The sequence below is a fragment of the Tamandua tetradactyla genome, chromosome 5, assembly GCF_023851605.1.
Source record: "Tamandua tetradactyla isolate mTamTet1 chromosome 5, mTamTet1.pri, whole genome shotgun sequence".
Lineage (NCBI taxonomy): Eukaryota > Metazoa > Chordata > Mammalia > Pilosa > Myrmecophagidae > Tamandua > Tamandua tetradactyla.
This window is the reverse complement of record NC_135331.1, coordinates 67,799,562-67,943,740: the sequence shown is the minus strand read 5'-3', so window position 1 is coordinate 67,943,740 and position 144,179 is coordinate 67,799,562. Positions and strand designations below refer to the sequence as shown.

The 144,179-nt window shown below is 41.4% G+C and overlaps 2 protein-coding genes and 1 long non-coding RNA gene across 3 annotated transcripts; 2 read left to right on the top strand and 1 right to left on the bottom strand.

Annotated features, from left to right (window-relative positions):
• Nucleotides 1-35,981: 35,981 nt before the first annotated feature.
• Nucleotides 35,982-91,395, top strand: SLC7A14 (solute carrier family 7 member 14). Its single transcript, XM_077159165.1, has 7 exons — nt 35,982-36,285; nt 62,871-63,107; nt 65,152-65,369; nt 74,797-74,943; nt 77,372-77,580; nt 79,386-80,263; nt 91,048-91,395. The coding sequence occupies exons 1-7, from the start codon at nt 35,982-35,984 to the stop codon at nt 91,368-91,370; spliced, it is 2,316 nt and encodes a 771-aa protein (XP_077015280.1). The 3' UTR covers nt 91,371-91,395.
• A 20,893-nt stretch (nt 91,396-112,288) lies between these two features.
• Nucleotides 112,289-121,058, top strand: LOC143684239 (uncharacterized). The gene is made up of 3 exons (XR_013175929.1): nt 112,289-112,340; nt 113,084-113,249; nt 120,688-121,058. It is a non-coding gene; the product is annotated as an uncharacterized LOC143684239 (long non-coding RNA).
• A 1,283-nt stretch (nt 121,059-122,341) lies between these two features.
• CLDN11 (claudin 11) lies at nt 122,342-138,354 on the bottom strand. Its single transcript, XM_077161020.1, has 3 exons — nt 138,069-138,354; nt 134,402-134,566; nt 122,342-123,602 (listed from the first exon to the last, which is right to left on the bottom strand). The coding sequence occupies exons 1-3, from the start codon at nt 138,292-138,294 to the stop codon at nt 123,370-123,372; spliced, it is 624 nt and encodes a 207-aa protein (XP_077017135.1). The 5' UTR covers nt 138,295-138,354; the 3' UTR covers nt 122,342-123,369.
• Between the last annotated feature and the right edge of the window lie 5,825 nt (nt 138,355-144,179).

The following is a 144,179-nucleotide window of genomic DNA, read 5'->3' as shown; positions in this document are numbered from 1 at the left end:
TTCACCACAATACCAGTTGAAGTCCAACCTGGGGTGGGGAGTGGGATATAAATTATTAGAGGACTGAAAGAGTAATCCACATCACTTCCTAAAGCCAGCTGCCATCCATCTGAGGCCTCCCCTGCTATTGCTTCATAGGTGGGACCAGGAAGTTCGACAGCAGGAGTTCTCCAGGAGATGGTTTGGAGGTCTGACTGTTTGTGAACAGAAAGAGCTTCTGTTTAAAAGTACAATGCTAGATTTCATATCTTGATGCATGATAAAATACCTACCTTTCCCTTTCTCCTTCTCTGTTCAAACTAGTAGGTGGACTTGTTCCCTGTAAGTGACTCAGTGGAAATGGGGAAGTTCATTTATGTTGATGGTCTGGGTTTTTTCAGTGCCAACAACCAGCATAGACCATCATTTGAGACCCACCAAGTCCAGGGTAGGTCACAAGGGAATTAGAAGCAGCAAAGAAATCCAAACCCAGATGCCCTGTCTCCCCATGTTTCCATCGTCCATAAAGGAGTCCTTCTCAGTCCCTTTTCACAAACTGCTTTCCAACAGACTCCTACTTTTCAGGTCAGTGGAAATACTGGACATGCTCCTCTCCACCAGGTAACCTTAGATTCTGCCTCCTTCTCTCCGGGAGCTAGGTGAGGCTTCATCTCCAGTTAAGACAGTGGTCACATTTTGTGATCAGATGGACAGGCTACTATCTGACAAAATAACAGAATTTCTTCTCTTATGCCAAAAAAGATTGCCTGGTGCTCCAAGGCTGCATATATACCAGTATTTGAATTTGGTTTTTCCTTGTTAAACAGAGTTCTCTTTCCCCTGTTCATGTCCAACGGTTAAAGCGAGACTTCTTTCTCAGTTAGGTCCTAAGTCACTAAAGGAAGATAAAGGGAGGCCAACTATTTAAATGTCAGCAGTTGCTGAGAGACTCCTGGGTACAGGACTGTGCTTGGCTCATTGTGGAGTCACATAATGCGGCCTTATTCAAAACCAGGCTTAAGAAAAAGTGACAATCTCCCAAAGCATAAGGGATTGAATATTTCTTTTAATAGTAACATTAGCCAATGTGAACCTAATTGAAAGAAGTTTCAATTTAAAGTGAGGCATTAAATAGCATTTAAAAGCAAAGTTAAATAGCAAAGTCTGAGGTGGATATGACTTTCATACTTTAGCCAAAGGCTGTTTTGATTATGCAAGTATATGTATATATTTTTTTTGGGGGGGGGGGCGTGTCATCCGGAAAGCCTATCTTTTGTTACCAGTAATAGAAGAATTAGGATAAGGTAGGAGAAGGAATAATCAAGAAGAAAGAAGCAGCAAAATATTAGATTGGGGAAGACCTTACAGGTAGTAAGAAGGAGTACACCACTTACTACCAAATTAAGCTGTCCAATTTGGCCAATTAAATTCTTCAGGGCCATCCCATGTCCCCCAGTCATTAACATGATGTTGTGTCACAAAGTGCTGTTCTACTGTTACGGCGTTAATAATAGAGGAAGGGAAAAGGAGGCTCTTAGATAAGGGAGAGGGAGAAAGATATGCTTTCAGATCCACTGGAAAGAGATGGGAATCCAAGGAGGGAATTAGGGAAAGAGCACCACTGGTAACCAGAGCATGTGGCTGCAGAACGCCTCCTGGTTCTTCCACATTCCCACTTTGGAGCCTTGAATAAATTCCCTCATTCTCCCTATACCCAGTGTCCTCTTTCATTAAGCATCCCACCACCTTTCTGGGGTTAATTCCAAAGTTATTAAGGACAAACTCCATAGTCGGGTTGTCCAACATGGTAGCCATTAGTCACCTATGCTATTTAAATTTAAATTAATTAAATTTAAATAAAAATTTAAAATTCAATTCCTCAGTGTCATTAGTCACATTTTGGAATGTGCACATTTTGGGACAGCACAGAGAACATTTTCATCATCACAGTAAGTTCTACTGTGCAGTGTTGTTTTAAGCGATACTGCCATTTACCAGCTGTTTCACTTTGAACAAATGCTTTAACCTCTCTGTGCCTCAATTTCTGCACCTTTAATTTGAAAGAGATTAGAAATATTATCTCTCCCATAGGGTTGTTATAAGAATATATATAAAACCATGCCTGGTGCACAGTTAGCACCATATAAGGGATGCTATTATTTAGATGAGTGTTTCCTAAGACAAGATGTGTAGCAACTGGCACATCAGAAGGGCTTCATAAATATTTCTACCTCAAGTGTATAAACATAGGAAGCAGGATCGAGGAGGAACCATCTTTTAAGCACTGTGATTTACATTTAGACAATGTAAACATTTAGCCTCTTGGTTTTCAACCTCACAATAAGCGACTCTCCTTTTGTCTGTTTTACCCATATCTCGTAAGAAAATTTAGCAATGAGACCCAGAGTTCAAAATAATAAGGAGGCTATTTCAGGCCTGTGATGTGTCAAAGGGAGTTCATGCATTTGGAGATTTCTCACCCACTGAATGGAATAGGGGTCCTGGTCATACCCAAACCATAGGTGGGGAAGACTTACACTCTCAGCTCTCACCCGTAATAGACAGATGAAATTAAGCATTCTCCACCCCAGGCTCTGAACACAGAGGTTTAGTTGTTGGGATATTCTTCCATTATTCAAAAATGAGATGCAGAAGATGGCGTCTTAGTAAGGTACATGCGTCTTAGTTCCTCCGACTCCAAATCAACTAATAGGTGAACAGAAACAGTACAAAACAACTCCCGGGGCTACAGCAGGGAATGGACACACAGCGTAACCAAGTCTGGGCTGGCTAGTCTGACTGCGAAACTCAGCTGCGGTGAGTGAGATCCCCGAGCGGCGGGCGATTTCCCGAGCAGCCGCAGCTGCGGCGGTCCGAGCTAATCCCTCCCTCCTTCCGGGGCTGACTGAGAGACTCGGAGAGACAAGCTTCCCAGCCAAGGCGGCCGGCGCCACACTTTTGCGGGCGGCTTCGAGTCCGCGACTACAAGTCTCGGATCAGAGGGCTATCCAAAGTCTGAGCTGGCAAGTCTGATTCCGAGTCTTGGCTGCGGCGAGACCCCCGAGCGGCCGCAGCTGCGGCGGTCCGAGCTAATCCCTCCCTCCTTCCGGGGCTGGCTGAGAGACTCGGAGAGACAAGCTTCCCAGCCAAGGTGGCCGGCGCCACACTTTTGCGGGCGGCTTCGAGTCCGCGACTACAAGTCTCGGATCAGAGGGCTATCCAAAGTCTGAGCTGGCAAGTCTGATTCCGAGTCTTGGCTGCGGCGAGACCCCCGAGCGGCCGCAGCTGCGGCGGTCCGAGCTAATCCCTCCCTCCTTCCCGGGCTCGCTGAGAGACTCGGAGAGACAAGCTTCCCAGCCAAGGCGGCCGGCGCCACACTTTTGCGGGCGGCTTCGAGTCCGCGACTACAAGTCTCGGATCAGAGGGCTATCCAAAGTCTGAGCTGGCAAGTCTGATTCCGAGTCTTGGCTGCGGCGAGACCCCCGAGCGGCCGCAGCTGCGGCGGTCCGAGCTAATCCCTCCCTCCTTCCGGGGCTGGCTGAGAGACTCGGAGAGACAAGCTTCCCAGCCAAGGCGGCCGGCGCCACACTTTTGCAGGCGGCTTCGAGTCCGCGACTACAAGTCTCGGATCAGAGGGCTATCCAAAGTCTGGGCTGGCAAGTCTGATTGCGAGACTTGGCTGCGGCGAGACCCCTGAGCGGCTGCAGCTGCGGCAGTCCGAGCTAATCCCTCCCTCCTTCCTGGGCCGGCTGAGAGTATCGGAGAAGTAAGTTCCCCAAGCCGAGGCAGGCGGCGCCCTTCTTTTGCGGGCGGCTTCGAGTCTCGGCATTAAGTCCGCGGCTACGAGTCCCGGATCAGAGGGCTATCCAAAGTCTGGGCTGGCTAGACTGACTGCGAGACTCGGCTGCAGTGAGACCCCCGAGCGGCGTGCGATCTCCCGATCAGCGGCAGCTGCGGTGGTCCGAGCTACTCCCTCCCCCCTTTCCGGGCCGGCTGAGAGTATTGGAGAAGCAAGTTTCCCAAGCCGAGGCAGGTGGCACCCCTCTTTTGCGGGCGGCTTCGAGTCTCTGCTTCGAGTCCGCGGATACGAGTCTCAGATAGGAGGGCTATCCAAGCCGCGGAAGCCCCCCCCCCACGGGAGGCTTCCTGGTCCGGTGGGGAATCCCCCAGGCCCGCTGCGGCCCGCAACCAGCCACAGGATCCCCTCAAGCCGCGGCAGCTGACGCCCCCACCACGCGCGGCCCCTGAACCAACGGAGAGATTTGGATCTGAAAGCCCCAGGCCACGGAGATCGGTGACTGGGGGAGACCCATTCCAAACACTTGAGACAAACGTGTGCCACGTGCGCCACGTACTGGGCAAGATAAGAAAAACAGATCCCAGAGATTTCACAGAAAAATCTTACAACCTTGCTGGGTCCAACACCCAGAGAAATCTGAATAAATGCCCAGACGCCAGGAGCAGAAGATAACTGTCCACGCTCAAAAGATTGAGAATATGGCCCAGTCAAAGGAACAAACCAATAGCTCAAATGAGACACAAGAGCTGAGACAACTAATCCTGAATATACGAACAGAAATGGAAAACCTCTTCAAAAATGAAATCGATAAATTGAGGGAGGACATGAAGAGGACATGGGCTGAACATAAAGAAGAAATAGAAAAACTGAAAAAACAAATCACAGAACTTATGGAAGTGAAGGATAAAGTAGCAAACATAGAAAAAATAATGGATAGTTACAATGATAGATTTAAAGAGACAGAAGATAGAATTAGTGATTTGGAGGATGGAACATCTGAATTCCAAAAAGAAACAGAAACTATAGGGAAAAGAATGGAGAAATTTGAACAGGGTATCAGGGAACTCAAGGACAATATGAACCGCACAAATATACGTCTTGTGGGTGTCCCAGAAGGAGAAGAGAAGGGAAAAGGAGGAGAAAAACTAATGGAAGAAATTTTCACTGAAAATTTCCCAACTCTTATGAAAGACCTAAAATTACAGATCCAAGAAGTGCAGCGCACCCCAAAGAGATTAGACCCAAATAGGCATTCTCCAAGACACTTACTAGTTAGAATGTCAGAGGTCAATGAGAAAGAGAGGATCTTGAAAGCAGCAAGAGAAAAACAATCCATCACATACAAGGGAAACCCAATAAGACTATGTGTAGATTTCTCAGCAGAAACCATGGAAGCTAGAAGACAGTGGGATGATATATTTAAAATACTAAAAGAGAAAAACTGCCAACCAAGACTCCTATATCCAGCAAAATTATCCTTCAAAAATGAGGGAGAAATTAAAACATTCTCAGACAAAAAGTCACTGAAAGAATTCGTGACCAAGAGACCAGCTCTGCAAGAAATACTAAAGGGAGCATTAGAGTCAGATACAAAAAGACAGAAGAGAGAGATATGGAAAAGAGTGTAGAAAGAGGGAAAATCAGATATGATATATATAATACAAAAGGTAAAATGTTAGAGGAAAATATTATCCAAACAGTAATAACACTAAATGTCAATGGACTGAATTCCCCAATCAAAAGACATAGATTGGCAGAATGGATTAAAAAACAGGATCCTTCTATATGCTGTCTACAGGAAACACATCTTAGACCCAAAGATAAACATAGGTTGAAAGTGAAAGGTTGGGAAAAGATATTTCATGCAAATAACAACCAGAAAAGAGCAGGAGTGGCTATACTAATATCCAACAAATTAGACTTCAAATGTAAAGCAGTTAAAAGAGACAAAGAAGGACACTATATACTAATAAAAGGAACAATTAAACAAGAAGACATAACAATCATAAATATTTACGCACCGAACCAGAATGCCCCAAAATACGTGAGGAATACACTGCAAACACTGAAAAGGGAAATAGACTCATATACTATAATAGTTGGAGACTTCAACTCACCACTCTCATCAAGGGACAGAACATCTAGACAGAAGATCAACAAAGAAATAGAGAATCTGAATATTACTATAAATGAACTAGACTTAATAGACATTTATAGGACATTACATCCCACAACAGCAGGATACACCTTTTTCTCAAGTGCTCATGGATCATTCTCAAAAATAGACCATATGCTGGGTCACAAAGCAAGTCTTAACAAATTTAAAGAGATTGAAATCTTACACAACACTTTCTCGGACCATAAAGGAATGATGTTGGAAATCAATAATAGGCAGAGTGCCAGAAAATTCACAAATACGTGGAGGCTCAACAACACACTCCTAAACAACGAGTGGGTCAAAGAAGAAATTGCTAGAGAAATTAGCAAATACCTCGAGGCGAATGAAAATGAAAACACAACATATCAAAACTTATGGGACGCAGCAAAGGCAGTGCTAAGAGGGAAATTTATTGCTCTAAATGCCTATATCAGAAAAGAAGAAAAGGCAAAAATTCAGGAATTAACTATCCATTTGGAAGAACTGGAGAAAGAACAGCAAGCTAACCCCAAAGCAAGCAAAAGGAAAGAAATAACAAAGATTAGAGCAGAAATAAATGAAATTGAAAACATGAAAACAATAGAGAAAATCAATAAGGCCAGAAGTTGGTTCTATGAGAAAATCAATAAGATTGATGGGCCCTTAGCAAGATTGACAAAAAGAAGAAGAGAGAGGATGCAAATAAATAGGATCAGAAATGGAAGAGGAGACATAACTACTGACCTCACAGAAATAAAGGAGGTAATAACAGGATACTATGAACAACTTTACGCTAATAAATACAACAATTTAGAGGAAATGGACGGGTTCCTGGAAAGACATGAACAACCAACTTTGACTCAAGAAGAGATAGATGATCTCAACAAACCAATCACAAGTAAAGAAATCGAAGCAGTCATTCAAAAGCTTCCTAAAAAGAAAAGTCCAGGACCAGACGGCTTTACATGTGAATTCTACCAAACATTCCAGAAAGAATTAGTACCAACTCTCCTCAAACTCTTCAAAAAAATCGAAGTGGAGGGAAAACTACCTAACTCATTCTATGAAGCCAACATTACCCTCATACCAAAACCAGGCAAAGATATTACAAGAAAAGAAAACTACAGGCCTATCTCTCTAATGAATATTGATGCAAAAATCCTCAATAAAATTCTAGCAAATCGTATCCAACAACACATTAAAAGAATTATTCATCATGACCAAGTAGGATTCATCCCAGGTATGCAAGGATGGTTCAACATAAGAAAATCAATTAATGTAATACACCATATCAACAAATTAAAGCAGAAAAATCACATGATCATCTCAATTGATGCAGAGAAGGCATTTGACAAGATTCAACATCCTTTCCTGTTGAAAACACTTCAAAGGATAGGAATACAAGGGAACTTCCTTAAAATGATAGAGGGAATATATGAAAAACCCACAGCTAATATCATCCTTAATGGGGAAAAATTGAAAACGTTCCCCCTAAGATCAAGAACAAGACAAGGATGTCCACTATCACCACTATTATTCAACATTGTGTTGGAGGTTCTAGCCAGAGCAATTAGACAAGAAAAAGAAATACAAGGCATCAAAATTGGAAAGGAAGAAGTAAAACTATCACTGTTTGCAGACGATATGATACTATACGTCGAAAACCCGGAAAAATCCACAACAAAACTACTAGAGCTAATAAATGAGTACAGCAAAGTAGCAGGTTACAAGATCAACATTCAAAAATCTGTAGCATTTCTATACACTAGCAATGAACAAGCGGAGGGGGAAATCAAGAAACGAATCCCATTTACAATTGCAACTAAAAGAATAAAATATCTAGGAATAAATTTAACTAAAGAGACAAAAGACCTATACAAAGAAAACTACAAAAAACTGCTAAAAGAAATCACAGAAGACCTAAACAGATGGAAGGGCATACCGTGTTCATGGATTGGAAGACTAAATATAGTTAAGATGTCAATCCTACCTAAATTGATTTACAGATTCAATGCAATACCAATCAAAATCCCAACAACTTATTTTTCAAAAATAGAAAAACCAATAAGCAAATTTATCTGGAAGGGCAGGGTGCCCCGAATTGCTAAAAACATCTTGAGGAAAAAAAACGAAGCTGGAGGTCTTGCGCTGCCAGACTTTAAGGCATATTATGAAGCCACAGTGGTCAAAACAGCATGGTATTGGCATAAAGATAGATATATCGACCAATGGAATCGAATAGAGTGCTCAGATATAGACCCTCTCATCTATGGACATTTGATCTTTGATAAGGGAGTCAAGCCAACTCACCTGGGACAGAACAGTCTCTTCAATAAATGGTGCCTAGAGAACTGGATATCCATATGCAAAAGAATGAAAGAAGACCCATATCTCACACGCTATACAAAAGTTAACTCAAAATGGATCAAAGATCTAAACATTAGGTCTAAGACCATAAAACAGTTAGAGGAAAATGTAGGGAGATATCTTATGAATCTTACAATTGGAGGCGGTTTTATGGACCTTACACCTAAAGCAAGAGCACTGAAGAAGGAAATAAATAAATGGGAACTCCTCAAAATTAAACACTTTTGTGCATCAAAGAACTTCATCAAGAAAGTAGAAAGACAGCCTACACAATGGGAATCAATATTTGGAAACGACATATCAGATAAAGGTCTAGTATCCAGAATTTATAATGAGATTGTTCAACTCAACAACAAAAAGATAGCCAACCCAATTACAAAATGGGAAAAAGACTTGAATAGACACCTCTCAGAGGAGGAAATACAAATGGCCAAAAGACACATGAAGAGATGCTCAATGTCCCTGGCCATTAGAGAAATGCAAATCAAAACCACAATGAGATATCATCTCACACCCACCAGAATGGCCATTATCAACAAAACAGAAAATGACAAGTGCTGGAGAGGATGCGGAGAAAGAGGCACACTTATCCACTGTTGGTGGGAATGTCAAATGGTGCAACCACTGTGGAAAGCAGTTTGGCGGTTCCTCAAAAAGCTGAATATAGAATTGCCATACGATCCAGCAATACCATTGCTGGGAATCTACTCAAAGGAATTAAGGGCAAAAACTCAAACAGACATTTGCACACCAATGTTTATAGCAGCGTTATTTACAATTGCAAAGAGATGGAAACAGCCAAAATGTCCATCAACAGACGAGTGGCTAAACAAACTGTGGTATATACGTACGATGGAATATTATGCAGCGTTAAGACAGGATAAACTTATGAAGCATGTAATAACATGGATGGACCTAGAAAACATTATGCTGAGTGAGTCCAGCCAAAAGCTAAAAGACAAATACTGTATGGTCCCAATGATGTGAATCGACACTCGAGAATAAACTTGGAATATGTCATTGGTAACAGAGTTCAGCAGGAGTTAGAAACAGGGTAAGATAATGGGTAATCGGAGCTGATGGAATACAGACGGTGCAATAGGACTAGATACAAAAACTCAAAAATGGACAGTACAATAATACCTAATTGTAAAGTAATCATGTTAAAATACTGAACGAAGCTGCATCCGAGCTATAGGTTTTTGTTTTGTTTTGTTTTGTTTGTTTTGTTCTTATTATTATTACTTTTATTTTTTTTCTCTATATTAACATTCTATATCTTTTTCTGTTATAATGCTAGTTCTTCTAAACCGATGCAAATGTACTAAGAAACGATGATCATGCATCTATGTGATGATGTTAAGAATTACTGATTGCATATGTAGAATGGTATGACGTCTAAAAAAAAAAAATGGTCAGCACAATACTGCCTAATTGTAATGTAATTATCTTGGAACGCTGAATGAAGCTGCATCTGATCTATAGTTTTTTTTTGTTTGTTTTGTTTTTTTTTTCTCTTATATATTTTTGTACTTTTTATTTTTATTTGTGTTTTCTCTCTGTGTTATCACTTTATTTCTTTTTCTGTGGTAGTGCTATTTCTTTCTCTAAATCGTTGCATATGTACTGAGAAATGATGACCATACACCTATGTGATGATATTAAGAATTACTGATTGCATATGTAGAATGGATTGATTTCTATTGTTGTGTTAGTTAATTTTTTTAATTAATAAAAAAAAAATGTCTTGGAAAAAAAAAAAATGAGATGCATTTTGCCCATTCCCGTTGCCACCCACATTGATCCTAGCAAGACAGTGTTTCTTATAGAGGAAGCATAAAATACTCAAACGAGCTCTTCTTGGGTGATGATGGACTCCAGGCATTACTGGTCTTCTCTTCTGGGGAAGGCATAAAAGAATAAGGTCAGATCTGTGCATGCATCTTCTGCAGAGAGGAAGGTATCAAAGACACCAGGGCTGGTCTGCCTAGCTGGCTTGGGAAAGGGTCCTTATACCTTCAACCTGAGGTTCAGATCTCAAAGAGGAGTCAGGCTCAGCTGGGTCACCTCTATGCATGGGTCAAGTACAAAGATGGCCAAAATGTCCAGATAAACCTGGAAACTTATACACCACCTGACCCTCTAGCTCAAAGAGTATTTTTAGCCTTGGTTATATTTAACGTGATTCTCCAATTCTTTTTCATGTTGAACCAAAGGACATTGGTACTGTCTTTTTCTCCTTTCTAGACCATTCTTTCAGCAAAGACATTCCAGGCATCATGGCATAATATTTCTTGATGTTGGCTCACACTGTCCAATATAAGCTCACACCTAAATTTCATTCTGTGATTCCATTTAGTAGCAGATACCACATTAAGGACTCAACATGTACCAATGGTAAGAATCATCTGGAGGGTATATTCTTCCTAAGATGTTTTAAAATTCCAATTTACAGGGATAAAAATCACTATAGCTTATTTCTAAAAGAATGATGAGGCCACTTTCATGCATACTTGTGGGCATACTTACTAGATCCATGGCTTTCACTGTTATAAGATGAAATACAAATCTCTTAGTCAAGTAACGATAGTGCTGTGAGAAGGAAGCCTTGAACAACTGTGTTGAATGCTTCTGACAGATCAAATAAGGGAAGTGAGGTCTAAACTATGTCCATTGGTTTTAGCAACACAGATGCCATTGATGACCTGAGTGAAAGCAGTTTGGGGGTATGGATGCTACCAAAGCAGAGTTGGGAGGGCTGATGCATGATGAAATATGAAGAAGTGGAGACAGCTCTTTCTGGAAGCTTGTTGGGAATGGGAGAAAAATGGGGCAGTAACTAAAGTGAGGCAATGGTATTTGGGGACATTTTTATTTGTTTGTTTCTTAAGATGTATCTGTTAAATATAATAAGAGTTCTTAGAAAAGTCCATTAAACCATCTGCATTAGCTTCCATTAGGGGGTGGTTCAACATGGAGGAAGAAAACCAAGCTATGGGAAGCCAAGGTCGTAGAACTTAAGTAGTTACTTCAGCAGCAGATTCTATCTTCCCAGCTAGGATGTTGTCCTGAGCTGTGGGTAGCCCGTGGAGAGTCTTGCCTTGAGACTCCCAGTGATTCACATCTGCTGTGTAAGGCTGAGTCTACTATCAAGTCAGAGCTTTCCTGGGCCTAGAAATTATATCTTCAAGGTGAATGATAATGGCAATGTTGCCTAATCTAATTCCAAGGGGGAAATAAGCCCCCAATAGTTTCCCATAACAAAAATGCACAGAAGCATAACTATAAAAACCAAGGATATTTCTCCAGAGCCAGGAACAGAGGAGTTCCTGTGTCCATTATTCTGAGCGCCTCTGTATTTTGCTTCATTTCTCAATTAAAATTTTCCCCACGTTAAAGAAATATACGCTGAAAATCATTCCAAATCCCACCACTCAGAGTCCCACTTGTAACCAGCTTAGTTCAGTGCCTTCTGAAGAAGAGAATAAAATTGAATCATATCCTTTATACAGCTCTATATCCTATTTGTTGTTATTTTAAGTAATATACCCTGAATATTTTCTTGTGCCACTAAATATTATTTTAGAACCATATTTTAATGGTTGCTCAATATTTTATTCTTTGAATGCCTCCCTGTAATTCATTTAACTGTGTCCTATTTGTGGACATTTAAGTTTTCTCCAGGTTTTACTGCTATAAATAACACTGCAGTAGATGCCCTTGAAGATAAATCTTTGCCTGCAGCTGATTATTTCCACAAGATAGAATTGCTTTCCCTCAAAATTTATATCAATTTTCACTTTCCCCATCAGTGTCTGGAAATAACAATTCTTTGCCTGTTATCAGCAATAAGTATTTTTTAAAATCTTTGCTATATTAATAAGTAAAAATATATCCTTTTTGCCATTTCATTGGAAACTAGTGAGAGTGGATGCATTTTTACATATTATTGGATATTTATATTTGTACTGACAGTTGCTCCTTTCTGTGCTTTAGGGAAAAGGAATACTTAAAAACCTGAAGTCTGGTAAAATTTCAATTCGACATTTTGGAAACAAACACTTTTCAGTTGAATAGCATGCAGTTTGGAAACCCATATAAAAGACACCAGATGAAATTTGGCATTTCTCTGTGAGCTAGAGCAGTTGACAATGAAAGATGTTCTCCTAGCTTTCAAACTTGCTAATGGAAAGACATGCTCATGGTCAGGAAAGGAAATCTGCTGCCTTAAAGGAATTCTCTAGGGCTGGGGTTCCAGAGAATAGGCTGAGGCCTGTGCACTCACCCACCCTACTTGGGTGCCATCCTCAAATGAGACTCCGGAAGCCAGACATCAATAGTGCACCTACAGGGCAAAGAAAATGCCATTTTTCAAAAACATTTTAAATTTCCAGACTGACAAAGGTCTCAACTATCTTCTTCCCAGATAGAAAACGAAAAACAAAAACCAGTGAAGCAAACTAAAAATCAAAAATATGCCATCACTTCCACAATTCATACTCTTTGTAAAGAATTTTTTACTGCTCTAATTGGGTAAAAGAGTATTTGCATCCCCAAAGAGTTATATAAGCTCCTACATTTAAAAAGCATGTCTGTTTAGGGAGGGAGGAGAGAATACAACTCTAAACCCAACTCTTACAAAGGTTTTAATATTATAAGTCTGCCCTTAACTTAATGAAGATAAGAGGATACAAAATATATGTATAGATAATTTATGTATAGTTAGTTATAATCATAATCAAAGTTTTAAAAATGGTTTATGGAGAATTCAATGAAAACAGAATTTTCTCATTTGTAAAATCTGGGCCTTGGACCAGATGATTTCTAAGGTTTGCATTTTGTGATTTTATGCCCAAAGAGAAAGTCGTCTTACATTTGCAGTAGATGTCTCAGAATAAGGATTATTAAAAACTGCAACTGTAAATGACATCTTTTTGTTTTGTTTTGATTTTTTGCATGGGCAGGTACTGGGAATTGAACCCAGGTCTCCTGCATGGCAGGCGAGAACTCTGCCTGCTGAGCCACTGTGGCCCTCCCTGTAAATGATATCTTTTTATGAAGACATACTTTGTGGCAAACACCATTTTAGGCACCACGGAAGACACATTCATTTAACAAGTATTTGGTGATTACTTACCTGGCTCTAGTTCCTGGGCATTCAGCCAGGAATGAGAAAGACAAAATCTCTACCATCATGAGTTTGCAGTCTAGAGGGAGGAGACAGACCATAAAAACATAAATAATAGTAAAAATAATAAATATCAAATAGGGTAAATTACCAAAGTTAATAAAACCTAAAGGAGAGTTATGAGTCCAGAGTGAGTTTTAGCTCAGGTGGTCAGAGTGGGCCTACCTCTACAGAGAAGACACTTCCTCTGAGACCCAAAAGAGGAGGAGAGAGCCATGCAAAGTACTAGGCAGGAGATTCCAGGTAAATGCAATGAATGAAAAGTCCCTGAGGCAACAGAGTGCTTAGCATGTCTGAAGAATAGGAAGGAGATCAGCTCAGTGGATCAAGAGTGAGAGTGGCAGGGGATGAACTTGGAGATGAAATAGACACCAGATTCTGCAGGGCCCTGTAGTCATCGTGAGGAGATCGGATTTCATTTTGCTTGCAATACAATATCATTCGGAGGGTTTTAAGAAGGGACCCCAGCCCTCAAGTGCTTAGCAATCTTGCAAGACAATTTTAGAATATGTACTGAGTTGGTGGGCCAGTAGGAAATCAGAGGAGAGTAAGCTCAAGTAGTTAGCACACATTTCATGACAGACAGGATATGAGCTGGGTCCCAAAGGAGCACAAAAACGTGGATATATTCTGGGAAAAAATGGTGAACGAAATGGCATAAGCAAAGGCTAAGCAGTGGGAATCACTGTAGGATGTTATCTTTTTGTAAATGATATCTCTTTATGCAGACATACTTTGTATCCAACACCCTTTTAGGCACCATGGAAGATTCATTCATTTAACAAGTATTTGGTGATTACTTATGTGGCTCTAGTTCCTGGGCATTCAGCCAAGAATGAGAAAAACAAAATCTCTACATTCATGTGGGAAGAATTAAAACCATGAGTTCAGTGGGACTAATTGGGATGGCATCAGCAGGCTTTGTTGAGAACCGAAAGTGGGTGGAGAACATATACAATAACCTACATTAATAAAATTAAGATTCTTTCCATTTGTCTGTTCATTGCTATGCCATGTTTTCTCAAAATGTGAAGCATCTACTTGAAATTCTCTGACTGAAAATGTAGACTCTTTGGAATACTAAATTCCCTTTGGGGGGCCGTGGAAAGCCTCTCAAAGAAACAAGTGGCCAGCCCCCAGAATAGCTGGAACCAAAGTACAAAAGACAACTGGGTATAGGTAAAGACACAGTAGATAGAGAGAAAAAAATAGTATCAAACATGAGCTTCAAGTCCAAAGGCATAAAGGCAATGATCCAAACTGCAGTTTTTGATTTGTGACAGAACTTCTCATGTGGGCAACTCTACTAGGCACATCTAGGGTAAATAGCCGCAGGGATTTATCTACATAAGAATTTTCCCAAGCAACCCTGGGGACAACGGTTAGAGTTGTGTTACTCCAGATTGGGGTGGGAAAATTCCCACAGATGCCAAGTCACCAAGAAGAGTTTTGAGAAACGTTAAATCATCCTTCCTCCTCCCCTCAACTCCTAGGAGGGAAAGATATATTTAAAAGGGGCATCACCACACAGACAAGTGGGTTTATTTTCCTTTGGGGATCATCCCAAGCATGGCATGAAAGTGATATCATACAAAGCAGATGTGGGCAGCTCTGGCCACCCTTCTTTGGAATGGAGTGTATGAAGTGGAAGGAAAAGTGCTGGCTTGGAGGTCAGGACACCTGACATTACCTGGCTGTGCAGCCTGGGATAAATCACTTCAGTACTCAATCTCCAGAGTCGTTCATCCGAAAGTAGCTGGTTGAATTACACTACCCAAGAACATTCTTGAAGGACAGTAAGATAATGTAGTTTGGGTTAATTTTTTTTTCTAATTAGAGACAGAATTTTGGGAAAAACTGAACCAAGGTTTTTCAGAAACAGAGAGAGAGAAGATAAAGGTGGCAGTTTGTCACAAAATGTGGAAATATGTAAAAAGATGTGTCATGGTCAGGTTTATGTGTCAACTTGGCCACATACTGGTGCCCGGTCATCTGGTTGGGCAAGTGCTGGCTTGTCTGTCTGTATGAGGGTATTTCATAGACTTAAATCATGATTTAATCCACAGCTGATTGCATTTGTAATTGCAGACATCACTCATTGTCGTCTGCAATGTGTGATGCTTAATCTCATCACCAGAAGGTTTTTAAGGAGGATTCAGAAGAGACAGTCACTCTTCCTGCTTCAGCCAGTGAGCCTGTCCTACGGAGTTTGTCCGGACCCTTCGTTGGAGTCACCAGCTTCGAAGACTGCCCTATGGATTTGGACTCTTCCACCCCCATGGTTGTCCAGCCAGCCTCTCCTGAAAGTTCATTAAGGAGCATCATCAGAGTTGCCAGCTTGCAGCCTGCCCTACAGACCTTGGACCCCATATTCCCATGGTTATGTGAGACACTTATAAATTCTATAGCTACAGATATCTCCTGCTGATTCTACTTCTCTAGAGAAACCTAGCTAATACACGATGTGTCTCAAGAAGGGTATAAGGTGTGGTGGGCTAAATATGCCCCTCCAAAGATGTCCACACCCTAATCTCCAGAACTTGTGACTTCATTACCTTTAAGGTAAAAGGACTTTGTGGATGTTAATAAATTAAGGATCTTGAGATGGGGAGTCTATTCTGGATTATCCAGGGGCACACAATGCAGTCACAAAGGTTCTTTTAAAAAAAAAAACAACGTGGGAGGTCAGAAAGAAGAGAACATGCTATGCTGCTGACTTTGAAGCTGGAGGAACAGGCCACAAGTCAAGGAATATACGTGGCTTCTAGGAAATTTCAAGAAAATAGATTCTTCCCTAGACTCTCCAGAAAGAATGCTGTCCTGAGGATCCAGAACTGTAAGATAATACACTAGTGTAGTTTTTAAGCCACTGAAGTTTGTGGTGATTTGTTACAGCAGCAATAAGAAAACAAATGCATAAGGTTATTAGGTTATTATGCAATGTTAATGGCATTTCTTTATTTTATCACGAAACCTTTAGTAAACTCCACTTACTCTTCAGCATCTTAGGCATCCCATTGTGGCTTCTGTCTTGAGTGTTGGGACATGCTGACATGGGCCTCCAGCCCATGTGGAAGCAAGCTGGCTTCTGGAGGCTCAGCAACATTCAGATTATACATGACATGAGGGTCTGATCTGGATGACCTCAATTATTTCATGATTTCAGAATGGACTCTAAAATCACAATTCAGGTGAGGGATCAGAATTTTTGTACTAAAAACCACTTTAGGGGTCATCTATGAACTCACTTTGTGACCTGTACTTTTCCACAAAAAAAGTAAGTCATTATCATCATTTTCTAAATGATAAAACCAAATCCTCAGCCAGAAGTGACTAACTCATGTCTCACCAATAGTTAGTGGCAGGACCAGGACAAGACTTCGGCTGTCCTGATATGCAGCCCTATGCTGATTGCATGATGATGTATTCTCAGCTTTCACAGTGTTAACTTCAAAAAATCTGCACACTTGTAGAGCTTTGAAGCTGTATGGACCCCAGAAAACATGTTCTTAAATTCTATTCCTATGAGTTTGAACCCATGATAAGTAGGCTCTTGTGATGACAGTGGTAGTTTGGAGCTGTTATGTACCCCAGAAAAGGCCGTGTTCTTTAATTCAATATGGATGCAGACCTATTGTGGGTGGGACCTTTTGATCAGGTTGTTTCAACTGAGATGTGACCCAATCCATTCCAGGTGGGTCTTACTCCTTTACTGGAGTCCTTTATGAGCAGATAAAAGGCAGAAAATCCAAGAAAACTTAGAGAGAAATGCCCATAGATGCTAACAGAGGACCCGCAGAAACTCAGAGAAAAAGCCACCAAAATCAGAAGCAGAAAGCAATGGAACTGGGAGCAAAGTATCAGCAGACACTGGCCGCAAACCTTGTTAGCTGACAGAGGAGCCCCAAATGTCACCAGCCTTTCTTCAAAGAAGGTATTTTTGTCTTAATGCCTTAATTTGGACATTTTCATGGCCTTAGAAGTGTAAATTTTTGAACTAATAAAGCCCTTTTGTAAAAGCCAAACCATTTCTGGTATATTGCATTCTGGTGGTTTTAGCAAACTGAAGCAATGAGGTCACTTCTGTTAAGGTGTGGCCCACCTCATTCAGGATGGCTCTTAATTGTATTACTCAAGTCTTTTATTAGAGATGGAATTCAGAGAGAGCGAGAGAGAAAGCCACAGGAAGAAAGAAGCTGATGGAACCCAGAAGAGAAGGAAAGACCAGGAGAGGCCACCATGTGCCTTGTCATGTGACAGCCGGCCCAGGAATGTCAGGGTCTTCAAGGAGAAAGCATTGCCTCAGTGATGCCTTGATTTGGACATTTTCCCAGCCTCAAAACCATGAGCAAATAAATTCCCAATGTTTAAGCCGAATAATTTTGTCATATTTGCTTAAGCAGCCTAGGAAACTAAACAATGTGTTTCAAGAGATAGCCCATGTGCTCACCATATTCCTAAAAACATTTATTAGCTTTTTTATTGTATAATATAACATATATGCAAAGCAAAGAAAGAAGATAGCAGTAGTTTTCAAAGCACTCTTTAACAAGTAGTTATAGGACAGATCCCAGAGTTTGTCATGGGCTACCATACCTCTCAGATTTTTCCTTTTCCTTCTAGCTGCTCCAGAACATTGGAGGCTAGAAGGAATAAATGCTTTTTTTTTTTTTATCTTCACAATCAACTTTTTTTCTCTTTTGTGAAAAATAACATATATACAAAAAAAGCAATAAATTTCAAAGCATAGCGCAGCAATTAGTTGTAGAACAGATTTCAGAGCATGGTATGGGTTAAATTCCACAATTTTAGGTTTTTACTTCTAACTGCTCTAAGATACTGGAAACCAAAAGAAATATCATTATAATGATTCAGCACTCATACTCGTTTGTTAAACCCTACCTTCTCTGTATAGCTCCACCATCACCTTTGATCTTTCTATCCCACTCTTTATGGGTATTTTATTCCAAATAGCTTTTATATGCAGTCAAATCCCAAGTAACTAGAGTGTTTGGGGAATACATTCTAGCTAATCAACTGTTCTGGCTAATCAAATGTTAACCAGAACAAAATAATGTTATAACAGTCTTCCTATTCAAAAGGTTTCTAAACTGCAATGGTTGACTATCCCATCTTGGTAAGAGAAGCAGAGCAAATAGCTTTTGGTCTAAGTCTGTAAATTGTCAAGTTTCTCCCTGTGTCTCAGCCATCATTTGGGGCATTGGTCACCATTTCAATGCCTACACTTGACAGGCTGCTCTATAGTTTCCAAACTGCATCCCAACACCTCTCATTTAATCCTCCTGAAAGCTCCACAAGATAACTATCATTACTGCTGTCCTTCATATAAGAAAACTGCAACCTAGAGATTTTAAGAGACTCACCCAAGGTCCCAGCAGGGTGAGAGGCCAGACCTCAGTGTTTTCACCTCAAGGCCAGTGTCTGTAGAAACAGACACTGTTTCTACAGGGTTGACTGCCCTGAATGTCTCCCATGCCCAGGGTATCCCCATTTATCAGTCAGAGTCACAGCAGGAAGAAGAGTCACACTCACAAAATCTGGTATTTTGAATTGATGGTAATTCATATTTTAAAACTTTAGCTTATATGTAAGACTAAAGCAAAAAAATGTTTATTTGGTACAAAATTTATAATTTAACTAGTGCATTTCCTAATATAACTTACGTGGACAGTTTAATTGAACACCATAGTACATGGAACCTTGAGTAGGGCATGAGAGTTTGTAGGTTCATCCAGAGTGATGCCCCAATAAATACAGATTTGAACAGTGAATAAAAAAGTATTGGCAAAGTAAATGGCAAGAAAGGGGGAAAATTCAACTTCCCCATGTGGAGAATTCCTAGTATTCTCATAAGCAGTGGGGACAACCAAAGCATAGGCTGAGCCCTCCATCTTGGGGTTTGTTCATATGAAACTTATCCCTGCAAAGGACAAGCTAAGCCTACTTAAAATTAGGTTTAAGAGTCATACCCAGAGAACCTCTTTCATTGCTCAGATGTGGGCTCTCTTTCTCAGCGAACACAACAAACAAACTCACTGCCCACCCCCACCCTCCCCACATGGGACATGACTCTCAGGGGTGTGAACTTTCCTGGCAATGTGGGACAGAAATTCTAGAAGGAGCTGGGACTCAGCATCAAGAGATTGAGAAAACCTTCTAGACCAAAAAGGGGAAGAAAGAAATGAGACAAAATAAAGTGTCAATGGCTGAGAGATTCCACACAGATTCAAGAGGTTATCCTGGAGGTTATTCTTACACATTATATAGATATCACCCTTTTATTTAAGGTATATTGGAGGAGCTGGAGGGAAGTGCCTGAAAATGAAGAGCTGTGTTCCAGTAGCTGTGTTTCTTGAAGATGATTATATAATGATATAGCTTTCACAATGTGACTGTGAAAACCTTGTGTCTGATGCTCCTTTTATCTATGGTATATAGACAGATGAGTAAAACTTATGGATTAAAAACAAATAAATAGGGGGGAACAAATGTTAAAATAAATTTAGTAGATTGAGATGCTAGTGATCAATGAAGGGGAGTGATAAGGGGTACAGAAAAAAATAGGTTAAACAAAGGCTAAAATATATTGGGTAGATGGAAATACTAGCAGCCAATGAGAAAGAGGGGTAAAGGGTATGTATGTATGTTTTCTTTTTATTTTTTTTTTCTGAATTGATGCAAATGTTCTAAGAAATGATCATGGTGATGATATTGTGAGTTATTGATTATATACCAAGAATGGAATGATCATATGGTAAGAATGTTTGTTTTGTATGTTATGTTTAAATTTTTTTTTTTAATTTTTTTAAAAAGTGAAAAAAAATCTGGTGTTTTGAAAAGAATTTAATGAAAAGAACTATCTACAGAAGTCAGAGCAGGATGTAGAGAAACCATAAGGTGCAATTCTGGGGGCTGATAACATGGATATCGCCCTCAGCAGAAATGGCAAGGGAAGAAAGGGTTATCAGAACAAACAGAAAGAGAGAGGGAGGGAGGGAGGGCTGTGTGCAGAGAGCCATCTGGCAGGAGCGATGGCTTTTAGTGGATGGACCCAGCCAACACATAGCAACTTAGAAGGAAGGAAGCTGGGGGAGTCACCTAGCCTCACTTTCTTCTACCCTCTAGGTCTCCTGTTGGTGACTCCTACTGGCCAATCCATCCAGAGGGTTTTTGATGTTATGCTTGCCACCTTCCCAGGGCAGGGCTGGTGGAGGTGGTAAAAAGAGGATCTGAAAGGGCAAACAGAGGCTGTCTGTGCCTCTGAAGTTGCCTTGTGTCTAAATTCCTGGTAGTAATTGATTTTATGCCTGTAATAGCTACCATTGAGCTGTGTACATAGTAGTAAATCATTAAATGCTCTCCTAGTAATTAACTTAATATTACTGTCAGGTGTTTTAAAGTAGCATGGAAGGATTGACTGCTTCTCTTTCTGTGATGTGTCCCTTCTAAAAGAGTAGTTTCCCAATCAAATCCAATTAATGGAGGGATTATTCATTGCCCTGGGTTCTGGTTTTATTACAGAATAAATTTTATTATTTGTGCAATGAATGACACACAGCACTAGGCAGAGATTTGAAGCCTTGGACCTGGGATCTCTGGGAGAGGAGCACAGACGGAAATGTCAGGCATTCATCATATCTATGACGACACTTGGCCCTGGACAAAGACCTGGGTCCTGAATCTGAGACCAGTGGGAGAGGAGCGTGGAAGGTGATATGCTGGCAAGGGCTTCGGGAGAGAGAGGCCTCTGAGCAAGCCATTGTCCAGCATCCCCACTGCTCCTCACTTCTCCCACTAAGCACTTGCTACACATTCACTTGAGAGTGTTTGTACAACAATTCCCCCAAATCTATGAGATAATATTCTCAGCCTGTGACTTTCAACAACAAAAAAAGCAGAACGGGAAACTGTATTATTTTTTTTTTTTTTTGGCATGCTCAGGTTCTGGGAATCAAACCCAGGTCTCCATCATGGCAGGCTAGAATTCTGCCCCAGCATCACCATTGCACTGCCCTGTATATTTTTTTAAGCAGAAATACTGTCCCAGACTAGGTAAAGATCAAGTCCCTTCATAGGGTTAAAATAAAAAAAGTTGTTTATTTGAATCAAAGTTGAATTGATTTCTCATTGTTTTTCTCTGCTTGGTGCCAGAAGAAAATGAATTTTGGATTTACACAGGCCATTGAAAGAAATCAATATTTATAAATTTTTGGAATTAATTATGGAAGTTCAGAAATGAAAATATCAGTATAAGTTTATACCTCAGACTCATACAGACGTCTACCTAATCTAAAGAAAACACCCTCAAAAAAAAATACAATAGTGGGAACTCAGTGAGATAAATTATATCATTGTCATGGAGATTAATGTCATTACTTATAAGAAGAGTATGTACCCTTGCTCTTTGTCAGGCGACTCATTTGCCTCCTGAAGGAGGGGCTTCCATCCCAGCCCAGTAACCAGGGGCTGAGTCATGTGACATACTTTAGTCAATGGAATGTCAATGGAAATGACAGATGACAGTTCCAATCTGAGGCAGAAGAGGCACTGTCCATTTCCTTCAGTCCCTTGTTCCTGGCCTGTGCCACACACACAAAAAAAACAAAACAACAACAACAAAAAAAAAAACCACCTTGTATCAAATAGAGATTACTCCCTCCACCTGAATCCCAAAATGAGTAGACTTGTGGAGTAGACCCATAGTCCAGAATGAGGAAAATTTCTGAAGCCAATCCACAGTCTGGGATGGAACCACAGCAAGAGATAAATGTCATTATTGTCAGACACTGGGATTTGGGGTTGTTTGTTACTGAAGCAAAAGTAGATTAACACTCTCGATAATGTTTTACAAGCAGAAAAAGAAACAGCAAGCCTTGAAAAGGAGACTGGTCCAGCCTCTTCTCTTGCATAGCTACCAGTAGTCGTGGATTTCAACTCCCCTTTAAAGACATTGCCAACAAAACAACATGCCTGATATTCCACATACAACAGCAATGGGCTAGCACATTGTTATGCAATGTGGGAGGTGATCAAAAAATACTTGAAAATGAATTTGATCCAAGAAATAAGTAGCAAAGATATAACTGAGAAGATTAATAATCTGTAAGTCAGGAGCCTTGGTTTGCGAGCCAACTATACATCTAAGTGAATATGGTGGTGCCAGCATTGTATGATTTAGGAGGCATATGAGCACGCACACAAACACAAACCCACACACACATACTCATACACAAAGAGACAAACTGATAAAAAGTATAATCTCCTTTACTACATTTTCATGATCTGCAAACATCAATCATGAGGAACCGTGACCTGTCTAAGAAGCACAGTTAGAAAGTGATTGATCTGGAATCTGTTATATGTGAAACATTGCTGACCACTGAAGAAATTGAAGACGTTTGATCTAGGGGAGATAAGACTCAAAACAGACACAGCAGCTGCCTTCAAAAATTTGAAGACATCCTGTAAGCAGAGTCATCCTAATCTATCTAAAGATAACAGCAAAACTGGAGAAAATCGCAGGAATACAGATGCTGGAGATTGAATCATGTCACCCATAGAAGACACGTTCAAGGCCTAACCCCCAGTCCTGTGAGTGCTAACCCACTTGTACACAGGACCTTTGAAGATGCTGGTATTGGTTAAGGTGTGGCCAAACTAAATACAGGCAGGCCTTCATCCAATATGGCGGAAGTCCTCATAAGCAAAGGAAACGGGACATGGAAGCAGAAGCAGAAGTCAGTACAAACCAGAGAAGCAGGCACAAGGAGAGGGAAATCACCATGTGATGAAGGACTGCTGGAATGCTGCAAACTCTGGGAGAAAGTAAGCCTTTCCAATACCTTCACATTGGACTCCTAGCCTCAAAAACCATGAGACATTAAACTCCTGTTGTTTAAGCCAACGTGCTATGTTGCATTTGTTGTGGTAGCCCTGGCAAACTAAAACAGATCTAAATTCAGTTTACCAGGGTATTCTGCTAGGGGTGTGCAGACACTGAATTCAGATATACCTGGCTTCTGTCTGGCCACTCAGTGTGAAGTCATAACGACTGATTTGCAAGCACATCCAAAGTTGAGGTGCAAACATACAGCCATATCCAGCAAGCTTGGAGAAGAGCAGTAGAATCAAGGGTGTCAGGAGAGAATCCACCATAAAGGATTCTGGCTGAGTGAGCCAATTAAGCCAAAGGCATAAGGTCAGAAGGATGTGTCACATCCTAGCCACCCAGTATGTGTGCACCACGGGGAGAAAAGTCAAGTGTGCAAAAGAGTGAAAGAAGAGGTAACATCCAAAAGCCCAAGCAATTCTACTGAGGGGCCCTTTAGATAGCAAAACACAGTGAAGAAGAAAGCTGTTCTTTGTAAGTATAAAAAAGGAAGCAAGAAAGTACCAGGGTGTTACAGTCTTCAGCCTGGGGAAACTCAAGGGAGTGTCCACAGAGAAAAGCCATGGCTAAGGACTGGGCGGCAGTCCAAGGGCTCTCTGAGAGCTGTATAGATAGTTGGAAGTGGTGGAGGGGACAAAAAGACCAAGTCAGGGGCCAGGGCAGAGAGATGCCCATGTGGCTCTTATTATGTGCTAGACACTGTGCTAAAGCTTCACATGTACTAAACCCTTCCCTCCTCACAACCTGGTGAGGTATGTACCATTATTAATGCATTTTGCAGATGGAAAAATTGAGTCATTCTATCCAAGGTCGTAGCTAGCTAGGGGCGAAGTCAAGATTTTAACCCAGGGAATCTGGGTCCTGAATTGTGTTCTCAACACAGTTCAGACAAGAAATAGTGAGGCTAGTGGGGAGGGAGGTCAGTCCAGGTCCCCTGGATGCAAGAGTTGGGGAGGGCAGGGGCTCAGGAGGTTTGCTCGTATCCAGGAGTTACCAGGTGGGGCTCATCAAGCCAGGCAACTTGTATTCTAACTGTACTCTCACTTTTGCTCACAGACTGTTAGGACCTGGGGCATTGATTAAAGAATTTTATAGCCATCAGAGCTGCCCAGCTATGTGAAGGGACTACATCTGTCAGCCAGGGTTCTCTGCCTCTCTGGGTGCTCCCCCAAAGGCTGGAGGACAGCTCATCAGGAACATCAGGGAGGGATTTTTGTAATGCCTTAATGTATTTGCAGAATCAGAAAAAAGTGCTTTTTGGTTCTCCACTGTTTTGCTAACCTTTGATTTTTTTCCTTGCCTCGCCTCCAAAGGTAGGCGCCAACCTAACTGATAACCCTACCTATTCAGTAAACTTCTAAACCATAGTTATTTTCACCCTCAAACAAACCTGCTGTTACCATCATTTTCCCTGGATCCACTGAACCCTCAAGCAAACATTGAGATGACAGCTCACTCCTTCCAGATGCCCTGTAGACTCCCTTAGTTATAGCTGTGAAGTATTTTGAGACACATGAATTAAAGTGTTCAAAAAGCACAGTACACTTTTATTGCTCATCTTGGAAAGACAACAGCCATGAGCTTCCAAAACAGTCTTTGATTAACATAATCTGGGCGTAATGAATATGGATGCTGTCAATTGTCACTTAGAAGCATGTTTTCTTTTGTACATTTTGTTCTTTCAGTAAATTTCCTACCAAGAAGGGAAATGCCACAAGTCCCTGGTTGCATTATTAAAGCAAGGATTCAGAGGAATCTCAAGAGATTAGAGCCAGGCAGAAGTTCTTGCTACCCTCAATCTCTGCTCGAGCTGATTGACTAAATTTTCACCATGGTTTCTGATGGTCAGGAACAAGGAGTGCAAATAGAAGTCGTCACCTCCCTAACAAGCCTGGTTCATTTCTCAGCATCCCTGTGATGGGCTCTGATGAAGAGCTGTGCCAGTTTGAAAGTATTATGTTACCCCAGAAAAGCCATGTTTTATCCTGATCTAATCTTGTGGGGCAGCCATTTCTTTTAATCCTGATTCAATACTGTAGGGTGGAAACTCTTGATGAGATGCTCTCCACAGAGATGTGACATGTCCAATTGTGGGTGTGACCTCTTGATTAGATGGAGATGTGACTCCACCAACTTCAGGTGGGTCTTGATTAGCTTACTAGAATCCTTTAAAAGAGGAAACACTTTGGAGAGAGCTCAGAACAGAGACATGGATGTTTGGAGATGCTTGGGGCCCAGCAGACGTTGCCATGAGAAATTAAGGAAGCCAGAACCTGGAGAAAGCCAAGGGAAGCCAAGAGATGAAAGCCAGCCCTAAAGAAGCAAAGTGAGGAATCCCCACAGGAAGAGAGGCTGAAAGCCACAGAGCCCAGGAGCAAGGGATCAGCAGATGCCAGCCACGTGACTATGCAGCTGCCCTTCTTGAGTTAAAGTATTGTTCCCTGGATGCCTTAGTTTGGACATTTTCATGGGTTGTAAACTTGCAATTTAATAAATTTCCTTTTAAAAAGCCATTTCATTTCTGGTATATTGCATTCTGGCAGATTAACAAGCTAATAGAAGGGCTGATGAGGACAAGTCCCAGGAGGGGAATCTCTAGGCAGTACAGTGTCCATACTCATTAACAACCACTAAGCACTGTGCAGAGGCCCAGTGACAGGCCTGAGAAGGTGAACAGGAGGCACCTGTGGACTTGTAGCCTGGTGTGGAAATGGCCATATGTGATCATCCACGCCAAGCACTTCAATCATTACTCATGGCTTAGAGCAAGAATCTCAATCCTGGTTCTATGTAGAATCATCTGGGAAGCTTTTAAAAATTCTGTGCCTTGGCCACAGTCCAGAACAAATTAAATCAGACTTTCTGGGTGGGACCAAGGCATTAGTGTTTCTAAAAGAGCCTCAGGTAATTTCAAGGTGTAGCCAAGTTGGAGAACCACAAGCAAAGGGGATCTGACGGTCAGAAAACCCTCCAAAAGTTGACATTAAGCCAGCCTAGGTTTTCCACTTTCATGTCCTGCCTCATAGCCACCCTCCTCATTGGCCCTCCCTGACCCCTGACCTCTGACCCTCCCACCCTGTGGTCAGCTTGTCACACCCTCCTGTTGTACAACTGCCCTGCTTGTCGGCACTGCCACCGCTGCGGAATTGCCCCAGGTTCTCCATGTACTTGTCATTCTCCCCTCAGCAGCAACAAGTCCACAACTCAGTGACCTTTTTACGTCTGCACAGGGACTAACCGAAAGTGTCCACTATAGCAAAGTTGTCTTCAGCTAAACTTTGCACAGTGGCTATAATAAACTTTTTTTTTTATTAATTAAAAAAAGAATTAACAAAACAATTAGAAATCATTCCAATCTACATGTACAATTAGTAATTCTTAATAACATCACATAGTTGCATATTCATCATTTCTTAGTACATTTGCATCGATTTAGAAAAAGAAATAAAAAGACAACAGAATAAGAATTAAAACAATAATAGAAAGAAAAAAAAACAAAAAAAACAAAAACAAAAAACCTATACCTCACATGCAGCTTCATTCAGTGTTTTAACATAATTGCATTACAATTGGGTAGTATTGTGCTGTCCATTTCTGAGTTTTTATATCCAGTCCCGTTGTACAGTCTGTATCCCTTCATCTCCAATTATCCCTTCTCTTTTTTTTTTTTTTTAATTAACGGAAAAAAAGAAATTAACCCAACATTTAGAGATCATACCATTCTACACATGCAATCATTAATTCTTAACATCATCACATAGCTGCATGATCATCATTTCTTAGTACATTTGCATTGGTTTAGAAGAACTAGCAACATAACCGAAAAAGATATAGAATGTTAATATAGAGAAAAAAATAAAAGTAATAATAGTAAAATCAAAACAAAACAACACAAAACAAAACAAAAACCTATAGCTCAGATGCAGCTTCATTCAGTGTTTTAACATGATTACTTTACAATTAGGTATTATTGTGCTGTCCATTTTTGAGTTTTTGTATCTAGTCCTGTTGCACAGTCTGTATCCCTTCAGCTTCAATTACCCATTGTCTTACCCTGTTTCTAACTCCTGCTGAACTCTGTTACCAATGACATATTTCAAGTTTATTCTCGAATGTCGGTTCACATCAGTGGGACCATACAGTATTTGTCCTTTAGTTTTTGGCTGGATTCACTCAGCATAATATTCTCTAGGTCCATCCATGTTATTACATGGTTCATAAGTTTATCTTGTCTTAAAGCTGCATAATATTCCATCGTATGTATATACCACAGTTTGTTTAGCCACTCTTCTGTTGATGGAGATTTTGGCTGTTTCCATCTCTTTGCAATTGTAAATAATGCTGCTATAAACATTGGTGTGCAAATGTCCGTTTGTGTCTTTGCCCTTAAGTCCTTTGAGTAGATACCTAGCAATGGTATTGCTGGGTCGTATGGCAATTCTATATTCAGCTTTTTGAGGAACCGCCAAACTGCCTTCCACAGTGGTTGCACCCTTTGACATTCCCACCAACAGTGGATAAGTGTGCCTCTTTCTCCGCATCCTCTCCAGCACTTGTCATTTTCTGTTTTGTTGATAATGGCCATTCTGGTGGGTGTGAGATGATATCTCATTGTGGTTTTGATTTGCATTTCTCTAATGGCCAGGGACATTGAGCATCTCTTCATGTGCCTCTTGGCCATCCGTATTTCCTCTTCTGAGAGGTGTCTGTTCAAGTCTTTTTCCCATTTTGTAATTGGGTTGGCTGTCTTTTTGTTGTTGAGATGAACAATCTCTTTATAAATTCTGGATACTAGACCTTTATCTGATATATCATTTCCAAATATTGATTCCCATTGTGTAGGCTGTCTTTCTACTTTCTTGATGAAGTTCTTTGATGCACAAAAGTGTTTAATTTTGAGGAGTTCCCATTTATTTATTTCCTTCTTCAGTGCTCTTGCTTTAGGTTTAAGGTCCATAAAACCGCCTCCAGTTGTAAGATCCATAAGATATCTCCCTACATTTTCCTCTAACTGTTTTATGGTCTTAGACCTAATGTTTAGATCTTTGATCCATTTTGAGTTAACTTTTGTGTAGGGTGTGAGATATGGGTCTTCTTTCATTCTTTTGCATATGGATATCCAGTTCTCTAGGCACCATTTGTTGAAGAGGCTGTTCTGTCCCAGGTGAGTTGGCTTGACTGCCTTATCAAAGATCAAATGTCCATAGATGAGAGGGTCTATATCTGAGCACTCTATTCAATTCCATTGGTCGATATATCTATCTTTATGCCAATACCATGCTGTTTTGACCACTGTGGCTTCATAATATGCCTTAAAGTCAGGCAGCGCGAGACCTCCAGCTTCGTTTTTTTTCCTCAAGTTGTTTTTAGCAATTCGGGGCACCCTGCCCTTCCAGATAAATTTGCTTATTGGTTTTTCTATTTCTGAAAAATAAGTTGTTGGGATTTTGATTGGTATTGCATTGAATCTGTAAATCAATTTAGGTAGGATTGACATCTTAACTATATTTAGTCTTCCAATCCATGAACACGGTATGCCCTTCCATCTATTTAGGTCTTCTGTGATTTCTTTTAGCAGTTTTTTGTAGTTTTCCTTATATAGGTTTTTTGTCTCTTTAGTTAAATTTATTCCTAGGTATTTTATTCTTTTAGTTGCAATTGTGAATGGGATTCGTTTCTTGATTTCCCCCTCAGCTTGTTCCTTACTAGTGTATAGAAATGCTACAGATTTTTGAATGTTGATCTTGTAACCTGCTACTTTGCTGTACTCATTTATTAGCTCTAGTAGTTTTGTTGTGGATTTTTCCGGGTTTTCGACGTATAGTATCATATCGTCTGCAAACAGTGATAGTTTTACTTCTTCCTTTCCAATTTTGATGCCTTGTATTTCTTTTTCTTGTCTAATTGCTCTGGCTAGAACCTCCAACACAATGTTGAATAATAGTGGTGATAGTGGACATCCTTGTCTTGTTCCTGATCTTAGGGGGAAAGTTTTCAGTTTTTCCCCATTGAGGATGATATTAGCTGTGGGTTTTTCATATATTCCCTCTATCATTTTAAGGAAGTTCCCTTGTATTCCTATCTTTTGAAGTGTTTTCAACAGGAAAGGATGTTGAATCTTGTCGAATGCCTTCTCTGCATCAATTGAGATGATCATGTGATTTTTCTGCTTTGATTTGTTGATATGGTGTATTACATTAATTGATTTTCTTATGTTGAACCATCCTTGCATACCTGGGATGAATCCTACTTGGTCATGATGTATAATTCTTTTAATGTGTTGTTGGATACGATTTGCTAGAATTTTATTGAGGATTTTTGCATCTGTATTCATTAGAGAGATTGGTCTGTAGCTTTCTTTTTTTGTAATATCTTTGCCTGGTTTTGGTATGAGGGTGATGTTGGCTTCATAGAATGAATTAGGTAGTTTTCCCTCCACTTCGATTTTTTTGAAGAGTTTGAAGAGAATTGGTACTAATTCTTTCTGGAACGTTTGGTAGAATTCACATGTGAAGCCATCTGGTCCTGGACTTTTCTTTTTAGGAAGCTTTTGAATGACTAATTCAATTTCTTTACTTGTGATTGGTTTGTTGAGGTCATCTATGTCTTCTTGAGTCAAAGTTGGTTGTTCATGTCTTTCCAGGAACCCGTCCATTTCCTCTAAATTGTTGTATTTATTAGCGTAAAGTTGTTCATAGTATCCTGTTATTACCTCCTTTATTTCTGTGAGGTCAGTAGTTATGTCTCCTCTTCCATTTCTGATCTTATTTATTTGCATCCTCTCTCTTCTTCTTTTTGTCAATCTTGCTAAGGGCCCATCAATCTTATTGATTTTCTCATAGAACCAACTTCTGGCCTTATTGATTTTCTCTATTGTTTTCATGTTTTCAATTTCATTTATTTGTGCTCTAATCTTTGTTATTTCTTTCCTTTTGCTTGCTTTGGGGTTAGCTTGCTGTTCTTTCTCCAGTTCTTCCAAATGGATAATTAATTCCTGAATTTTTGCCTTTTCTTCTTTTCTGATATAGGCATTTAGAGCAATAAATTTCCCTCTTAGCACTGCCTTTGCTGCGTCCCATAAGTTTTGATATGTTGTGTTTTCATTTTCATTCGCCTCGAGGTATTTGCTAATTTCTCTTGCAATTTCTTCTTTGACCCAGTCGTTGTTTAGGAGTGTGTTGTTGAGCCTCCACGTATTTGTGAATTTTCTGGCACTCTGCCTATTATTGATTTCCAACATCATTCCTTTATGGTCCGAGAAAGTGTTGTGTAAGATTTCAATCTTTTTAAATTTGTTAAGACTTGCTTTGTGGCCCAGCATATGGTCTATCTTTGAGAATGATCCATGAGCACTTGAGAAAAAGGTGTATCCTGCTGTTGTGGGATGTAATGTCCTATAAATGTCTATTAAGTCTAGTTCATTTATAGTAATATTCAGATTCTCTATTTCTTTGTTGATCCTCTGTCTAGATGTTCTGTCCCTTGATGAGAGTGGTGAGTTGAAGTCTCCAACTATTATGGTATATGAGTCTATTTCCCTTTTCAGTGTTTGCAGTATATTCCTCATGTATTTTGGGGCATTCTGATTCGGTGCGTAAATATTTATGATTGTTATGTCTTCTTGTTTAATTGTTCCTTTTATTAGTATATAGTGTCCTTCTTTGTCTCTTTTAACTGTTTTACATTTGAAGTCTAATTTTTTGGATATTAGTATAGCCACTCCTGCTCTTTTCTGGTTGTTATTTGCATGAAATATCTTTTCCCAACCTTTCACTTTCAACCTATGTTTATCTTTGGGTCTAAGATGTGTTTCCTGTAGACAGCATATAGAAGGATCCTGTTTTTTAATCCATTCTGCCAATCTATGTCTTTTGATTGGGGAATTCAGTCCATTGACATTTAGTGTTATTACTGTTTGGATAATATTTTCCTCTAACATTTTGCCTTTTGTATTATATATATCATATCTGATTTTCCTTCTTTCTACACTCTTTTCCATATCTCTCTCTTCTGTCTTTTTGTATCTGACTCTAGTGCTCCCTTTAGTATTTCTTGCAGAGCTGGTCTCTTGGTCACAAATTCTCTCAGTGACTTTTTGTCTGAGAATGTTTTAATTTCTCCCTCATTTTTGAAGGATAATTTTGCTGGATATAGGAGTCTTGGTTGGCAGTTTTTCTCTTTTAGTATTTTAAATATATCATCCCACTGTCTTCTAGCTTCCATGGTTTCTGCTGAGAAATCTACACAAAGTCTTATTGGGTTTCTCTTGTATGTAATGGATTGTTTTTCTCTTGCTGCTTTCAAGATCCTCTCTTTCTCTTTGACCTCTGACATTCTAACTAGTAAGTGTCTTGGAGAACGCCTATTTGGGTCTAATCTCTTTGGGGTGCACTGCACTTCTTGGATCTGTAATTTTAGGTCTTTCATAAGAGTTGGGAAATTTTCAGTGAAAATTTCTTCCATTAGTTTTTCTCCTCCTTTTCCCTTCTCTTCTCCTTCTGGGACACCCACAACACGTATATTTGTGCGGTTCATATTGTCCTTGAGTTCCCTGATCCCCTGTTCAAATTTTTCCATTCTTTTCCCGATAGTTTCTGTTTCTTTTTGGGATTCAGATGTTCCATCCTCCAAATCACTAATTCTATCTTCTGTCTCTTTAAATCTATCATTGTAGCTATCCATTATTTTTTCTATGTTTGCTACTTTATCCTTCACTTCCATAAGTTCTGCGATTTGTTTTTTCAGTTTTTCTATTTCTTCTTTATGTTCAGCCCATGTCCTCTTCATGTCCTCCCTCAATTTATCGATTTCATTTTTGAAGAGGTTTTCCATTTCTGTTCGTATATTCAGGATTAGTTGTCTCAGCTCTTGTGTCTCATTTGAGCTATTGGTTTGTTCCTTTGACTGGGCCATATTCTCAATCTTTTGAGCGTGGACAGTTATCTTCTGCTGCTGGCGTCTGGGCATTTATTCAGATTTCTCTTGGTGTTGGACCCAGCAAGGTTGTAATATTTTTCTGTGAAATCTCTGGGTTCTGTTTTTCTTATCCTGCCCAGTAGGTGGCGCTCGTGGCACACGTTTGTCTGCGGGTCCCACCAGTAAAAGGTGCTGTGGGACCTTAAACTTTGGAAAACTCTCGCCGTCCTGGGGGTTCGCTAGCCGAAGTGGCTTGAGCCGGCCCTCGGTCCGAACGCAGGGAGGGTTGCTGGTCGCCGCAGCCAGGGAAAGAGCCCGTCCGAATTTCCTAGTCGGCCCTGGGCAACAAGCGTGGCGGGAGGGCGCCAGCGGCAGCGGCCCGCCCGAGAGAGTGCACGTTCCCCGGGAGTCACGGGGTCACCGTTCTCCGCAGCCTGGGGGTTTCCGATCCAATTCTCTCAGTTGGTCCGGGGGCTGCGCGTGGTGTGGGCGCCAGTCGCCTTGGTTTCAGGGGACCACCTCTCCAATTCTCCCAGCCGGCCCAGGAAGGGGGAAGGGAGTAACTCCGGCCGCTTGCCACCCCGCCCGGTAAGGCCCGCGCGCCTCGGCGATCTCACCCGAGCTGCTTCTCTCAGCCAGCCAGCCGTTCCAGGATGGGGTACGCTGTCTTTTTTATCTCTGTTGTGGCTTTGGGCGCTTTCTGTATCGTTTCTACTCCCCTAGTAGGTGTCCTGGAGAAGAAACTAAGATCCGCGCGTCTTACTAAGCCGCCATCTTCCAGGAAGTCCCCTGCCAGCACTCGGCTATAATAAACTTTTAAAATTGTAAATTGTATAAGGTTATTCACCTGGGAAATAACCTCCAATGGCTTCTCACGACACTTAGAGTAAAACTCAAACCCTTAACCTTGGCTCACTGGCCCCTTGGCAGTCTGAGCCCTGTGTGCCTCAGGAGAGAGAGTTGGGAGGAGAGACGTCCATGTCTGGACCTGCCACTTGGGAGCTCTGTGACCTCAGGCAAGTGACCCCACCTCCCCTGGCCTCCATGGCCCCATCTGTACAGGCAAGTTCCTCATTAATGGATTGTACAAGGATTGAATTAACTGATAGACATAAAGCTCTAACATGGCTCTCAAACTCTTCTCCTCACCCAGAACCAGTCCCACTCAGTTCCTGGAACAGACCAGGTTGCTCTGCCCTCTGGATCAGCTCTGCCAGGAACACCCTTTCGCCGAGATCCGAATGACTGGCTCCTGCTCACCACTGAGCCCTTACCATGTCCTCTGACACCCTCCCCTGACCCCTCATCACCTGTTTTACGTCCTTGATAACCCTCATCACTCTCTCTCTTCTCCGGGGTGATTCGTTTTGTTCGTTGACCTGTTAATTGTAAAATGTTTCAAATCAAATTAATGATTTAACCCCATTTTGTGGAAAAAAAGAAAAATGCACACACATACATACTAATATGCATGCTCATACTTATCTAGGAAATGGTCTGAAAAGCTATAAACCAGGCTTTAATGGTGGGATATCAGTAAGCAGTATTTATTTACTCATGTGTTTGTTCATTGTTTATATTGCCTAAGTTTCCTGCAATAAGCATGTTATGCTTTTGTGACAATAATAAGAAAAGATGAGCTTTTCTGGAAGCAAACACCGCCTCACTTGCATTGCGATGTGGGTGTCCTACATCCCCCAGTTTAGACTAGAAGCTCCGTGAGGGCAAAAACCACAGCCTTTGAATCTGCAAGCCTAACCCTATGCCCAGCACATAATGATAAGCAATATCTGCTGTTTGATTTGAAGTGAAATACATATGTTCATTCATTTCCCCCAGGACCAAAGCACTTGTTCTTGCACCCTTGGTATATATGTGGCCACATTTTATCACAAATCTGGAAATCTTTAATAAATGAATCTCAGGTTCTTAGTGGCTTTGGCATATACAGGGGCACTATCCAACCACAGTGATATTTAAGATATTTAAAACAAAATACCTTAAAAACAAAAACAAAAACATAGCACGAGGCAACACTGTCAAATCTAGGAGGAAATGGAAACTGTAGAGCCATCACCCAATCCCCATGAGCCAAACTGCCACATTCCACCTGATTCTTCTGATTAGTTAATGCTTGCAAAGCCTGTAGAAGCAGACAAGCGTTACATTAAGTACTAAGTACGATTAATTAGTAATATTAGTAGATGACATGAACAGGGGCTTATTATAAATGCACATCTCCCAGATACATCAGCACAGTACTTAAAATCAATTTGCACTGTACTCTAAAACATTCTTTGTCAAGTTTTATAAAGCTTCTGGCGTCCAAAGAAAGTAGTTCTATATCATCTTGGCATTTTCTAATTTGAAAGGAATTATCTCATACTGTAGTTCTCAACCCTATCAGGCCCAACACCCCTTTTTAAGAATGCAGATTTTGTCACATCCCTCCTAGTTAATCTGAAGTGAAATTTCATGAGTAACCCACCTACACACCCACTCATATAGCACATATTTCAGAATGTAAATGCTCAGATATGTTCCCACTAGAAGGTAGTTATCACATGCTTGCACTATATGAAGAGTCTACACAAGTGTGCCCCTTCTGAACAACAGGCTGTTGTTGGTGTGTGGGACAAATTTACTGTGGGTGGCACAGCCAGAGGTCTGTGATTTTCTGAAATGGTAAATAACTCTTCTTAAATAATCTTCCTTCTATTTTTCTATAGTCGCACTCCTGCAAAAGTCAATGCACTTGTATGTTGTAACCATTCCCAAACATCTCCTATAGGTTTATATGTAAAACAGGGTTGGGTTCCAGGCTCAGACCATCGCAACCATGTTTTTCATCTACAGGGATGTCCAGTGGGATATTTGAAATTTGTGTGGCACTATCTCATGCACAACAAGACATTGGGCATCTCTGGAGTCCACTGAAGTTAGCATCTCTGGGGCTCTCCACCCATCCCAATCTTGGAGAACAAAAATGCCCAAAATATTTCTCATTTCATTTGATATCAAAATTCCAAAACAGCCATCTTGGGTTACACTGTCCTTGAGAGTCAGGGGTCTGATTTTACATCCTTATGTAAAAAAATGAGTCCCCAAAGAATATGCCCAAGAAGCACAGACCTAGTCTTGATAGAGCCAGGTAAGGAGTAGTTGGAGTTGGAACAGATGAAATTGTCCATATGCCAAGCATTGTCGTAAGCTCTTTATAGACATAAACTAATTTAGTCTTCATATCAACACTAGGAGAGAGATTTTATTTTCCCCTTTGTACAGTTGACACTCAAAAATAGAGAAAGTATCTTACCCCAAGTCCCAGGACAGTAAGCAGCAGAGCCCTGATTCAGGCCATACTCTTCAGAATAACCAAGTGACAGCTTGCACAGTGGCTCTGAGGACTGGAGAGAAACGCATTCCACCCATACTATGTGTACACAGGACGGAGCTCTTGTACCAGCACAGTGCATCAGCCTTCAAGTCATGGTTTCTTTACCACTGCATCTCATCCTCCCCTTTCTTGTGTTTTCCCTGCAGACATTCATGCCCAGAAGAAGGCTGCTCTGGAGTGCTCTGAAACTTTCCTAAGAGGGAGATCCCTACTTACTAGATGATTTCCAGAACAATCCTCTTGCCCTCCTCCATCAACTGACCTTCACCACAACCCCAAGCACTCAAAATGAGTGGCTTCCTCACCTCCCTGGACCCCCGACGGGTGCAGTGGGGGGCTGCCTGGTACGCCATGCACTCCAGGATCTTGCGCACCAAACCAGTGGAGTCCATGCTGGAGGGAACTGGTGCCACCACAGCACATGGCACCAAGCTAGCCCAGGTACTCACCACCATGGACCTCATCTCACTCGGTGTCGGCAGCTGCGTGGGCACTGGCATGTATGTGGTATCAGGCCTGGTGGCCAAGGAAATGGCAGGACCTGGTGTCATTGTGTCCTTCATCATTGCAGCCGTGGCATCCATATTATCAGGTAAGCCTCTATGCAGGGAAAAGCCGGTAAAAGCGTGCCTGCCACTCTGGTGACTGTTCATCCTACTTCCAGAGTCTTTAGTGGTGAGATGTGTGATGCGGCAGAGGAGTGTTTCACCATGTTCCCTTTTTGCCTTGGCTGCCAGGGAGTTCAGGGCAAGTTTTTAGCTCAATTGTAGTAGCTTTCTTTTTCTTTGATTTTTCAATAAAAAATTACTCTGGTGCCCAGACATCTGCCAATTTCTCATTCCTGGTCGTGTTCTAAGGGCCTAATTTTTAAAAACTCTGCCTTTCATTGGAAAATGGGTCAGACTCTTTGGTGGGGGAAGTGGGTGCAGCTAAAATATAAATAATAAATGAAGGATAGGCAGAGTTACAAGATGACAAGTCCACAAAAGAAGATTATGATGGGGATTTTGATGAGCCTCAGACTGGCGTTGTGATCCCCAAACAGGAGGAAGTCTCCCTGGGAAACATAAAGCCATTGTGAGACTCATAGAGCACCATCTGCCACAAGCACCTCCACAAACCAATACTCTACAGGAGTTGCTCACCTACCTCCTTCTCTTCCTTTGAGAGTAGTAAAATTCATATGTTCTTAAATAAGGTACCAGAATTTACATGCTGGTAAATGATGAAATGACTCTCCTCTTCCTTTCTCCTCTTCCCTCCTCTTCTTCTACATTGCAAACCACAGCATCTACCCAGAATTCCAAGAGTAGATTGAGAGACAACTTGGAAAAGAAGGAAAGGGGAAACGTTCTACTTTTTGATGGTCACATTGTGAAAGGACAAGACTTTGCTGGGTTTTGGTGGCAGATCATGTCAGTCAGTCCATGTACTGACAAGGAATGTCTTGGTCCCTTCAAATATTCCAGGAGAAATGAGAATCCTAACTTACATTAGGAGTTCTGTGTACCAAAGCACACTATCACAAGGAAAGCACGGCATTAACAGGGTCCATCCAGATTAAATGGTCTGTATCCATGTGGGATGCACAGACCATCACGTGCGTCCAAAATGTGCACTGGTTTATATTTGACATCTTTTTAATTTGACAAAGAAAATATTTTCACCATGAATTTGTGGATCTCCTGTCATTGCTTTTCTTCCCTGTTGGTTTTACCACAATCCCTTTTTCCTGAAGTCTCCCTCTCATATGCATGAATATCTTAATAATTGAGGTTCTTGTAGAACAGAGATTTTTTTCCTTCTCAATGAAAGTAAATTATTCAAATGGCTGAATTTCTTGGATATCTGAAATTCTATTAACCTGATTGTGGTCATGATAGCATGACATTGTGAATGTAATTAACTAACAGCACTGAAATAGATACCTAAATGTGACTTAAAGGGGAAATGTTAGATTGTATATATGGTAACAGAATTTAAAAGTTTTTATAATCGTTGAGGGAAACATTGATAGGACAAAAGGGAAACATATAACTAGTAGGTCCCACAGAAGGTGTAAATGCCTCAGAGTCCTGTCTAGTTGATGCAGACTACAGGATATCCTCTAGATCCCACCTTTTCATGGCCTGACCCTCAGACCACAATGAATCTCATGAATGGGAAAACTGCACCTTATTCTTCACAGCGCTATAGTATAACCAGAACATGGATCCAGAACATGGCCCAGTGCAGGTGTTTGCATCCTGGAAGCCCACCTCCTTAATATGGGGCTCATAAATACGATACAGCCCAGACTTTGCCATGGCTCAGATGGCGCCTAAGGTCAGCCCCGTCAACCAGAGTTGTGTGGACCCAGCTCACACCGGCTGCCGAGAGCTCTCTCCAGCTTCACCTTCGGTGGCAGCATGTGTTAACTTGCAATCAGCAATGGTGGGAGCATTTTCACCGTGGAAATCAGCAAATGCTGCACATCAGATGTGTTTGTAGAACAGTGGGTTATTGAACATTCCCAGTACACCACTGGCCCAGCTCCACCAAAGGCCCTGGTGCTGCCCAGTAACTGGTGCCTTCACCTGACAGCACCAGGCACCAAAAAATAACCCCACCCTGCCTCTCCCCGAATCAGGGCTCTACCCCCTCCACATATGGCCACATCCTTAACACTTTGAAGTTGATTCATCTCCGTGCTGGGGCCAGCTAGAATCCATCTCGAGTCCTCAGACAGAGCAAGGACCAAATTAACTCAAGCTAAAATTAAGATATTTATGGCAATTTTTTCAAGCAGGCCTTTCACTCCTATGATCCTTTATCACCAAACTAAAGGGAAGTCTGTCTTCTTTCCTCTCCCATTTCCTCATCCCCATACTGGCTCTCCCTTGACCAAACCTCCCACTGCTTCTCCATACCATGGAAATGAAACTCTTTTATATTCTCAGCCTTTTCAATAATAGTCTTTCCAGTCTTAACTAAATCCCGACTCAGCTCTGAGGACACAGCTTCCCCTGCACCCTCCCTTGGGGAGACCATGATTCTCCCCTACTCCTTGCCTCCTCTGAAGATCAGAAGGCTCTGGGTACCTCTGCCTCCCCGCTGACTTTCCAGATCCCTCTTCTTCCACCATCATGTCAGAGCACCACCACTCCTAGCTCTGTGACATCGTCAGATGCGAATACAAGCAATCCTCATTATTAAAGGATTCCGTATTCATGAATTTGCTTATTTGCTAAAACTTACTTGTATCCCCAAAATCAATATTCACAGCAATTCTTGGCCATTTGTGGACATGCACAGATCAAGAAAAAACTGGAGTCACCCAACACATATGCTCCCAGTGCAGGCTGAACAAGGTGATGCTCTACCCACGTGTTCCATCTGTCACACTGAAACAAGGGTTCATTTTACAGTATATTTAGCACCATGTATTTTGCATCTTTGTACTTTCTCGTTGGTGATTTCACTGTTCGAAATGAACCTCAAGCCTAGTGCTGAAGTACTATCTAGCACTCCTACACGCAAGAAGGCTGTGATGTGCCTTATGGAGAAAATAAGTGTGTTTAGATAGGCTTCATTCAGACATGATCCATAATGTTGTTGGCCACAAGTTCAATGTTAGTAAATCAACAATGTATATATTAAGGTGTCTTTAAACAGAAACACACATGAAGCAAGTTTATATATCTACAGGTTGACAAAGACGTTGTGACCAGAGGTTTGCAGGACCCTAACCCGTATTTCCCCTAGGAACAGTGGTTCAGTAATTGCTAACTCAGTGTTCATAGCAACTTTATAGAAAATAACTACTGCAAATAACAAGAACTGAGTGTATATGCAAAGCTCTTGGCATGATGCCTGGGAGTGGTGAGCATCATCAAAGCTCATCGTCCTGAGGTCCATGCCTCACAGCCCTACCACTCCCTCAACTCCTATTTCTTCACTCTCCTCACCTCCCAGTCACTCCCTCTCACAGCCTTCCTCTCCAGCCCAGCTCTTGCAATCATCCCAGGCAATTTGAACATCAGGTAGATAAACCTATTCACAAACCCAGCCAGCTATGCCTGGGCATTGTTATGCCCACAGCCTTCACCTCCATTGGTGCCACATCAGCCACCCCTTGGTCTTATCACCACCTGGAACTGCTTTGCCTCAAGAACCTAAAACTAATTCCCTCTCTGACTACAGCTCATTCCCTCACCCTCACTGTACTTGCTCTTAAACCTCATCAAGAACTCCCCCAACACCCTTGATTCCCTTGTACCCCATCAAGCCTCTGAAACTTGCCCAGTAAAATCCAGTCCAGAATCTCTGCCTTCTCCAGTCTGCATAGGGTAAGCCAGAGCAGTTTGGTGTGATCACATAGCCATACAATGAGCAGACCACAGAGCTATAGGCTCCAGCTTCCTTCAGCTGGGCCCACAAGTTCTTCCACTCACCCTTTGTCAAATCCTTTCAGTGATTACTCTACACTGTCGCCACTCTCTTCAAGCACCCCTCAATTCACATCTTCTCACTTTTAGCAGACCATCTTAATTCCTTGAATACATATGCCATAAGTTCTTTAAATATTCTCCCCCAAATATGTATCTATACCTTCACCCATGTTTGCAACTTTCCTCCAGATTCAGAGGAAAGTATCCTTCCCTTTAAGCCACCTCAAGATCTTGTCCCCTTAACTCTTCCCCTTTTACCTTCAATAATGTCCTGCTCCAAATCATGTCTCCAACCTCTCCTTCTCAACTGGATTCTTTCCTATCCTAAAATAGAATCTTCCCAGGCCCACATCTTCCTCTAGAAACTGTCAAGCTCTCTCCTCCACTTCTCATCCTCCACTCCTCAAGAATGCTCTTCAGTGGCTCCTAACCTGCAGTTCACGCCTCAGCCCACTGCTTTCTGGCATCTGCCCCCAGTATTCTGCTGATGCTACCCTTCAAAAGGTCACCAATGGCATCCTCGCTGCCAAGACTTATGGATATTTTTCAGCATTTATCTTACTGGAGCTCTGCTGCATTTTACAAAATCGGCCACGCCATCCTTCTTGGAACATTCTATATTCGCTTTACTGCTATGTGATCACATAGTCTTTGTTCTTTCCAAACCTCGTTGATCATTCCTTTTCTGTCTCCTTCACAGCTTCCTTTCTGCCACTCTCTCCATAAATGTTGGTGATTCCCACTGCTCCTCCTGTTCTACAGGCTCACCAGGGTGATCATATCCTCTCTCATTGTTTCAGCTGCCATCGACAGTATCCGTATTCACATCTCACCCTCTATGACTTCCCCAAGCTTCACACTGCTTGTCAGATAACTGCTGGATGACCCAGACACACCGCAATTCATTACATTCCCATCTTGTCCTCTTCCCTCATACTATATTCTCTTTCTCTTACACACACACACACATTCCAGGCAGAAACCTAGGTGTTATCTTTACTGCTTTGCCATTCACATGCAATCCCAAGTTCCACTGTCTCTACCTCCAAAATAGCTCTCAATTCAATCCCCCTTCTCCAACCTCACTGCCTCGGCCCGAAGACTCTATTAGTCAAGGCTCTTTCTGTGTAAAGCCACAGTAACACAACACAACCTAGAGTAGGGTAGATAGAGACTGTGTTGGCTCAGTGACTGGATCTACAGCTTGATGTCATTGTGTGCTTTCTCTCTCTCCAGCTCTTTGTTCTCCTTCTCTTTGTGTATTGGCTTCATCTTCAAGAAACTCTTTCTTCATCTTTATGCATAACAACCCGAAAAGAAAATGTATCCTCATCTAGCATCCACAGATCAAATATCATGGAAGGTGTCTGATTGGCTTTTCTTGGGTCATGCGCCCACCTTTATATTGCAAGAGTAGGAGACACACAACTAACACCTTTGCTGATAGATGCCATACCACTGGCATCATTGGTATGCAGCATTGATTGCCCATTGAAATTTAAAGGTAAGCCCAGTTTCCACAGTTGTGCATTTTTCTACAGCAACAATTGTTGCTTGGTTGCAAGACTGGAGTGAAGGGAAAGTTAAGATTCACTAGGTTTAGCTCCTTCCAGATAGAAGGAGAGATGAGCATTGGGGTTAAGTGTGTTTGCAAAGAAAAAGGAAAAAGTGCTGGACCACGCAGTCTAGGCTAGATGAGGAAGGAAGTGAGAACATGAAGGAGGTGATGATTCATGAGAAATGGTAGGGATCTGTGGATGCAAATACTGAGAAAATGAGCTAGAAGAGTAAGAAGTAATAGTCAAGGAGTGGGATGTTTGAAATTAAGATTTCATAAGTAGTACACTAATTGGCAATGCTAATTTTAGACTTGGAACCTGGCTCAGCCACTGACTAGCTGTGAGACTTGGAGCCAAGTTCTATAACTTCTTTGACCCTCAGTTTCTCCCCTTGAAAATGTTCATAGACTTGGTGTTAAGATTAAATGAGATATATATAAAGTGCTGGTACAATACCTGATACATAGTACCAAATAAACAGTTATTATTATTGTATATCAAGCTGTATATTAGGCACTTTCCATACATTGTCACATTTAAAGTTCACATCATCTTTTCAATGTAAATTTTATGGTCTCCAATTTTATATATGAGGTGAAATTTAAATGACAGAACCTGGGTTCAAATCTGTTAAACCGACAGTATTTCTCAACCCTGGCTATGAATTTAAATCACTTGGAGAACTTTTTTCTAAATAATGGATTTGGGGAGAGGGGATCAGTTTTATAAAGCTGCCACTACAATCAGTAAAATTCACCCATTTTCATGTATATATCTAAGAGTCTTGACAAATACATACACTGTGTAACCACTACCACAGTCAAGATACAGAACTGTTCTTGAAGGAACATCCCCCAAAATTCTGTCAGTGCTGCCCCATTGTAGTTACTTCCTCTCCCCACCCCCACCCTAGAAACTGCTGATTTGTTTTTTGCCCCTATAGTTTCACAGAATGTCCTATAAATGGAGTTATACAGTATGTAGCTTTTTGAGTTGGGTTAGTTTTGCTCCATATAATGCATTTGAGATTGATTCATTCATGTTGTTGCATGTATTGATGGTTTTTTTCCAATGAGTAGTGTCCCATTATAGAGATATAGAACATTTTATATCCATTCACCATTTGAAGGATATTTAAGTGCTTTCACTTTGGGGTCATGATGAGTAAAGTCAGTGTACACATTAACATACAGGTTTTTGTATAAACGCAAGTTATTATTTCTCTTGAGAGACCTAGAAATGCTCTAAGAGTGGGGAATATTGGTTTGTCTGGTTGGTATATGTTTAGCTTTACAATAAATTGCCAAATTTTTTTTCCAAAGTGTCTGTATCATTTAACATTCCCACCAGCTCTATTTGAGAGCCCAGTTGCTCTGTTCCTTGCCAGCACTCAGATTTGTCAGGTGTTTTGTTTTTTTCATTACCATCTTTTTAGTTATATAGTAGTGTCTCATTCTGGTTTTAATTTGCATTTAATCTGCATCCCTAACTATTAATGAATTAGAACATCTTCTTGTGTGTTTAATTGCCAACCATAATTTTTTTTTTTTTTTTTGGTGACATATCTGGTCAAATCTTTTGCTCATTTTTTAAACTAGATTCTGTGTTTTTTCTTATTAAGTTTTAAGAGTTCCTTATGTATTCTGAATACAAGTCCTTTATCAGATACGTGGTTTGCGAATGTTTTCTCCCAATTTGTGGCTTGTCTTTTCATTTGTTTATTTCTTTCTTAAAACACTGATGCCCAGGTTCTCCCCCTTCTTTCTCCACCCCCAGAAACTCTCATTCAATTGGACTGGGATGGAATCCAGGGATTATTTTTTTAAAAGTTCCCCAGGGGATTCTTATGTGTGGCCAAGTTTGAGAACAGGCACCAGAACCTACCTTCTGTGATGGCCATGATTTGCAAGAAGAGGAAATATATGTTAAGATATAAATGATTTGATTTATGAATATAAATGATATATGATATAAATGAAAATCTCTTAAGAGAGTGTCTCGTCCTTGTGGTATTCTCCATGCCATATAAATCAGTTTATACCCTGAAACAAACCTGACTCAGAGAGCCACAATCTCTGCAATCTGACAAAACCCAAATTTACAATACTTCCCAAATCCCTCCTCCGGGTTCTGCCCCTACATCATAATTGCCCACAGCCCTATCACAGGTGGAGGCAACCTTATCCCAGGACGCAGCTTGTGCTGCAATCTGCACCCTTTTGTCCTGAAGGGTCTTACCAACTCTTTAATACCTCTTTGGCCACAATCAGACCCCACGCCCGTGCCAAACCTAAAAAAGTCCTTTTGTATATTCCAGATTATATAAGTCAGATAAGGAGGAATCATTTTTCTTCCTGGCTCCCACCTGCAGCCTGTTGAGAGAGTGAGGGATGGAGGCGGGGTGGTTTACAGAGCTCTCTAATTCAGTTGGCTGCGAGCAAAACACAAAGCAAAGCCATCACTCTAATGTCTGGTCATTCAAAGACACCTGCCCCAGGAAGAGGAGAAGGGTGGCTTGACTATTTTTTCTGAGTTTATTTCTAGCACTCTCTTAACATTATTAAAATTGAACCTCAAACAGAATATAAGCCTGAATGACTGCTAAACTCATGTGCTTTCTTCAAGCCTATATCTCAAAGGGTTTGGGTAAGGATTAAATGGCTATATGAATACACAGCATCAGTCACCTGCCTCACGTAATTTGTATCTCTACATAAAGACATGTGTGCAGAACTCTAATAAACTATGGTTCCATAAAAAATGGATTGTGTAACCACCCTATGCAATGCCTGAGGCAATGCCAAAAATAAATAGTCTCTACCGCAAAGGATTTATCTCTTATTGACGGAGATGGACACCAAGCCTGATGATTAAACTCTGGCAATACTAGTACACTAGTACTGTTAGCAGTTGTAATAGTAATAGGAGTAGCAGCTATTATCTTTTTGAGCACTTTTATGTACCAAAAGTTCTAAGTACTTAACACATTATTTCACTTAAGACTTGCAACAAGCCTGAATTCTTGTGTTACAGAGAAGAAAACTGAGGCTTCTGAAACTGAAGCTTAAGTAAAGTTTGGTAACTTGCTAAAGGCTCCTGCTTCAGAGGTGACAGAGCAAAGAATTAAGTAAAAGATAGCTGACTCCGAGCCTACTTCTTAATCACTTTACTAGTCCACTGCTATCTTAGCAAATTAGGATTATGTGCAGTTGCTTACAACTCGTATAAAAGAAATCCATAGGGGGGCTGTTGTGGTGGCTCTAACAGTCATAGGACTCAGGTCCCTTTAACTTTCTGCTCTGTCATCTGGATACATGGCCTCCATTCTCAAGATGACTTCAAGATCCTATATAACCACTAAAGCTCCCTTCAGTGTGTCTGAGTTCCAGAAGGCAGAAAGAAAAACAGGTGAAATAGGATTTTCCCACATTTCTGTCTTCTCTTTAATAGACCATCTCATTAGTCCTTCCATATAACTTACACTTACACTGGCCAAAACTTAGGCACCTGGTCACAGCAAGTGAGGCTAAGAAATGCAGTCTTGTTGCCAAAAACTGCAGGTTTGCTGCCCGATGCGTACTGAAATCAATACAGCGACACCAGGGCTTCAGAGAAAGGCTTTATTTCATGGCTGCCAAGAAAGGAGACAAGAGTAAGAAAAATCTCAAATCCATCTATCTGAGTCTAAAAAGCTTAAGATTTTTATGGACTCAAACAAGGGGAGGTGAAGTTGTTACCATTACAATAACAAGTAACTAAACTAAAGCAGCCATTACAATAACAAGTATAAACTAGTATCACATAAAAGAGTGAAACTAAGCTAAATTAACCATTACAATAACAAGTATAAACACTGTACAGTCTTCTAATTGGGTGAATTGTCAGCTTGGGAATTCCAGGGGTTCTGTTGATAAAAAAAAAGAAAGGGAAAATTGTCTGTCAATGCCACATCTATAATAAATGTGTTTCTCCTAAGCCCTCTAGCTTGCTGAGGTCAATTTGGTCTGAACTATTTAAGTAAAATGGGCTGATTCCAAGTCCATGTACAGTTGGAAAATCTAGAGTCCTTCTCAACATTTCTAGGGAATTGGAGGTGGGCATAGTTTGGGAGTCATCTTTCTCCTAGGGAATCTCTGTCTCCACTCTGCATTTTCACTTCCCACTGCCCCTTTTCTTTATTTACCTCATGATCCAACCAAATACCAACCCCAATGTCACCTTTCCCCAAAATATCAGCAACTGAAGATTGAGTGTGCAGTGCATTTTATGGAACATTCGGGTCAAAGATGGAAGACATAATGCAATTCATCCCAGCAGATAGCACCTTACAACTGAATATAAGACTCTTCAATTCTCAATCATTCTTGCCTTTCTGGAATGTCCACTGATCTTCTCCTCTTTCTGATTTCAGTCTCCAGCCCCACTGATGGGCATCCTTTCCCTTTCAACTTCACCTTCTACCCTCTAGCCAGATCACGGGTAAGCCCTAAGACTCTTATCCAGAGCAGTTTACGTTCTCTTTTTTCTCCCTCCAAGCTCATCCTGGCCATCCTCCAAAGACTGTCTTCTCCCAACCAAAATGTTCATCAACATATTTCACTAAACTAAGGTTCTTAGAAAAAACCTTTGGGACCAAGCCAAGAAAATTAGATATAATTCTGTAGGCATGGAGAAGTTTAGTGATGTGGCCAGATCTGTATTTTAGTAACACAGTACGGAGAGAATAGAGGCAAAGAAAATGAATATGTGCATATTGTATAGAAAAAGCAAGAGATGATGAAGCCATAAGCCCTGACAATGGAGATCAAAAGGAAGTTTAGGATACAGAGGACCTGGGAATGGGGGGATTAAGGGGAAGGAAAAATGTTCTTTCTAGCAAAGAAAAGACATGAAGTGAATGAGAATGTTTTTGAAAAGATGTCATTGGAATGATGGATTTATGACACAGGTCTGGTGACAGAACATGGAAACAGAAACAGAAAAATCTTGGTAAGAGGACCACCACAGAACTCTATGAGGGACATTAAACTACTCTTGGTGTGCAGAACACTGTGGAAGGTGCTTTCCCATAGGGCCACCTTTCAGTGCTCCCCAACCACATGGAGGGAGGGTTGACTTTCATTCTCTTTTATAGATAAGGAGCCAGAGACTACGAGATATTTAAGTAACTTCTTGAAAGTCAGGCAGACATTTCACAACAAAGCCAGAACTAAAATCTAAAACTGTAGAACTCCAAAAGTTGTGGTCTTCCATTTCAGGTTCTGAGATCTTTGAAGTCAGAAATCTTTCCCAGTAGACATGGATTGATAAATTCCAACCAAGGAGACGATCTAAAGGCAATAAAAGACTAAACTACTGAGCAGTATTTTTCTTGCCATTCTTATTATGGGGGTTATACTTTGTATTTCCTGCCATTCTCATTTGCTCTTAAGCATCTTCTGATCCCTCATCAGATGAGAGTAGCTGAATCCCTGGAAAAGTGGTAAGGGGCAAGCAGCTCTTTCAAGCAGATTTCTACAGGTGAGTCTCCCAACCACCTCACTGGGCTGGTTCTGCAGAATTTTCAAATCTCAAACATGGTCTCTATGTTCCGGTATTCATCTTGGGTTGGGATTTCATGACTGATGAGAGATTGTCTAAAGGTCCATTTAGAGATGCCAAAACTGAGGTTCATAGAGTTCTGGTGACTTCCCAGGACCACAAGATAGTTAGTGGCCAAGGTCAAATCTAAATTCAGTTCTGCCTGGCTCCAGAACCTATTGCCTCCAAACTGCTTTGTGCAGATACATTCCCCCAAAACTTAAAAACTTATCAAAACAATCAAATGTATCAAGGAAACCCTCATCCTTATTTGGGAAAGAGCCCATACTTCACCTTATCCTATTTATTAGGAGAGCACGTTTCTAGGTCAAAATGTCTGTAAATCTGCTCATGAAAAATGACTTCTAAGCTCTATCTGTCACTTGTCAGCAGTCAGGAGAAGGGTATTATGAAGTGCAGTTAGCAATTCTATATAGGGATGGATTGACAGCACTGTAGGAAGGATGTCAGTCATGAGGTCAGAGAAGGTGAGCACATTTATTAGAAATTTAAAGCAAGTTCCTGAAATTGCTGATTATGTAGAAGAGAGTGAGTTTCTCCCAAGAAAACATAAGATATCAACCTGGACACACTCTATATAGCTGGCAGAGTGGACAGAGCATACCAAGAACCCCTCGATGGCTAGGGGAAGGGACTGACCATCTGCTCTGGGCTCAGCATGGCAGGAGGGGCTGCAGAAGACAAGAAAGATTATGAGACAAAGGGCTTGGCATCATTGTGAACAACCAAAACAAGCATACATGAAATAATCATGAGAGCATGGCAAAAGACAAGGCCTGGGTCAGCTCAGCACCCTTGGACAAATCATTAATGTTTCTCGGCCTGTTTCCTCCTCTGCAAAATGAAGAGTTTGCATTAGATGGCCTCTATCATGAGTCAAGATCAAAATAACCTCGGAAGGGCAAAGATTTATAAAGAAATGTCCAATATCTCAACCCCCCCCCCCATAAACATATCCTATCCCCACCTATCACCTGGGAGCCAAATGGGATTGGTGCCTAGAAGGGAACTGCTTTCTAGGTTCAAACCCTGCTCTGTCATTTACTATGTGTGTGACTTGGGAAAGGGAATTGGCCTAGAGCTTCCCAAACAGGTTGCTGAAAGTTACAGGTGTGCCAGGATGTTGATCCTTCAGTCTTCAGGGCAGGGGGAAGGGGGCAAATTCCCCCAGGCTCATCACCACTACCTGTGAATAGTGTCGCCTTTTTACACATTACCTCACTTCCCATATCCAGACAAATATTATCATTTTCTAGGCACGTCCTCTCAGGAGGAAATATTGGGAAGTCCTAATAACCTATGTGGAGCTTGGATGCATAATCTATAAATGGAACCAATAATGATAATTCCTACATCTTAAGCATCTTGTGAAAATTAACATTGGTCAATATAAAGTGTTTAGCATCACTCTATAGTAAAACTCAATAATGTTTGCTCTTACTATTATCAATACTTTATCAATACTACCACTACGATTGGCCAGATATCCAACTTAACATGGATAGATTGTTTCTTAATGCAAACAAGAAGCCCTTATTCTGATTCTGAATCCTTCAGCCTACTCCTAGCAAAAGACCCAGCAGACTTTTCTGCTACCCTTTCCTCCTCCTCTCTCCAGCTGAACATTATGCAAAGAATATACCTTTGGCTGGGAAGGTATTTGCCCAAAAGGAATTGTAAGTGGAGGGTGAGTTTCATCTCTATAGGGACATCCTCCAATTTCACAAAGGCTGTACTTCAAAACACAAAAATAGGCTGTGCCTTTAAAAAAAGTAAATAAATACACACAATAATTACAAATTGTGATAAGTGCTGTAAGGAACATAAACAGGCTACCACGACAAAGTGTTCTCTCCAAAGAAGTGGCGTTTAAAGAGACAGAAGAATTAGAAGGGACCAGCAATGTGAAGAGTGGGAAACTGCTCAAAACAAGAAGGAATGTGCAAAGGCCCTGAAATGGGAAGAAACTTGATGTGTTCATGCACTGAAAGGAAACTTGTATGACTGGAGAACAATGGAAAGCAGCATGAAATGAGCCTGAGTTGGTGAGCAGGAGCCAAATCTCCATTCACTCTACAGGAGCACCTCTGAGATGGCCTGTTTGCTAGCGTAAGATACATCCATTCATTCATTCATTCATCAGCTTCTGTGCACTAATATAGTTGCTTAGATGCAGAGATAAGGAAGGCATTGTGTCTCCCAATGACGCTGGGATATCCACCTGAGATGGGAGTGCTACTGGAAACTCAAGAAGAAGAATTTTACCAAGCACCAACCCTCACCCTTAGAAACCTGATGCAAGGCAGATTTTGTGGGGGACCTAATTGTTTGACCATAGCAATTCAAAAGCTTTACACATGCCATCTGCTTTGAACACACTGCCCACCACCAACCCCTCACATTGCTAGCTCATGGAAGCTGGTGCTAAGGAGCCATGTCCACCCAAGGGTATTTGAGAGCATCTAGCAAACTCTATTTGCCTTGCTGAGGGTATGAGGTCACCAAAGCAAAGATAAAAGGGGAGAAAAGAACTAAGGGCGCAATCTTGTTAAATAACTACACAAAGATGGATATAGAGAAATAAGAAGCAACAATGGAGAAATAAAAGAAGTGGGCAGAGGAGTAGGAGTAGAACAAAAGGAAGAACAAATTCTTAGAAAAGGAAACAAAGACAGTGTGACTGTTAGCATCATAAACTGCACAGACCCTGATAAAAGGTCATTTGAATTGACAGCTTGTGTATTAGAGGTGATAATTTCAGGGAGATGAAGGGGAAGCAAACACCCACAATGCAAAGAGTAGAGTTGCATGGAAAAGAGGGAATGATGAGCAATAGAATGAATCCTTGTTTAACAACCCAAGGAATGCATTTGTCCTGGACTACATCTGTGCTTTATTAAATACCCATGGGTTACATGTGTAAAAAGCAGTGTAAAAAGTCACCACCATTTCCTCGCATATTTCATCACTGGCCATTTTCCTGGATCCAGTCCCCCAAATCCCTCGTAAAATAATTGAAAACATGTATACATATACATATATATAAGCATGCAACATACATATCCAGACTCAACTATATCTTTAGATCCTATTAACTCTTCAGGCATTTCCTACTTTGGCTATATTTATTTGTCTTAAGATTTTATTTATAAGTGCCCCCAGCTCATAATTTCTTTGCTTTTAAGGAAAATAATCAGCATAATGCATTTTTCTTATATGTTAGACATAGATATAAATGTAAGCTCCTTTGTAGACATTTCTAAGAATGCATTAATTATGAGAGAGCTCATGTGGCAGATTACTATAAATCAGGTCAAGGGCACTTGATGTTTTCCTAGGCAGGAATGCCTCTTTCAAGAAGCCGCTAACAATCCAAGAGAGTCATTATTCCACTCACTGCAGTTTCCTTATACAAAATGCAGCTCGAAACCTACCACTGCTATTGTACTCAGTAGGGGTGGCTTAGTTGGAAATGATCCTTCAGGACCACCTAGTTTGGACTTTTAAGAACAGTGACTCCTGATCCTCATCAGCTGTGCACAAAGGTCCTGAGGCCACTGTTTACAGAACACACTCCATCCCCCCACCCTCCTAGGCCAGGCAGCGGCAACACTCACTTGTTAACATACAAATTTACTACCTATGCCCCACAGAAGGCCAAGTTCTCTTAGAGTTTTGTTTGTTTGTTTTGCTTTGCTTTGTTTGGTTTGGTTTGGTTTATTAGAGAAGTTGTAGGTTTACAGAAAGATCATGCAGAAAATACCAAGTTCTCATACCCATTGTGGTGGTTTGAAGCTGTATGTACCCTAGATAAGCATGTTCTTGAATGAATCCATTCCTGTGAGTGTGAACTCACTGTAAGTAGGACCCTTGGATGATGTTTCCTTAGTTAAGGTGTGACCCACTTCATTCAGGATGAGACGTAATCTTATTACTGGATCCTTTATAAGAGAATGAAATGCAGACAGAAAGAAACAGTAAGCAATAAACTTAAACAGAACCTAGAAGAGAAAGAAGAGGCCAGGAGATGCCGTATGCCTTGCCATGTGGCAGAGAAGCCAAGGATTGCCAGCAGCTGTTCTTCAGGAAGAAAGCCTCGCCTTGATGATATCTCGATTTGGACATTTTCCTGACCTTAAACTTTAAGCTAATAAACTGCCATTGTTTAAGCCAATCCATTGTATGGTATTTACTTAAGCTTCTTAGGAAACTAAAACACCTGCTCTCCAAGAGTTTGGAGAACCAGGGAGGACAGAGGAGTGGAGAAGGAGAAAGAAAAAAATAGTAGATATTCATCTCACAGGAAAAGGAAGACTTAGATGAAGGAGGTGTCTTCAACCAAAAGAGTCTCTCTAGCATATCTCCTAAATGCTGAATCTCTGGCCCTGTACCTCCTCTCTCTGTATGTTGGCCCAATTTGGAAGAAGGGAAGGTGGTATCTCTTTTATGAGGGGTTCTCATTCCTTTGGGAAGATCCTCCACAAAAAGTAGATCTAGGCCTATAATCTCTTACACCCTGGGCATCTGCTGGCAATGCATCTGTCCCAGCAGAACTTCAGTCTCACCTGCTCATCAAATGGCTTGAAGAGACCAACCAAGAGCTCAGGTGTGTCTTCTTAGTGTTCATCTTTCAAACTTTCCTTATATTCTCTGGTCAAGGGATGGAGGCCTGGTCCCATCACAGAAGCTTCTAATTGTTAGATTGGGAAACCACCAACCTCTTAGGAAAACCATGGTGTCTGCTCTAAGTTAAAAGATCCACAACATAAGTAGGAGATTCAGAGTTTATTTGTGTCTGCAAAGGCAAAGGTCTGACCCTCGTCCAGAAGTCAGAACCCCAAAACTATCCTATCCCTGACTTATACAGTCTTGTGTAGGTTGGAGCTGGGTGTTTTATAAAAAGCTAATGTCATTCGCATCTATAATCATCAGTTGACTAATAATTAACAAGCATGTCCTAGGGTTATATAATCCTATGTTGTCTATATACTATTTCATACATCACATGTTCAAAAATGGCAGAAAATCTCCACCTCTGGGTGTGACTTTTACTATGTTAATAAGACAAGGGTCACCTTAAGGACAATTTGGGGCTACTGTGCCTGTGCTTGCAACCAGTTGAATCCACCTTCTCTGCTTGATCAGAGAAGTAGGATGCAATTAACCCCAAGTGCAGGATATTGGCCTGAGTATAGGTCATAATTTATTGCACATTTCATTGTTTGACTGCTGGGTTCTTGGTTCCCTTTGTTCCATAGTTCTTGCTGGCTACCAACTTCCCCTGTGCAACTGTAACAGTTTCTTTGTAAACCTAGTAACTGCACTGCTATCTTTCACAACCACTCCAACATTATGTCTGTCATCTCTGTCAGTGTCACTTTCATTTGCTTTAGAAATGAGGGCACTGCCTAGTTCTTGATGAGTTAGAAAATATTTGGGTGAGAGAGAAGAGCTGTTTGTTACTTCAGCTCTCACTCTCCTTTTCCTTTCTGCCCAGGGCTTTTATGGTCCAGTTATCAGAATTACTTAAGGAAAGGCAATAAGTTCCATAGAGAGATTGAGCAAAAAAAATGGTAAATTTCTCTTCTCCCTTGCAATTTCTAATTGGAGGTATGAATAGAGCAAGGAACTTCTACATTAAAAATTGAAAACAAAGGAAGAAACCTTTCCAAATATTGTTTTAGAAGTGAATTGAGCACAGATAGGGTTTGGTCTGTGTTTTAATTTGGTAAACATTACCAGAGTGCAATATACCAGAAATGAAATGGTTTTTATAAAGGGAATTTGTTAGTTTACAAGTTTACAGTTCTAAGGCCACAAAAATGTCCAAACTAAGGCATCCAGAGAAAGATACCTTGACTCAAAAAAGGCCAATGTCTATCACATGGAAAAGCATATGATGGCATCTGCTTGTCCTTGTTCCCGGGTCTGTTGCTCCCAGCTTCTGATGACAGTGGTTTTCTCTCTAAGTATCTGTGGACCTTCACTTAGGTCCTCCAGACACAACTCTAGGTTCTGGCTTGCTTAGCATCTCCAAACATCAGTGTCTAGGTATCTGCTTTCTCTGTCAGTGCTCCAAGCATCTCCAAATGTCTGCATCTCTGTCAGCTCCGAAGCAACTGTTCTCCAAGTCTCTGAGCTTCCTCTAAAATGTTTCCTCTTTTACAAGACTCTAGTAAACAAATCATGACTCACCTTGAATGAGTGGAGTCACATCTCCATCTAATCTAAAGGCCACACCCACAGTTGGTGTGTCACATGTGAAAGTAATGTAACCAAAAGGTCACACCCACAATTGAGTGGGTCAGTCTCCATGGAAACAACCTAATCAAAGGTTTCCACCCTAAACAATAGGTCTGCCTCCACAAGATTGGATCAGTATTAAAACATGACTTCTCTAGAATACATAATAGTTTCAGACTGGCACAGTCTGTATCTAGATGATTTCTGATATCCTTGCCAATGCTGAGTCTCTAAAACAGTCATCTAACAATCCCTTTTTGCTTCCAACCCTTTTGCTTCCCCCTCCAAGCAAAAGCTTCTGTATAAACACTCTGATGACTACTGCTAAGTAAGGCTCTCTGAACTTCCTTTTCCCCATCTATAAATAATAACCATAGCTCCCACTCACTCAAGGAGTGCCTGCTACATGCCAGGAACTACACATGTATTCCTTTTGATTGTTTTGGGTTTTTTTTTTTTTTTTTTTTTTTGCATGGGCAGACACCAGAAATCGAACCCGGATCTCTAGCATGGCAGGTGAGAACTCTGCCTGCTGAGCCACCATGGCCCACCCTACATATGTGTTCTTCTTAATACCCATAAAAACTCGCATAGCAGGTATTGTTATTGCCATGCTCCAGGTGGGGAAACGAAGTTTCAGTGAATTAGGTGACTTGCCCAAGGCCACAATGAGTAACCATTTTAGTTGCCATTTATTGAGCACTTACTATATGCTAAGAACTGGACAAAGAGTTCTGAGGGCATTTTCTCATTTAATTGTCAGAACCACTCTCTAGGTCTCTCTCTAGAGGGCACGTGGCTTCTCTGCCACCTTCTTCCCTCTCCTAAAGCAAAGATGGGAAGGTGATGTCTGCTTCTACCTTCCCTCACAGCTCACCTGAGCCTCAAAGGAGAAGTCAGATACAAAGGGCCTACCACAGGTTTCTCCTTTCCTGTCATTACATCTTTTCCGCTCCAAGGCTACCATGAAAGGTAGCCTGAGGTCACCTACATAAAAATATTAGAAGCAGAAGAAAGGGCGGTTTCACACTACCTGTCACTCAGCAGTGAAGAAGGACACACCTGAGCCAGAAGATTCGCCCAGAGAACCACTGACCCTGTGGATTCTTTAGATGAAACCACATGAACACTGTAATCATCATCATCATCATCTGATAAAATAACAATGTACATTAATGGTGATTATTAACAATGACATGATTGGACAATGTATTACTTTGATTCATTGTATGGAAAACCGTAACTCCAACAACCTTCAAACTATTTTCACAGAGGTAGATATATAGGGGAGCAAGCACATTTAATCAGCACCTTATTAAACTTCCTTGCCCTGTTGTGGCGGGGTCACTTTTCTGACTCTGAGGACAGCTTCTTTCCCTCCTATTTACATGCTGATATATGGGTGCTGTGGTTTGAGGAACTGGAGAGTTCTCTGTTCCCTACCCAACTTTAATTGGAGCCCTGTCAGGTTCAGTAACCAATAGTGTCACCCACACCTGATTGATGAGGCTGCTCATCCTGTAAACACGGGCTGTTCTGTGCACCTGGAGCCTGTTTTGGCAGAGAAATTGTAAGTCTTATTTTGGACGCAAAAAAAACAGTGGCGCTCCCAGACAAATTGCTTTTCTCCCAGACACATTTGTAAGAATGGCAGGGCTTTGCTGACCAGTGATGGAGTGCCTAGTCTGCCCGGGTAGAAGCAGCAGTGGCAGTGAGGGGGGAGGAAGAGATCCTGATGGATTCCTCCCTGACAAAAGAAACCCACAATTTGTTTAGCTAACCAAGAGGATCTCTGGGGCCAGCCACACATGATGGGGGTACTGAGCAGATGTTTCTCAAAATGCAGCGACCTGCTTCTCCGGGGAGATAGCAATGGCAGGGACACTTCATTACCCGCCATCTGGAATTCAGTGTCCCAAAGAAGATGACCGTTTCCAAGAGAATGGATGCCCTTGCTCCTCCCTGTGGCCCTCCCCCATCTACATTTAAGCAGACCAAAACCCACCGCATTACAGAGAGCTCATCCCAGCCCTGCCAGGCATTCATGAAAGGACCAGAGACATTTTAAAGAAATGGATAAGAATCATCTCTGCAAACCACTGTATGTAGCAAAGACTTTCTTAATGAGATGTCTGGGCTTTAAGAGACAAGCTGCACTGGTGTAGTCCAGGGTCCGAGTCCATCCTTTCATCCGGAGATGGTGGATAATTGACACCCAGGAGGAAATGGCTCCATAGATGAGGAATCTCTGGCCTCAGCCATTTGCCAGATTAGCCTACCCTAACCTTCCTCCTTCCCCACATGAGTACAATAGACAGCGTCTGTCCAGAATTACTGACCCGGCCTGATGTCAGTGACCTGTGGGCTCTCACCAAGGCAGCCTGATGGACTTTATGAGCTGCTGGCAAAATCTGCAGTTGGCAAATTGTTTTCCTGGACACCCTTACCCATCCCCCACTCCCTCCCACCTCTCCTAACACCCTCTTGGACAGCCCTGCAGATTTCAGAACTCAAGTTTTCAATTCTGTAAAGCATCCCATGTATTCTCCTCTCGCCCTCCCCCCCATATAAAATCCCCTTTCTCATTTTATTATAATTGTTGATCTTCTGGCTTGTCTGCTCCACTAGACTAAGAGACTCACAAAGGGGCTGGATCCTGCCTGTCCCCCTTTGAATCACTAGCATGGAACACACTCATAGACAATGCTTTCTAAAGGGTTTTGAATAAATTAATGAACTAATTGGAAAGCTCCTGGGTCTAGGAATCAGGAGACCTCTGTTCTCGCCCCAGCTCTGTCATTAATTGAACATGTGACTTTCGCTCTGGGGCTCGGTTGTGTTTCCTTTGGAGTAAGGGGACAACCCTGGTGGGGACTCGGCCCCCTTTCCCATTCACAGGCCGAGGACAGCCTCTGGGTCCATGGTGGGGGCAGGTGTGAGAGGAGGGTCCACCTCAGATTCCCCACCTCCTCAAACAGAGCCAACCTGCTTTTGCTTAGTTACGTATCAGGCTCTCAAATAAGATCTCATTTGATATCAAGGCGATAACACTATAGACATGCATGAACTGTGCCCTCCCTTCAGATAGAGTCCAGCCACCTATTAAAAAGGTGCCGTCCCCTCTCCATCACTCGGCCCAGTTCACACCTCTGCAGATTCATCTCATGAGATCCTCACAGTAGCCCACAGGTGTCCTTCCAGCTGTGTCCTTTCGTCCATCCGTCTTAAGCCACCCTTCCCCCATTCTCTTTTCTGACTGAGGAAAGTCCAGCTTGCCCTTCAAAATGCAGCTGAGAAACCTCCCTGCTTCCTCCCCATTTCCCCAGCTTCCAAAGACCCAGGCTTTGCCCACTGGGCTCCACGGACCCTTCATCAATATTCTTTATATTAAATATTGGCCACATTGTATCATCTGTTTATTAAACTCTCCTCTGATTGGAATACGGATATGCCAAAGCCAGAGGACCTGCTTTACTTCCTGTTAGCGCCTCTGGGATTTGATACACTGCCTGACTTAATAGGCACTTATCAGTGTTTGTCGCATAAAGGAAGGACATTAGGAAGTTAAAAATTAATTAGGAGATTGGTAGGTTAGTTGTTAAATAGGTTAGGTAATTAGTTGATGTAGGTTAACTACATATTAATGGAAGAAAAAAACATTTATCTGGGTAGAGTAATTGGCATGCAAGTGGAATAACCACTAGATATGATCTTTCTAGGTAAAACTCCACTTTTTAAAAAGCACTTATTTTTCTAATGGCTTTCTTTGGTGAAAGTGGAGGAAAATGTTTCTTGAGTGCAAAACTCTTCTTCCCCTCTCGCTGGGTCTTTCTACTGTACAGCCTCTTAGCATGGAGATTCTTTACCTCCTGATCCTATCAGACTAACAGAGAACTAGGGCAGGCTTGTGACGTGACATAATGAAATTTGAGGTGGAGAAACATGCACTGATTATTGTACTTATTGGGGAGCACTATGTTGGGCACAATTTGGGAAGTAGAAGAGTGAACCTAGGCTCTCTGGGACCCTTTAACTAAGGCTGGCCCTTCCTGCCTGTATATTACAGAGTTGGAAAGAAATTCACACTGAAGAGGATCACATGTTTTAAACCACAAATCCCACTTATAGGGAACTGATCTAGAATACTTCAATAGGGAATCTCTTGATATCTTATTTTGACCTGCTTTTCAATGTATGAGTCCTTTCTAAGTTTGACTGCTTTTTTTAGGCTAGCAATTTCTCAACTTAACCGAAAATAGTTCTGGGGTATATAAATAAATGGAATACGTAAAAAAATTAAAATAGAAGAAAGTTTACAATTCACTTAAAGAGTGGATGATTGGAAAAGGTATCAGAACTACAGACTGTAAGGAAACACTCTTCCTTCCTTTAGTCCTGCTGCAGTTAACCCTTTATATTTCCCAAGGACCTAGACTGCCCATTTCTGAATGACTCTAACGAGAAATCTTCATCGCATGGTCTGAAGTGAGCCCTCACTCATTGACGGCTGCTTGCCCCGGCCATTGTATTCAATATCAGTTTCCTACAGCTACATGGTTATATTTTTCTAACCAATATGTCACTCCCTCTCCAATTACTTGAAGGGTTACCAAGGAATGCAAAATCACTTAGATAACAACATAAGGCCAATATAATTAGGAAGGTCATTCTCAGGCAAGAATATTTTAAATACATTACCAAATTAAGTAAAGATTATTTATAAATTCATTTCTAATCTAAAAGCAATGATTCTCAAATAAGACTAAAGCCAAGTTTTAAAAAAAAAAGGACAAAAAACAAAAATAAAAGCAATGATTCTCCACTGTACTAGACCCCAATTAACTTTTGAAAATACTTTTAAGACTTCTTGACTATTTTGAAATGAAAACAAAAAATGTAATCTTCCTATAAACTTAATTTTTAAAAAAATCAGTATGTTACTGATTGCATATGTAGAATGGAATGATTTCTAAAAAAAAAAAAATCAGTATGTCCTAAGTATGAAAGATAAATAAAAAGGAAGATAATTTCTCACAAAAAAATAACAGTATTTACTTCAATGATTGCTGGGCCATGAGTATATTAGAAAACATAATGAAGTTATCAGATGTTTACAGATATTTGTAGACCCACCATTGAACACAGTAGCTATAAATGCGCAATCTCACAAGTATGTTTTTTGGAAACTCAAAGACCATGACAGAAGTTACTTTTGATGTTGTAGTTTTCCAAAATGATGAAAAACTCTCAGAAAATTCCAAACAACAAAAAAGCACAATTATCCCCCAATTTACCCCACAATTGTAGTCCTGGAAAATTCAGTGTATGTATAAAATCACGCCAAAAAAATGCTTTGCATTTATATGTAAAATGGGGATAAATTCAGGTTCAGATAATTACAACAGTTTTTGGGGTTTGTTTGTTTGCTTTGCTCTGTTTTTAATATTATATTGTGGCCCCAAAACACATGGAGTTTTTTTATTGTTAAATATAAAATATACACAAAGAAAAGAAGAAAAAACAATGATTTTCAAAGTACACTTCAACAAGTAGATACAGAACAGATTTCAGAGTTTGTTATGGGTTACAATTCCACTATTTCAGATTTTTCCTTCTAGCTGTTCCAAAACACTGGAGACTAGAAGAAATATTTTTTTCATTTTTTGTGAAAAATGACATATATACAAAAAAGCAAGAAATTTCAAAGCACATCACAACAATTGGTTGTAGAACAGATTTCAGAGTTTGACGTGGGTTACAACCCACCATTTCAGGTTTTTATTTCTAGCTGCTGTAAGGCACTGGAGGCTAAAAGAAATATCAATATAATGATTCACAATTATATTCATTTGTTAAACCCTACCTTCTCTATAACTCCACCATCACCTTTGATCTTTCTCCCACTCTTTAGGGATATTTGGGCTATGGCCATTCTAACTTTTTCATGTTGGGAAGGGGCTCTCAATAATGTGGGGTAGGGGTATTGTACTATTTGATGTACAAACAGGTTTTTACATGAACATCCACTGGCACTTTCAGAAGTCAGGTAGGCATAGGACACTACTTAATTCTGTGGGACATTCTGTGGGTACAATTTTGAACATCCCAGGCCACTGCCCATTTAATACCACAAGTGCCCACAATTATGAAAAACGTGAACATCCATGCAGATTTCCAAAATCTCCCCTAGGAGGCAGTATCATCTTTGTTGAGAACCACTGGTTTACAGTGTTTTCTATAGGGCTTCCCCAATTTAGTCAGATGATTAAGAGTCAGATGATTAAGAGACGTTAGCTGTGAAATGAAAGAATGATAGGGCTAGAAGAATCTCTGAATCTAGTTGATCTCCTCATTCCACCCACGAGACAGTAAGTAACATCCTTTTTAGATAAAAATCAAGGTTTCCTATTCCATGCTTTTTATTTATTGAAATTAGAAAAAATGGATTTGAATGTGCCTCTCTTGCAAACCAGATATTTGAAAATAGTTGGGTTATTGATGACATTTTCCAGTTTTTCCCAGAATATTTGGGGTCATAAACACGCGGTGCTCACTGCTGAGCTTCAGCAGATACTCTCAAGTGCCCACCAACAGCTTGGATTCCTGCACACAAGGAAAACAGGATTCTAAAATATTACAAGAGTGCGAATTCAACCATGAGGATGTGTCCAAAAGAATAATCTCTTGGTAAAGTAAATAAGAACTCGTACATGGTGAGTGGCTGACTGATTTCCTCCAAACCACAGCTGTCAGGAGCTAAGCTGGACCTCAAGAAATGAGCGACTAAGATCCCAAAGGCTCCCTCAGGCCATCCACAGCACAGAGCCTCTTCGTCTGACCCAGAACAGCAAGGGGCTGGTTGGTCCTTCACAAGACGGAACATAGACTTGGCTATTTGCTGATTACCCTTGGAGAATGAGTTCTGATGGTAAATTAGGTGTTTTCCAATTTAATTCGTTAGAGCAAGTATTATGCAGAATAAATTTGCACAAACAAACTCTGCAATATTGATTCTCCAAATTAAATTTGCAATCAAATTGGTGCCTGTTTCAAAAGCAATGCTTAGAAAAATTCTATTTATAATCCATGTTCATCATCAGAGATGAGGAATAGTGAAGAGAAGATGCTCTTAGGACATAAGAATTATCAGAGTGAAGCTGAGAGAAGTTAGTTGCCTCCTAATCCCTTCCTCACACTGCACTGAAATAGCAACCTAACAACCAAATCCATATGTGCAAATCAACTCTCAAGAACCCTGAAGAGAACACAAAAGTCCTTTGACCATCTAAGAAAATATCATTAGTTCCTCATACTTAGTGCTTAAGCCTTTATTCTTACCTCACAGAAGAGTCCTTCAGGAGTTTCTTTAGAGACCATTTCCTCTTAATCTTAGACTCACTTCTAACCATTTAAACATCAGGTGTTGGAAGAAGCAATCTGGAAAAGGAAGTGGTCTGCCTGCTCAGTGTAGACCCCTTGACAGCAACAAGTATTAACAATGGACAGTCTGACACCAAGGAAGGAGATGGGGGTGGGGAGTGTCATAGGAACTCAAAATAAATAGTAGCTTCGGCCATTTATTTAACCCCTGGAGCATCTCCATAATACAGGGGAATATAGTAATGACTATAAAAGAAAAGTTTAAAGTATGCTCAATATATTTTGCAAAAGCAGCAAAATTCAATATGACAGAACCCTAGAGTGGCAGCATTAGGAGATACTTAATAGCATGCTAATTCTTTTCTTTTACAAATAAGAAACTGACCTTAAAGGAGAAGAGCTGGTTACCCAAATCTACATAGCTAACTAGAGGTAGAGTTGCCCAGCCTCTGAACGGACATGTGCTACCCACTGAAGTTAATGAAGGGAAGGAAAAGAGACATTTAATCATTCATTATGTCATTGCTTTTAACATCTCTTACTTTTAGCTTCCTTGCATTGATTTCACCCAGTTCAAAAGGAGAAGAGAACTGCTCTCTTTATTCACAAAAGCGTGAACTATTGTTCCCCGATTTGTGATGAGAGAACTTCAAGGTTGGCCCTTAACAAAATTGGGACTGAAGGTAAAGTTTACTTTGGGTTCCCTCCTGCCCCTTCCCACTTCCCGGTGTGTTTTCATCAAACTGCCCTCTGTCTGTCCACTGGCTACCCCACCCACTGGCCCCACACCCAGAGTTCCTGGCACAATATAGAAAACTCTCCCAACTGCCAGGTTTTGATATATTCCCAGTCTCTTTCTAATCTGATCCCTAATTTCATTAGACAAAGAATGAAATGCTGATTTACTGGTGTTTTTCAAATGTATGTGAGTGCAAGCATTACCTAGCATGCTTGTTAAAATGCAGACTTTAGGCCTCTATCTCCCAAGAGAAGGATTCAGTAGATGATTCTGGTAGAAGCAGGTCCTGAACCCACATTGAAAAACACATAGCTTCTGCCTGCCTCCCTAAAATCCTCTCCTACCAGTTTCCACACACAGCCCACCCTACCCCAACCCAAATACTTCATACTACCCCTCCCCACCATGTCTTTGCCTCATGTTCCACCTTCTCTGCCCAATTATTTCTCCTAGATGCCTCCACTCAGCTGAGGTACAATTATCAACTCTGCTCTCACAGTTCCAGTACAATTTTACATTGTCAGGTTTATGCATTGTCAAGCCTACTATGCTCATGGATTGCTGGCCTATCTCCCCTTGAGGGCAGGGGGCATGTCTCCTTTGTCTTTCACTCTCAGCACTTAAGTGCCCCGCCCAGCGCATAGTAGGCCCACTAAAGTGTTTGTTAACTTACCTTTTGTGTGTGCTAAACTTTGTTGTTAATAATTAGCAATTTTTTATACATGCATTTTTCATGCAACCACCTAAATATAGTACAGCATTTTCATGGATTGCTCAAAGTATCACTCCCAAATGAGGAGCGCCTTCCATTATGTGCAAAACCTGAAAGAGAAGCATATGAATGCATTATTTTACTCTGGCATCATAGAGTGTTGAGGTCATACTGATTCAGGCTCATGTTCACTTAGGACATCTGCACTTTAAGAACAAAAAATAAGACAGAGACATATGCAACAAATGGAGCTTTTCTCTAAATAAAGATTGGTTTCCAAAGTTTGATTAAATTAGTTCCGATCATCTTCCCAGGCATTCAGGTTAAGAACTGCTTCAGAAGTGAAATTTAGAAAAGATTAGACTTGGCTTTGAAACGTCCATGCGCATAGAACTTTGTGTATTGATTCTAAGATCCCAGAGCTCCCGGGTATTCCCTACCTGAGGTCACTGACCACCACGAGGCTAGCTCACCTCCTGATGTCCACCATCTATGTGTGTTCGACCCGTGCAGGTGTCTGCTATGCAGAGTTTGGAGTTCGTGTCCCCAAGACCACGGGATCAGCCTACACCTACAGCTACGTCACTGTGGGGGAGTTTGTGGCATTCTTCATAGGCTGGAATCTGATCCTGGAGTACCTGATTGGCACGGCAGCAGGGGCCAGTGCTCTAAGCAGCATGTTTGACTCGTTGGCAAACCACACAATCAGCCGCTGGATGGTGGACACCGTGGGAACCCTCAATGGCCTGGGTGAGACTTACACCAACATGGAAACTTATTGCACCAAATAAATGGGCTCCCCACTTCAGAATCAGTTTGGCTGAGTGTATCAATGGGCTTAAGTATGTCCATTTTCTTTTTTGCAAAGTCACTCTTCCTCTTGGAACTTATTTTAATAATCATAATTCCTGCAAAAACCTTATATAAAAAGACGTTAATTGCAGCCTTATTTATGATCACAGAAACTTTGCAACAGCTTAAGTGTTCTACAATGGGACAAATTGATTAAGTAAATTGTAGAGGCATGCTATGTAGCTAGCAATTAAACAGATGATTAAGAAAACTATTGTAATAACATGGACAATATTTTTTAGATAATATCATATGAGAAAGGATACAATTCTACATGCATCGTGTTAATAATGATAAGAAAACAAAGCCAATGCAAGAAAAAGAGCTATAAGGAACCTCTCTAGTAATTTTATAAGGTTTTTTTTCAATTATCATAAATAAGTATGTACTAATTTTAAAATTTATATATATTTTTAAGGAGCAAAATGGATTCCAGTCCAGCAGAGGTCAGGAAGTGGTAGAATATCTGAGTGAATGCTAAGCAATCAGAAGCTTGTGTAGCAAATACCGTGAGATTTCCTGCTCCATCTATCACTTATCCCCTACTTTCCATCCTGATGTATCACTTTATCCTTTCACATTCATGGGAAGCTAAATAATAGTTGAGGAACCTTTGAGGTCTTGCCTCAGAACATCCAAGAACTGATTCTATGGCTTTGTGTAAATCATTTGATGTTGGTGTCCCTTTCACAGAGGAATTGACAAAAATGCTAAGCACCCAGATACTTTGATGGAGAACGTGTCTGTTCAATATACTGATCTCATAAAATTTCAGGACTGAAAGGTCCAAAAAATTAGATCATCCAACCCCTTCATTTTACAGATGTGGTCAACAGAAACAAGGCAATTTCTGCAAGACCCATACAGTTGGTCAGTGGCAAAAGTACAGCTGAAATTGAGGACCCCTGTGTGCTGAGGCAATGCCTTTTCCACACCATAGAGGGCAGGAGTCCATTGGCCAATGAACAAGACTAGGCAGACAGGGCATGTTCACCAGCAATTTTCTTCAAAAACCCCTTACAACAGTTTTCAAACATAAATTATTTAATTTACTAATAATGGAAATGAAAATTGTATGTACTATAAAATTAATAAAGATAAAACAGTTTTCAAATAGCATGTTAAACCTAAAATATACATCCCAAATGCCATAGGGTGGACCTGACTTCAAATATTCTGTTCCATTGCTTCTTAGGTTCTAATTGTCTCATCATGTACCCCACTTTTTGGTCCAGGATAGCAGATCTTCTTTCTTTTATAACCAAACCAGCACATTTGTTAGGTCTATACACAAAAGACTTGAAACAGGGACTTGAACAGATATTTGCACACCATTGTTCATAGCAGCATTATTCACAATTGCCAAATAATGGAAGCAAGCTAAGGGTCCACCAACCAATGAATAGGTAAATAAAATGTGATATATATACATATATATATTCCACATATATATGATGGAATATTTCAGCTGTAAAAAGGAATGGAGTCCTGATGCATGTGACAACATGGATGAACCTGAAGACATCATGTTGAGTGAACTAAGTGAGACACAAATGGACAAATATTGCGCGGTATCACTGGTATGAAATAATTAGAATAAGCAAACTCATGGAAAAGTTAGACTGTACAATGTAGTTTACCAGGGAATGGAGTGTGGGTAGAAAATAGGGATTTAAGGCTTAAAAACAATCCCTGCATATTTGCAAACAGACCCTTGTATTTGCGAGTAGATCACAGCGAGGCACACACGTGAACGCACATGCGCAAATGCATGCATGCACACACAACACACACACACACACACACACACACGTCCCTATCCTCCCTCCATGACAGACCACTCTCCCCAGCGCAGAACACAAACACTCTGGTGTGGGGCCAGGGATTTGTGTGGCCCTTTTGAGTCCTCTGGACAATCTTAACTCAGGAGTTTGTCCCCTAGGGAAAGGTGAAGAGTCCTACCCAGACCTCCTGGCGCTGGTGATCGCGGTCATCGTGACCATCATCGTCGCGCTGGGGGTGAAGAATTCCGTGGGCTTCAACAACGTCCTCAACGTGCTGAACCTGGCAGTGTGGGTGTTCGTCATGATCGCAGGCCTCTTCTTCATCAATGGGAAGTACTGGTCAGAGGGCCAGTTCCTGCCCCATGGCTGGTCAGGGGTGAGTGCCTTCCCGAAGCCTGGCGTGCCTGCTGCATGCCCTGCCTTCCGCCCTGAGACCCATCTAAGATGCAGTTTCAAGAAAATGCTTCTCTGTCCCATACTTTTCATGATACCCTCTTCATCACCTTTTAATCTGAGTTTAATCGGAAGGCTCTGACAAGGGGTTCTTTGTTTTGTCGTTTGGCTTCACAAACATTTGTTGAGAACATATTTTCTCATATGTTCTCATAAGAGGACGTATAAGAGCAATGATAAATTTAAAGTTTGGGGATGCTTGGAGTATGCCAGACACTGTGCTGAGTGCTTGGCATGTACTATCTTATTTAACCATCCCGATAACCTTGCAAGGAAAATACTTACATTTCAGTGTTTCAGATGGAGAAACTCACATTCAGAGAGGTCAGATGACTTGCTATTAAGCACACAGTGTGGGTGACAGAGTCAGGATTCAAATCCTGTATGTGAACAGTTCAAGTCTATAGATTCCCTCTACAGTCTATCAGGATTGATGGACATTGTACATGAATAGACAAAGCAATAGAGGAGGCCAGGGGACTTGGACAGATGGGGAAGTGGTGAGTGTTCTCTGGGAATGGAACTAGGGAAAGGAACAGTTTTTAAATCCTATTTTTGGAGAGTCCCACAAGAGACAGAGGACAGTTGAGTGGGCCAAGTGAAGTGCTGGCTAAATTCCATTCCAGAGGCATGGTCCATGGTGGAGAAGTCTACCAGGTGGGCTCTGGGTGTTGTCAAGACAGGGAGCTGGAGCAAAGGGACATTTTCAGATTTTATCCCAGTGGGGTGGTTTATGTAAAAGAAAAATGGGGAGCTCAGCATGACAAATTATTTATATTGAAATGTGGCTTTAAGTCACACCCGGTTTTTCTTTCTCTAAGATGACTAAAATTGTCTATCTTATGGATTTATTGGTAAGATTAACCAGCCCATCCTATTTGTTTGTTTGTTTGTTTTTAATGGCAGAACATAAATCAGAGAATTTCCAAGGAGAAGTATTCTTCAAGGCCACGTAGTTCTATCCCCTCACTTAGCAGGTGAAAAAACTAAGGTCCAGGAAAGGCAGGCCTGCTCAGGACTGGTACCAGAAAGCAAGACCAGGATTCAACCAGTTGTGCTTTTGTCAAGTTTGCTTAGACCACTTTTCTTCCAAGATATCCAGGAATCAGAACTCTCTCTTAGAGAACACTCAAAATAACTTCTGTTTTTCTGAACCATGTCATGCTCTTTGGTGTAGAGAAATAAGCGAGAACACAATTTAAGCCAATAGTTCTAGTCTTCTGCTTATCTTTAAGAATGCCATAGAACCGCAAAGTTCACCCCTCCTCCTTAAAATGAATAAACCCTGAAACTGGTTAAAACCTGAAAGAGAGACAAAGAAACACTGTTGACCCCATTCTGGATTCCTGAGTCTGTATTTTTTTATGATACAAACTGTTCCTTTCCTATCACATGAGAAAAACAACAAATTGTAGGAGTGGGGGGAAAAAAGATGTTTTGCCAGAACCCAATTGCATTTTCATGAAAATGTTCTCACCATTTTCTTAGTGATATAAGAAATTCTTGGGCCATGGTCTTACTGCAAACCTTTGTCCATCAGTTAACATCTGTGCCTTTAGGTTTCCTCATCTATGAAGTGGGAAATCTAGTTGCAGTAATGATAAAATCTTGGATGTTTCTATGTACACACGTTGCTGAGGTGCTGGTAATAGGGATAACAACAGGACAGAGCTGTATTTATGACCGTTAGGTGCCTGGTATCATGCTCTACAAACAGTATCTCATTCAATTCTTAGAATAAAACTTTAAGAAAGGTATTGTTCTCTTCACCCTACAAATGGAGAATCCAAGACTCAGAGAGACTTGATAATTTCCCTGATGTCACTTAGCTAATTCAGTGCCGGGGTTGAAATTTCTACCGAGGCCTGTCTGATTCCAAAGCCCTTTTCAGTATGCTGAGCACATAGCATATGATGGCCACTTATGAGCTTTCTTTTACAAAAAAAAAAGTAATAAGATAATTAATCTAACATGTTATATTTCCATTTCCTTAAATTTTCACAAAGTCATAGAGTCTCAGAGCTGGGAGGAACATTAACACATGGTCTAGTCTTCTTTCTTATCTTCAGATGGGAGTGTAGTTAAATCAAGTGTGCTGTTTATTAAAACATACTGTCAAAGCAATTCAAAAACTTTTTTTAAATCACTCGGTTCATGCTTAATTTTCAAGATCTTCCCAATAGCTCATATAAGTGGGATACACTATAGTTTAGGTGCCAGGCAAAGACTGGAAAGAGTTAGTACTCTGTGTGAATGTCCTTAGCCCATTTTGGACAAAACGAATGAGTCCTTTAGCTTTTTCCCTTTGTGCTTTGTTCTAAGGTCTTTATTTTGCTGGAGTCTCCTCTTCCCTTTTCAGGGGCTCCTCTGCCTTTCTCTGTAAGGAGAGTCATCAAGGAAGAAGCTAAACCAAAGCAACACAGGTCTCCCTGTTTGTGCATCCTGGGTTCTCTTTAGCTTTCGTTAAAAGAAAAGAAGAAAGGAAGTCAGGCTTACAAGAAGAAAGGAAATGCCTTGTTTCATTTTTATTTAACATTTTCTTTGTGACAGACTCACACTTTTTTTCATCAAATCTTCACAACAGCCCTGCAAAATAAATGCAATGATCTCAACTTTTATAACTAAATAACTGAAACTTGGAAAAGTTAAGGTCATCGATCTAGATCACAAGTAATAGAGCTGGGACTCAGTTCCAGCCCTGGATGAGCCAAAGCCCATGTTATTCCACTTCTCCCCTGGTTTGGACTCATGTGATCAGTTTTCTTTTTTCTTTTTTCACCTTTGGCCACTGACCCCACACCAATCCGAACATGCTACCTTAAATAAACTTGCCATTGGCCATCAAGAAAGCTTGGCTGGGATTTTAGATTTTCTACTACAAATTCATCATCCCTTCAGGAAACCTAAATGTGGGTCCTAGTGACTAAAACGACCATCTGAACACCAAGGACAGCCCAGTGTGGGGATGCTGCTGACTCATCTTTGTTAGCTGCCAGGACTTGGATTTCTGCCCAGTACATTTCCTCCCGAGAGAAGTGAACAGGACCTGATTTTTCTCAACTTTGGTTTCAGGTCACTTTTCCATTCCAAGGCTGCTTTGAATTGAGATCCTATTTTTGTTAAGGTCAGACCACCCCCCTTTGCACATGTCGACCACCACTCTGTTGTCTAACAACCATCAACAACAGCCTGTTGCCCACTTGGCAGTTGCATGAACTTCACTCCTTAGGGAAGCTCTGACCCCTACCCCTGAACAGGAGACTCGTAAGGAGCTCCAATCCACTTTATTCTTCAAACCCTTTTGAGTAAAATGGCATGGAGGAAACCATTGTGTCAGCCTACAGCTCTCAGGGGATGGCTATAAGACTTCCATTGCATGATCTGAACACAATTCCCAAGTATTTGAAAGAGTTAATGAACATTCTGTCCTCCGGCCATAGACCCCTCAAAATCCCACTCTTTCCCCTGCTCCAACTATATGTCCTTCCAAAGAAAATATCTTAAGGAATGGTTTACTCACTTACGGGTTCTGGGTCAAGTGTTTCTTTGGTCTTGAAGAGCTTAAGAAAAACAAAACATTTCTCCAAATATCAAGTGACTGCTGGCCCTTAGCTGAACCCCAATTTCCATCTGTAATTCTTCAGCCCCTGAGCATGGCTGGTTGTGTATTCCCCTTAATGTTATTTGTTCTTGATGCTATCATAGGGTTTTTTCTTTAACCAAATGTGATACTTACCAGCACAAATAGCTCCCAGGAAAACAGTTCACAGAAGCATTTGAGGGGAATGCTGACAGCCTCCAAACAAAGGAAAAGTTGTTTTTCATATCCACCACATCAGAATCCATTTGTTGGAACCTATTAACACATTCCACTGTCACTGTGTAAAGGCTGCTAATAGAGCTGGGGCATGAGGGAGGGAGAAAATTCTATTAAAGTTGGAGTTGTGTCTTGTTACCTTAGGAGTGAATAATATAAAGGGGACTAATTATCTCACAGGCATCTGGCAGGCTGGCCAAGATGGGAGGGCTGCCTCATCCCAATGCCTCTCAAATATCAGCAAAGCACAGGGGGCCAGATTTAAGGACCACACACACCGAGTAGCCCACTAATGACATTGCTTTTGACAGCTAATTAAGCAGCAGCCTTCCAGCAACTGAGGCACGTGCTGCTTCCCTGCAAAAACCATACTGGGGTGGGCCACCGTGGCTCGGCTCGGCAGACAGACTTCTCGCCTACCATGCCAGAGACCCAGGTTCGATTCCCAGTGCCTGCCCATGCCAAAAAAAAAAAAATCATTCTGGACCACCTGGCTAAAGAGCTACACGAGGTTAACTTGGAGAATAACTTCAGCTCATGTCATCAAATTTAAAAAGTCAATATTATTTTTTACTTGCATAAGACATTAAAGAAAAGAGTAAGGACAAATTACCAATGAACACAGAAGCACGGTATACATGCATACATTTCACCCACAATTGTATTCATAGATGCCCACTCTTAAGAACCACAGGTCCTTTCATGCATGGAAGGGTGGCATAGTCAAAAATACCAGGGCCCACATCTGAGATCTGCATAGAATGAAGTAGAAAGCAGTTTTAGTGAGTTTTTGGATGGAGACACACCCACGTGCAATTTCATTTCATCCCAATCAGGGATCGTTGCAAGGAAAAAAAATATTCATACAAAATAATTTAAGGATAAAGGTGATTTTTTTTTTCACTAATACCATGATCTCTTTGATAACCTCCTTGTTTAATCTATGTTTTGTTGGGCCAGGGTAGGTTTGGTTTTGGTAGGTGTACTTGCCTCCACTTCCCAGATACATTTTCAGGCACTGTTCATGCAAGACCCCTCACTGATTGCCTCCTGTTGGGTATCGCTAATAGAAGATATAATAAACAGGAGAAGAAGGTGGGAAGTAAGAAAGGTTCAGGGTACTCCTTCCTCATTCCCTCCCCACCGTGGCACTACATCCCTGCTGCTGTCTGTGACCTCCCCAAATACAGTTCCCACTGGGCTCCTGGAAACCATCTCCCACTTTGAGTCACAGCGTCTCCCTGTTGCCAGCCTCTGCTGCCTACGCATCTGTCCTTCACTCCTTTTGCCCTGACTAACGCCCTGCCTGTTGTCTGCCTGTACCTGCCCAAAGTCCCTTCACTGAAATAATTCCATTTAAAACAGCTGAATTAAATTCTATTTCCAGCCTGATTGCAGTACTATCTTCAAAAGTCCTGCCTTTGATCTCTCCAGTCTTTCTTCAATTGTTTTTGCTTTCTAGCTCTGCATATGCAAATTCAAACTAAGTACAATTCTCTTTGCAAAACTATTCCCTCTTCCCAGCTTGATCATAAGTTTATTTGTTAGTTTTGTGGTATTTAATTATTATCAGTCATTGCCAGCCATTCTTGTGTCCACTTAGAAAATTGTATCTTTTGGGTTTTATACATATTATAGCTACTTATCAGTCTTGTTTATTACCACAGTGTTATCTTTTTGGTCTCCTAGTATCCTCGAGACTCCAAGCCCCATGACGTCAAGTGCAGAGTCCTTTTTATTCATCACTCTATCCCCAGCATGAAGTACAGTGCCTGGTACATTGTAGCAATTAATAAATATGGGCTACCTTTTAAGACAGCAATAATTATTAGATATGTAAGAATTTGTTTGTGCCCTTGGGTTTCACCTGCTCTTGAGAAACAAGAAATAATAATAATAAAATTGCTGGTAAGATCTAATATTTATTGAGTTCCTACTCTATTCCAGGAATGCACTTTACTATATTCTCTCATTTAATCCTTGTATCAACCCCATGAGATAAGTGCTATTATTATCTCCACAGAAGTGATCAAGAAGTAGGGGCTTAGGCCACCAACTAGTCTGTGGCAGAACAATCCTAGATCTGTGAATCTATGAAGCCCACACTCCTAACCCAATCTGAGCTACCTAGAAGCATGGCTCTGGGAGTCACCCACTGCCTTTACTCCAATTGCTACAAATTGTCAAAACTTCAAATATCTGAAAGTGTCCTCCATGCCTACCACTGAGTCTTCTCTTCTTCAGGTTAAACATCCCAAGCCCTCAGGCATACCTCACATGGCTTGGTTTGCAGACTTCCCACTATTTTCAAGGGTAGATTTGCCCCCAGAGTTCTTATTTCTAATTCTCCCCACCCCCTTTCCTCAGCAGGCAGACTTTCCATCCAGAGCTGACCACACAAATAGGCACGGGACGGTAGCCCTGGGACATCATTGCTGGCAGTGATGCATCTTGAGGCTTACAGGCTAGGTGGCCATATGATTTAGAAGAGAAGTGTGTGTGTGTGTGTGTGTGTGTGTGTGTGTGTCAGGGAAGGAAGATCTTAAAGGAAGGGAAGGCAGGACCTGTTTTTGGAAGCTGTCTTTAAATAAGGCTTTCCTTAATCAGGACAGTTTAGCAAGTCTGCAATCCCAGAAATCTGTTCACCAGTATTGTCTAGACAAGTGAAAAGCAAACACATTTCCAGTCCCTCCAAGCTCTATGTTTGATGGGGTGAGATCTGTGTTCTCTCCTTGCCTAAAGGCCAAAGATTCCTTCCACACCTTAAAATAAAGGAACTCACTGCAGTGAAAGTGGAAATTCTCTCCTTCCCCAGAAAGTAGGCTTCTTCTGGAGCTGCTTCTCTCTGAGAAGTTCTTTCTACCCAAGTTACTAGAATAGACCAGGGCTTCTTAACATTTTATACAATGGATTCCTTAATAATGTGGTGAAACCTATGTACACCTGATTACACAGGAATTCAAAAGAAGCCAATTATGCTAAAACACAAGTATAAAAATATTTTTAAATCCTAATATAATAATGTGCTTCTTTATTAGTGCATTCAATATATGTCTGATAATGATAGTAATTTTGAAGTAGCAATGAACATAAACAGTATTTCAAGATCTCTGCAACAACTCTAATGTATATGAAAATGCTGACTGTAGTTAGTGACAGTCACAGGTACAGTCAGTTTGTCACCTACATTCATAATTGAAAGTAATGCCAACTTTCATTTAGAGGGCAGGGAAAATAAAGATGTAATTCTTTCCCACCAAGATTCATAGGCCCCCTAAACTCCATGACCCCAAAATATGAACCTCTGAGTTAAGTTAACATCCTACTTGGGAGGGACTGTAGAAGAGACAAACTCAACAAATGCTACTTTTGAAATTTTAAGCTCTCCAGTTTTCTGATGTACTTTGTAGATCCTAATATTTAATATTCTGTCTTTTATTAATTGAGTGGGGAAGAGAGAGTGAACTCTTAGGGACAAGTATCTATTTTGCACATGTTTTGAATTTCATCATTTATGAATCTATATTGTGGGCACATTAATTTCCTAGGGCTGCTATAACAAGATACTTCAAGGTGGGTGGCTGGAAACAACAGAAATCTATTCTCTCCTACAGTTCTGTAGGCCAAGAGGCCACAACCAAGGGGTCACCAGACCCATGCTCTCACTGAAGGCTTTAAAGGACAAACCTTCTTTGTCTCTTCCAGCTTCTGGTAGTTGTCAGAAATCTTTGGCATTCCTTGTCTGTGGCAGCATAACTCCAATCTCTCTATCATCACATGGCATTCTCTCCACGTCTAAATTTCCCTCTTCTTATAAAATACCAGTCATATTGGATTTAGAGCCCACCCTAATCCAGCACTACTTAACTTATCAATGTCTGCAATGATCTCATTTCCAGATTTCAGAAAGACATGAATTTGGGGAGAACATCATTCACCCCAGTCTGTGATGAACCTTACCTGGAACCCTTGCTATCATGCTTGCACACTGCCAAGTCCCCTTGCCCTCTACACACAAGTCCAAAAACTGTCCCTCACTTTCCTCTGAAAGGACCTCCACAGGCATGCAAGAAAGTTCATTTTTTTACTTTCAGCTGATAATGAGAATGCCAAGGTCGGGAAACTTTGTAAACTTCAAAGACTCAATAGAGTCTTTGGAAGAAAGTAACATACTCCTCAATCAAAGATTTCCACTGGCAACTTCTGAAGTCTTAACCTCCCTCAGGGCCATGTGGGTCCCTTTCAGACAGACTTTCAGGCAGGTGTCCCCAGCTTGACACTGACCTTCTCCTGCTTCACAGCCCGAATAGGTCATTCAAGTCCCCAAAAGGAGTAGAAAAATCACAGTCTGTCTCTACCCTATCTTCCCATTAAAGACAAGAGAATATCTGAAGGCCTGAAAATCTTTTTTATCATTTCAGATGTGGAAATTACCATGGAGACGATCTATCAAGGGTACTCAGGGTAATTTAGGCAGGACAGTTTTCTGTGCAGAAGCATCTAAGCCCCTGTATCAGTTTGCTGATGCTGCTGGAATGCAATATATCAGAAATGGATTGGCTTTTATAAAGGGAATTTATTAGGTTACAAATTTACAGTTGTAAAGTGGTGAATGTCCCAATGTCCAGAGAAAGATACCTTGGCTTTGAAGAAATGCTGGTGGCATCTGACACACCTCTGTCAGCTGGAAAGGCACATGGCTGGCATCTGCTGATCCTTGCTCCTGGTTCATTGCTTTCAGCTTCTGATTTCAGTGGCTTTCTCTCTCCATGTCTGTGGGTCCTTACTTAGCTTCTCCAGGGCAAACTCTGAATTTTGTCTCTTAGCTTAGCATCTCCACACGTCTGTGTCTCGGTTTCATTTGTCTGCTCTCCAGGCTCTGAATTCTCTCATAAAGGACTCCATAAAAAGTAATATTAAGACCCACCTAGGATGGGCAGGGTCCCATCTGCATGGAAACAACCTAATCTGAATGTCCCACCCACAATTGGGTCTGCCCCCACAAGATTGGATGAAATGAACATGGCTTTTCTGGGGTGCATAACAGCTTCAAAGCAGCACAGCCCCCTACACTAAATGCCAGTTTCACCCACCCCATGTCTCTGTGACAGTCAAAAGTTTGCCCCTTTATTTCCAAACATCCCCTAAGGCTGTAATCATACAACCTCCAGCTGAGGTTGAAAAACTTTGGATGAAAACAAAGTACAGTGAAATTAATGAATCCCACCCCCCGCCCCCTGTCACTATATGCAGGGAAGCCAACATATCTGACATTTCCAAAATGAATGTGTGGATGGCCCAGTTTGTATTCGGCATAATTCCTCTTATCTCCAGTTTACATATGAAGGAATTGCTCAAGACCACATGCCTAGAAAGTAGAGAAGATCAACAATCATTTCACCACATTAGCCTGTGGTTCTCCCTCTACCACTCAGTAATGTCAGCAGGGCATTGGACAATGATGGGTACCCCTCTTAAGGCCAAGATGCTTCTTTGACATTCTTAAGTCTGACAAACGTCGTCGTCCACACAGGTGCTGCAAGGAGCAGCCACTTGTTTCTACGCTTTCATTGGCTTTGATATCATTGCCACTACCGGAGAGGAAGCCAAGAATCCCAACACGTCCATCCCTTATGCCATCACTGCCTCCCTGGTCATCTGCCTGACAGCATATGTATCTGTAAGTACCAAACACTTAGAAGTTTTATGGAATCCTTCTCATGAGCTTTTTATATTTAACCTTAAAATGTGGTGCTGGGACTGTGTTCCCTTTACATCAGAAATTAGACCTATTTTGTATTCACATATCTCATGTCCTCTATGGCTCCACTCACTGATGATAAGCAGAAAAGCAAGACCGCAGACTGAAGTCAAGGAGAAGCCCTAAACCCCACTTCAGTCTGGCTCTCTTGAGTCTCCATCCCCGCCCCTCCCTAATCATAGGCTTTTGGTGTCCACTGCTTCCCCAGGGGATGGCATGTAGGGAATGGGCCCCTGTCCAAGGAGCTCAGATCATAGGCTGGCAGTAACGGGTGAGTGTGCGGGGCAGAAGCATTGTGGGCCTCTGTGCACATTCCTCAATGCTCTCTGTCTTCTGGGAGCTTCCCCGAAGCAAAGCAGCAAGGCTCCCTGCAGTGGGGGGAGAGGAATGCATTGTCCTCTAGAGGCTCTCTTCCTCTTAAATCTCGGGGAAGAAATGCAATTTTTTTCCGCTCTTTTCATACCAGCTCAAATTTACCCCTTTGTGCTACTCCACCAAGGGGGAGCCTCAGAAAGATGCCTTTAGCCATATCTCAGGATCACGCCCTTGAGATGCTCCTTGCATTTGTGATGTTTCATTTCTCAGCCCCCATTCCAGAACTTCTGTCACCGAATAGCTCAGCCACACCTAACAGCTCCCTAAGGTCCCAGCGATGGAGAGAACCAGCTGACAAGTCAACAGGTGTGTGCTCCCTACTCAGACACCCCCAGATCCTGCAGTTTCCACTCACTTTAGATGTCAAGAGTAGGAAAGAGCCAGCAGTTGAGCATGGGGTCTCTCGGCCGTGCCGTTCCTGCTGCCGAATCATGAGAGACACACTTTTTTCCCACAAAACCATCTTTAGCAGCCACCTTGGCTGTTAGCATTAAGGCAAGCTGCAAAGCGAGATTGTCCAGGAAGCCAAAGGAAAAGGTGACAGCTACCTTGGGTGTGGTTTATAGAAACTCAGTTGCCCATGCAAACATTTTAAAAGTGGGTCGATCTTCACTTCCCCCAACACACCCACATGCACGTGGCTGCATCTTATCATCCCCACATTATCTCTGCAAGCAGGATGCCTAGGAGAAGTGGCAGGGGTGCAGCAGACACTGCCTTCCGTTTCCACTTCCATTCCTCCTCATACCTCCCCTTCCTCCAGAGGATCGACCCTTGCAGCACATACAATGAAGTCAATAATCACACTTTCTTCCTTAGAATAAGTGCTCTACAGACTACAGAGTGTTTCTGGGCATTCACAGCTTTTACCCTCGCCCCTGCTCTTAGGTGGGCAGGGGACTCTATGCAAGTTGCTGTAAAAATAAGTCCCACTCTCTTACACCCTTCCTCATCCCTAACTGTGATGTTGCAAGTGGTGATCTTGCTGGGAAATGTTTGGACTGTAACCATGCCTCAGGGGCTGTTTGGTCTAGTGCTGGGCAGCAGGGCATTCCCACCCCAAGAGAAGAGCTGAGTTGCTGAGCTGTGGTAATACATCCTGGTGTCCTTCCTAGCGGCCATGGCTTCCCTGCAGGATCTTGGCTCCTGAAGACTAGGTAAAGAAGGGATCTAGAAAAGCATGATCCCTTACCCTTCAGGATCTTGATGACAGGATTGGCCATTTTCACTAGTGATTTCATTGCCTGGGGCCAATTCTCACAGAAAGGATATTATGGTGGGTCTATGACACATGAAGGGAAACAGGGGCCAGCTGATTCCTGGTTAAGAAATGCCATGAGGTCTTACAGGTTATAGGCCCAGAATAGGACTGGATTGCATCTGATGCCATAATTTGTTTGTTGGTCTACCTGGCTCCCAGGACCAAGCTACAAAGTGGAAATGGAACTATGAGTCATCCTTTGGTCCCATCAACCGGGACTGTGGACCTCCAGAGCTCTTATCTTTGGAGTTCTGATCTCTGGTCTTGGGGGTGGGAAGGAGAAGAGAAAAGACCTGTGGGACACCAAAGGTATCAAAGAAAAGAGGATCTTGTCCGTGTAGGCAGGTGCTCATGGTTACTACCAGGCTTGGGCTTCAGGGCCACTAGCTCCACCTCCTTCTGCCAGGTAACATCAGCCCTCCATCCAACCGTCAGTATAAGTCTGCTTTCATGGGGCTCAGCTATCCTCAGATTTCAAAGAGACAGTTAAGATTATCTGGTCCAATCCACTAAATTCACATATATAAAGAATATACTGAGGCTAAAAGCCCCAGAGGCCAAATGACTGATCTAAAGTAAAGGTAATGCCAGAAATTGTCAGATCCAAGCTACTGTGCAAGCCTCTGGCTCCAAGGCCATGGTCTCTTTGCCCTCCTCCTCCATGCTGTTGACCCCCTCTACATTCAGCCATGTCTTCTCTTGTTTTAACAGGTGAGCATCATCTTAACCTTAATGGTGCCATATTATGCCATTGACACGGAGTCCCCACTCATGGAGATGTTTGTGGCTCATGGGTTCTATGCTGCCAAATTTGTGGTGGCCATTGGGTCGGTTGCAGGACTGACAGTCAGCTTGCTGGGCTCTCTCTTCCCAATGCCGAGGGTCATTTATGCCATGGCTGGTGATGGGCTCCTCTTCAGGTAAGAGCTATGCTCTGTGGAATATGCTACACTCTGCCACACCTGTCCAGGGGAAATGCTTCCTGCTATTAACCTAACTGTGATTTGTGTGAGGGCCTTTCCCAGAGACTGTGTTTACTTGGCAAACATCCTGGCTCAGTTTGAGTGAAAAGAGCTCAGGTCCTGAAACTTCCCCTCAGTTTGACACTAAGTTCCTCAATCCAGCACAAGCTAGTATATTCCTCCAGTTGCCCTCTCCCCTCTCGTTTGACATCATGTGAGCCTTTGTGAAGGTGGCGGATGCCAAATTGCCACACCGGTTGGCCTCTGGAAGGAAGAATCCCATCCTGGGGATTTCTTAAGCATGCCTTCACATTGAAACCTCATCCACAGTCCCTCTGAAGCTAAAAAAATTCTATGCAACAAAGCTGCCATTTATTGAACACTTGTATATATACCAGGTGCTTTATATACGGTGTCCAACTTAGTCTTCACAATAACTCTATTTTGCAAATGAATATACTAGGGTTAAGAAAGGTAAAAGAAATTGGTCCCAAGTCCCCAACTGTTAAGTGGCAGACAGGATTTGAACCCAGAACTGTCTGACTTCAAATACTAGACTCTTAACCATGTCAATATGTTGAAAGTTCCAGCCCCCTTCATTGGCCATGAAATGACCTATCTGCCAATGGCACAAAATGTATGTGGACCCTTCTCTTGGTTCCCAGGCCCCACTGTGTGAGGTCCTTTCAGGAAAGGCATTCTTCAAGTGCACAAAGCAAGGAGTCAACCACACGGGCCAAGGAGCTCTCAGAGGTACAGAGGGAGCCAGCCAGCTCAGGGACTTGGCCTCCACACCTGGCATCATCTTTTTCACCAGTAGTTTTTTCCCACATATAGCGGTTGGGTCTGGTGAGCTAGACAGATCAAGAAGAGGTTGATGATGGTGGAGATGTAACAATTTCACATGCCCAAAAAGTTTTTCTGCTGTCAAAAAAAACTAAGAGAAAAGACACTGGGTTGCCAAGCACAATTTATGGCCTGTATGAATCACAAAATAAGGGAGGAATGGAAAAGGAGAAAGGTGTGAGGACCAGGAGGAAGGAAAGGATAAGAGAGGACCCTACTGGAAATACTGAAAAAGTGTTTGCTATTTAATCAGTGTTTTTGGTTATTTCTTCTTTCATTGACAATTAGCTGGACTTGAGCCTGCATCTATAAGCAGATGTTCTTAATAATTGTGCTATTTGGCCAACTATATCCCTATACTTTCATTGTACAGAAGTGCTTCTCAAGCTTTAGTCAATCCCCTGACAGTCTTGTTGAAACACAGTTTGCTGAGCTCCAACCCGAGATATTCTAATATAGTAAGTCTGGGGTGAAACCTAAGACCATGTATCTCTAACATGATGATGATAGCATAGCGATGCTGATGCTCCTGATTCATGGACCACAGTTTGGGCAACACAGGTCTAGAGGACCCACAAACAGGTGTATGACTTCTTCCAACCATCACTTCTTTACAGCCCAGCCCTGGCTTTGATTTACATCCTCCTAGATCTACCTGCTAGATTCAGCCAACCCTTCACATCACATAATGAAATAGGAGCTTTAGTAAGGTTTGCCTCAAAACCAAGGAACTAAAGTGAATTCTCTTTGAATTATATTGCTCTTCTAGGAACCAAATCTTGGGGTAGGAAGAGCAGCTATATTTAAAACAGTGAATCCAGAAGCAAATTGGTGGAGGGGGACCTCAGGTTAAGCCATGATAGAGTCAACAGCCATTGGCAGCCCACCATTAACCCTCTATTTGCACCTCCCTCCAGGTTCCTGGCCCACGTAAGCTCCTACACAGAGACCCCAGTGGTGGCCTGCATTGTGTCAGGGTTCCTGGCAGCTCTCCTCTCACTCTTGGTCAGTCTGAGAGACCTGATAGAGATGATGTCCATTGGCACACTCCTTGCCTACACCTTGGTCTCTGTCTGTGTCTTGCTACTTCGATACCAACCAGAGAGTGACATCGATGGCTTTGTCAAGTTCTTATCTGAAGAGCACACCAAGAAAAAGGAGGGCATTCTGGCTGACTGTGAGAAGGAAGTGTGTTCTCCCGTGAGTGAAGGGGAAGAATTTTCTGGCCCAGCCACCAACACATGTGGGGCCAAAAACTTACCATCCTTGGGAGACAATGAGATGCTCATCGGAAAATCAGACAAGTCAGTCTACAATGTCAACCACCCCAACTATGGCACTGTGGACATGACCACGGGCATAGAAGCTGATGAGTCAGAAAACATTTATCTCATCAAGTTGAAGAAGCTGATCGGGCCCCGGTACTACACCATGAGGATCCGGTTGGGTCTTCCAGGCAAAATGGACCGGCCCACAGCAGCCACTGGACACACGGTGACGGTCTGTGTGCTCCTGCTCTTCGTCCTCATGTTCGTCTTCTGCTCCTTCATCATCTTTGGCTCTGACTACATCTCAGAGCAGAGCTGGTGGGCCATCCTGCTGGTCATTCTGATGCTGCTGCTGATCAGTGTCCTCGTGTTCGTGATCCTGCAGCAGCCAGAGAACCCCAAGAAGCTGCCCTACATGGCCCCTTGCCTCCCCTTTGTGCCTGCTTTCGCCATGCTGGTGAACATCTATCTCATGCTAAAGCTCTCCACCATCACCTGGATCCGGTTTGCAGTCTGGTGTTTTGTGGGTAAGCGACTTTCTTTGGAATCTTGAGAGTTTCCTTTCAAGGCCTTGAACAGGCTCATCCCCAAATTACCTGCACTAGGCACTTCATTCCAAAGAAATCTGACTGGCTCAGTGGACCCTGCATTGGAGTCAAGATAGCCAGTTGTCCCCTTTCTACCTATTAAGCTCTTGGTCGTTTGTTCTGGAAGAAGCAATCTGTCACTTTATTGAATATTATTACTGGAAGTTCTTCTCATATTAGGTTAATAAGTAACAGAGAATGTTCACTTAAAGAGAATCCATGTAAAAAGGAGACCAATATAGCATATTAAAGGGGCAAATTGATTGCATCTTAGAAACGACAAATTATAAAACTAATTGTGAGAAATGTATTTGATCTTACAACCTCACAAAATCAAACTGAAATAGTAGTAATGCTCTAATTTGTAAAATGAGCAATTATGAATTACATATAGATTTGGGGGCATTTCTTTTTTTTGACAAAATTGCAACATGGCATTATTTAACATCCCTCACTTTATATCTAACTTTTGTAAAATATCCAAGAGGATTTTGAAGAGGTAGAATCTGAAACAGGCCTATAGGAATTAGATATAGGGAAGTGGGAGAAACACATATCTGCTATGGGATAGTGGATGTGTTTTCAGCAGATTCTATACCTCTGAAGGCCAGCCTGTGCCCTCCTGCCACCATTTTGTCCCAATTCTTCCTTATTCTGAGCTTCATGCCTTCTTAGACTTCAGAGAGATTTCTTGAGAGAAACCCACTGACTCATCAGGATTTTAGCATGTATATGACTTATTCACACTCTCTCTTCTCAGTTTAAACTTTTTTCCACCAAAACATATAGCTAACCAACGGAAAGACTCCACTATGATTAGAAGTAAATGAAGAACGTATGTATTTATATAGACACAAATACACATGGATTTATGCATTCACCCATAGACTATCAAAGCTGAAAGAAGCTTTCAACAGTATTTAATTCGATGTTCCTCAAAGTGTGTGACATTGGTGACATGTGGGCTGATTTTAGAGAGTATGAGTGAGCTTTTTAAAATCTTATATATTTCACACGTATTAGAAAAAACACAAATTGCACATCAATCTGATGATTTTGCAACTACCATTGCTTAGGAAGAGACTACATATAATTTTTCAAGTTTAAAAAAGTAGGTCAAGGGTGGGCCACAGTGGCTCAGTGGCAGAGTTCTTGCCTGCCATGCTGGAGACCTAGGTTCACTTCCCAGTGCCTGCCTATGTAAAAAAAAAAGTAAGTCAATTAAAGAAAAAGATTAATACTAGCACAGGTGGTATACGATTCATAGTGTTGAATAACACCTACATAGCACTTATCAATATCAAACAATATTTCTAAACGCTTTACTTATATTAATTTATTTAATCCTCACGAAAATCCCCATCTTACAGATGAAGAAACTGAGGCCCAGAGACATTAAGTAACTTCCCCAAGGTCATCTAGCCAGAGTATAGCTGAACCAAGATTAGAACTCAAGTAGTGTGGGCACACAGTTCATGCTGGTAGCTGCTATAGTAAAAAGGAAACTAAAGTTTAGAGAATACTGATCTGGTCCTCCTCCTCCCAACTTCTCTCTCTTTAAATTTTACAGATGATTAAACTGAAGCTCTTAGAGAGTTCAGTAACATGCTCATGATCAACAAGAAGTTAGTTGAGCTGCTACCAGACTCTAGAATCCCCATGCTCGGACGTGGGTCTCCTACCACCTCACCAGCTTGCCTCTTTGCAGACTTGATTAGATCAGGGTTTAGTATGTAGTTTGTGGGGATTAACACATACCAGGAGGGCTGGCTTCGTGGGTGGGTGGCCTGTGCAGTCAACAGGCCTTGTGCTTGGTTTAATGCTCTGCTGGTTGTCATCTGGACATTCTCAATATTTTTTTAACAAGAGGCCCTGCTTTTCATTTTGCACAACCTCTGCAAGTTATGTAGCTGCTTCTACATAACTTCCATCACCTCTGGAGCACCCCATGCATTTTGCAATAGTGGGAAGATGGCTTCACCTTTGAAGTGAAATAGTCCCAGGTTCACATCACAGCTCTGTCACCTCCTTGTCTCACCACCTGGGAAAATCACTTAACTTCTTTGGGCTTTAATTTACTCACCTGTTAAAAAAAATGTATATAAGTCTACCAGTCCTGAACTGGCTACTGTTGGGTATTTAAATGAGAAAAGTGTTGGGGAAAGCAACATAAGCATTGTTTCTTGGCTTTCTTTTAAACATTTAAATGATTCATTGTCCCTGGTTTGGACAAATTAGCTATCACATGCCAAAGTACGATGTGAACCTGTTCTGACTCAGGCTTCCCTCCCTATGATCAGATGAGAAAAACTCCCTGGGAGCCTTTTGTAATCTCGCTGATAGCACACACCCCAGCCTCCCCGGCAGCTCAGGACCAGCCAGAGCAGGGCAGACTGGAGTCCCCAGTTCATCACACACCCAGGTGATTCCTATGTGCAGCCAACAAACCACACTAGGGAAGGAGTGCAAGTGTGTCTGGGCACCTGCTACTAACTGCTTTGGTAGCACAATCTTTGAAGGTGAGCATATGAGTAAGCGCCAACCAGAATAGAGTCTCAACTTTATAGCTACACAATAGAATCATCTGGGTTGCCTCTGAAATATACTGTGCCCAGACTCCACCCACAGAGATTGTCCGAGTCAGTTGGTCTGGTGTGACCAGGCTTAGTATTTTTAAAAGCACCCTCAGCTAGTTTTATTTTTTTTTTCACTTTTTGTATTGTATAATATAACATATGCAAAGCAAAGAAAGAAAAAAGCAATAGTTTTCAAAGTACTCTTCAACAAGTAGTTACAGGACAGATCCCAGAGTTTGTCATGGCTACTATACCATCATCTCAGATTTTTACTTCTAGCTGCTCCAGAACATAGGAGGCTAGAAGGAATATATATTTTTTTATCATCACAATTGATATTTTTCTTTTTGAAAAATAACATATATACAAAAAAGCAATAAATTTAAAAGCACAGAACAATAATTAGTTGTAGAACAGATTTCAGAGTTTGGTATGGGTTACAATTCCACAATTTCAAATTTTTACTTCTAGCTGCTCTAAGGTACTGGAGACTAAAAGAAATAGCAATATAATGATTCAGCAATCATACTCATTTGTTAAGCCCTACCTTCTCTGTATAACTCCACCATGACCTTTGGTCTTTCTCCCACTCTTTAGGGATATATGGCAATTTTAACTTTTTCATGTTGGAAGGGGCTGTCGATAATGTGGGATAGGGGGATGGAGATAGCCTCAGCTAACTTAAATGTGTACAGTGACCATATACAATGATCTAATCTAGCTCTGTGGTTCTCAAAATGTGGTCCCCAGACCAGCAGTACGAGTGTCAATGGGATCAAGGTAGAAAGGCATTTTGGGGACCCCATCCGAGACCTACCGAATCAGAATCTCTGAGGGCAATTTAGGTCTGTAACAAGCCCCCCAGGTGATTGTGGTGCATACTCAATTTTGAAAACTGCTGATCTAGAGAGAGGAGATTACCAAGCAGGGCAAATAATTTAATTACAAAGACTCCCTGTTTTGCAAAAATAAATTTTGCATGTATAAAATACATCCATCTCACAACCCCAAATTGACTTATAAAATCTTTAATTATCTTATGGCAGAAATACCTCACCTCTAATCATCAGGGCCGCCAAAATGTCAGGTTTTCCTTCTTTATGTGTCTATACATAGTAAAGCATTCAAGGGGAGTACAGTAGAGATGTTTTTAAATGGAGCTTCTTATGAAACATCAGCTCCTTTTTTTTTTTATCAGCCCCTTTTTAAAAAGGTTTATATGGTTAGGCTGAGTCATTGCTTGACAATCTTCTTAGACACATTTTATACCCAACCTTCTCTAAATGAGTCGTAATTACAGCATTTTTGTAACAATGTTTTGCTAAGCTTTTGACCTTCAGAAGAAGATGACTCAGAAAGTAAAATGAAGCCAAGTCCCTACAAGATTATCCAGTACTTGTTTCTTTTCCTTCAGACAAAAGAAATAATACAAATAGCAAATGTTCATTAATCCCAACAAAATGAGCACACAGCATCTTTCATTTTCCCTCTCTCTTAGCTGATGCAATTGTGTAAAAGGGTGTCTCAAGAGGTGGGGCAGACACCCAAGAAATATGAAACTGGAAGGGACCCAGCAATAACCCCGTTCAATGGCATTTTCAGGTCTACTGCTTCCTCTGGGAATTTATTATAAATTAATCATCGGTTAGACCAGCTAGCTGGCAGCCTTACCCTGGGGACTGCCAAGTTTTCATTCGGAGTTTTTTTTCAGTCCCCCTGAGGAAAATGAGTTCTTGTCTATAGATTTAGAGAACAGACAGGACTTGTGATTTGAGCAAGGGACTTCGTGACTCCAATGATGAAACGTAAACATTCTAAGGAGAGGACACACCTTAAGGGTCTTTGCCTGAGCTGTCCTCAGAAATCCTATTGGAAATGGACACACTGCAGCCATTGGGATGAAGAGAGGAGGAGGGAAGGGAAGGGGAATTGAGTGTGTGTAAGTAGGAGGACACCGAGGCAAACATGTACATGAGGCCATGTCCCAGAAGTAAGTTTGAAGCTCTCCTTTTAAGCAGAAGAGCAAACAATGGGTACCATCTCAACTGCAAAATCTCGCTCAGGAGAGCAGCAAGAATCATGAAGGTCAAGATGAGGATGGCAAAAGGCCAATGTACTTCCGAGAAGGAGGGAGTGTGGGGAGGAACCCTACACTGTATCAAGGCTGCCTGCTGGCCGAGGGGGGCCTGGGTTGGACCTGAGAGGCACGTGGGCAGGAGCTGGGCTGTGCACCCAGTGGCAGCTGAAATGCGGGCTTCCCTTTGAGAGTCTTGAGAGCGATGGTAGAAGGTTGAGGAGCTGGTGTGTGCAGTGCTGTGAAAGAAACTTAGGGCCACTTCTTTCACTCGGCCGTTTCGTTTGTGAGATCCCTCACGGCGTTGCTTTTGTTTTCAGTGCGCTCACGCTCAGTGCTGTCAGCATGCCGCTGTGTTAGTGCGCCACAATGTATTTATCCACTCGAGCGTCCACAGACGTTTGGGTTTTTCCCCGTTGGGGCAGTTACAAATTGAACTGCTGCAGATATTCCTGTATGGGCTTTTGGCGGGCACATGAACTCATTTCTGTTGAGTTGGGACTGTCATTGCTGACTTGATAACTGGATGATTTTTTTAAATACTTTTTAACAAAAACTGCTTTATGTCCCATGGCCATTATATTCCTCAAATAAAATCAGGGTCCCCAACTCCATCGTGCAGATGGGAAACTGAGGCATAAAGCAACTTTCTATTAGACCAGTTGCAGGAGCAAGGAGAGAGCCTTTTCCCCTTCCATCAGCAGCCAGCTCCGCCTGAACACACCACATTAAACAAACTATTGTTATTATAATTATTAGGGCAGTGGTGGTGTTAAAAAAAAAGAAAATCAGCAAGAGTGGGAGTTGGTGGGGATGGTGGAGGGGGACCACCGTCTCATTACCATCCGATCTCCGTTTTTTGCATTGGCAAATGTCTGTTTTGGAAATTTGATCCCAGAGGAACAAAAATTGAAAAGCCTCTGGACGTAACAGAGTGCCTCAGTTATCTGCAGCGGGCAGGGCTTCCTGTTAGAAAGTGCACCCCAGGGAGAGCAGCCCCACCCAGCAGTGGTCAGGCAGCACAGCTCCCCGGGCCCTGGGCGTGGAGTGGGCAGAGGACAGCACACTCCTGGGCCCCTGGGCTTGCTGGCCACTCTTCAACCAAGCGTGTGCCAGCAGAGTTGGAAACCTGCTGGCCTTGTTTATCCACAGGTTGCCCAGTGTCTTTTCAGAGCAGAGATTTCATTCTAGGGTTCCTCCCGTGTGAGTCAGAGCCTCACCTCCTGCACCCCTCTCCCTGCTAGGCTTGGGGCCATTTGCTTAATTTTCACCGGATAGATCAATAAAAGTAGAGCGAATAGGGGTCCCATCAGATGAGGCTGGGGGGCCCCAGCACATAAGGGCAAAAGCAGGCTTGGCATTTCTGGACCTTCTTTGGAGATAAGTGGGTGGAATGGGCACAGCTCCCCGTTCAGAGTCAAAAGGTGGAGCCCCAGGGCCGTTTAATCACTGCTTTACTACGTACACAGCCCTCAACCTCTCAGGGAAGCTGGGTGGCCAAGCACTTTTCTTAAGAAGGGTTTTTAGGTCACAAGGTGTTTATTACGTAAAGAGAGCCCGTTTAATCGCTGAAGGCACGATGCCTCATTCTGCCTAGGCTGACACTTTCTCTGTCCCTTCTCTCTGGAGAAGAAGCCAAGGCCTCTGCTTTGGACATTTGCCTTTGCCAAAAGCTGCCTTTCGCAGGACCCACCGCCACGGTCTCTGGCCAGCCCTGGTATGTAGTGTGCCCCAGTACAGCCATGTCTGCTGTTAAAATACTGACACTTTTCTGTGCCTGCTGTTATCTAGCCACTGCTCTGAGCTCCCCAAGTGTCCCCTGCTGCCCTGGCCATACCAACCATCCCCTACCAAGGCCCATTAACGACACACCTAACCCCAGCCAGCAACAGAGTCCCCAGGACCGGTCAGCAGTACAGAAGCTGATGCCTTTCTGGCTTTTACTATCACACCTGCCTTTAACTAATTCATTCCAGATACAGATCTGTAGCTACAAAGCAATGAAATCCAAGTTTTTAAGAAATAGTGGGATTAAATATACAAATAGAATAAATATTATTTAATAATTATCTATCTTACTCTTGAGACAGTTTCCAAATGACTTTTGGCTTATATCAAAATCAAATCCACTCTTAAAAGATAAAATTTGACCATCTGTAAGAGTTTACAAAAGAATATGATGTCAGTCCCAGTGACACTCTGAAATATCATCAAAAAAACACTATTTCAAGCAATGATAGCATAATTGGAAGTGCATAGCCTCATAAGGTTACTGCTTTCAAGAGTCTTTCCCCACCTGTATAATAATTCAGGAGATTTAATATTGGCAGGATATCAGATGCTATTAAGGCATTATTATTCATTTTTAGATGTCATCATGATATCAGGTCTAGTTTTTTAAAGAGGTCTTTGTTTTAGAGATACATTACGGAATAGTTACAGATGAAACGTATGATGGAAGGGATTTGTTCTGTAATCGTCTAAAAAGAAGCGGAGAAGCTGGGTATTGAGTATGTGGGGATTTGCTACGGTATTGTCTGCACTTTTGCATATGTTTTAAATTCTTCAGAAATGATTTTTTTAATTAACTTAAAAAGTTAAGCAGCATTGTTCTCAGCCAGTCGGTACCTCCATGGCTGCTTCTCACGGACAGGGGAAGTAACAGAGATGGGGCAGCCTTGATGGGGGCATGGAAAGACCTGGAGGAATTCCGTCCAACCACAAGCCCCAGCGCCATGGGCAAGCCCTTCTTTTCCTGTGCCCAGTTTCCTTTCTGTGAAATGGAAATAATCATGATTCACACGCACACACACTGTCCTTCCCAAACAGGCTAAAAGAAATGTGGGTGAGATGAAACATGCATAACATTTTGAACTCCTTGGAAGAAAGGTGCAACGTAAGTGATGCAGTATTCTAAGGCCACATAGCACACAGGTGTTGTGTGAGGTTTAGTTTAGATGCTTCAGGGCTCCCAGAAATTGCACAGCTTTCTTAGAAACTACCTCGTGCTTAGCTCTCTAAGGCAACTGGGAAAAGGAGCAGAAACAAACACCCCTGCTCCCACACAGGAGGCCTTTAGCAGCTCTGTTTACTCCTCTGACACAAAGCCCTTGTTTATATGTGGCAGATGGTAGCACATGTTTCTCTTCTCTCTCTGTCCCTTCATTTGTTCCCCTCTGTTTCTTTGTCCCTTACCACTTTCTCTTTTCTCCAATCCTTCTCTGCCCCACACCACTTTTCCTGTGTTGACTCAAGGGCCGGTGAAAAGGATAAATACAAAACGGAAAGCCAAGCCCTCAGAGAATGCTGCTGCCCAAGCTGGCTATTTATTTCATCAAGTGAGCGCACACAATCGCTTCTGGGTTTACAGCATTCATATTTTAAATGCATTTTTGAAGTGAATGTGACACACCTTTGAAACTATAGGGGGTCCAGAGCAAACATTAAAACACCCATAAATATTTATATAGCAGGTTTCCATGGGCTGCTATCCCCAAATAACTGTAGTTTATGCACACACATACACACACACGTGTTCATTCCAGGCCTGGCCATTCCAGAGAACAAATGTAGACCCAAGCTCTTACTGAATGTTTATTGCAATAAGCATAATCTATAAACCCTCCAGGGAGTGGACAGTGGAGGATTGCATATGCAAGAGATTTTTCTATCACTCTCTGTCCCAGGCAATATGCTTAATCTTCTTAGGCTCTGTTTCTTCTTCTGTAAAATGAAAGTATTGGAATAGATGGATGGCTTATAGAACCTTTCCAGCTCTAATCATACATGATTCTAGGAGCAATCATGCCAATGTTTTTAATGAATTTCGTTAAGTATAGACCTACCTGACACCCAAATACTCAATAGGGAAGAGGAAGGTCTATTAGAATAGAGGTCAAAGCAGTGCTTGAGTAATGTCCAGTGCAGTAACAGAGAAGAGACATTAGAGGCAAAGGGAGAAGGAAAAAAAATGGTGTTGAGTTCTGTAGGGAAATAGCCCATCTACAAATAGGGTCATAGAAGAGGGTCAGAGAGGAAAGAGCTGGCATAACAGATACCATGCAGGAACAGGAAGTAGATTTGGCACCTAAGTGGGTGTCTAGGAGAAAACAGAGCAAAGAACACAAAAAGGTATAAGGAAGCGTGTGCCTGCAGATCCCACTTGTTCCCAACCATGCTTCAGAAAGAGGCATAATGGCTTAGAAAAGGTCTTAATTGTGTGCCTTGTTTTACACAGGTTGTACCATCCCCCATGGCCACCCCCCAACTCCCAGACAAGAAAGAGTAAACACCCAGACTCGAAAAGATGAAATTGCTATTTGAGAAGGAATTGCTGCATCTGCAAATCTTTAAGTCTAGGATTTATTGCCAATTAGGACTATAAATCTCTGCTTACTTTGGCTTTCAGAGACTTGATTTCACTGAGGAATGGGGAAGGGGGTAGGAGTCATTTGAGACAAAAGGGAGAAATCCAAGCTTAAGAAGACGCACGTCAAATTCAAAAGCAAGCAGGACTTCTCAAGCACCAGGGCACCAGAGCAGGCTTGACCTTGTGGCTCCAAATAAAAGCCCTGGAGATGCCTGCAGGGTTAGCAAAATCAAAGGGGCTGGTGCCACTTAGCAAGGGTGTCAGGGCCCAGAAGGAAGCTGCAGAACTGAGTGGATCCAGAGGCCAGGTCACAGCATTGCCCAAGGTGGCAGCAAAGCACACACATCAGCCAAATTATGTTCCTTATCTCAGGGGTCCTTGACCTTGGCTGACCGCTGGAATTTCCTGTGAAACTTTACAAACATACCTATGCTTGGGTCATACTGCAGACCAGTTAAATCAGAATCTCCAGGGTGGGGCTTGGGCAACGGAGCTGTTCAAAAACTCCTTAGGTGATGCTGGTGCAGCAGCAATTGAAAAACACAGCTTATCTACTTTCATCTTCCCAGCAACTCTCATGATTTAGCAGGGGAGAAAGGTTGAGGCACAGAGAGGGTAAGTAACTGGTTCAGGGTTACACAGCTAATAGTAATTATAATAGAAGCAAGATTTGAACCCAGAGCTCACACTCTTGATCAACATACCCTGTGGTTTCCCAGCACCCTATGGCTTCCAGGCACTAGAAGGTAGGGCGCTTCAAGGTAAGAAATGGAGGCTCCAAAACTATCTTTGTATGTTATTTCAAAAATATCTCACAGAAATGAAACATTAACCCATAACAATGCTTTGTATTTTTTAGGGGGTTAAGTTTCTTTTGCTTAGAATGACAACACAGGGAAATTGCATGGAACATTTCATGCTCATCAGAAGTTCTCACTCATTCACTCAACAAACATTAATCAAGTGCAAGTTTTCTGCCAAGTCTATAAAATCCAGCTGCAGAGACAGACAGGTAACAGATCATAACATGAGAGATGTGCTAAGAGCCCTAACAGTGGCTCTAGATACTCTGAGAGCCCACAGGAGGAAGCAAGTAGCTACGAGTGGCAGAAATTTATTACGCCTTTGGCAAGTGAAAAATGGCAAGGTAAATTATAAGATACTACATGCATGTTGCTAAGTGGCAGTAAAAAAATAAGATGCAGTTCCTAAGCGGAGGCAGGGGATAATAAAATGTTATGAGAAGATTGGGAAAACACTGTTCTTGACCTGTAACTATTTAACCCAGGGTAGAAAATGCAAATTCCAACCTGGTACCTCCATGAGGGTAGTGAGAGATGTGAGGGCTAGTTCTCACTCCATATATGTGAGCTTGCTATATGGCAAAGTGGCTGCTATATTGGCAGACCTTCTGACATCTGTAGAGGAAACTGGATATATGGGCTTCTTTTCAATGCAAGATCTCCCAATTCTTCATGGAAGCATTACTGTTATCAAAATTCTATATAAGTGGTGCAAGATCTAATCAGTGGTAGAATTCTTGCATGACATGTAGGAGACCCGGGTTCGATTCCCCATCCATGCACCTGCCCCCGCCAAAAAAAAAATCTGCACCAGCTTTAGTTTCACCATTGAGAGTGATCTCCCTACTAGTTCCATGGACCCCAGAGCCACTGCTCATTCACCTGTGCCTTCTTCCCTGCAGGGATGCTCATTTATTTTGGGTACGGCATCTGGAACAGCACCCTGGAAATCAGCGCGCGCGAAGAGGCCCTGCACCAAAGCACATACCAGCGCTACGACGTGGACGACCCCTTCTCGGTGGAAGAGGGTTTCTCCTACGCCACAGAGGGCGAAAGCCAGGAGGACTGGGGCGGGCCGGCAGAAGACAAAGGCTTCTGTTACCAGCAGATGTCAGATGCAAAGGCAAACAGCCGGACAAGTAGCAAAGCAAAGAGCAAAAGCAAACACAAACAGAACTCAGAGGCCCTGATTGCAAATGATGAGTTAGATTACTCTCCAGAGTAAGAGTAAACCCACAGACAGGGTGGAAATGATGATGATTTATTTTAAGTAACTTAACCTGTGGGCTCGAATGTGAAAACCTTTTCTGGCTCTCATTTCACAAATCCAGCCTTCCCCAAAGTCTACCCTGCCATAGCCTGTCATTTGCTCCTTTTGCCCTTCAGGATAGCTTGGTAGAGGGTTTAATCTGGATCCCATCATTGGTCCCCTTATAAAAAAGTAACAAGAGGCTACGAGATATTCTCTCTTAGGTACAACCATCAAGCTGATAGTAACAAATATTTTCCTAAGCCTTTGCTTTGCTGGTTGAATCTTTTAGCTTCTGATGGAGACCCCAAGAAGCAAGGAACAAACTTCTTGGACCACACCGAGGCTGTAGCCCCTCTGGGAGATGTGCCAAAGAAGGGGGCTGGCACGTGCCCAAGGCAGCATTTTAACCACTTGAGTCCACAAGGGCAAAGCTCTGTTCTCAGCATGTGGGGGCGAGAACTGCTCCCCTAGGCCAGGGTGGGCAGGCAGGAGATAGCACTTCCATGGCCAGCAGCATTTTGTCCTGAAATCTCATAAAGACAAATTTATGGTAAAGACACATGAATTTTGTTATTCACCAAGGTACTCACAGTCTCCAGACTATGAGTTGGGATCCAGCAAAGGTCAGGGACATTGAGGTCTCCCCAAAAGGTTTCACCACAAAGAAGTTGAGCAAACCCAATAATATGGGTAAGACACACCCTCACAGCTCAACCTAGCTACCCAGAAAAGATTAAATGGCCTTCTCTGCAAGAGATGGGTGTTGGCAGAAATTAACACTCTGTCTTACCTTCTTTATACCTGACTCTACACTCTTGCCAATTTGCTGAAAGAGGGCAAAGGTAGAGCATGATTCCATGGCCCTAATATGCCTTGAAGAAGTAGGCCGTTTGTTTTATAACCAGATAAAAATCTCTACAAGGAGAAGTGACCCAGCCAGTGGGCTTGCATTGCAAGTTCTCTTTCATTATTTATCAAATTATACATTCTGTAGTTTTTTTGAGACATGCAACCAACTGATTGGTGGGTGTTACTCTGAAAACAAAAATGTGGAAGTGCAACTAACTTAGGCAATGACATTCCATGAGATCACATTTCACTTCTGAACGAAATTCCTCAAGAGGCACTCACTTCTAGAGGCCTAGTTTGCCTGCTGTTTCCCAGACCCGGTAAGGTCTAAATCGGGCCATAAGAAGGCCTCTGAAATAAAGGAATTTTCTCAGAAGCAGGATAGACTGGAGAATTTGCAACAGGCAAAAGCAAACGGACCATACATTCTATGCTTGGGTTACAGGGATTCCTGAGGCTATATTGAGATGTGCACACGTGTATGTGAAGGCACAATTGGGGTAAAATAAAATCTGTAAAAAATTTCCCAAAAAGAAGGCAAAAGAGTCCATTTTTGCCCTGTCTCCCCGGGATCTATTGTTATGCCAAAGTTTTCCTGAACTTTTCCACTAAAGTTGAGGTCAATTCTTTCTGAACGGTGGAGGCTGAGGCCATCTTGGCCTGATTTAGGACGACGGACAGGAAGCAGAAGTCCATTCTTTCATTCCACAAATACGGTGTGAGAATCTACCAAGTGCTAAGTGATGGGGATGAAAAGGTGAGTAGGATCTGCCCTTGAGAGCCCACAGTTCAGGAGGCAAGCAGCACAGGTGCCTGGTAAACATAGATGAGACGATTGATTGTGGCTGATAGACAGGGGTTCAACTCAATACAAAATGATCGATTGAAACTAGTTTTTTAAAATATGTGTTTAAGTAAATTGCGTATCACACACCCACAGCCAATGTATACAGTTGACTTCAACTAACCACTATTTTTTAAGTCTCCTTTTTCATTGCTTTATATTAATTCTTTAGAAATCGAGCTTGCAAACTAGCATTGTAATGCTTGGCAATGCTGTGTTTTCTTTCCCAGAGACTAAACCATGAAAGTAGAGTGCCTGGTCTGTGAAACACGTCCTTGGGGGTTAATGCTAAACTAATTATGAGTAACTTTGCAAAAATGAAGTTTTGAACTGATTTTAGGACTCAACAAACATGCTGACTTTAAATGTGGTCTGTTTGACCACATCTGGATCGATGGAATGGGGCTGTATTCATTCATAATGGTCAAAGAGAAATAGAAGTGCAAAATAAAATTTTGACACAGGTGAAAACGTCCCTTTACTAGTGAGGTTTAGGTATTAAAGTAACAATAGTTTGTGGGCAGATTTATGCAATTTCTTTGGTGTGAGAGAACACATGATTGGGTTAACACAATTCATGTTGAATTAGTGCAGATCCTATGAACCCCTCTTATTTCAGGAACCATTTCTCCCAAATAGCATCTCTTTAATACTTGAAACTTTGCTCTCATTGTTTCTCTAAAGTTGACAGGGCCATCCTCCTAATAATCTTGATTTTTAAAAAATTTTAGACAGAAAAAACTTTTAAGGAACATAAACATATTTTCCTCATATTTCCAAGTATCTAAAACTGTCCCCAATTTCACATTTTCAAATAATATCAATCACTAGAATGAATGTACTAGCATTTCCTAACAGTTTTCTTAAGACCGTACTTGTGGATCCATATTAAAAGTAAATTCACCTTATTAAATAACTACCTTAGAAACTTAGCCCCCACCCCCTTAAATAGAGCCTAGAGAAAACCCATATTTTATTGATTTCTTCTCTATAGCAGAAGCTCTACCAGCAAAGTTTCAGTACAATTCAATGCAATTTTTTTAATTGCACTCTACAAATTTATTGGCACTTTGCTTCATTTCCAAAGAATACGAGGCAGCTATTAAACATGCATATAAATTTAAAAATTAAGTGAGAACTTGGAGCAAATAAAAATAGAAATAGAAAGCTAAGACAACGCCAGAAGTGTTTAGTGCGCAAATGACAGAGCCTGGATACGTAGTGCTAAATGTGACAAGGAGGAAGCACCTTGAAAAATGACAGAATGGGGTAATGACAGGGAGAAATACTCCTCTGTGGTAAGAACACATCTTTCCCTATGAGAGTGGAGGCAACAGATAAACTTCAAACCTGGTTTTCACCAGCTAGCATAGTGCCTGGCATATAGTAGATGTTCAACAAAAGATCTCATGATTGGATAAACAAATGAATGAATCAGAGGAAAATTGAGTATCATTTATTCAACAGTTTTTTGTGGAGTGCCTGTTACATGCTGTGGCATAAACCAATATACTAAGTATCATACAATAAGCTAGAAATCTAGCTCTTAAGAAATAGGGAAAGCAAAATATATAAATAAAGATAATGAAGACAAGTGAGAAGAGGGAGTTATAATGTGCTGTGAATGCTCATATATGGAAAATGAGCTCCTTCCACAGGAGTAATCATGGAGAAGGCAGCACTTGTGTTGGAATGAGCAGAATTTTTCCAGGTACAAATGGCAGAAAGACATGCCAAGAATAGAGTCAGCATCAGTAAGGTGGAAGCTATGGCTGACAACTGCCCCCAGACTAATAGTTTGTACTGTGCTTTCTACAAGGGAAGCAGGATGCTAGTTTGACTGGAGTTTATTATTTATGCAAAATTGATCAAAGGAAAGTAAGAAATAATCTGGGAAAGCAGTTTTCAGCCCACTTTTAGGTAGCCTTTAAAGTAAAACTGAGATGACTGGCTTTCCTTGGGGAGACATTGGGGAAATGTTGAAAGTAGGAATTGAAGAAGGTTGCTCCTTAAGAAATCTGGGGCAGTGGCTTCATCTGACTGTGCCAGGAGCTAACAAATTACAGATACCCTCCAAGTTGATTCAACATTTTAAAGGAAAAACAAATTGTACTTAAAGCAACATATGATTCTTCCTTTGAGTCCTATGCCTGATTTCATCACTAACCTGGGAGAAGTACACTACTTTATCATGTGGACAGATGGCACACACAAAGTTATGTACAGCCACTTCTGATTTTTCAATAATAAAAGTTTGAATGACTGAAAGAAAGAACTTTTTCTAACTATCTAATCTCAGTATAAGGCCACTTTGAACCAGTAAAAAAAAAAAGCTAAATGGTAGACTTATGCTAAGAATCCTGTCCTTCTTAGTAACAAATTCAGAGTTAAATGAATGCTTAAAAAATGGTTATGATGAGCCTGTTTAAATCAACAGGGAAGAAGTTATTGAATTTAATGCATCCATCCTTCTCCAGAGCCTACGGTCAAGTTATAAACCAAATAATTATTTAGAATTAAAATGTGAAGTCCCTCAAAGAAATGTCTTCCCAATTCTCCTGTAAAGGGTCAATAAATTTGGCATCCTTTAAATTCCACTGTTGGAAATCTACAAGGGGCCATCTCTTTTTTGCATTAGAAACAGAAGCTACACATTTACATACAGTTTGAGAATTCTCCAAAAAGACTAGAGGAAACTGCTGTCCCCTTTTCCACCAGCTTTCCAGGGGTCTGAAACATCAGTGGGAAATCCACTGAGTTTCAGCCACAGGTGTACCCATTTTGTATCTCAGATTCGAATGTTTTGTTAGGTGGGAAAGTCAGACACCAGGAAATGTATCTGAAGCCGAAACTGAGTTCAGGACCCAGAGTCCAGGCCACAGGTAATGGCCGCTCTTGGATTCGAACCTTGTAGTTAGAGAGCCTTCATTTCCTGTACTGGGTGGGGACAGAGAGAAGGAGTGGAGGGACCACACGACTTCAAAGTCCACCACCAGGCCTCGTCATGACCCTCCACTTCCATGCAGCTTGGAATGACGCTTCTCAAGGAGGAGGTTTCTATCCAAAATTTTCACTGAGCTTCCATTTTCCCTGACGGTGAGGGCCCATGTATCTCCTTAGGACCTTTGGTGTCCCTAAGAGAGAGAGAAGCAGCGGCAGGCAGCCGTGGTTTGTGATTAAACAATGAGCAACCCACAGCAGAGACAGCTTCCCAGCCTGCATGCCCTTCCGCAAGCAGGGACCAGGATGCTGTCTCACAAAGGTGTCAACCCAAATAGTGTTAGAAGTCATTAAAGAGTTCTCTGCACACATGGGATCACACAATCTACATAGGGCTTTCACAAAGACAGCTTTGGACTTCAAGTCTTCAGAAACCGGACAGCTCTAATTTCTTACTCTTTGAGAACATTTACTGCATTTTAGAACACGAAAGGAAAGGAAATGGCTTTGTATTAGAATTGGGGAACAAGAGCAGCCTGGATTTTTTACCTTCGGGAAACCTTCTGTGCTTTTTTTTTTTTCGTCAAGCTTTCCTGACATTGACATTGGTGGCACTGGCTAAAGGGAACTGTGGGTCATGTGAATTTCCCAGGAAGTGCAGACTTTAAAGGATTGTGTCCATTTTGACATAGGGACAAGTAGACTTGCATACACAACTCTTACTGATTTGCCTTGGCAGGTACCGATAACCTTGTCTTACTCACTCACACTCCCAAAGGCAAGAATTTCCGCTGAGAATCATAAAAATCCCACTTTCCAAAGCAAAGGCACTGTTACCACTATGATGGCATATAAATACCTCAACTGATTGGGCTGATAGAAGGGGCTGCAGGCTTTTAAGGGAGCAGCTGTGATCTGATCTTCACCCCAAATAGTTAACCACCATCAGATGACAGGAGCTTTTCTCACTGTGGAAAAGACATTTACTGTTCAACTCATATCCAAAGTTATCAGTCCAGAGTGTAACTTTTACTAACTTGTTGCGTTTGTGTTTGGTCCTTGAGATGTACAACTTGCTTTTTGCAGATGGTAATTTCTGGTGTTGTTCTCTTGCTATTTTTTTGGTATGAAACTGCCGTATTTGTTAAAGTTTGTTCATTTTGTGGTTTTTAATTCCCATTGGTGCACTGTACAATGGGGTGTTGTAATATATCATGAAGAAAGAAATAATGTGCAGATATATTATGGAATGTGTTTTATTTTCAAATGACTGTGGTGTTGACAATATATTGATTTATCAAGATACTAAGGGAAAACTCTAAATTTACCAAAATGTGTATATTTTAATAAATGCATAAAGCTTTATTGTGTGCCTTTGAATTTAAAAATGGTTTTATAACAAAAGTTAGAAGTGTTAAAAGTAATGTAAAGCTTTTTCACAGGAGACTACCAAAAAAAAAAAGGAAAGAGGTTTCCCATAAAAATTTTGTAAAAAGTAACCAGTACCTGGAGTCTGGTACTTTTTTCCATTCTAAAATGGAGATGAATAACTGATTTTGCCTTAAGTGCTCCAATCGTCCTTGGTAGAAGAGCCAGATAAATGAGCTTATTTTGGAATTAATTGCATTCTTGTGGAAAATTCATTTTCAGAATAAAAATATTTTTTAAATTACAGCCAATCGACTATTAAAATTTAAATTTAAAAAAATCAATGCTATACTATCTTTTCTAAATTTGCTTAACTTTCATGAGGAGGAGGAAACATTTCATTTTAGTGGACTCTCAGAGGAACCTGAAGCAGTTCATTCCTCCTCTGGCCATTTTCTTCTTAGAAGGACGCAGGGCTCTGTCTGGGACTTGCTCATGACACTGCCCTCTTCACTATCCCATTTCCAGAACCAATTCCCAGTGACGGCCACACTCCTGTCCCCTCTCTCAGCACTGTTTGGGTTTACTAAAGCTGCAGGATTGCAAAATACCGGAAATGAGTGGGCTTTTACAATGGGGATTTATTAACTTACAAATTGACAGTTCTAAGGCCATGAAAATGTCCCAGTTAAGGCATCACAGAACGATACCTTCTCTGAAGAACAGCACTGGGATCCTGGGCACCTCTGTCAAATTTCAAGGCACATAGTCAGCATCTGCTGGTCCTTTGTTCCCAGGTTTCACTGCTCTCAGCTGCTGGTCCCAGTGGCCTCCTCTCTGGGCTTCTGTGGGTCCTCTCTTAGCATCTCCAGGGCTAAAAGGTTTTTTCTTTAAGCCCTTTCCAAACCTCCCTCAGTGTTTCTCTCTGAGCTCTCTTGGCTTTTTCTGTTCTTCATTCTCTCTTAAAGAACTCCAGGAAAAAGGATTAAGACCCACCTTGAATTAGGTGGGTCATATCTCAAGTGAAACAACCCAATCAAAAGGTCCCACCCACAATAGGTGTAACATCCACAGGAATGGATTAAAAGAACATGACTTTTTCTGGGGTACATAACAGCATCAAACCAGCAGAAGCACCACCTCATATTGCACTCAAGGGCATTCAATTCATTGCCCCCACCCTTTTTAAATTTTTTTTGTATGCTATGTGGCAGGACCACATTTCATTATTTTTCCCATAGGAGTATCCCGTTATTGCAGCACCATTTGTTGAACTTTTGTTTTTGTTTTTTGGGAAGTGATTAGACTGGGACTCGAGCCCAGGTCTCCCACATAGCAGGCTGAGAATTCTACCACTGAACTACCCTTGTACCTCCCCTCCATTCATTTTTAAGACATACTGGAGGAGCATTATTTGCCTAAAGTCCAAACCCAACAATTATAGTGGTTTACTTTCTTTTCCTTTTATGATGGTACAAGTAATGATGTTTGGAAAAAATGTAGTGTGATACAGCAAGACCACATATTTTCCCTACCATGAGAGATGCAAAGAATCTGCTGTGTCTTTATTTCTTGCAACTCATTGATCTTCCTTGCAAAAGTCATCTGCCTGGTTCATAACATAGAGAAAAACTTCTATAGTATTTGTTTACAGAATCACAGTCTCTTTCAACTTAGTCTCTCTTACATGACTGAGTCTCTTTTATATAAATGCCTATCTTTTAGATGTCCTCTAATTCCCTTGCTTCTCCCCAAAATGGCACGTGGGTACAGAGCTTTTATGATCTGAAAGTGTGTGAGGGTACGTAGGTGAGGAGAGCTTGGGGGTACTAGTGAAAACTAAGATTCCCTGGACTCCTGACTGATGGCTACTGCAGAATAGGGCCAGAACTGCTTCCCGGTCAGATGACCATGGCGATGGCCCAGCCCATCTGGGCCCATCCACATCCCATCATATGGCCTTCATGATGACATTCACTTCCAGAATCCACAGGCCTAGTGTGTAACTCATCTTGGAGTTCCTGCACACTGAACTCTCCTCCCATCCAGGCCTTTGCTGGCCCACCAATCCCTCAACACATCCACTTTAGAATCCACAGCATGCTGCCCAGAGATCTGGGAAGCCAGGAGCACCCCCTCAGGCTCAGTTATCCAGCCTCACCCTTCACAAATAATGCATGATCATTTCTGGGCTCTGCTCACTGAGGCTTAATGGTATGTCGAGCCTACTCGTGAGAACAATTATTAACTTTTCAGTTTTGTGATCCAGTTGTTAAACACGGCCATTATTTAAAATTATATCCTTCAAACTTACTACGTAAAAATATTATATTAAAATAAAGGTAATAAATACCCCAAACTTATCATTTTCTAATTATTTTCCTACATTTTACAATAATCTATTGTCTTGAGGTTATTTCTGACCTCGGTAGCTGTATTGGGAAACTATTATATAATGGTGTACACTCGTACATCTGTTGCCAACTCAGTGTTCAGTGAATTCGCATGGATAGCCTGAAATCAGTCATGGTGAGATTATGTATACCACAGAAATTGGCTTTTTTCTTTTCACCTGAGAGCTGATTGTTAACAATTTTCCAACACAACACTGCTTTTATCCTCTCTAGCTACACCTGGGAGAGACGGCTGATCTGGCCAACGTTTTCATGCTCTCTTGCTACAATCACATCCCCCCACCCCCATAGGGAAAAAGCCTGGACACGCATTGTTGTCCTCCCCATCCCACACCTATTTCACTTCCCCTCCCCACCATCAGCAGGACTAGCAGGCGCGGGCTTTGCAATCTCCTTCCCAGCTGATCAAGATTCCCCACCTATTATCCTCCTTCCTGAGGGCACTAAGTCTCATGATTCAGTCTTATTGGTTGACGGGTTACCCTCTTTAAACTAAGGAGTAAATTATAAGTAGTCTCCATCAAGAGTCAAAGGACACCCTCCCCTCTACAGGAGATATGACTCCCAGGGGTGTAAATCTCCCTGGCAGCATGGGACAGAAATGCTGGGATATGCTGGAATGAGCTGGGACCCAGCGGCAAGGGACTGAGAAAACCTTCTTGACCAAAAAAGGGGAAGAGAGAAATGAGAAAAAATAAAGTGTCAGTGGCTGAGAGATTTCAAACCGAGTTGAGAGGTTATCCTGGAGTTATTCTTAAGCATTATATAGACATCCCTTTTCAGTTTATGGTGTATTTGAGTGGCTAAAGGGAAGTCTCTGAAACTGTAGACCTATGTTCCAGTAGCCTTGTCTCTTGAAGATGTCTATACAATGATATAGCTTTCTCAATGTGAAAACTTTGCATCTGATGGTCCCTTTATCTATGGTATGGACAGATGAGTAAAAAATATGGATAAAAAAGTAAACAAATAATAGGGGGAACAAAGGTTAAAATAAATTGGTTAGATGGAAATACTAGCGGTCAATGAGAGGGAGGAGTAACAGGTATGGCATGTATGAATTTTTTCTTTTTTCTTTTTGTGGAGTGATGCAAATGTTCTAAAAAATTATCATGGTGGTGAATACACAACTATGTGATGTGAGCCACTGATTGTACCCCATGTATAGAACATTTGTATGTTAAGAATGTTTGTGTTTGTATGTTGTTCTATCAATAAAAATATTTTTTTAAAAAAAGAGTCAAAGAACAACCTGGAACTAGAAAATAACCAAGTCACAAAAAACTGGATTAATAACCCAAAATAGAAAGTCATTACACAGGTTTTAAAATTAAAAGATTATTCAGAGTATCAGAGCTGCTCTTAGAGACATCTTCTACTTGGCTGTAACTCAAAACCATTCAAAAAATAAAGCACTCCTTTAGAAACTTAAGAGCTCCCCATCTCTCAAACATTAAATTCACAGCTCTTCTGCATTCTATTTCCAGTGCCATTCATTGACCGGCAAAGAGTCCTTTCTGTGCAAAGTCCCCCTCTGCTCCTCTGCCCATGTTCATGTTCTCCTACGTGAGGATGGGTCCTTCTCTTCTCAATTGGCCTCCATCATCTCTAAAGCAGTGAAACTCTCCGTTGTGAAGTTCAGAGGGAAACATGCATGCCCACATTTCTACGACCCGGAAATCTGAATTCTTCAGACTTTTATTACATAGATGCACGTGCCTGATGCCCCCTGCCCCATAAAAGCCATTTACAAGTTTTTCAGGAAGGGATGAGCTATTTGTAAGTCAATTAACCCAATAAGATAAAGTACTGTGGCAGATTTTTCTCCAGAGAAGGGAAATACAAATGATTGGTGACTTTAATTAACCTCAAACAAAGCTAAAGGAATGCAGTTTGGAACAGAATCCAAAGAGGAAATAGTCCATCCAAATTCAATTCTGGTAGCTCTAAGACTGTGATTGAATTTCCTTCTGAGAGGAAAACATTCCTCCCTGGGCAGGAGTTGGGAGGAGGTAGGGGGTTTCCTGGCAGTGGGGTTTTCCTTTTCCATGAAGCCCTGTTTCCAACACAGCCCCCCTTAAAGTCCTGGAAATAAGTTCAAGGTATGTGTCTAAAAATACGCAATTCTTCAGCTTCATCACCCAGCCTTGTCCACCCTGTAGTGTGAGGGTGGAGATGGGTTAACCAACCATGGTGAAAACGTCCAAGGGAAGGAGACATCCTGCCGAGGGTCCTTCCCACAGCATGCCATAAGCCTGGAGGACCATCGGAGGACGGCACCACTACCCTATCCCTGATGACCGAAATTCCTCCACTGGAAACAAAAAATGGCATTCCCCAGTGAGAAAGTCATCTTCAGATGTCTTCACAGTTAACTTCCCCTGCAAGAAGGAACATAGCATCTTAACCCATTTACACTGAGATGTGGATGCGTGATAGCAGTCCCTTTTCTGAAAGCAAGTTTTCACAAGTTATTAGGAAAGTCACCCCTGGGTGACTGAGGGGTTTTGGGGGAAGCCACAAGAAGGAGAAAAGGGTACAGAAGGGGGAGGCTGGGATACTAAGGAGTGATTTGGCCTTATTCACATCATAACCTTGCCCAGAATTAACTCCAAATATAATGAAGGCTGGAAGACACCATAAATCTGCCTGAACTGAAGCTGCCAAGATGCCTAATGAGGGGCGAGACGGCTGGTGGGATGGGCGCACAGAGCCTTGGACCACGAGAGAAGCTCGTCGCCAAGTCCTGGATCTCCACAGCTGGCTGTGTGAGCGCGGGCAAGCCACCACCTCTGCTTCCACACCTGTAACCCAGAAGTTGACAGGGATGCCTAACCTCTCAGGTCGCAGTCTAAGGGCAGTGAACACATACACCTTGCTTCCTGCAGCATCCTAGCACCTACTTCAGAGCCTGGAAGGCAGAGACAGTTCCACAAATATTTGTGAGGGAATGAATGAAGAGAAGTGAAAATTTTCTCTCAATATCCAGAGACTGTCACTGTGTTTTTGCCAAAGTGGAGAACGATTTGAATCATTCTGTTTAAATATTCAACAGTTCACCTCTCTGAAAATTTTCAGATCATTTGAATCACTTTTAGAAATTGATCTTAAGAAAACAAATAATCAGAGATGTGGTCAGAGGTTTATGTCAAAGGGTATACCTATAATTACAGGAGAAAAATACAAAGAGAATTGAAATTAACCTAATGCCCCAAACAGGACATTGGTTAAATAAATCACAGAGTAAACTGTAGAACTCAATACTGTACAGTCATCTAAAAATATGTTTTCAAAGAATATTTAATGACATGAAATCTTCATTAATGTTAGATTTTAAAAGTAGAATGCAACGATTATATATAATGTCTTTGGTTTTGAAAAAATATGTGTTTGATAGCTGCATAGAAAGAGACTTAGAAGGCAATATATAAAGTGTTAACCATTCATTACCTCTGAGAAGTCTGGTTTGGGGTGGTTTTCCATTTTCTTTCCGTTATCCATTTTCTTCTTTACACCATTTTGTTTTTTCCAAATATTCTTCAAAACATTTTATTTTCATATAATAGCAATAAAATATAATTAATCCTTGTTTCCTATGACATAAGGTCCTTTTCAAATATTTGCATGTTCTAAATGGCAAACCAAGAGTATGCCTAGTACCTCTCCCTAAGCAATTACAACAAAATAAAAGTTCTACTCCTTCAAAGCCAAGCCATACACAGGTCACTCTCTTTACATTAGTGCATATCAGTTTAGGATGTTTAGAAGAGGAAATCCATACTCAGATGGCATCCATTAGCTTACATACTTGGCTCACATACATATTGTCAAATATTTAATGTGAGTTTTAATTCACTCAAAGATATCAGAAAGATATCACAATTTTAAAGGACAATTGATTGTATTTGTGTGTTTACTTGTAAATATGCAGCTTAATTTTTCTACCAAGTAAAATATGTGTCAATAGCCCCTTGTCTTGCCTTGGGATTATTACATGTCACATATAAGATAGTCAATAATTATTTGTTAAATAAGATGGTTAAGCTAACTAAGATATACATTGTTGGTAGTTCTAAGTGTATTGTTTGTTTTCTTAAACAAAAAAAAATTAACCACAACAAAAAGATTAAACAGAATTATATCTACCCCTGCCCAAAAAAAAAATGGTAGTTTTTTTTAAAAATGTACAATCGTCGATGATTTATAACTTAAGTATATTTTTCACTAAGGTCACTCCTCTATTCAAAATCTCCAGGGGCTCACTATTGCCACCAGAACCTCCCTTCATAGCCTGCAACCTTTCCACATTTCCACTCTCATTTCCCCCAGAAGTCCTATATTATGAAATGCCAAAATCATCAGGCTTCCCAAGCCCACTCTTGTCCATGTGTCTCCTTGAATGTCGCTCACCCCCTTGTCCATTCAGCAAGTTTTGTTCATCTTTCAAGGTCTTCTCCAATGTGAGTCCTTCCTCTGGATCTCCTGACTTTAACCTGTCCTACCCACTCCTCCCCCGACCACCTGTTCCCACAACATTTTTTTTTATTATTTTTTATTTTTTTACATGGGCAGTCACCAGGAATCGAACCCAGGTCCTCTGGCATGGCAGGCAAGCATTCTTGCCTGCTCAGCCACTGTAGTCTGCCCAACATTTTTTTTTTTTACTATATATATGGCATTTTACATGTGGAAAACAGCTTTTTGTTTGTATGTTTCTCTCCCCGGATAGATCAGAAGACTCCAAAAAGATACAAAATGAACATATAAGAACTTCTCTCTTCCTAGAATGTTTTAACTCTGAAACGTATGGACAAAATTAAGCCTTATATTATATACATATTTGATATTTATTATGTTGTATTATATATTATACTATGGATTTTACTGAGCCACATATGATCAGACCCGCCCTCTGTGTGTGGTGGTACACAGGCTTCCTAGGTCCCCTGAGGACAGAGGCTCCTCTTCAAAGAGGAGGGTGGATATTACTATCCCCACTCTCACCATCAAGTTTTGATGGTTTGTGGTTTATAAATAGCCACTTCAGTGGAGTTACACATTGTGTTATCTGAGTACATTTTTTCTTTTTTTTAACATGGGCAGGCACCGGGAATCGAACCCGGGTCCTCGGGCTTGGCAGGCAAGCATTCTTACCTGCTGAGCCACCTTGGCCCACCCTCACATTGTGTTATCTGAACTAAACTAACAAGAGACCAAACCATTCAAAAAGTCTCCTACAAAGAAACCATAAAATAGCCATTGTGGCCAAAACAGTGAGACTAGAAGTCTCCTAGCATTCTACAGGAAGTGATCAAAACGGTTAATTTTTTTTAAGCTCCTTATATATTAAAGTAGAATTTTATTCAGTAATTGGGAAAGAGATGGGAAATGGAATTAAAAATATATAGTATACTATCCCAGGAGTTGCTAGTTACTCGAGGTTAAGTACTTAAAGTACTCAACTCGTTTCCTTTTCTTTTACTATGAAAGGAAAAGTGTTCCAAATTTGCTGATCTTTTTTGTGATAATGACTGGTGATCCATAGTTTGTCACCTAGCAAGAAGAATAAAGCAAAATAAGCACTGTTAATTCTTGATCTTGTAACAATTGATGAGAAAACAATTGCTTTTCTAAAGAAATCTGTGCTACAGAGAAGCCATTTTGAAAAGAGTCAAAGTGTGTCCTTTTATTACTAAAAATAATGTGTGTCAATTATAAAAACTGTCAGGCTATATACATAGAAAACTTGGCATTTTTAAACCTAGTTGAGAAATCTTACAAATGAAGAGTCTCCATGGGTTTTCAAACCATTTGCTAGAAATATTAAAATGCAAATATTCTAACTAGTTTTCAAGAACAACTGAAAGGCATCAGGAAAGATGGAGAACTACTAACAATTTTTTATTTTATTAGAGAAGTTGTGGGCTTACAGAATAATCATGCAAAAAGTACAGGATACCCATATACTATCCTATTATTAATATCTTGTGTTCTAGTTTGCTAGCTGCCGGAATGCAACACACCAGAGATGGATTGGCTTTTAATAAAAGGGGATTTATTTCCTTAGTTCTTCAGAGGAAAGGCAGCTAACTTTCAACTGAGGTTCTTTCTTACATGGGAAGGCACAGGGTGGTCTCTGCTGGCCTTCTCTCCAGGCCCCTGAGTTCCAACAACTTTCCCCAGTATGATTTCTTTCTGCATCTCCAAAAGCCCGGGCTGAGCTGCGAGTGCTGAGATGAGGTATGCTGAGCTGCGTGGACTGTGCTACCTTGAGTCTCTCATTTAAGCACCAGCCAATTAAATCAAACATCACTCAGCCGACTGCAGATGTAATGAGCAACAGATGAGGTTCACGTGCCATTGGCTCATGTCCACAGCAACAGAACTAGGTGCCTTCACCTGGCCAAGTCGACAACTGAATCTAACTACCATACTTGGCATTAGTGTGGTACATTTTTACAATCGATGAAGGCACATTTCTATAATTGTACTATTAACCAGAGACTATGGTTTAACTCTGGGTTCACTGTTTGTGTTGTGCAGTTCCATGGGATTTTTTATTATAATGTTAATTTTAGTAAAAATCTTTGCAAAATTGTAGAGGAAATTGATACAAGTATATAATGATTTAGGAAGACAATCAGAGATGTGATTCTTCTTCTATGTGCTTCTATGTATTTACATGAGGTATCCTGTTCAACCAGAGCAGTTATGGACACTAAGTAGCAAAGTAAAGAAAGCCTTAAGGGATGCTATTGAAGATAAGTTGGGATCAAAGCAAAAGAGATTGTTATGGATTTAGGATGTTAAATTTATAAACTTTGGGTGTTAAATTTAAGCCACATCGTAACCACAAAGAAAATATCAGGGAATGTGTGAACTCAGAGTCAGAAAGTAGAACACAGGACACCAAGGGTGCAAGGCAGGGGCAAAAGGGAGTTACTGCAAAGTGAGTGTAGGAGAAAGGAAAGTTCTAGTAATGGATGATGGTGAGGATACTGCAACATTGTGGTCACTCCCACTGAATGATTGGGAGGGGTTGGGGTGGGGAGATTTACATTGTATATATGTTTCCACAATTAAAAAGAAGAAAGAGAAACTAAAAAAATAATGGCATTTAAATGCAAAACATAATACTGGATGGGATCTAAAAATGGAGGAGAAAATTTCAAAAAGACATTATTCAGATTTCAAACAGAGTCGAAAGGTTATTCTGGAGGTTATTCTTAAGCATTAAATAGATATCTCTTTTTAGTTTATGATGTATTGGAGTGGTTGTAGGGAAGTGCCTGAACTGTAGAACTGTATTCCAATAGCCTTGATTCTTGAAGATGATTGTATAATGATATAGCTTCTACAATGTGACTGTGTGATTGTGAAAACCTTGTGTCTGATGCTCCTTTTTACTAGGGTATGGGCAGATAAGTAAAAAATACGGACAAAAAGTTAACAAATAATAGGGGGAACAAAGGTTGAAATAAATTGGTAGATAGAAATACTAGTGGTCAATGAGAGGCAGGGGTGAGGGGTATGGTATGTATGAGTTTTTTCTTTTTTCTTTTTTACTTTTTTTTCTGGAGTGATACAAATGTTCAAAAAAGTGATCATGGCAATGAATACTCAACTATGTGATGATATTGTGAGCCATTGATTGTATACTATGTATGGAATGTTTGAATGTTAAGACTGTGTGTTGTATGTTGTTTTATTAATAAAAATATTTTTCAAAAAAGGGAAAAAAGACATTATTCAGACGTAGAACAAATTGAAATATACAATTAAGCCTTTTATCAATATTAAATTTATTGAACTTGATAACTGCACTTAAGGTGATTATATAAGTAAATATCTTCACTCATAGGAAATGAACTACCATGTGTTCAAGGAATAGGATGTGTGCAGCATGCTCTCAAAAGTTTAGAAAATGGAGATAGATAGGTAGATAGATAGATAGATAGATAGATAGATAGATAGATAGATAGATAGATAGATAGACAGACATAGATAGATGATAGAATGATACAGCAAAGATGGCAAAATATTAAAATTGGGGAATCTGGGTATCTGAGGAGGTGAGAGTATGTCAGAGTTCTTGCTTTGGGGGTTTGTGTTATATTTGCAACTGTCCTATGAGTTTGAAAATATTTCAAAATTAAAAGTTTTAAAAATAAACTGAACTAAGAATCAGACTTTTCAATGTTTTTCTCTCAAATATCAAATAATGAAGCAGATTTAAACTCATTGCTTCCACTAAAATAGTGTTATAAAGAGAAGAAAAAGGTTTTGTGCCACTAATACGTAATACAAAACAAATTTTAAAAGTTACTTCATCTTTTTCTTACTCTTTTAATGTTTGTGTACATTTTAAAATATCCATAATATATTAAACAATTGTACATGTATATATATATAGTATTTAAATCAGTAAATAAACATGTATGTGTACACTGATAGCCAGAGGAGATAATTAATGTTTGCAGAATGAATTAAATCTTACAAGATTTACTAGCACAGATATAAAAAGTATCCATGAATCCTGTGCAAAGAACATGAAGGAAGACACAAAAGCCCAGGGTCTGTTTATTTTGTAATAATCAAAGGGAAAGAAATCCTCTCTAAAATTTTTAATGACCTATAATTTAAACTAGCCTCACTGGGCAAAGAATATTATTGAGGGAATATATCACCAACTGAGAAAGCATATTAGAGAGGAATTATATCTTGAAGTTTAGTGGCTTTTTCTGGCAAACTCTCAAGATCTGACCATTAAATAAAAAACTTCACCAAACAAAGGCACATTATAGTATCTTTCCTAAGCACATGGTAATATGAATTCATAAAAATGATAAAATTCTTCTGTGTTTCAAAAAAACGCCCAGCCATTTAGTGAAAAGAACAGTTTTTATCACTTATCATTATGTAGAAATTTAGTACACAGAAAATGAAATTGAAGCATGTTTTGTTTTCTTCCCACAAATTCTAATCTTAACAGATTAGAAGATGGATGTTTTTGAGACTAATTCATTTGTTGCTGTGTCCAGATCTCCAACTGACTGCAAAATACTGAACCAATCTCCTTAGGCAAAACTTGCAACTCAAAAACTGATGTTTTTCAGGTCCCAGAATCCATTTAATGACCTAATAAGATGAGGTGAGCAAACTTGGTGGCAACCAAATGAACTTTGATGGGACAAAGCAACCAGCTCACAAGAGACAATATGAGGACAAATAAAATAGGGAAAACTTTTCACCATGGGTGATCAACGTACGGAACTCATCAACTCCAAGTGACATACTAGTTGAAACATAAGCGGGTTCAAAGAAGGTTCAGACACATTCGTGGAGAATAACTCTCTACTGGGTTGTTAAATGAAAGTTAGATTTGTTCTCCCCGTTGGGAACACGGCACTACATTGGTCTGACAAGGTGTGAGTTTCTTTTGTGTCTATCCTGCCATCAGAAATTCCAAAGCCTGATACACAGAGGGAGTCTTGGATAGCGTCCCAGATTCTGGCACAGCCTAGTCAACTTGGTCCAAAAGGGAAAATACATGCCTAAGAAATCGAACCCTGGCTTGACTTCTTTTTCATTCTGAAGCTAAATATTTTTCTAAACAAAATCGAAACCCTACCTCCTTACTAGAGGTCATTCAGGATGAAGAGCAGCTCTGAAAGATCTCTAGAATGTAGTTCGCAGAGAATGGTGTGGGGGATAGAGCATAGGAAGTTAAGGCATAAAATGCACAGAGCTTCTGTTTAGGACGGTAGAAAAGATTTGGTAATGGATGGTGGTGATGGTAGCTCAACATTGTGACTGTAATTAGCAGCACTGAATTACATATTTGAATGTAGTTAAGAGGGGACGTGTTAGGTTGTATATATGTTACTAGAATAAAATAAAATAAGTTCCATGAGATTATACACAAAGAGTGAAGTCAAAATTAAGCCATGGACTATAGTTAATAGTACAATTTTTAAAATGTGCCATAATCAAATGTAACAAATGTACCATACCAATCAAACTGTTAATAATAGAGTGATATATGGGAATCCTGTATTTTATGCATGGATTGTTCTATAAACCCACAACTTCTCTAATTAAATAAACAAATAAAATAAAACCATGGTGGGAGATAAAAGTCCCTTGCAGTGCTCTCTTCTTGGATTTCCAAATTTTAAATTCAAATCTGGTTAATTTCAAAAAGGCTCTGTATTATAAAAATCATAACATTTTTCTTGTAAGAAAGACTTACTGAATGATTAATATTGTGAAGGTTTTCCAGCCCAATGATTTCAGCGCTAAAAACAGAGTGTAACACTCACTCATTTTGGCATTTTGTTTGCAATATCAAACTCTCCGTTCCCCAGTCTTATAGACATTGAGAATTGCTAACAAGTGGTGACCACAGTGAATCACATCTTCCAAAAAACTTTCTCATGTGAGTTAACGTTTTACATAAAGATTATCATCTCTGCCATTAACTAGGACTTCAAAGGCTATAAAATAGTTTACTGCCTTCAGCAGGTAATCCCCATTATTTCCTGTTAATCAGCTTGTGGAGCAGTGGAGAATATGAGTCTACATTTCCTCTTTCCATAGATACAAATACCTAATAGAGCTGGCACTACACAGAGACTCAAGCTCCCTTTGTTTGCCAGTTGAATAGAGATAAAAGACCCCTTTGTAAGAATATCTTTTTTTGAAGACTAAGTCAAGAATTTAACCTACCCCTACACTAACACTTCCATCCCTGGATTTGAGTGTGTGTGTGCGTGCGTGTGGTAATATATACACACACAGACACACACATACAACATAAAATTTGCCATTTTAACCATTTTTAATTTTATGCTTCAGTGACATTAATTATATTCACAATGCTATGCTACCATTGCCAATGTCCATTTCCAAAACTTTGTCGCCACCCCAAATAAAAACTCTGTTGCCATTAAGCCATAACGCCATAGTTCCCTCCTCCCCAGTCCCTCAGAACCTCTAATCTACTTTCTGTCTCTATGGATTTGCTTATTCTATACATTTCATATAAGTGGAAGCATATAATATTTATCTTTTTTGAGTCTGACTTATTTCATTTGCATAATGTTCTCAATGTCCAATCACATTGCAGCATGTATCAGAGCTTCATTCTTTTTTACGGCTGAATAATATTCCACTGTACGGATATACCATTTTTTTAATCCATTCATTAGTTGTTAGACACTCAGGTTGCTGCCACCTTTTGGCAACTAGCATACTGATGCTATGAATAATGACATGCAAGTATCTGTTTGAGTCCCTGTTTTCAGTTCTTTGGGGCATACACTTAGAAGTTAAGTTGCCAGGTCATATGATAGTTTTATGTTTAACTTTTTGAGGAATCACTAAACTGTTTTCCACAGTGACTGCACCATTTTTAATTCTCACCAGCAATGCACGAGGGTTCCATTTTCTCCACATTCTCACCCACACTTGTTATTTTCCATTTTCTAAAATAATAGCCATCCCAGTAAATATGAATACACTAATATATTTAATTAGGGGAATATCTATGTTACAAAATCTCATACCAATTTTGAATATGTCCTTTCATTAAATGACTTTCCATAGTTATTCATTCCACTTACTTAGGGAATAAATTTCACTTGCAATAGAGTAGTGGTTAATTTCTTGGGCTCTACAACCAGACTGCAAGAGTTATAATCCTGGTTATGAAACCACGGCAATTTACCTAACCTCTTGGTTTCTCATCTGTAAAATGGATATACTGACAGCACCTAACTCATTACGTTATGAGGATTGAATGAATCAAATACCAGTGGTGCATTCTACATTAGCTATTATTAAGTTAAATTACCATCCTTTAATTTTCTATGGGAAGGATGTATATAATTTGATGTTCTCATTCTACTGTATTTTATTTAATTTAGTTTCATTTCATAATCCCCAGGTGTGCTGTAACAGTATGAGAAGTGGTCTTAGCATTAGAACACATGGGTTCAAATCTTGCTCTTGCTATTTAGTAGCTGTGTGGCCTTGGCTTATTATTTCATCTGCCTGAGGCTCGGTTTCCTCAGGGAAAAGGAGATGATACCATCCTCATAAAATTGTCGGAAGGTATGGAGCAGGCTGCAAGTTTCCCTCTACATCCAGTCTCCTCTTCTTCTATACATAGCCAAAAATTTTCCTAGGCACATAACTAGCTAGAATAAAGACCAGAGCCAGCTTCATGGACACACAACCCACACAGTTGTGTAGGGTTCCATGTTCAGAAGAGTTCCCACACTTAGTTTAATGCTCTGCAGTTGCTATCTTGAAGTTCTTAATAATTTTATCCTGAACCTGTATTTTGTTAGTGACATCCAATAGCACAACGGAACATGTGCATAAGCAGAGGAGATACACAAACTAAGCATGTCCACCCTTCCTTGACACCCTATTTGCATATGGCATTCATGATGCACCATGAGTTCTGAATTCCAGGGGATCCACAATTGATGAGAATTCAGTGAGACTCAAAGCAAGTTCAAGGTAAGCATTTTACTTCTATGACTGAGAAACAGAAGCAATGATAGTCCCAAAAGGCCATGCTTTCCATTCCATCCAGAACTTGCTTGATACACAGAAAGAAACAATGGCATTCTAAGAACCATGAGTGGTCAAAGATCTCTATCATATCTCTTCTCATTCATGTTACTTTATTAGCCAGCCACTTACACCCAAAATGATGACAGAATGAAAAGATAAAATTAGAGCAACCCATAGCTCCTTTTTCTTTCGGTCCATCCTTACTCATCTGTAAGTGGAAGGTAAGGAGTGTTGATAGAATACACAAGTCAAGAAGTGGAAGAAAAAAAAACAGTTGAATTTGTTTTGCATGATCTTTACATTGTTCTGGTAAGAACAAAATGCATATGCACATGTAAACTATATACAATTTGTGTCATTTCAGTGTTTTTGCCTGCAAGTTAAATGCCTTTATCATTGCATTTAAAATGGACATTACACAATATAAAGAACAGTAAAATTAATGGTAATAATTTAAGAGTTCAGTTTTTTTAGTTAGAACAACATAAAATAGCAAATAAATTTATATAGCAATGACAAGAAAGAGACAGACAACAGAAAAAGGAAAAAGCTTTATATTTTATTATCCGTAATGGTACTTTCTTCCTGTTTTTTGAACAAGGAACTCCACATTTTCATTTTACACAGGTCCCTCAAATTATGTAGCTAGATGTGATAATGACCGTATTTGCCAACCTCTCTTACAGCTAATATGGCCATGTGACTGACCTCAAGCAGAGTCCTGTGGCAGCATCAGGGAACTTTTCCAAGAGATGTTGAGTCTGGACATTTGACCCTCTTCTTGGATCCTTTTTTCCACCTGTGAGGGATAATCTACCATATGGGCCATGAGGTCAAGAGCTACCTTTTAAGGTTGGTGTAATGTTAGGTTCATGTGTCAACTTGGCCAAGTGATGCTGCCCAGCTGTCTGGTCAAGCAAGCCCTGGCCTATTTGTTGCTGTGAGGACCCTTTGTGGACTTAAATCATCAGAACATTGATTGCACCTATGGCTGATTATATCTGCAATTGGCTAAGGGAGTGTCTTCCACAATGAGTAGCATTTAATCTAGTCAGTTGAAGGCTTTAAAGAAGTCAGAAGAATCTTTCTCTTCACTTCAGCCAGTCAGCCCCTCCTGGGAAATTCCTCAAACACCTTTATCAGAGCTGTCAGCTTGTGACCTACCCAACAGAATTAAGACTCATGTATCCCCACAGTTTTTGTGACACACTTTTATAAACCTCATATTCATAGATATCTCCTGTGGGTGTGTTGGAAAGAGTCAGGGTCCCAAAGACTTTGTGAGACAGAACCACCATACTAGCCCTGGTGGTTTTCATTTTACATCTCATGAAATGACTCACGATAGTATATAGCCTATATTTGTCACTTAACAAATGCCTAGGGTTTCTTTGTTTGTTTGGCTGCTTATTTTTAAATCAACTACGAGAATAGATAACATTCTTTATGTTTTCCTTTGGGACAATTCAGTAAGCCCAGGTCATGGACAGTCCCCAGCATGAGGATATTTGCTTTGGTTCTCCACTTTACTCTGTTAACTGTACCTGGCCATGAATTTTATGCACATGTCAGCTCCAACTGATTTAGCTATGTTTTGTTGCACTTGTCACAATGGAAGCTGAGCTCTGACATGTGGAGAGGAGAGTTTTTAAATCATTCAGACAAGCAAAAGATTGACCCCTTCAAGTAAATTTCAGTACCAAGAAGAATCAGTGTGCCCTGCTGCAGAAGTTCTCAGCAGGACAATGTGTCAATGCCTCACTATTTTGCTCATAGTTAAATCCAGAGACATTATGATGTTTAGGGACTAACTGACTTTCATTAGTCATAAAAAAGGTGCTAGATTAGAGGAAGACTAAGTTAAAGTAGATACGTCTTATACATTGCATATCTTATAACCAATTATCTTTAATCTGTGCAATGATGTGCTTTCACTGGCACTTTATTTTCCCCTCTTAATCTTTCCAAAGTAAATCAAAGATAACATGAATGATAAGAAACTAATATTATCATTATTCATGTTGTACCTGACTCTATCACTAGACTGCGATTTATTTGAGGGCTAGGAATATCTTTGTGCTTTGCTTTTATACCTGATGGCTAACGCTTGCCTGACATATAACAAGTGCCCATTAAATGTTTGCTTAATTAATTAACTAATTAACAAAGGAATCAATGAACGAATAAGTAATATGATGTTAGCTGATGCTCATAAAACTCATTTTAAGACTACCAAAAGTTTAAGAGTCAGTGAATTTTTTAATAATATACAAGATTTCAAATCCTAATAAAATATCAGTACAAACTAAGGAAGCCAGGATCTAAAAGCATAGAGCAACCATGAATTATGCAGCTGGCATTACACCCTGAAGGCTTGTTTATTCAGAATTCTATTCTGTTCTAAGCAGAAGACCGAATGAGGGAGATATTTTAATTAATAGTGGGGTTTTTTTTTAATTTGCTGAAAATGTAAATAGCCTTAGAGAAAGAGTTGAGATTTTATAATAATTAGTTCTCCAGGATATTGTTCCTATAAACTGCTCCTGTTTAGTGATGACTGATTCCCTTCAAAAGATTGTCTTGAAAAGATTGATGTGGCAATAAGGTAGAGGAAGCCAATCTAAAAGAAGCTTGATTGAATTAAACTTTTGGATATTGGTTAAGTGTGATTGGCAAGTGTTATTTGAAACCTCTTAGCCTCCATGTCTCCTTCTCTTGGTAAAAACATCTTAGCTTCCTTCCTTTATGGGAACCCTCTTATTTCCCTGAAAGGAAAAAATAAATATATATATATGGAGCCTATGGCCCCAGCCTGGTCTAATTTCCGAGCTACAGTGATCTGCTCAGGGATGGGCAGATGGTCCTTCCAGATCAATCAGATGTGCCCTTCCTGGTACTTGAATCTTAAGCTGAGTGATGGGAAGATGGAACACAGTTAGAGTTCTTCATTCTAGCAACAGAGCCCTGTAAAACTGTCCACCTTGTGCCTGCCCTTCTCTGAGCTTGTTTTTTTCCTGGAAAACCAAGTTTTCCTTCCCCCCAAACTCCCATTTTCCTTCCCAAAATATCTCACTTTGCGTCCTCTAACCAGAATCTGCAGTTACTCATAACCAGAGACCCTTATCTAAATATTTTTAATGAAGGCCAGGTAGGTTATGGAGCATATTACGAGGAGCCTTGCGTGCCAAGTGAAGGCATTTGCACTTCGCATCAAAGGGGACACATTGTGGGTATCCTACACATCCAGGAAGGGAGCATCTGAATTTTGGACTTATTTTTTCAGGTTCACTTTTTTCACAAGTCTAGAAGAAACAGACTCTGAGAGCTTCCAGGCTTTTGTATCAGAGAGGCATGTGCTCTAACTCACAGCTCCAATAAGGAAGAAAAAAAAAAGAGCCAAAGATGGGTTCCAGTCCAATCCAAGCAGGAGGAAAAACTGACCATCTGGGCAAACTCTGATATCTCAGGCTAATGAGGGACTATGATTGGCCCAGCCTGAGTTAGGGTCACACCCCAAGACCAGGAAGACAAGACAAGCACGGCTGTCATTCTGATGGAATGGCTAGTTCACAGAAAGAGCAGGTCCCCCAAAGCACAACCTCTTCATTTAACACAGTCTGGGGATGGGAGAATGATCCTCTAGTAATGTGTCCTTGGGCAAATCATCTTAATTTTTTGGCTTCTAGAGTTTTCATTTGACCAGACATTCTTTCTATAATGTTCTCTTCAGTACTCACATTCACTGACATTTTTTCAATGGTTCTGAAACTGTAGGGTGCATCTGAATCACTTGGGGAGTTATTTAAAATGCAGATTCCCAGACTCTGTTCCCAGACACCATCTCCATAGGACTGGGGTGGAACCCTCAAATCTCCATTTTGCTCAGTGCATCTTATGCTTGTGATCCCCATACCATACTTTAGAAATAGTGAATGGAAAGATTCAAGATCCTTGCTTAGATACTAAAACTGAGGCAAATCTGAGTTGTGTTTTGATTTAGGAAAGGCCAAGTGGAGGGAGAAGGGTTTAGTATATCCCAGAAGTAAAAAGAAGAGTGGCATCCGCAGCCAGGAGGACTGGAATGCACGAGTGAGGTTCCCTGACTGTGTGCTGGAAAGTGCTAAGCATCGACCACCTCTGCCCTCCTGGACGTCAGAGCAGAATCAGGAGAAGCACAGAAGGTTCTCGGCTGCCCTGGGGGCTGCAAACGCACTCATCCACTACAGGCCTGGGCTTTATCATGCCTTTAGAAGCTCTCTTCTATGTGCACAGTTCCTGACCCATTGGTGAAATGATACTAAATAAACCTAGGCAGTGCAGGAACCCAGGTAAATTTCCTTTTAGCTTAAGCACAGGAATAACATCTATAAGGTCTTGGGAAGGGGGCAAATGATTCATTTTCACCCTGCTTTGTTTATTACTCAATAGATTATGCTGGTAGATATGTTTGGTAGAGTATGGTGGGAGCAAATAAAATAAAAGAACAATGGCTTAACTTCCCAGTCCTAACCCAAGTCTATTGAAATCGGAATGCCCCAATGCAAGGGCTCCTGGAAAGAAATACTCCCATTTCCTGGGGAGCTGAAGCAGAGCTGTCACCTGGTTCAGGCAGAACTTCAGTTCCGCAGCCCCCATTTTAGACCTTTTCTCCCATCGTGAATATTTCTGAAATTTTTGTATTAATCACTTATTGTGTTTTCCCATATCAACATAGCTGAAAAAATCAAATATATCAAATAATCTTAAAAGAACAGCATATTAAATTGATATAATGCATTCTATTATTAGAGCTGGGGAAGACAGATATTCTGTTCTCCAAAAAGAGATCACCATTTACATATATGTGCAAAAATTCACCTATAGAGATGTCCCCCCAAAATATTACTTACAATAGAAAAAAATTAGAAAAGAACCAAAATGACCAAGATATTCTTGGGAATCTGTTAAGTTATGGCACGTCCAAACAATGGATGACTATGTAGTTACCAACATTTTTGTGATAGAAAAAGAAATAAGAAATATGTCTATATATTGTATTTTAAAAGGCAAGTTACAAAACTATATGTAAAGAGTCTGTGAGAGTTTTTATTTAAAATAAAAATGGTGACTGAGAATATATTCAAAAGAATTTAATAGTAGTAGTCTAGATGATGAATGATAGGTAATTTTTAACTTTCTTATTTGTGTTTTTCCGCCAGTGTTCACATTTTCTATACTGAATATATGTTATTCAATAGCTGTGTGATTTATGCAAGTTAGGTTACCTCCGATGCCTTAACTTTTTTATCTGCAAAATGTGAATAATAACAGCCCCAAAATCCTAAGGGTTGTTGTGAAGATTAAAAGTGTTAGGATGGCAGTGAGGGTGGCACAACCTCGGGAATGTGATTAACCCTACTGAAGGGTATGCTTGGGCGTACTGAGATGGGAAAGTTTATGTTGTATATATTTTTCCACAATTTAAGAAAAAAAGATTAATAAAAGACAGTGACAACTAAATGCAATCTATGAGTTTGCAATGGAACGAATAATAAAGGAGTGAAAAAGCCCCAAAAGGACATCACGGGGACATATGAAAAAAAAAAAAACACTTGTATATATAGACTACAAACTTTATACAATGCTAAACTGCTCAAAAATGATATCGGTACTTAAGGTGGCTACATAAGTGAGTATTTTTGGTCTAAGAAAATGTACAAGGAAGTATAAAGTGTTCAAAGAGCATAATGTATATAATGTACTCTCAAATTGTTAGAGAACAGGTAGATTGGTGAGGATTAGATAGCTAATAGATAGACAGACAGACAGACAAAAAGAAAGACAGACAGACAGACAGATAGATAGATGTGATAAAATAATATGGCAATTGTGGCAAAATGTTAAAAATTGGTGGATCTGGTTATCTGGTGGGGGTGGGTGTATGTTGGAGTTGCCTGTATGATTTTTGTATTATGTTTGCAGCTGTCCTGTAAGTTTGAAGTTATTCCAAAATTAAAAGTTTTTTAAAAGAAGATTAAATGTGTTAGCACACGTAAAGTGCTAGTCCTGGCACAGAGGAAGCTCTCAACAAACGTTAACTGTGTATATTATCAGTACTTTTATAATCAGGAGAAAATGTGACTTTTCAAAACTAAACCTGACAGGAAACTGCCAGAAGGCAGATTGGTGAAATCAACAAAGATGTGAATTAAAAAGAAGGCAGGGGTGGCATTGGGCACCAACCTGGAAGCCATGACATTTGATACACAAATAGGTTTTACCAGCCGCTCTCCGTGCCTCCAAAGCGTAAGGAAGCAGCCCCTTCTCTGCCGAGGTCCTCAGAGCCCACATGGCAGTAAAAAGCTGTGGTCGGCACATCTCTTTTTTTCCCTCAATTGCCCAATACACTCCAGGCTCTCCAACTTCCCTTGTGTAAACCTGCCCTCAGGCGAGGGAAAAGCATAGCCTTTTAAGAAGTAAAGGGTCCAAGACAGGTATAGCTTAATGTGTGGTTCTCCAAGGGCTGGGCAGTGGGGTGCTGGCAACTGTTCACCAACGGGCTGGGACAAGGGAGAGAAGAGACACCTGATTTGTAGCATTTACTGATTCCCCCACCATGCCTACCAACATCACATCAACCGGCTCACAAAATTCCTGAAAAATTTCCAGTCGGCTTCCATGAGCCAGTCCTAGCAGGCTCCAGCATACACTGCATGTGTTTATTTAAATGAAGATCAAGACCTTTAAGCCAAAAGAATGTTTCTATACCAGGGAGCGTCCAGAATGATGCCAAAGGGCAAAGCAACATTCCAGAATCTTCCATGGGAAAGATGTCACTTACTGCGTGTAAGCCTGAGGGTGGCCTGTGGCTGGGCGGGACATGGACCCCGGGGGCCTGGCTACTCAGGGAGTGAGTGGAGGGTCAGCAGAACGGGCATGCCCCCAAACCTTGCTGGAAATGCAGACTCTCAGGCCCTACCCAGACCTGCTGAGCAGAATCTGCATTTGAATAAGATCCCCCGTTGATCTGCATGCATATTCCAGTTGGAAAAGCACTATTGTATATAACTTAAGAGAAATAACTCTTCAAACTAAAGAAAAGTCCCAGACTGCTACAAGTGGGTGCTCTTTTCCATTTGAAAGGAAATGTCAGTGTAGAATGACTAGAAATGGCTTAACATTCCCATGTTTTCCACTTCAACAATGGGGCATGGAGCAGTGACAATTCCCTCCATCTCCACCCCTCCCCCTGCCACAGGACCACAATGCCCGAGCTCTGAGATTTCTGCGTGAGGTAGAGAAATATAGATTCTTCAAGAGCAGCTATTCAAACCATAAGCAGCATGTGCCAACGTCCCCCCCACAATCCCCGCTCAGTCTCCGTGGAGCTGCACAGCTGGCTGTCACACACTCTTTTGTGGGGCCATCTCAATGGCAGCACTGATGCTGCCTCGTCGCAGGCCAGCCCCACAGTGGCTTCCCTGTCCTCCTAGCATGTGATGTCATGAGCACGAATGTGCTGCCAAACATTTAAGATGTTGCAGTTCACATTGTGTACATTGTATAGAAAAACACTGACACGCAGATTAAAAGACAAAAAAATAGGGCAAGATACAACCAAACCTTGTTCTATTGTTATCCCAAACCACCCATTCAGCACAAACACGTAACTTGTATTCTTTAAGTACACAATCTTCTCTTTTGTTGCTGTCCTTGTAACTAGCAGCCCAAGATTAAGAGATTCCCTTGAAACATTTTTTCCTCTAATTTGGTTTCTCTCACATTCTTGGAAAGCATGAGCAGAACCGGTTTAGTTTCAAACCAAAGATCTCCACGTGGTCTCTCCACGGTAGGGCGAAGAGTGGGGGGAAGAAGTTTGACATAACTCTCAAAAGCCTCTCACCTCTGATGACCATCAGAGAAGGAGCTAGGGAAGGCATTCACTGCCCTGCAGAAAAAAAGGGAGAAGCAACCCTTCCAGACACTGTTTCTCAGTATACTCGCCGGTCGTGTGCAACAGAAATGCAGATTCTTGGGTCCCAAACCAGATCTATTGAGTTGTCTCTAGGGATGAAGGACAGAATCTTCATTTTAAGTGACTCCTAGTGATTCTTAAATTGGAGAATGAGCGCTTTAGAGTTAGAGAGACTTCAACTCAATTCCAGTACTACATAGTGGTGTGAGCTCGGCGAATGACCTAAACCCAATGTCCATTGTCTATAAAATGGGGACTGTAGGTGGGGTTAAGTGTATGTAGTTCCTGGCACAAATAGGTCTCAATCACATGAATTCACTTTCCCCCGTTATTCAGGTGGGGCACTTTGGATCTGCCATTTTACAGGCTATACGGAGTCGACGTATTCACCCAGGTAAAGACATTTCTCTGTTGCTGGGTTTGCTGAGTTCTGATGGAGCTCCACCAAGAGCAGATAAAACTAATAAAGACTGAAACCCTCTTTATGTTTCCCGAGGAAGAATCTCTTGTTCTACAGCTGTGCTAGCCACACAGGGCTACTGAACATTCCAAATGCAGCTAGTCCAAACTGAGATATGCTGTAAGTGTAAAACACATACCAGATTCCAAAGACTCAGCACAAAAAAACCAAGAATATAAAATATCCCATTGATACTTGGTTATATGTTGAAATGATAATATTGTGGGGGTCTTTTGGGCTAAATAAAATATACATTAAAATTCATTTTATTTTTATGTTTTTTAATGTAGCTACTAGAACATTTCAAATGGCTTATATGACTCACACTGTATTTCTACTGGGCAGCATTGTTCTAGAGGAATAGCCACCCCTTATTTCCCCAAACTCAGAATAAAAAGTGACACTGGAGTTAAAACCTACAAAATGGGATTCCCTAATGAGTCAGGCAATGATCCCAGGAGACTGTGGGGTCTCTCTTCACATGGTGTAGGGGCAAGTGGCTTCACCGAGCCCCACACACACGAGAAAGCAAACAGACAGGAAAGGAGCTACGTGAATAAGTAAATATGCCCCAGAAAAGGAGCGTAGAGTTACTTGGGGCTGCTTTTGATTCAAGCTGGTGGCTGTGAGAAGAGGGAACGTGGGGAACTAAAGTTTTACTGTCCTCCTCATCCATGAATGCCTTTTTCTCCATTTATGTTCACGATCGGTTTACCCTACAACAGCTTTTTATGAAGTAGGAAGATTCCCCCTCATATAATCACATAACTTGTGTCCTTACACAAATTATATCATAGCTAAGCAAATACATTGGTCAACATGAAGGTTGTCTTTTCTGCATAAATAATTTAGAAAAAGTCTCCACCTGGGCACAATGCCCAGTGTCTACAAAATAACTAGCTCAAATGAGCATTTTCAAAGAGGAAATGTTCGCCAATTATTATACTATCATCTGAAGGAATTAGTATTTTATTTGGAAAATGTCTGCCAAAATAGACTGTAACTGGTTTTCTTAGGGAAGACCCATAATTTAACAGTTTCTGAAATAGAAAACAAGTAAAAATCAACTCATTGCGTCTGTCCATAATCCCTAAACTTCTGCACGTATATGTTTGAACTAAACGCATTTAGATATTACCTAAAGGCCCACTAAAATTGGTTTGTTTCATACTTTCTTTGATAACTACCCAGTTCCTTTACTGTTTCAAAGTAGAGGAAGGAGTTTGCCTGACTTTTGGAACTTTGTTTCTGAATCTTTCCCAATTTACATATGACTTAGAAGACTGAACAATGCTATAAAGTCACTCTTCTTGGAAAACCTAGAGAGCATCTAGGTTATAATTTTATGACCACAAATTACCACCACAACATAGTGAATAAAATATAACTTTTTTAATTATTCAGGGGAGTACAGAATGACTTGTTCTTGAATCACTGACTAGGTTCCCTACAAATTACCAGGAGAGAGGAATGAAATTTTTAAAAAGCAGTAGATGATACCTCTGGATATAACAGAAGATTGAAGGCTAGTTTCGCAGAGCCTGTTATTTTATTGCACAGATTTCACTTAAAGAACAAAATGCACCATCAGTGTTTGGAGAGTTTGGGGTCTCTGAAACTGATATATCATCAGTGCTTACACCCGTAAAGCCAAATTCAACAGTACAATTCAGGTTAAACAATCATCTTCAAGATGGCCAGCAGAATGAAAATGGAGAGAGACAGAGAAAAGCTTTAAAAATGGGTTACGTTGAAGCACATCAAGTATTAGATTAAAGACTATATTATGCAAACCTAGAAATCAAAAATGTTTGTGGAATGTCAGTTACAGTTATACCCACTTGCACTTATTTATCATATAATTAAAACGTATTTGGTTCACTTCCTTCATATTGATGAATTGAGAAATTCAGGAAAACCATGGTTATAAAAAGGATCAATCTTGAAAAAGTATATACAGATAAAAGTCAAATTGCAAACTAAAAAATACCCCCACCCCTTGCCCTCAAAAGTGTGAATTCTTCTCATGGAAAGAAAGTTCCACGATTCCCTTCCCTCCCTCACCCCATGTACCCAATTCTATCATTTTTCTGTCACTTATTACTAAATGACCTTGGAGCTAAAGCGGAGGGAGGGAACAAAAAGACAACTTTATGAGGCTCCCACTGTCATCTGTAACAGTTTGAAAAGTGTCCTTTATTTCTCTCCCCCACCCCACTCAGCGAGGTTTGAAAGACATTTAAAATTTAGAAAGAAACAAAAAATATATATCTTTTTAATGAACACAAAAGAAAATGCCCAAGAAAAGCGCTAACAGTGGGCAAAACCATGAGAAAAATGTGTGGGCATTATCTGAGCTACAAATTTCTTTTAAGGCAACAAGGGGTGAGGTGAGAGGTGGTTGGTTAAGGCTACAAAATGGCAGACAGGGTGCTCTTTAGGTCATTGGCTTTGGACCCTGGCAGGGGAGTGGACTTTCAGCCCCCCCCCCAAAGCCAGCAACCCTGGGGCCACAGGCCCAGCACCTACAGCACCTCCACAGTGGCCGGGCGGCTCTCTTAGACGTGGGCGCTCTTGGCATGAGTGGGGGAGCTGGAGCCTGAAGAGTAGTAGAAACGGTTTTCACCAAACGCCTGGGCATCTCCAGCGCAGCAGACGATGATGCAGCCACCCACAAGACACAGCACAGCTCCAATCCAGCCCGCGTACAGCGAGTAGCCAAAGCTCACGATGGTGGTCTCGCGGTGGGCGCACACGGGGAACCAGATGGTGGCCACGATGGCGCAGAGAGCTGGGGAGACATGGAGAGGGCAGTGACTGGCTCCCAGCCCCTTCACTCACCTTCACCACCCAACCAGACCCACGAAACTCTAGGCCTCCACCGCCCAACCAGATCCACAAAACTCTAGGCACGCAATTCTGCTCCCTCAGCCCCCTGAACCAACACAATAAACTTATCAGAACTTTGTGTCTAGGTTCCAGGCACTAGAGTAACTTCTCAGAAACCTACAACCTCCAGATGGGTCCCGGGACCAGGTGAGTCCTGAAACCTAGAGGGCCCAGCCTCTCCAGAACATCAGCTAGTCCCATCTCCCTGTCCCCATACTATTGACAGCCCCTTCCAACATGAGAAAGTTAGCATGGCCATAGCCCAAATATCCCTAAAGAGTGGGAGAAAGATCAAAGTTGATGATGGAGTTATACAGAGAAGGTAGGGTTTAACAAATGAGTGCTGAATCTTTATGTTGATATTTCTTTTAGCCTCCATTATCTCAGAGCAACTAGAAGCAAAAACCTAAAATTATGGAATTGTCACCCATCCCAACTCTGAAATCTGTTCTACAACTAACTGCTGCAGTGTGCTTTGAAATTTATTGTTTTTTTGTATATATGTTATTTTTCACAAAAAAGAAAGAAAATCAATTGCAATGATAAATGCACAGCTATACATTGATTTGCGAACCACTGATTGTACACTTTGGATGATTACACAGTATGTGAATATATAATACATATCAGTAAAAAATAATAATAAATTAAAAGTTTGTGTTGAACTGCTGGGCCTTTATTTTTTCAATATGTGACAGAAAAGAACTCCTATGTGGAAAACCAAGAAACAGATCATTTAGATTAAAAAAAAAATTGTTCGCATTTATTTGAATACCTTGACTTCATTCTTATCTACTTACAGTTCTATTATTGCATACACCTAATTGTATTCTAATTATCTCTTTACATGTCTAACTTCATTCCAGACTATGAGTTCTTGAAGGCAGAGACCCTGTCTTACCTGAGTTTGTAAACTCAATGTCTAGCTCAGCACCAAGCATTCAGTGTGTGCTCAATGGATACGAAGAATGACTGAGTGGCCTGGACTGTTCAGAGATGATAAATAAGAAGGTGTCCACCTCAGCTTGTCAGTTTGGTCAGTTCACATCCCAAAGACCTAAAGAAACTAGGACCTAAGTGGAGTATCAGCCATGCATATAGGTTTGTGTTACGCTGTTCACAGCCACAAAATCCAAGCGCACAAACAAACAATCCTTGGGGTAAAAGAATGCTCCCATGCAGGTTTTTCTGGTGATGATATTTCTTGCAATGCCTCACAATGGAGGTCTTACCCCAACCAGTCCAACTTTCAGGCTTAGCTTAGATTCACAGAATAATACAAAAAATAGCCTCTATATCATTCAGTACTTCCCCCCCTTCTAAGCAAAATAACAAGATAAGGTCAGGTTTATCTTAAAAAGAAAGACCTTTTAAAAATGTTTAAACCTCTCGACCAGCCCTGTCAAATAACCACATGGGACTGCTGATCATTTGACATGAGGCTCGTGAGACTGAGGAAGTGAATTTTGAGTTATAATTAGCTTCAATTTAAACAGCCATTTGTGGCTCTTGGCCACCATATTGGACAGGGCAGCTCCAGAAAAAGCAGCCGCGTAACTTCCTTTGTATCATCTGATTCCTCACAACTGCAAACACGGCAGAAAGTTCAGTAAAGCTTTAAGGCAGGTTGCACAGTGAAGTGGGGGAAGAAGTTTCCACTCGTGAGCCGGAAAGCCTTCTACAAATTCAAGACATGGTCCTGCAGCGCCAGTCTAGTGTTTGCCAGCTGGGAAACCCTTGTCAATTCCAACTCACCAAGCACATTCTCACTTCCGCTCACAGTTAGCGGTTTTTTAACTCACTCTTTCTGACCACAGAAAAGAAGTCACAATATTTTTCATTAACATATGCACTAAAATATAACTGCCTCATGTTGTTTTTAAACTAGAGAAAAGATTTTAATCATACCTGCCTTGAATGACCTCTTACACTATCTCCTTACATTTTTGTAGATTGCAACGTAGGCTTTTTTTCTAACAGGCTAATCCCACACCCACAACTGGAGTCAGATACACATGGATAGATGTGATTCCTATCCTTAGGTCCCTCACAAAACTATTGATCCCAAGTGGAAGTCAGAGAAAAGAAAGTGAAATTAATGGTCCTGAATTGCCCAGGCTTGGCTTTCTAATAGCCTAAATTCAGCCTAAATTCAGCCCATTAATTGCAAACTATTCACATAATTAAGGAGTTTATACAGATTGTTTAAGAAGCTTCAAATCTATCCATCCTGGCCTTGGGTCTTTGTACAGCACATCACTTATTTAGAAAAAAAGGTGGGGGGGAGATGTTGAAAGTATTGCCATCAGAGAGATATTGTGAAATAAGGACAGCCTGGTATATACTAATAAGTTAGTAGTATTAGGTAAGAAGTAAGCTGACTGGCTCCCTCCTTGTGCAACTCGGCTTCCTGCACACAGAACTAGGACCGAGTGTGTGACACATCATCAGCAGCCCCACTCTAGGACAGGAGGTCAGGGCTGCCACCATCAGCCCTGCCATGGAAGGGGATGGACACACACTGGACACAAAGGGCCTGGAGTCCCAAGTCTACAACACTGCAGGGCAGGAAGGGGCTCATCATCTGGGTACTGCCAGTCCCCAGCTGCCTTCCTGGCATAGTAAGACAGAACAGGGCATTGGATGGAGCCTCAGACCAAATGTGTAAGGCTCAGACCCCAGCTTCTGCAGCCTCGATGCCCCATCCCAAGCCCTCAGCCTGTGGAAGTGGGGCACTTGAGGAAGGAGGCCATCTGGCAGATCCAGCCCACAACTGGTGGGAGTGCATAAGAGAAGGAGGGAGAAGGAAGGGCTTTCAGGGATGGACTAGCAGGAGCAGAGAGAAGACCATGATGGTCTCTGCTTTCCTTAAAGAGTAAGCACAGTCATGCCAGCTTCTGCAGTATTTTTGTGTGAGATGCCACAAGATGCATTTTCCTTTTGCGAATAGAATGTCAAGAAGACCAGGGTTTACGTGAATCCTCCCTTTCCAACACAGGGCTTTTAAATCTTCAGATACAGGGCAATCTTTCTTTTTCTCTCCCTCTGGCCACAGACTCCAATTGAGGCACTCTTGGAGAATTGCTTGGCTTTTTCATCATACTCTCCACAAGGCACAGAGAAAAGTTTCTTCTCTATCAGGGCAGAGGACAGAAAAATCCTCTTCTGTAGAGTGTTTGAGCTAGCGAAAACTGCTTTAGATCCACCCTGGCAATACATAATCTACCTACACACCCTTAGACCCCAAATGTGAGCTTCTGTTCTGCCATGGATATGAAACAGCAACCTAGCAAGGGATTCCAAATCCCCAGGTTGGTTTAGAAGAAGAAGGTGGAAAGTGAAAAGCTGAATTCTCTAGGGAAAAAGGATTTAATTCCTAAGCAATTGATTTGGTTCAAACCAAATGACGTTTCCTATAAACAACTAGTTTTAAAATATTTGTTTTCTCTTTTTCAATTATTTTGCATACACACATATATAAGCACATGCAAAAGAAGGCAATCTCCACATCTCATGTAAACCCAACCAACTTTCATATTAGTTTAGATTCTACAGAATGACAAGAAATTGCCTCTAAATATCGTCTAATTCTTCCCCTCTTTCTAAGAAAAGTAACAAAATAAGCTCATCCTCACATGAGGATGGAATGGAGCTCAATATTCAAAAGGTAATTATAAGCATTGTTACTGAGCGTTTTAAGGATTTTGTTAGATTTTATTTCAAAATGATACCTAAGAAAAAGGAAAATACAGAAAAATGTCTAAACGCTCATACAATGAACTCCAAAGGACTGGATAAGTAAATGGATGAGAGACAGTCTCGTGTCAATCCTAATTTCCACATCATACACACCAAAATTAATTTCCAAATTCCTAAAACCTTACTGTCATATCTCATGATTGACCTCGTTAAAGACTTCCCTCTTTTATAAGCCATGCAAGAACAAGGCAGATGAATGCCGGCAAGACCTTTTCTCCCTGGTAAATAAATGAACCCCAGATGGAATCCCTGTGGCTCTCAGAGATGAACCACATCAAAACCACCAAAGGATGACAGCACACCATAAAACACGACGGGAAATGAGAGGTTCACTGGAAAACCATGACCTTCAATTGAACTCAATTGAAGAATGTTTAGATACTAAAAAAGGAAGACTTTATTCCATTTCAACCATGAGTTGAGGAAAGGGATATGTTTTGACCAGTAAAGTTAAAAATGCAAGTCAAATCATAGATTAACTTTAAAAATGTGAAATATTAATAGAACTGGCAATAATGTTTGGCATTCTTAAAGACTCAGGAGAAGGCCTGGTAGATTTATTTCTCTGTGGACAACAACAACAAAAAATGTTGGTAGCAGTTCTGTCCATCATTTGGAAGAAATAAATGAAATTGTTTTTCTAAAAAGTCACAGGTACATAGAAGGTAAAGAAAAATGAAGAAACATAAAGGAAAATTTCATTCCTTTTCTTTTTACTTCATTAGAATTTATTTTTAAATTAAATCTCTAAAAACAAGACAGGGTAATTTTAACACTTGGGATTTTCAGTCTGTTCTCCTCTTCTGTCTTCAGAAGAGGTGAATGGGGAAAAAAATGTTTTCATTTGTCATTGAGGAGTAGAAAGTGAAGTGTGAAGATATTCTCAGTGGAAAAAAAAGGGGGGGAGAGAAGGGGAGAAGAAAGCTTTACTATGTAGATATAGTCATCTGGCCTTGGCCCTTTCACAAGTAGAAATTCTTGCTCTTCATAAAATAATTTGCCCCTTTTGAAAACAAGTTTCAAATAATGTAATGCAATGTGTTCCTTAGTTGAGCAAATGCTACCTGATTAAAAGTCAGAAACATGCAACCCAATAGTCTTGATTCTTGAAGATGATTGAATAGCTACAGAGCTTTTAAGGTGTGAACTTGTGAGTGTGAAAACCTTGCGACTGACACCCCCTTATTCCAGTGTAAGGACAGATGAGCAAGAAAAAAAAGACAAAAAAGTAAACAGTAGGAGCTTTGGGAGGTGTGGGATGCTTCGGTTGTTCTTTTTACTTTTATTTTTATTCTATTTTTGTTGTTTTTGAAGGAATGAAAATGTTCAAAAATTGACGACAATGACCAATGTAAGGCTTTATGATGATGCTGTGAAGCACTGATTGTACACTTTGGATGATTACATCTCAACAATAAAATCATCAAAAGAAAAAACAAAACAATAGAGTTGAAAAGACAGTTAACAACAATCTTGATGTAATCAAACCCTGAAATTATATGGGAAGGCAATTGTAGAATAACAATATATAAATAAAGCTTTTAATCTCTTTAAGCATTAGATGATTCAGGATAATGTATAGAGTTAAATAAATGTGATCAAGTTTAAATAAAAACTGATAACGGTTGTGTTTGAGTTTGGAGGTCACAGCTTAGAAAGACAGAAGACAAGCAAAGAGACAGGGAAAGACAGAAGACAGCCAGACCCTGATATTTCTTCCTTCTTCCAACGAACACTTCTTTTTTCAGGCTTTGTCACTTTCAGTACTAGGCACCGAAAGGGCTTTTAGAAAGCAACTTTTCTAGCACAAAGCTATATCCTCATCAACTAGCTTAAATTACACTAATGGCTTATATTAATACTGGGGAAAGTCCTCTGTAATAATGTTTATCATCACAGCTATCTGGGGACTGCAGGAAATGGAGACATATAAAAATGAAAGAGATTGGCCATGAATTGATCATTATTGAGAATGAGTTCTGGGTTCATGGAGGTTTATTCAACTATTCTTCCTACTTTTGTGTATGTTTGAAATTTTCCACAATAAAACTTTTTCAGAAATCCTCTTCCCTTCAACATTTCACAATGTGTTGAACCCTGTCTTCTAACATCAGCACTGCTATCACAAAGAAAGTAGGAATTCGCTTTAGTGAAAAAAAAAGAAGCCAGTTCACTCAAGACAACAGGTCATGAGATTTCCAACCAGCTGTTGGCTAGAGTCATATTTGTAGTCTCCTTATCATTTGAAACTAGGACATTTTTAGTTTTCCTTTTTCTCAAATTCCTTTCTTTAAATTTTTGCCTTAAGAAAACACAGCTGCCAGAAGATGTACTCCTCTCACACAATGACTTTTATAAAGCTGAATATTTATAACCACCACCTAATCAATGGAATATTTGAGGACACTATTTTCATAGCATGTTTTCAACATTTTTTTCCTTTATTTCTATTCCATATATCATTTCCTCTGTTTTCTTATAACCTTTTTTAAAGCCAGTCTCATGGTCATCTGTTCATTTTTAAAATATCACAAGGTCTAGAGACAGCATGGACCTCATAAAGCAGCTAGTCCCTCCAAAAATTATTATTTTTTTTGGTGTGTGGAAGCCACAACCATCACCAGTAAGCCACATCCTTTCCCCCACCCCTATGAGATTTGACTTAGATAAGAGACTTGTTTGTTTAAAGCTAATGAATTTGGAGAAAGACCTTTCTAACTGGTCTCTTAATGGACCTGGGATTAAGAGTGCCACTGCTTATTCCCACACCTCAGGGATTCCCTTTCCCTGGACACATCTCATCCTGCATTCATGACAAGCTCAATTTATCCCACATTTGCAAACAACCTTTATTTTCTCATACTTTCATTATTAACCTATAAGTTCCAAGTTAAAACAACTTTTTTTCCACAATAAGTAAGGTTCTTGGGACCAGATTTTTTAAAACCAAAAGGAGGAGAGGATGAAAAGTTCCCACAAAGGAAGGAAAGTCCACTGCCCCAAGTCCCCCCAAAAACACCAAATAAAGTGCTTTCTAACTTGTGAGTTAGACTGAATCCGAACTAAGCTTTAGGGTCTTCCAATGGCGCATTTAATGTGGCTTTTCATAATGAAATAAGCAACAAAGTCTATTTATTCTCACAATCCAGTTTCCACAAAGGAAATATTTCCACTAGAGCAGGACGTGTGGTGGTGTTTCCAGGCACAGGTTAGATGTGGTGATTACCTCACTGAAATGGTATCAAAAGCACCAGTTGCCCTGTGGGGTAGCTCTCTATTTCCTCTAACCAACAGCAACAAAAATAACAGCAAACATTTGATGAGCATTTATTATGTGCTAAGCACCAGGGGTTACAGACTGAATTGTGTCCCCCAAATAGATATGTTCAAGTCCTGCCTCCAGCCCCATGAAAGCAACCCTATTTGGAAATAGGACCTTGGAAGAGGTTATTAGTTAAAATGAGGCCCAATGGGACCAGGGTGAGCCCTAATTCACTCTAACTGATGCCCTCATTAGAAGTTTGGGCAGAGGCACCCAGGCAGAGAGAGAAAGAGGTAGAGGCAGAGACTGAATCCTGCCAAAAGCCAAAGACCGTCATGGATTTCCAGCAAGTCACCACCAGAGCCCTACAGACTTCAGAAAAAGCATGATCCTGTCTTGATTTCAGACTTCTATAGCCTCTAGACCTGTCAGATAATACATTGCTGCTGTTTCAGCCCCCCAGCTTGTGGCACTCTGTTTGTGGCAGCCCTAGGAAAACAAGCTGGTAAACATGTGCAGCGTAGTTTCATCATCCCCACTGACCTGAAGAAGTAGGCCTTATTATCTCCATTTAATAGAAAGGCTCAGAGACATTAAGTAACTACCCCAGTTTACACAGCGGAAAGTGTAAAATTTCAGTATAGTTGGGTCCGACTCCAAAACTAGTAACAAGATAAAACAATTCAGGGCATAGAAGCCTCCTGAAAAGCCACAGACAGTTGAGGTCTCAAAGCTGCACCTCCCATCCCAAGTCTGAGGAGACTGCCGCCTCTGGGGCCACTTCTCTGGCATAGGAAGGCAGCAACATTAGGCTCTGTTCCTTCTCCCACAGCAGGAAACAAATCCTCACACCATTAAACGTGGACGGCTGAGAAGATAAAGAGCTAAACTGTTGTACAACGAACATAAATTTTTTATACTTTTGGAAAAATAAGGAAAGATTTTGGGGGGCCACGAGAAGCTGGCTTTAATGATTAGTGCTCACAGTTTCCACTGCAGGACTAAAGGAGCCATGGTTTCTAGTTTCCAGCCCCCACACCCCAGTGTTACCCCGTCCCCTTCGGACAGTGGCCACACCTTGCCTGGAGCACCATCTGTGACCCCGAGGCCCCAGCCCAAGCTCAGCGCTGGCTTCTCCCGGGAGGGTGACAGAAGCTCATCCAGAGAGACACAAAGGGAGCCTTCACTCTCTCGTGCTCCTCCCGCCCACCGCCGCCTTCTCCATGGGGAGAAGGCCTAGAGAAGACCAGCAGGTGCCACACTTGAGACAATGAGCTTTACATTTCCAGAGCTGGCCCGTTCCAGTCAAAACAACTTCCAACCCAACAGCAAGCGGATGACCCGCTGAGAAATAAATCCAGACTGCAGCAATCAGAGAGGAGGCAGGCAATACCGGGGATGCTGGGCTGTGGGAGGGCAGTGAGCTGCCCCTCGATCCATCAGAATGATCAGTGTCCAGAAAGGCGCAGCCCCATCTGGGTGGTGTCAGGGCACACAATGTCCTCCAGATCACACGATGCCCCCCAGGTCACACAATGTCCCCCAGATCACACAATGTCCCCCTACAGTTTCATTCCAGACAGGAAAGTTACAACTGAGGAACTTACAATCACTCCCCAGCCCCACTTCACTTCCCTCTGCTATAGTTCTGCCTCCATATACCAACTCATTTTCAAAAGGTAAACTTTGTTTAATTCAGCTAGAAAGTTTCAAGCAACTGGTTGTTACTCTTTTTAAAATAACCCTCCTTATTTACCTGGATGATTCAGTTGCTTTTAGTGTTTGCTTTTTTAACCAATTTGTCTATATATACTTTGCCTTTATCCCTCTATTTTGCACAATTTTGTTATAATGCATTATTCTCTTACCTGTTGATACTGTGTCACCCTCATACCAAAGGCCAGAATTTCTAAAGATGGATATCTAACACATCAGACCACTAATTGACTTCTAAACTCCAGGAGCTTCTCCTTTGACCCTGCCATCCTCAAAGCCAAAGAAAGCCTTCTGGGACTCCTGTATGAATGTAAGAAAAGTAGCAGACAACAGCCATGGAGTAGGATGAGAAAAGTTTCACCTGGATTCCACATGCTCAGTTCACTTTACAGCTGTGGTCGGCCTACCAGCTGGAAAGGGAATCCACACACAAACATCTGACCATCAAAAACACCACAGAGGGGCCATCTCTGTGAGTTAGATGAAATGTATGATGCTGCTTGTGTGTTCCATGTGGCATCTGCACAGATATTCTTTGTGGCTTGAACCAAAATGCCCAAGCACAGATCCTTCTCTGGACATCACAGCAGCCCTCTGGTTTTTTCACTTCTGTTATCACACACACATGCACACACACACATGAGCAAGCCCGTCTTCTGAATTCCCCATGGTTTCATGAGACCCTGCAAACCTCCATTCTTTTGCCACCTTAGGAGATGGCTCCCCTATCTCAGCTCACCAGTGACACTGAGGGTGAAGCACTGGAAGCTGTTGAGAAGCCTCCAGGAAGGAGGTGACCATCACTCCGTAGTAGCCTCCCACTCAGAACCATGACCCCTTCTCCTTACTCCTCAAGTATATGGTGTGATACGCCAGTTTGGAGATGTGGTTTTCCTGTCCCAGGAAAACATGACTTTTTAGCTAATTCGCATCCAGACCAGTTTCTCCTCACTGATGTGTACACTTTGCAACAGACCTACTGTTCTTAAAAGTCATATGCTCTATTAGGATTTGGAGTATGCTGATGGAATTATCATTGAAGAAAAATAGTGAGAAATGAAATCACAGACAAAAGAGCAGAGCTAGAAGGACCTGTAAATTGAGCCCTCTGGGTGTAGAATAATCAGCATAAAAATCAGTATAAATGAAATGAACAAGCTTATGCTATTTACTTGGCCTCGACTGTCCCACTCTCTATTCTGTTCAATTCTTAAGACTCACTTCAGGGTCCTCTGCTCTTGGAAACTTGTCCAGTCTGGGCTAGATGCCTTCCTGCACATGTGCACAGCCTATATACCTTCTCCAGATGAGTACACTCTATCAAGATGTCCAAGTGTACTCAAAAGAGAGTACCATTTTTTCCCCAATATCTCCAATGCCTATCATGGTGGCTGGCACACAGCAGGTGCTCAACAAGGGTTTACTGAATAAAAGATTGAGCCTATCACTCTCAACTCTTGCTCTCCTCTTGACCTCTATTAGATTCTTGATTCCTGCTGCACACAAAACCTGTGGGAGCATTTTTTAAAAATGCCTTTGCCTGGCCCAATGTCCAGAAATTCTGATTCAGTTGATCTGGTTTGGGGCCCGAGTATAGGTGTTTTTCAAAAAAAGGATTGCGCTGTAAAACCTGGGGAGACAGCCTCTGGGTAACTCTCTTCTGTCTCTCCAGTCTCTCCCTCAGAGATCTCCTACCCTCAAAATATCTTTACCTTTTCAGTTGTTTATTTACTTTTCATGCTCAGCGACCCACAATGACATGACTTACTCCTCTGGGTAAACTGCCCATGAACCCTACCATGTTGAAAGCAAGAGCCCCAAAGCGCCAAAGGGATATGGACTGTGGAAGTCTATTCCCCGTGGGCTCACTTGACTTCTCTGCCATTGCCTCTTGAACCCGCTGAAGCCAGGAGACGCATCTGGCTCCCTGGGACACAGGGGAACGGGGCTGGGGGCTGTCTTACCCAGCAGGATGAGCAAGACACCGGCCAGCTGAGCCCGCCTGTACTTGGCCACACCGGGCTCGTGGCCCATTCGGATGCAGGGCAGGACGGTGAGCAGCAGGAGTATGGCCGGCAGGCCCAGGACTGAGGCGGCGATCATCAGGGCGCGGCAAGCCTGCACATAGCCTGCCAGGGGAGAGCAAACAGGGCGCGTGAGCCACCCACCGGTCTTCCTGGGACCGGAACCCCGCCTCATGGTTCAGCATCACCGCCCTCCCTCCCTTTTGCCCCATTCTAGGGCTTAGAATGTGCAAAATGTTGTCCAAGATAGCTACAACTTTTTACATTTATTTCAAATTTTCAAGTGACCCAGCAACTAAAGCGGGGGAAGGGGAGAGAGGGCGAGAGAGACGGAACAGGGTTCCCTGGTTTAGCCCACTTGGCCAAGCTTCCAGGAGAAAGGGGACAGGAGACCATCTGCATTATTACATCACCTTGTAAAGGTTTCAAATTAAACTCAACTCTTCCAGGAAGTCTTCTCTGATGGTCTGTATTAGTTCCAGTCTGCTGCAGTCATAGGTTCTGGGTGACCTTGGGCAATGTACTTAGAGGTTCGGTGTCTACCTCTCTTTAACATAATTTTACTGAAGATTAAATTCATGAATTCATGCAGTGCTCAGAACAGTGCCTTGCACACGCTAAATGCTCAAAAACAGTTATTATTTCCTGTGTTGGTGCAGTACTTTCATCTCCAGGTGTACTAGGTTATTTTGTCTGTGGCCATGTGTTTTTAATTCACATAGTGTATGATCACTGGTGACCTTAAACTTGACTAAGCTAAGACTCAGTCTTCTCTTTGATCTAGAGGCTGCTGTCCTCTTGAATCCGGCCCTGCCCCTGTAGATGGTCAGGCTTGATCTACCCCCTCGCCCGCCTCCGGTGCCCTGGGCATGCTTCCCCAATGTACCTGCTTGCACTGCCCCATCACTGCTTAAAAGGCATCTCTCCAGCCCCCAGTGTTTCTGGAAGGCAGACACCAGCTTTGGTCATTCCGGAGTTAACACAGCACCCAGAGAGGATGTAAACAATTTTGAATGAAGGAATAAGTGAGTAGAATAATTAATGAAATGTATACTGTCAGATAAAATGCCTAGTAACAACTTTATTAAGAAACACATTTCAATCCATGCAATATTTATGTAGACTAAACTTGACAAGATACTTACTTGGAGAATATCAGTGTCTTAAACATATCGTTTCTCATTAAAACAGTGACCCCAAGCCAAAAAAAGGATGCATTTATTATTCTCTCTTTTTTTGCTCAAAGGGAATCAGAGCTCGCGGCCTGGACAAAGCAGAGTTAACGGCAAAGCCAAGAACAGAACCCCAACTTCTCATCACACTATAGAACGCCTCAAACCGAATCCAGCCAGCCTGGATTTTGCACCCCAGGACCCAACGTTAGTACTTCTTCTTAGGCAAGATGTGTTTTTCCAGAATTCAAACAGATTCCTCAAGGGCCCTCTTCTAAACACCCCAAAGAGGAGCCACAGGAAGCCTGAGGCCTGACCCCAAGGCCCACACAAAGGGGGCAGTCAACCAGCAACTGAGCTTCTAAGACTCATGGCACAAGCTGGCCAAGTGCTATAGGGCCAAGGCCATACTTGGAAATCAACAAAGACTGAGGTCTGTGCCCTCATCCCCCCAAAGTGTGAAAGAGGGGGGAATGCAAGAAGGATTAGGTCCTCCCTAAAATGGCCCATCCTCTCTGGGGCATGGTCTGTGTTTTCTGAAAAATAAACCACTTGGCACTGAATGCTCAGAAGACTTAATATGATGAAGGGAAGGAAGAGAATAATTTTATGGTTCAGCCCAAGCTTCCCACAAATGCTGTGACCCACTTTCCATAATAATTCTAGCTACCACTTAGAGAGCATCTATTGCTTCAAAGGAGGTCTACATCTCTTATCCCATTTAATCCTCAGGACAATGCTGAAAAATGGGTTGTTAGTTTGACTCTCATTTTTAAAAGAAGACAACAGGGGTTCATAGAGGGTAGGTAACTTGCCCCCAAAATCACCCAGATTGGATACTGGATCCCGAAGCTGACCCCATCCAATGACACCTGAAGTAACTGAAGCTGGGTCTGGATGTGGTGGCCCCGACCTTCATCATCCTGAGAGCCCAAGATGGAGAAAAGGATAGAACAGGCATGCACTGTGCACCTGCAGTCTGCCAGAGGCAATGCTGGGCCCAAGAGAGGATGCAAAGAAAAACAGGATGCCATCCATAACTTCAAGGGAGTTAAAATATAAAGGGAGGCCAAGCTACCCAAACCAGCCAAGAGTGATTAAAAATAATTAAATTAATTAAAAAAAATAAATATAAAGGGAAAACCTGACTCAAGGGCAAAGATAAAAAATCAAGATGAAATGAGCCCTGCTGAGGATAAGAGCCACGTATTAGGGCAGTAAGGAAGAAGAAGGGATTGATTTCAGCTGGAAGGAGTAGTTAAGCGGGGCCTTGAAGGAGAGACTCAAAGAGGAACCAGAGTCTCCAGGGAGGGAAAGACACTTCCACGCCAGGGAACAAAGGAACGGGACCCAGGCTGGGGTGGGTTCGGCATCTTAAGGAAACCTTGCCATGCCTTTAAATGCGCACATCCCCAAGACTCGTGAGACAACGGTTGGTTCGTCGGACCCAGGGCAACGTTGCAGGGGCCACCAGGGCGGGGATGCGCCGCGGGAAGAACAGAGGTTCCCAGCAGAGACCCCAATGAGGAGTGACTAGCCAGTCACCTCCTTGGCTCGACATCTAAATCTGAATTGCAACTGTTGCCCAGAAATTTTCCTCCAGGGCAGCAAGTGAAAGAGAAGGGTCCCCGGGAGGCCGGCATCAGGGAGGTGGAGGCTGGTCAGCTCTTCCCTGCCCTCCCCACTCCGGGACACAACAGGGGAGCTGGGGAAGGAGTGGGGACGGCCCGGGGCGACGCGCTGCACCTACCGGGCTGGAGTCGGCCCTCGGAAGGAGGCCAGCTATTCCCAACCCAAACCCTCCCCAAACGGAGAGGGGAGTCTCAGCAGCCCCAGGGTCCGACGGCCTGGGAGGGAAAGCGCTCAAGAAGTGAGTGGATGAGACAGGGCAGGATTGCTACATTAGACAGCCGGGAGATCTCTTTAGACGTGAATCACTCGGCTGTCAGGCGGGCGCTGAGAGCCCCAACCTGGACAGGTCGCTGCGCCGGTCCCACCGGGTCAGGGAAGCACAGCCTGTCTGGGCCGCTCGCATGCTTCCTTTTCACTCCTTTCCTCTACACCCCTCGGTGGAAGCTAAGGAGAGAGCCCGGAGCCCCGACAGTGGAAGGATGGGGCGAGTAAGGGGACGTTAATTAATATACATTTATTCATATGTGTCTATATCTCAGTTCATTAGATTCCCAAAGTGACCTGGCCAGTGGTCACTACTATTATCCCAAATTCCAGAAAAGGAAACTGAGGCTGAGAGAGGTAAAGGTAAGCGCTGCCTAATTCCTCTACCACAAAGTAGGACTGCAGGTGTCAAAAATGTGTCCCAAGGTCTTAGATGACCACCCACCACCCAGGCGGTTTGTGTAAAACCCGCTAATGAGCCCTTTCCAGACACGCTGCGGCTCGCGGGGACGGAGGCCGGGCCGGGCGGGGGTCCTTACCCGGCAGGATGAGGATGTCCACCAGCGGCTTGCAGTGGTACAGCCCCGTGGCCATGACGCAGTCGGCCCACAGCCCCTTGGAGCCCAGCTCGTCCAGCTTGCGGCAGGTGGGGATGGTGTAGCCGCAGGTCACCACCCAGTCGTTGGTGGACGTGGTGACAATGATGCCGATCCAGCCCACGAAGCTGGTGACGAAGCCCACCACCTGCAGGCACGTGGCCACCATGGTGGCCGTCGCGGCGGCCCGGCGCCTCGCCCCTCACCGGCTGCGCCCGGGCCCGGGCTGGACAGCGCCCGCTCCCCACCCCCCGCCTCCCTGTCGGGCGCTCGCGGGCCGCTGGCGGGCTAAGGCCCGAGGCGGAGGCGCTGGCTGCGGCGGCGGCGGCGGCGGCGGCGGGGCCCGGGAGGCTGCGAGCCCAGCTCGGACGGCGCTGCGGGGACAGGAGCGCCCTGGGCAGCGCGCCCCCGCCCCCCCCTCTTTAAACCCGGTAGCCCCGGTCGGCGAGCGCCAATCACCGGCAGCCCCAGGACAAGCCGGCCAATCGCCGGGCGGGGTCCCGAGGGGTGGGGTGGGGGGAGGAAGGCAAAGAATGGGGGTGAGAGGGCGGGGGCGGTGGAGGGGGAAATCAGGCCGCAATCTGGGACTCGAGGCTGGAGTTTAGTGCTGGAAAGTAAAATATTCGATGCAGGTCCCAGAAGCCGAGATTGCAAGGGAAAGCGTGCATCAGTCGCTAGCTGCATCTTGCTGCGATGATTTGTCTGCTTGCTTCCCCTCTCTTGTCTCTGAATGTCTGAGTCTTCGCTTTTCTCCGTCCGTCTTCAAGGTCTCCCAGCTTCTCCTTCATCTCTGAGGAGGGCAGGGACCATAGTCCCCCAGGGACGCTGGTACAATTTCCCCTGGTTCATCAGAGGAGGTTGAAAGATGCCTCAGAATCCCGGTGTGGCAACCAGTTTTGAGTGCCTGGGGTGAGGGGCAGGAGGGGTCAGAGGACTGTCTAGAAGGAATGCCCATGAGAACTGACCTGAGGGCCGGACAGGAAGCATTCAGTGCAGATGCCGTTGGGCAGAAAATGATACTTTCCCTGGTCAAAAATCATCAGGCAGCCATGGCCATAAAAGAGTGACAACAGCAAGAGCAGCTAGCATTTATAGGGCTCTACCAGGTTTTATTTACCTGCCTTTCTATGTATTATGTCAGATAATTCTCAAAACAAACCCTTGAAGTAGGAACAATTATTAGACACACACAGGACATGTGAAGAAGTGGTTGGGAGAAGTTAAGTTGCATTAAGTCTACACAGCTAAGAAAGGATAGCACCCACCCACGATCCCATCATGACCGGTTCCTGGGAACCTGCCCTTGTTCTCTTTTTCTGAAAATTCCTAAAGGGCTCACGTGGCCAGTTCTGACATGAAAGATCAGGCTGTCCTCACCGTCAGCATCAGGCCCCCTTCTCTCCATGTATTCAAAGCAGTCACATTACGTGAACCTTTTAACCACATAAAGAAATCTGTCTTTGGTTGTACTTAAACAGTTTTAACTCCCTTTCCAACGTTTGATGTGTCTCCCTATTTCTCTATCCATTCATTTGGAACACTGTCTTCTCAACAATATGCGATTCAAAAGTGTGGAGGACATCAGCCAGCACAGGAACTTCCTACCCAACATTCTAAGATCTAAGGTGGACCATAGATCATAGGTATGGAGATTTCCCATGAACTGCTTCCCTAATATTGCTGTTGGGGCAGGTCACTACCCCTTCTAGAAAAAAACTGACCTGGGGACACTATTACATAACAGTGGAGACCACAAAGAAATTAAGGATGTGAACAGAAAAGACTATAATAGATGACAGCGTCATGACTCAGGAACACACAGTGGTCAAGAGTGCCAGCCAGGCTCCGTTCAAATCCTGGCTGCATTGCTTACTAGTTTGGGGACCAGAGACATATTATTTCACCTTTCTGGCACTTGAATTTCTCATTTGTAGAATGGCAATGAGAATAGTGCCTGCCTCATAGGTATCTTGATGATTATGTGAGTTCATATATATAAACAGCTTAATGTTTGAAATAATGTAAGTGCTCAATAAATGTGAGCTAACGTTATTGTAACGTGGTCATTCAGAGTTCTTGCCTTGGGTCTTCTCCCTGAATTCAGACAAGTTTGATTTATAGAAATTGTTTTACAGAAAGATGTCCCTTGTTTGAGTCAGACATTGGGTTTGGGGGCATTTAGTCACGGTGGTATAATGATCTGAATGTTTTTCCTTATAACATTTTTTTAAAAAATAGCTTTTGTACTAAGTATAATATAAAACCCGAGCAGCCTAAATTCATTGCAAAGTCAGTTATGAAATCTGTACTCTTGTGACTAAGCATTTGACATTCTAACAGTGAAAATTCAAACAATCAGAATTCAGCAATGCCCAGCTAACTCGCAGGTCACACACACAGAGGTGTTTGTCAAACCAGTCCAAGCTCAGGGACCAAATGATGGAAAGAGTTGTCTAGTGGTTAAGACTGTTGTCTTGGACTGGGACTGCCCAGGCCCACATTTTGCTTTCATCACTTCTGCTGTCCTTTAACCTACGTGGCTCTCAGATTCTTCAGTGACAAAGTGGGAATGATAATAAGTGCCCTTAGGTTTATTGTGACGATTAAGATAACTTATTTAAAGTACTGGCACCAATGGGCACTTATTCATGTTAGCTACTGTCAGTATTTTATAGGCAACATAGAAAAATTGGAAATGTGAGTTGCCTTAGACAGATATGAAAATTAAAATAATAATTAAGTCATTATTATCATTATTTATTAACGGGACAGACCTAAACAACCCCAGCTTGGATGCACAGCAAACCAAGGTTTGAATGAATTAGCCGTAGGTAAAGGGCAGCATGGCCATTGGAAAAGAAGTCAGACAGGCATGGAAGCGCTGAGAACCAGGAGCCAGGAGGCAGATCCTGGGGACCAGAGTCCTCTACTGTCCACAGGCCAGTGACCCTGAGGATGCAGTCCTAGTGGCAAGGCTCTCTGTGTAGTGGAGAAGCCCCTCAATCTACCTCAGCTGAGTAATTTTCTAAACTCATTCACATTTCTTTGGCCATGACTCTCTACTCAACAATCCCCCTTGTGATTAGGATCTGACTTTTCACGTAACCTACCTTAATAAATTGACATTGCAGGTCTACCTTAGTCCCTGAAATCCTTATACTTGTGAGAGGCAGTCTCTCATGCCCCGATGACCCCAGATTAGTGTCAGAGTGGGTCCCAAGACCTTCCAGAAGAAGGTCTTTTCCCTTGATTCTCTCTTGGAGAATGCCACCATGCCATCTGTTCATATTTCTACCATTTTAAACAGAGCTAGTAAGGTATAGCTGGGACCTGATTCTAGGTTTTCCAAACCTAAGGCTGGTATTCTTACCATTATGAAATGTGTAGGTGTCTTTCCTATGGCTTGAGCATGAATTTCCTAATCTTATTCAAAGGTATTTAAAGGGGAGGATTAGAAAGCCAGTCAATGCCCTACATCTCAAATATATGCTGAACAAAGGAAACTGTTCTTCCGCCATTTACACCTAAAAACAGTCAATCAAACTAATGTGCAATTCATTTAAAGAGCTAATGCATATCTCAATGGGAGATGTGTTGGCCAGCCAGCATCAAAAGCCCACGTTGAGAGCAAAGTTTGGCCAAAGGAGTGGGCGCTCAGTGACCACTAGCGGTTGCTTTTTATCAGTGCATGGCTGGTAAAAATAAAAAAATTAAAAATAAGCCTTTTCTGTGTAAAAGGTGCTATGACTTGTAGAGAAACATGATTAACCACAACTTTACTCTTTCCAAATGTGTGCTCATTAGATGCAACTGGAGTTTACAGTTTTCTGCGAAAAAAGTTTTCTTTATATATTAAGAAAGATGTATCTCTCTATGAAAGCAAACATGAAAATGCAGGATGACTATGAAATCACTTAGGTGAGATTTTTATTTTTAAAATAAAGTACTTTTAATAGAACCTGTTTTTATTGTTTTAAAATTTTTTTATTAATTTTTAATTTTTTTTAAAAAATATGAAAAGAAAGAAACAAACATTCTTAATATATGATCATTCCATTCTACATATATAATCAGTAATTCACTATATCATCACATAGTTGCATATTTATCATCATGATTGTTCTTAGAACATTTGCATCAATGCAGAAAAAGAAATAAAAAGACAACAGAAAAAGAAACAAAACGAAAACAGAAAAAAATAATTATACGTACCATACCCCTTACCCCTCCCTTTCACTGATAACTAGCATTTCAAATTAAATTTATTTTAACACTTGTTCCCCCCTATTATTTATTTTTATTTCATATAGAACCTCTTTCTAAAGGATAAATTCCTCTTGTGGATTTTAAATATTTGATAATAAAAGTCTCCCACATTGTACAAATTTTTAGAAACACTTTAGTCTAAATTCATAGTGTAAAGAAGTATGACAAACATAGGCTTAAAAAACAAAATGCTCTTTGAGGTCAGGGTTCGGTCTATTTTGTGCACCACTGAAACCCCAGGGTGTAACACCATGCCAGGCCCAGACAAAGGCCCAAATAACTGCTGAATGGAGCTGAATTGAAGGGTTCCAGAAAAACAGAGAGAGCGAGACAAATGTGCAAGCCTCCGTGTCTTGCTAGAATGGAAGTCTGACAGCATCGTGCAGAAGAAATCAGGAGACAGGGATTAGAACTGGTCTAGGGAATGGGCGGGGGCAAAGTGTAGTTTTTTTGACTAGTAAAAGAGTACTGGGTTGAATCCTGCCTACATCATTTAGGAGTTGTGCAACCTTGGGTAAGTCATTTAACCTTTTTAAGTCACTCTTTAGTATCTAACATGCCATTTCCTGCCTGTAAAATAGTATTACTATTTCATGGGCTGGATGTGAGAATTAAATGAGTTACTATATACAAAATGCTTGGACCAGTGCCTCACTCATAGTAAGCATTCAATAAATATTAGCTTTTATACCAAAAATAATTCATAAGTTGGTTGTAAAACTGAAGTACCTGTTTGAAACCAACACAATTAACTTTCATAAAATAGAACAGTGAAATTCAAATCTGCTATCAAGTTAACAAGAATTTGAAAAGAAAGTGAATGATATATCTTCTCCAACTACAGGATAAAGGCTTTTAACAGGTAAGCTAGTTCTAGCCCTTGTCCCTGCTCCCCACCAGTGACTTAACTAGCTATGCTTTCTTTTTCACTCTACTGATAATATTTTTGCAGAAATTAGCTTGGTCACTGGAGGGTGCCCAGAGTCTCCCATTAATGCTACATAAAAGTGACAAAAATAAACGACACGTGGTGCACAGTGGCTCAGTGGTGGAATGCTCGCCTTCCACGCAGGACTCCCAGGTTCAATGTCTGGACCATGCCCCCAAAAGATAAAAAAATAATAATAATAAATAAAATGACACAAAGAATGATCATTACAAAATATCCAACAGTACAAATAATACACCCTTTTCAAAAGTAATTTAGCCATATATAGCACAAGGGTTTAAAATATGTACATTCTTCGATCGTTTTTGATAAATTTTAAAAATTTATGTAAGAAAATTATTATGAACATGTTCAAGAAGTTTTCAGAGATGTTTATCATAATATCATTTGTAAATTTTTAAACTTTTTAAATTGTGAAATATAACATATATACAAAGAAGTAATAAAGTTCCAAGCACATTTTAGCAAGTAGTTACAGAAAAGATTAAGTATGGTGTGGGTTTCAGTTCCACAATTTTTCTCTTTTTCTCCTAGCTGCTCCAAGACACTGGAGACCAACAGAAATATCAATATAATGACTCAGCAGTCATACTCATTTGTCAAATCTGATCTGCTGTGTTATACTCCTCCTTCTCTTTAAATAACAATATACAAAAAAAAGCAATACATTTCTAAGTACATCACAACAATTAGTTGTAGAACAGATTTCAGAGTTTGATGAGGGTTATAATTCCACAATTTTAGGTTTTTATCTCTAGGTACTCTAAGGTACTAAAGGTTAAAAGAAATATCAGCATAATAATTTAGTACTCATGCCCATTTGCTAAACCCAACTTTCT

What these genes read in the sequence shown, in the direction of transcription:
- CLDN11 (XM_077161020.1), bottom strand. Translation starts at nt 138,294, where the DNA reads ATGGTGGCCACGTGCCTGCAGGTGGTGGGCTTCGTCACCAGCTTCGTG. An exon ending in GGACATCCTCATCCTGCCGG is followed by an intron (nt 134,567 to 138,068) that starts GTAAGGACCCCC and finishes CTCCCCTGGCAG; the next exon opens with GCTATGTGCAGGCTTGCCGC. An exon ending in TGTCTTGCTCATCCTGCTGG is followed by an intron (nt 123,603 to 134,401) that starts GTAAGACAGCCC and finishes ATGTCTCCCCAG; the next exon opens with CTCTCTGCGCCATCGTGGCC.
- SLC7A14 (XM_077159165.1), top strand. Translation starts at nt 35,982, where the DNA reads ATGAGTGGCTTCCTCACCTCCCTGGACCCCCGACGGGTGCAGTGGGGG. An exon ending in TGCCCCATGGCTGGTCAGGG is followed by an intron (nt 65,370 to 74,796) that starts GTGAGTGCCTTC and finishes TCGTCCACACAG; the next exon opens with GTGCTGCAAGGAGCAGCCAC. An exon ending in GGTGATGGGCTCCTCTTCAG is followed by an intron (nt 77,581 to 79,385) that starts GTAAGAGCTATG and finishes ACCTCCCTCCAG; the next exon opens with GTTCCTGGCCCACGTAAGCT.